Below are 144,179 nucleotides of genomic sequence, written 5' to 3'. Positions count from 1 at the left end.
ACATGTGTAACTTGCATTCACTCAGAAAGGTAGGAATGGAGGTGCTAATATCCTATCTAGGTAACCTTTTTGCTATATGTAGGACCAGACAATAGCTGGCTCCACTCAAACTTCCACAACCAGGACTGGAGGTGGCTAACACTCTAGATGACCTCTTGCTATCTATGTAATTGAGACCACACTAGATCCTTCTCTAAGCCCTTAAGATAACACATGTTAAACTACAATAGAACTTCATGGAAGAAGTGACATGTACTTTGAGAAGAGTTTTGACATAATTATGTCCATGGGATTGTGCTGCATAGGGTAGGGAACGCCCCCCCCCCCAAGTAGTACTTAATATGTCTAAAATAAACTGTCCCGTGTCAGACTCTACAAATTTGAGCCAACACTGGCTTCTGAGTCATGTTCAATCAGACTTTCTTCTTGCCCCATGAATACCTTTACTCTGCTGGTTGTAGCATTTACACAGACCCTCACCACTGCTTATATAAGTTTGAGGAGGGAGAGTACAGTGAATCTGGTCAGTTTCAGGGACTTCCTTGACTCTATTGAGTTGTTTGCTTCATGAATTTTTGTGAGTTTCTCCATATCTTAAGACATTTCCTTCTACAAATTTTTGTTTTATAGGAAATTGCTGCACAGCAGGATGGGGGAAGGGTTTGGGGATAGGGTCACTATGTATGTCATAGTGGGCTGACTAGACTGGGTTCTCTTTACTACCACCATTGATTCTGGAAAATCTTCATTTCTTGGCTATTGTTGCTCTTAGTGAAAAACAGTCACATTTAAAAATTGCATTTGAATACATAGGAATTTTTAAAAATGACCTTTGGATATATAAAACAAGGCAGCTGGGGAGATGGAGGGAAAGGAGCTGTTCTGCTTATTAAAACTGGGAGACAGGAGGAGGAAGAGGAACAATTACTCTAAGGCACTATCTCTCCCCACAGTCCCGCAAACAAATTAGCTTCAACACCCACTCGGGCAGGAAAAAACAAATGGCAATTATGCTGGGATGTGTTGAGAACCATTTGCTCTATCCATCTGATCATTAACACTACATTGATAGTGGGTTGGAGGTAGGCTGGTGCTTATCTGGATGAATGATTTCCTCCTACCTTTCAACTAAACCAAAACCACAGCAGTGAGGAGGCTGGGACCCTATACCACACCAAGAACTGTTTCCTTAGATAGAGAAAAAGCTTCTGGATGGTTGAGTGTCAATAAGAGACATTTATTCACAGAGAAGGAGTTGTTTAAAAGAGTTACATAAAAGCAGATGAAGCTATGGCATACATCCAGGAACAGAGGATGTAAACCACATTTAAGGGCTGATAAAATGGCTCAGTGGGTCTGGACACTTACCATCCACCTTGATGACCTGAGTTCAATTCCTGGGACCTTGTCAGGTACACCCTGATTATTAAAGTTGCAGTCTCCCACGTCTGGATAGCTCCTTTGAGCTCAGCACAAAATGGAGGACTCCCTTTTCCAGTAGGGCTTCCCCTTCTCTGACCCTCTCTGGGGAACCCAAACCACCCATATCATCTACCTGTGGAATTTCACGTAGCCTTGGTCAGATTATGAGATTACAGGCTCAGCTTCCTGTTATCCTGTCCAGCAAGCACCCAGAATTCCTGAAATCCATGCAAATGAGGCATTCTTCACTAAGCTCTACCCAAAGATACGTATACACCCTGAAAATCCCTACTCCTTCCCAGAAACTATATAACCCTTGCTTAATCCCAATAAGGTGAGCTGCCTCTCTGAAATGGATCCCGGAAGTCTGTCGTTTCCATTGTACTCCTTCTGAACCCTGTTCTTTGTCTCGGCTCCCTTTGTCCTCATGGGCCAGTGGGGAGAAGGGAGGACCACAGGACCGACCACAGGACCGACCACAGAACCTACATGGAAGAATTGACACCTGTAAGTTGTCATCTGATCACATGTGCTCTGTGTGTGTGTGTGGGTGACTAATAAATATAAATATTTTAAGAACCAATCCCACATTTACCTCTAACGTAGTTCTGATGGAGGTGGAGGCTAAGGTAGATTACTTGAAATTATCTTCAAGTTTTGACACTTAGGTAACCACGAGTGATGGTGAAATCATCAACATGTGTATTTTTCTGTGTGAACATAGTTACTATTTTTAGTGTCTGTGTAGAGTTCTGAAGCCTTGTTGAAGACAAGGTGAGACTTATGAAGGGAGATGGCTATCTTAAAGCCATAGACAGAGGCTGCCAAGATGGCTCAGGAGACCGGAACAAGGATGAGGGGGAAGCTGCCATGTGATTCGTGTTCTTTTATTTGAAGCTTCACTCTCGATGTGAATGGTGGATTTAATAACTCTGATTTCAGGATAAAAATGTACTTATCTGGGAGCTTGAGTGTTGTGTAGGGTGAGGTGAGGAGGGACCAAAGCAAGAGAAGTCTTTGTTCCTGACGGGGGCACAGCAGTAAATATGGAGGCACATGACTGTTCAAAGTACTGAGACTAAGTGGCTACTGAGGACTCAGCTCTAGATTTATTTATTTACTTATTTTATGTATGTGAGTCATTCTCTTCAGACACGCCAGAAGACGGCATGGAATACTATTACAGATGGTTGTGAGCCACCTAGTGGTTCCTGAGAATTAAACTCAGGACCTCTGGAGAAACAGTCAGTGCTCTTAACCGCTGAGCCATCTCTCCAGCAGCCTCTGAGGACTCAGCAATAAATAAGACATTTATACCAATCCCTGAGACTCGGGGAATATCACAAAAGAGGGGCAGAAAGAATGTGAAAGCTGGAAGATTGGGAGAAGGGCTAATGGGAATGACACACTCAGTGCAGATGTGACCTGACGGCCACTGTGAATGCACCAGGCCTGTCAACAGTTGATCATGGGTGGGAGAGGGTCTCAGGACCCCCTTCTTCTTCCTACTGAACTGTCATCGGCTACTGATGTGTTCTTGGAGAAGGGCAGCCATCCCTTCTATTCAACTGCATAGTCACCACTGAGAACACCAGGGTCCTACCTACAGATCCAAACCTATGGTCACAGAGATAGCGCCTGTTAAGCACAGTGTGTCATAGAAACATAACAGCATAAACATGAAAAAGAGACTTATAAGGAAGGGACAGCAATAGGAAAGAGACTGGAGGTGTGGTGAATGTAATCAGAATGGATTTATCTTACGGTTTGCATTGCTGTGAACAGACACCATGACCAAGGCAACTCTATAAAGGACAACATTTAATTGGGGCTGGCTTACAGGTTCAGAGGCTCAGTCCATGATCATCAAGGTAGGAACATGGCAGCATCCAGGCAGGCATGGTGTTGGAGGAGGAGCTGAGAGTTCTACATCTCCAACTGAAGGCAAGCAGAAGACTGGCTTCCAGGCAGCTAGGACAAGGGTCTTAAAGCCCATGCCCACAGACACACTTCCTCCAACAAGGCCACACCTCCAAACAGAGCCACTCCACAGGACTATGTCTGACATTGTCAAAGAACAAATTTAGTAAGAGTTAATTTCTAAAATGATACAGGTATCACATAAAGGTTTGAAAAAGTAAATGATTTACCTGAGCTACTTTGCACAATGACTTCCTTGTAATACTTCACACAGTGACTAGAGTCTTTCTGTATCTTCCTCCCCTCTCTTCCCCAAGACAGTGTCTCATGTATCCCAGCCTGGCTTTGAACTCACCGTGTAACTGAGGATGACCTTGAACTCCCAACTCTTCTACCTCCACCTCCTGAATGTTGGAATCATAGCTGATGCCCACCGTCTGGTTTCCATGGTGCTGGACACGGAACCTAGGGCTTTGTGCGTGCATGGCACGTGCTCTGCCTAATGAGCTGCACCCCCAATCTGTCCTCCCTTCTCCCTTTCTGGTTGTTTACATCTTTTGGCTTCACAGTCACAGATACATTTTTTTCATCCTGCAAGGCTACCTGTCTTCCCTGTTCCCCTGTAACACCCAGAAATGGCCTGTCTCTGTGAACTGGTGTCAAGGCTTTTCCTTCCTTCTTTCCTCTCTGTCTGTCTGCCTGTCTGTCTCTTTCTTTTTCTTTCTCCTCCTGTCTCCCTCTCTCCCTCCTGCCCTTTTTCTGGTTTGCTTAGTGTCAGTCAAGCCCACTGGGCAGCATCACGGAGAGCCCTGGACACACCCACTGGAAGCTTACCATCTAGTGGGGAAGCATAAACAGTCATCCAGTTCCATCCTGCCCTCCCCTCCTCTTGCTCCCCTCTCCGCCACTCCTTCTGACCTGTGTCCTCCCCTGCCCTTCATCCCAGTTTCCCCTCCTCGGAGATCCGAGATCCGGAGGCCTGAGAGACCTGGGCCTGAGGCAGAAGCACAGCTCAGAAGCAGCTTCTTCAAGTAGTTAATGTCTGCGAGCGATGAAACGGAAAACCAGCCTGATAAAATAATATTAAGGATCATCTGGAAGAGCACACAAGAGCAATGATACCAAGCAATGAATGCTTTTTAATAAAGCACGAAAGATCACCACCAGAGACAGGGGAGGTCTGGAGAGATGAAAGGCCCCATAAATGTGGCTGATGTGGTCCGCGTACATTTTCTTTCTTTCCCTTTTTATTAATTTTTATTAGTATACGAAGTATTAGCCTTTAGGGCTGGAGAGAGGCTCAGTGGTTAAGAGCATTTGCCACTGTTGCACAAGCCCAGAGTTCAGTTCCCTGGACTGTGTCTGGTGGCTCATAGATGCCTATTACACTAACTCTGGAGGATCCAACACCCTCTTCTGGCTTCTGCAGGCACCTACATACCTATATTCACACACACACACACACACACACACACACACACACACACACACACACACAATCTTAAAATAAAGCAAAAAGCACCCAAAGTATATGGTATATTCAATATAATCTGTTTCTGTCTCTTTTCCCGTTGTTTCTCCAGTGGCCCTGTACCCCTCACATCCTCACACTCTCAGCAACCCCTCTTCAGTCGTTCCCTCATCTCTCTTTCTCAGCACCTCTTTCCCTTCCTCTTGTGATCTTCTGTCCAGTCTCTGAGCCTACAGTCACCTTCTCACATTCATAAATATAAATACTGAAAGCTAGGCTCCATGCATGAGAGAGAACATGCCATGATTGTTTTTCTTAGCCTGGGTCATCTCACTTCATATAATACTTTCCAGAGCCATGTATTTTCTCGAAAATTTCACTTTTCTTCACAATTGAATAAGAGGCCATTGCGTTTCTGTTGGCAGACACTGTAGTGGTTTGAGCATGAAATGTCCTTCACAGGCTCAGGTAGTTGAACCCTTGGTCCCCAGTTGGTGATGCTGTTCGGGAAGTTGTAGGATCTTCAGTAGGTGCAGCCTTGATGGACGAAGTGCTTCACTGGAGGTGGGTGTTGGGGGTTTATAACTTTGCCGAAGTTCCAGTTTCCTCTCTCCGCTTCCAGTGTACTGCTGAGATGTGATTTCCAGATTATCAACCTAAGCACCCTGCCTTCCCTGCCATTGTGGACATCTCGCCCCCAGAGAACCATAACGTAAAGTAAGACTACTCCTTAAGTTGCCTTTGGTCATGATATTTTGTCACAGCATAAGAAAAGTAGCCAATACAGTCATCAAGTCTGGTTCCATTATTCATGACTGTGAACAACGCCACAACAAACATGGACGTTTATTGCAAGGAGCACGCATCCCAGTAGTAGGACACAGAGCCCTTCGGGACTCAGGAATGGTAGAGCTAGGCCATCGAGACGATATATTTTTAAATCATTGATTTAAATTTATTATATGTATTTATGTATGCATTTTAGATGGGGGGATGCAGATGCCACAAGGCTTGTGTGGCAGTCAGAGGACAGCTTTCAGGAGTTAGGTCTCTTCTTCCACCTCGTGTGGCCCACTGACAGAACTTCAGTTGTGAGGTTTAGCAGGAAGTCCCTTTATCCTCTGAGCCATTTCTCTGTTTACTTTTAATTTTTAGGTACCACCATACTTTAAATATTCTCTCAAATCAAAAATCCAAACTCTGTGGGGTGCTGCGTAACCATTCTCACTAATGGTGTGGTTTGATCTGTGAGTCTCCTCTTGCCAGTCTTTGTTCACCCTTTTCCTCCTGCCAGGCATGCCTCTCACTTCCTCTCCCTCCACTTTCTCTGTGAAATCCGAATATTTAAGTCCAAGGTAGAAGCAAGCTTGTCCCCAAGAAGCATGCTCTACCCCCTCAGCAAAAGAGCTTCCTTCCCAGAAAGCAATAATCTTTGGCGGTGTATCTAAATTGGTCAGCACATGTCACTGCTACCTGGTTACTCAATGAATGTATCCGGTCTGTGGCAGATGGAAGGATCTTGTCCTAGTTAGCTTTAACTGCCAACTTGACACAATCTAGACATCACCAGAGACGAGAGCTTCAGTTGAGGAATTCCACTGATCACATTGGCCTGTCTGTGGGGATTCTGTTGATCACATTAGCTTGAGTCTGTCTGTGGAGTACTGTCTCCATAGTTGGTTGGCATAAGAGGATCCAGCTCCTCTCACTGCGGGCAGCCCTATTCCTTGGCTAGGTGGTCTAGGACGTACAAGGAAGTTAGCTAAGCATTTAAACTAATATATAATCACATAAATGCCAAGAACCCTCTAAAAGTGGATAATTTCTGAGCCCTGGAGACATCTCAGCTAGTAAAAGGACTCGTCACAGGAACCTGATGACCTGAGTTTAATGTCGAGGACACACTTAATGAAAGGAGAGAACAAACTTCTGAAAGTTGTCTTTTGACCTCCATATGTGCCATGGCACACACGCACACATACACACATACATAGATACACACACACACACACACATACACACATAGACACATACACACATGCACACATACATACAAACACATACACACAGACACACACACACCACATACACACAGAGAAATACACACAGACCCATCACACACACACACACACATACATACAAACACATGCACACAGACACAGACATACACCACATACACACAGAGGAATACACACAGACCCAACACACACACACACACACACACACACACACGTGTATCATGTATAGACACAGGCACACAACTGAATTGTTAAAAGCAGATGATTTCTATGAAAGCATACATATATAATGTATCCATGTAGAAAATGCAGTTCCATTAGCCCTTAAAGAACTAAAATCTAAGACTGTTAAGATATAGTATTGTACAGCAAACAAACATTTTTCTAATGACAAATTGGCTTTGGCACAACTGAAAAAAATGTCCTCACTTTTTCTTCTCTTCTCTCCATCTCTCTGTCTCCGCCCCTCCCCCTCTCTCTTTAAAGACCACCACTAAGGGTACAGCTACCCATTATATCTCTCTTAGGTACAATATAGAGATATGAAAAAAAAGACATAGTCGCATTGTTCCTACATTATAAGTCAGTTATTAAATTTGGAAGAAAATATAGCAAAGAAGTAATCCCCAAAGGGAAAACTTGAATTATAATGTTAAAAATCAATAACCTGCCTGCTCAATACCTGTGGAGTCCCGCTTAGCATTTAAGATTTTCCCCTGCGTCAGGCTGGACAGCAGTGCTCTTCCTGCTTCCGGTGTGACTGGCTGAAGACATGAGACTTCTGGGTCAGGGACAAAGGACTTTATTACGCAGAGCAAAAGCTTCCTGCTTGTTTATGCCGGTTCCTGGTGTGTGTGGACTAAGTTAACGGATATGGAAGACCCAGACCATTCATGGGTATCGTGTAGGTGGTGCTGTGGTATGATGTCGCAGGGCAGTGCAGAGTGTGCATGCTGTGAGTCCAGATCCAGGCTGCCATTCAGATGCACAATGTAACACAATGTAACACAGGTGAGTGCAGGCACAAGTCCACCTGGCTTATTGAGTGCTTGATTTTTCATTAATTTTTGTTTGCCACATGTTCAGAACCCCTTAATCAACACATTTTCCACAATCCCAATATTCAGTTCTATGACCCCCACATGGGATGTCGCCATCACAATGTGAAAAGAGTTGGAGATCTGATGAGTACTTTGACATCACACATGGAGATGCAGGGTTTGGAGTCTGCCCAGCTCCTTTCAGGCTTGCTTTGGTCCAGTGTTCCTCACTATGCTCCTCTCCTCCCCTTTGACTGGTTATGTATAATCTGTGCTGTTTTATGTTGGAAGTAGAGGACTGTGATTTTGTTCTGATCTCACAGTGGGTTATAGTTAAGAGGTTGCCATGAGTCTATTAGCCAGTGAGCCCCAGGGATCCTTCTGTCTCTGCCTGCCAGTGATGGGATTATGGGTCTTCAGGAGTCAAGCTCAGGTCCTGATGCTTGTACAGCAAGTACTTTACTAACTGAGCATCTCCCCAGCCCTGGTGTCTCTTTTTATAAGGACTCTATTAGGTCAGAGTTCTTTTAATCCTCCTCCTCCTCTTCCTCCTCTCCTCTCCCCTCCTCTCCCTCTTCCTCCTCCTCTTCTCCCTCCTTTCATGGGCTGGGATCCTGTACTGAATTAAAAAGAGAAAGAGAGCTGAGAACCAGCATTTCTATCTCTGGCCTCCTGAGTCAGGTTCCTGCCATCCTGCCTCTCCTGCCATGTTGGCTCATATCCTCAAACCATGAGCCAAACTAAACTTTTCTGTCCTTCCAGTGTTTTTGGCAGGTATTTTAATTACAGCACCAACAAAAAGGCAGCTAAGACCCTGGGCCAGCAACAGAAAAGTCACTAATACACTGGTAAAATCAACTAAAAGACCTGTGGAATAAAGTGTTTTGTCATTAGAAGTACTCGACAGGCAAAAACTTATAATAATAATTAAAAAAAAAACATGATCACACTGAAGATCTGGAAAGAATTGATTATGACGTCTAGGCAGGGAACTGTAAAGAGCAGGGTTGTCAGCACTTCTGGGGATGCTCGCACATAGCAAGAGCTGCCAGCTCCATCTGACTTTATCCCCATCACAGTCTCACAGGAAGCATATAGCCTCCGTTAAAATTACCTTAAAGGGTGAGTGTGTGTGTGTGTGTGTGTGTGTGTGTGTGTGTGCTCGTGCGCATGCACACGTGTTCCCGAGTGCAGGTGCCTACCTACAGAGTCCAAAAGAGGGTAAGTTCCCCTGGAGCTGCACTCACAGGTGGCTGTAAGTTGCTTTACCTGAGTGATGGGAACTAAACTCAGATTCCCTACAAAACAGCGAGTGCTCTTAATAACTGAGCCATCTCTCCAGCCCCAATTACCTCCTTAAAGATAAGAAGGCTGTCTCAGAAAGTCTAAGTGGCTCAGAGTCTTTCAAATGATAAATGGTATGACATTAAAAAAAAACTACAAAGAGAATATATAGTAACATGAAAAATGTTAAGGGAAATGAGCAAAATAAAAAATTGATTTGGGGCATGAAAAATGTATGCAGAGAGGGGAGCAAAGACTAAGAATAAGAGCTTGTCATGAATTTGGTTCAAGGTGAGTTTTTCTACCTTTTAAAATTCTCCCTCTTTGTTCAGTAGGATGGGTAGAGCATCACTGTAAGAGAATTTCTCTTAAAGCATTCTTCTCATGTTAGTTTCCACAAAATAGCCCAGTGTCCAACCTGCAGTTATAGGCTGTGCGTGGTCCAGGATAGCTACGAATGTGTCCTGATACAAAATCATTGCATCACACACCTGCAGGCCAGCCCAGGTATCAAGGGTGGAGCTTCTGGGAGAATCAGAGAAAAAGATGCATTAAAAAAAAAAAAAACTGGGGCTGGGGAATGTCTCGGCAATTAAAGCATTAGTCACACAGTTGTGAGGACTGGCATTTTCCCCAGAGCCCGGGTAAATGCAGGTTGGGTCTAGTGCCCTGTAATACCAGCCTCAGATGGCCAGAGGAAGCTGGCAACAGAGAATAGCCTTACAACGAGAGACCCTGACTCAGTAAGTAAGATAGAAGAGAGATTGAAGATCATTGCTGATGTCACTGTGAACCTTCACGTGAGCACACGCTCACACATATGCAAACGTGCATACGTGGGCACACACTATACATCGCACCGCCCCACAGCACACCACACACCACACACCATAGCACAGCACAGCACACCACACACAACATGAAAAAGGAACTGCTTTACCTGTTGTAGCCTGGGAGGCCTTTATGGGCCATCATCTTGGGGGCTCACCGACAAGGTGCAGCGCGCAGAAGCTCTTTGAGCACAGAGCTTGGCCTCTTTTGTCCCTAGCAGATCAGTAACATGCCCTGATGATGCCTTGAGTGAGAAAAGGGACATGTGGATACTGAGTTTTGTTGTTAGGCTTATGATGGCCAGGTTCAGTTGTCAAATTGACAGAATGTAAAATCACCTAGGAAGAGAGTCTCTGTGAGGAATTCTCTACATCAGCTTGACCCATGGGCATGTCTATAGGGGATTTTCTCCATTACCTCAAGCGGTGAAGGAAGTTACAGCCTGAAAGAGGACAGCAGGAATCCTGAGTTCGGGTCCTGGACTGTACTAAAGAAGAAAAAGCTACCTGAACGTTCTCCATCCCCTCATCTACGTCTCTCTGCTCTTCCCTACTCCTGCAGGATCCTGCAGGATCACTGCTCGGCAATGATAGACTGCAGCCTGGGTTGCAAGCCAAATAAATCCTCTCCCCCTTAAGCTGGGGCATTTATCACAGCAACAGAAAGAAAACCAGAGCAAGACTCAAGCTTGTCTGACCTCGATCTTACTTACTAGGTGTAGTTATGTATATTAGAGCTATGAATATGTATAGTATTTAATTAGCCTTGTATTTCTGATCCAACTACTTACACTCCCCTCCCAAGGCCCCCCACCCCTGCCACGCACTGGGATTGCAAGCATATATACACCAACATACCAGGTTGCTGTGCTAGGTGGGCACTCCCGTCTGACCTTTGTCCCTACCTGGAGGATGCTATCTTCCTTAGGTTTCTGTTTGACTCCCACCAACAGCCGCAGCTGTAAAGCGAGTCATCTCACTGTGCTTTTAAAATAGTCAATTATTTTTACTTCAGAATTTTTCATACAATATATTTTGATATGCTTTTTTTTTGTTTGTTTGTTTTTACATTTCTTTTTTTTTTCTTGCAGAGCTGAGGACCGAACCCAGGGCCTTGCACTTGCTAGGCAAGTGCACTACCACTGAGCTAAATCCCCAACCCTTGTTTGTTTGTTTTTGAGGCAGGGTTTTTCTGTAGTCCCAGGTGTCCTGGAGCTGGCTCTGCAGACCAGGCTGGCTTCAAACTCACAGAGATCCACCTGCCTCTGCCTCCCGAGTGCTGGGATTAAAGGCGTGTGCTGCCACAGTCAGCTTCATATGCTTCTTAGCATATGAGACTAGGGCCTGCAGGATGGTTACTGGGTAAAATCAGTTGGCACCAAGCCTGAAGATCTGAGTTTCATCCCTGCAATCCACATGGTGGACCAGGACAACTGACCTCCTTCAGTGACTTCCTCATGATCTCTGTCTCTCTGTCTATCTGTGTCTGTCTGTCTGTCTGTCTGTCTGTCTCTCTCTCTCTCACACACACACACACACACACACACACACTTAAAATGTAAAAGTAATTTAAAGTATGAGATTGAAAGTGGGAAGGGAATGTTGGAGGAGGGTGAAGAGAATTTCACCTAAGTGCTGCAGGGGTCCTGTCTACCATGGACAAGGCCCCCGGGTTCATCCCCAGAGCCCTAAGAAACAAAAAGTTTCAACAAAACCTCAGGTTTAAATTCGAAAAGGATAGTAAAGCTATTAGAAACCAAAAGCAGCGAGAAGGGAGCCAGCCCCTGAAGTTAGAGATGGCAGGCGAGTTGAAAACTGTCCCTCTTCCAGATCTCTGCCAAACAGCTTCAGCATGGAGCTTTTAACATAAAGCTAGGGAATAAACTTCAGAGTCCAGGAAACCCTCCCTATGAGCTGGGCACCAAGCAGCTGGGACAGAGCACCAAACACCTAGCAGCTGGGATGGAGCACCTAGCATTTAGCACCAAGCAGGTGGGACAGAGCACTGAGCACCTAGCACCAAGCAGCTGGGACGGAGCACCTAGCACCTAGCATCTAGCAACTAGCACCTAGCACCAAGCAGCTGGGATGGAGCACCTAGCAACTAGCACCTAGCACCAAGCAGCTGGGACGGAGCACCTAGCACCTAGCATCTAGCAACTAGCACCTAGCACCAAGCAGCTGGGACGGAGCACCTAGCACCTAGCAGCTGGGACGGAGCACCTAGCACCAAGCAGCTGGGACGGAGTATCATGCATCTAGCAGCTGGGACGGAGCACCAAGCACCTAGCAGCTGGGACGGAGTATCTAGCGTCTACAGCCAGGTCACAGAACTTTCTATTTCATGCCCTCCAATATTTGAGACTCTTGCTCTGGATACAGGTAGAATCGGGGCTCCAGGAAACCACAATGCCTTTGACTGGGAGCCCAAAGCCTTCAGTGTCTAACAGTCACCAAGCCTACAGGAGGGATGTGCGGAGGTGGTAGCTACGGAATTCCAACAGGATGTTAGCAACTTTTCCCTGAGGCGACCGCTGCTCCCTCGGAGGCGGGAGACCGCTGGTACAGCGCTACAGCTACAGTTCCTATTGGTGGCGGTTCCAAAACTCCTCCGCCCACTTCAGCCCACACGAGGAGCCCCTTGGTTCCAGCAACCAACCAGGGGAGGTCTCTTTTGAGCTATCCCAGTGTGCAGGCATCAGTCCCCAGTTCTGCAGGCGGTTGGTTACTCTGAAGACCACAAAGAGACTGGGAGAGGTTGATGCGCTGGACAAAGCTAGACTAAGGAGTCTCAACTGGAAAAAAGGGTCTACGAAAACCTCAAAAAAGAAGCGCCTACAGTTTGGAAAAAGAACAAAGGTGGCGCGGCTTAGACTTCTTTTTGTGTTGCTGGGCTCGCGCAGTGCCCCTCCTGCCTCGCCACCTAACCACAGTTCATGCAATCACGGGCACATCTGCCAGAGAGCCCGAGTCCCTGAACAATGGAAGTCTCTAACCTCTCAGGCGCCACCCCTGGCATTGCCTTTCCTCCGGGACCCGAGAGCTGCAGTGACAGCCCAAGTTCCGGCAGAAGCATGGGATCCACCCCAGGGGGGCTCATCTTGTCCGGCCGCGAGCCGCCCTTCTCTGCCTTCACCGTACTCGTGGTAACTCTACTGGTGTTGCTGATCGCTGCCACTTTCTTATGGAATCTGCTAGTTCTGGTGACTATCCTGCGCGTCCGCGCCTTCCACCGTGTGCCACATAACTTGGTAGCCTCGACCGCCGTCTCGGACGTCCTGGTGGCGGCTCTGGTGATGCCACTGAGCCTGGTGAGCGAGTTGTCGGCTGGGCGACGTTGGCAGCTGGGCAGGAGTCTGTGCCACGTGTGGATCTCCTTCGACGTGTTGTGCTGCACAGCCAGCATCTGGAACGTGGCGGCCATCGCCCTGGATCGCTACTGGACTATCACGCGCCACCTGCAGTACACGCTGCGCACCCGGCGCCGCGCTTCAGCACTTATGATCGCGATCACCTGGGCACTGTCCGCCCTCATCGCGCTCGCCCCGCTGCTCTTTGGCTGGGGCGAAGCCTACGATGCTCGGCTGCAGCGTTGCCAGGTGAGCCAGGAGCCTTCGTACGCCGTCTTCTCCACCTGCGGAGCTTTCTACGTGCCTCTGGCCGTGGTGCTCTTCGTCTACTGGAAGATATACAAAGCCGCCAAGTTTCGATTCGGCCGCAGACGGCGGGCGGTAGTGCCCCTGCCCGCCACCACGCAGGTAACAGAGACTGTTAGTGGATTTCTCAATGGAGGTGGCGGTGGTGGGTCCTAGAAAGGAAGAGATTTCGAAAATGGAAGAGTGGAACGGAGTTTGGATATTGGAGCGTAAGGGAGGAGGGGAAATGTCGCATCTGGAGCGGGGGAGGAGAAGGCCATCTGCTGCTCTGGAGCACATGGGATGGCTTATTGCTTGCACTTCTAGAGAAACACCCTACCTGCAGGATGTGCACCTGTGAAAATGATTTTCTTCACTTGTACGTGAGGACTAATGCTGGAGCCTCCAAACCTCGTGTGTGTGTGTGTGTGTGTGTGTGTGTGTGTGTGTGTGTGTGTGTGTGTGTGTGTGCGCGCGCGCGCGCGCGCGCGCAGTGTTTTGAGGCAGGGTCTCATGAGGCCCAGACTGGACTTTTTATGTAGTATAACCTTGTATAACCTTGGACTTCTAATCCCCTGGCCTCCACCAACCAAGTGGAGGATTTCAGATATGCATCCTTGAAGGCAATGGGGGAGAAGAAGGGGGTGGAAGTCAAGGTTTCCTGCAGGGGAGGCAACTCAGCGGACAGACTCAGCTACATCCCCAGCCCGTCTTTTTTGAGAGTGATCAAGTCATATCTAATTAGCTGGTCTTAGGCAGGCAAGATGGCTGACAGCCCGAGTTCCATCCCTGAGACTTGTCCTCTGACCTCCACATGGAGCACACACGAGTAAATGTTACACACACACACACACACACACACACACACACACACACACACTTAGCAGCAGTCATCATTGCTTAGATTCCGGAGTGGTTCTGCCCACATCCGGTCTGGAGCTGCCAACTTCTTGGTCCCTGCTAGACCAGACTGACCAAATGCCCCGCAATGCCATTTACTTTAATACGAGTAAAGAAACTCCTGTAGCTTTCGCTCTTTATTGCCATTGACTCCAGGCAATACTTCACAGTCCAGGACCAGATTCTAAAACTCTAGAGAAGCCCCCCCCCCCTCTCTGTCTTTGTCTGTCTCTCTGTTTCTCCATCTCCTGTCTCTGTGTCTCTCTCTGTCTCTCTCTGTCTCTGTCTCTGTCTCTGTCTCTCTCTCTCTCTCTCTCTCTGTGTGTGTGTGTGTGTGTGTGTGTGTGTGTGTGTGTTTAAAGCAAAAACTCCATTTTCACTCATTCCCTTTTTTTTTGTTTTTGGTTTTTTTTTTTGTTGTTGTTGTTTTGTTTTGTTTATTTAGCCCAATCCCAGAAATGTATCCTGAGATTTAGGAAAGAAACTGGGTTGTAGTTCCAACTGCATTAATACCTGTGTGTCTCCTTTTTCTCATCTTTAAACAAGTTGGTCACTACTTATTTAATTTTCAAAGCAGAGTCTCGGGTATTGCAAACTGACAGGAAACTTCCGAGTAATAAGGATGACCTTGAACTTCTGATTCTTCTCCCTTCACCTCTGAAAGTGTGGAAATCAGAGGCAGCTTCGCCATGCCCGCTTTGTGCAGTTCTGGGAATGAAACCTACAGCTTTCTGCATGTTGGATAAACATTCTGCCAACGGAATCACACCCGGAGTCGTAGGTGCTACTGTAAAAGGCCCGGATGAAGACCTCACCAACTGAAGAACATGAAGATATCTACATGGCCCTGGCTTCTGACGGGCGACTGAGGAAAGGATGTCTCAATAGCCTGTCGGTCTAGCCGAATCAAGGGGCTGCGTGTTTAGAGAGAGACCCTGCCTCAAAAGCTGTGATAGAGAGCACACACCCCCATGTGCGCACACACAAATACAACGTGCAGACCAGGAAAGGAGTCAGAATTAACAAACTGTTGTTTGTTTCACTTTCCCAAGTCAGCTCGGATACTAGGCTGCCAGACGAGTGCATGAGCTTTTTTAAAGTAGACTCATTTCAGTTTAATTAAATGGCAGAGGAATTCTTTTTAACACAAAACAGGAATGTCAAGTCTATAATTGGAAAGTGCTGGAAAGGAGAGCTTTATTCAGAATTAATGATGTTCTTTGAAAGGTCCCTCGGAAATGCCTGGGGTGATTACAGCCTCTCTGTCTGATTGCAGGGACATGGTTGACTTTTAATAGCTCCATCAATCCAGTTATGCACCTAGGAAAATCACAGCGGAATGGATGCCTGGAAGACTTGCTGACCCTGACTTTACTCTTCATTTTGGTAGAAGAAGCACTCATTATTATCAACTTTTTTAAATTTAGGTTTGGTTTTGCAATGGTGGAGATCAAACCCAGGACCTTGTACAAGCCAGGCAAGCACACTGCTACTCAGCGTTATCCACAGATCTTACAGTTCACTTCAGACGCAACCCATTTAGACAGGAGATAGGAAGAGGTGAGGGTCAGCTGGCTGGCTATTCAACCTGTGATGGGGAGAAAGAACCCCAGCTGGCAGGGCTAGCCCTGTGCTGAGTTACTCTTTAGCAGTAGGGTCTGGGGAAAACCTTCTTCCACTCTGGGTCTCGACGTTTAAAGTGAAGAGCATTATTCCCTTTCATGGTTTGAAAGTGAGATGTCTGCCATTGGCTCCTATGCTCTAACACCTGGTCCCCTTCTGGGGATGCTGTTTGAGAAGGCTATGAAATCTGCTAAGAGGCAGAGCTACCGAGAAGAAATGGATCACCTGACATGGCCCCTGATCTCCCAGCGCTACTTTTCTCCCATGTTCTGCTTCTTGACTGGGATGCAGTGTGACCAGGACAGACTGTGTCTGAGAACCATAAGAAACCTTTCTCCCTCAAGTGGATCTTGTGAGATATTTGGTCAGGGAAAACAGAAAAATAACACATGATAGTTTATCTATCTATCTATCTATCTATCTATCTATCTATCTATCTATCTATCTATCTATCATCTATCTTGAGACAGGGTCTCTCTGTGTAGCAGCTCTGGTTGTCCTGGAACTCTATGTACACCAGGTTGGCCTTGAACTCACAGAGATCTGCCTGTCTCTACCTGTTAAGAGCTGAGATTAAAGGTGCGCATCGCCACATCTAGCTGATGGTTGGTTTTTAACTTTCTACTTCGAAATGACTTAGAATGACATAGAAAGAGAGTCTTCGTTGTGAAATTGTCTAGATCAGGTTGGCCCATGACATGTCTTCTTGTGATTGTCTCAATGAAGTTAATTGATGTCAGAAGATCCAGCTCATGTTTGCCGGCCCCATTTCCTAGACAGGGGTCCTGAACTGTATACGAGAGGAAAGCCAGCAGTCAGGCTTGCGTTCATTTATCTCTCCTTGCTCTGGACTGTGGATATGATGTGACTAGTCACTTCAAGCTCCTGCCACTGTGACTTCTGTACTATGATGGACAGGAGCCTGGAGTCATAGTTTTCTTTCCTAAGGTCGTGTGTGTGTGTGTGTGTGTGTGTGTGTGTGTGTGTGTGTGTGTGTGTGTGCCTGGTCGGGGGTCGGGGCATTTTATCCCAAGGATCCACAGGACCCAGGTACATTACTGACCAAACTAGAAATATCTCCCCCTGTCCAGGACAAGATGAAACTAAAGCTGAAACATGAATGGAATCCAACCTCGGTGAATGTACTTCCTTACTCTGTCCCTTTCTAAGCATTAACCTCAGTGGGTCTTTAGGTTTGCAGAGCTACAAAACTCTCAGCCTCAACAGCAAAACACACCTAAACATTAGAATTATAACACGGTACCTTACCCAAGAGTTTAGCCAAGCTGTCTATTTATGTGCGTATGTATGTGTGTGCAAATATATGCATGTGTATAAGTATATGTGTATATGTGTATTTGAGTGTGTGTATGTGTCTGTATGTGTTCATGTAGTATGTGTGTGTGCATGTGGTATGTGTGTGTGCATGTGGTATGTGTGTGTATGTATGCATGTGTATGTGTTCATGTGGTATGTGTGTGTGTGCATGTGGTATGTGTGTGTGTATGTATGCATGTGTGTGAGTATATGTGTGTATGTGTATTTGAGTGTGTATGTGTGTATGTGTTCATGTGGTATGTGTGTGTGTGTGTGCTTGTGGTATGTGTGTGTGTGGATATGTGTATGTATTTTACCACACTTAGATGATGGTTCATTTATATCAAGCCAACTGTGTTCTGTTTTTATTTTACAAGAAAATGTCCTTGTTTGCACAATTTCTTCTTCACACAAGGAACAACTGAGAAAACTTCCTCTTTGGGGTTGTCAGACATGATAGGCATCCTCTGTGCTACAGAAGGTGATATTTTGGGATGAAATTTGGAGTTTGGCTGTTGCAGAGCAGACAAAGCCTTGGGTGTTCCAAGCCTTGGTCTGGCATCTTTGGTGGAAATAGCTGCTCCAGAGGTTAGGAGGCTCGTCAGTTAATAAACTGTCTTCATCAGAAGAATGGGCTGAGTTGGGCCCCAGAGTCATGGAAAATGTGACTGAGGGTAGTTGTGTTCACTTGTAATCCTGGGGACCGGGAGACGGAGATGGGTGGATCCCTGGGATTCACTTGCTGGCCAGCATAGCCTGCTTGGCTAGCTCCAGGTCAGTGCAAAAACCCATGAAAGAACATGATGTAGCTGAAACTTCATTTAATGTATTGTGTTTAGCCTGTCTACAGTCAGGAGTGGACCTTTCTGCTGCTGGTGTCTTGTTGATGTTCAAGAAGTTTGAGACTTGGGGGCATTTTGGATTTTCGGGGCTTCGCAGTAGAGCTTCCGGTCCTGTAAGATCACACAGGTTTGATCTTGTGATACTGTGATCATGTGAGGATGAGTTAGTGGTGTTTTGTTTAAGTGAGTAATGCTCACCACTGAACCTAGAGCCTCCTGTGTGCCAGTCAAACTTTACCACTGGGTTACAACCCCAGTCCTTTCTTCTTTAGAGGTCGCAGTTTGCTTCCCTTCCAGCCTCCTCTGTGTGTGTGTGGGGGGGGGTGGGGAGGCGGCGACTGTGCTGTGCTCAGGAGGGAAAGCTGTGAGAACCGAGCTTCTGAACACACATTTTGATAGTGCAAGGGAAGACCAGGCTCAATGCTTCCCTGGTAGAGCTGGTCTGTTTTAAATGAATGGATTTAATCAGTAGACCTGTGCTTTCTACTTCCCTTCCCTCTGGACCTCTGTGAACTTAACTCACCCCGTTCATTTCTTACACTTCCTATTCTACAGTGGACAGACCGGAGTGCCTGTGAGGTTCTCTAGAATAGAAGGAAGATGGCTGGAAAAGTGCCCACTGATAGGCACTTCCTGAGTGGGAGGAGGCGGGGAAGGGCGACCATTTTCTTCCTCCCTCCGTGTTGTGTGGAGTGGACGCTGTCCCCTCTAAAGAGATGGTTAAGCTTTACCTGCAGGATTTCAGCATACAGCTGCTTACTCCTTAGACCTTTGTGCTACTGATGTTGGCCTGTGCTATGCCATGGACCCGTCTTGTCTCTCCTAGTGGCCTTGATTTTCGTTTTGGTCCTTTTTGTAGTTTTGTCCCCTGCCCTCCAAGCTGAGGAGTGAATACATAGCCTTGGGCTTCTCAGGCAAGAGCTCTGCTCCCCTTCTCCCACAGGGTTTCATGGTATAGCTCTGCCTGGCCCCGAACTCTGTGTAGACCAGGCTGTCTTCAGACTCACAGAGATCGACCTGCCCCTGCCTCTCAAGAGGTGGGAGGAAAGGAAGGTGCCATTACAACCAGCAGGTCTCTTTGAAAGGGAAGGCTGCCATGCATCCCACTGCTGGACACTGGGGAAAGTTGGAACAGCTCATTATAGATGGGGTGGCTCTCAGCTGGCTCTTCAGAATATATGTGCTTGCAATCCAAGGAGAAAGAGATTCCTGTGTGGGATGTTTCTTAGACTTTGAGACAAGGTCTCTTTGGATTCACATCTCCTCCTCCCTCTCACTGAAATCATAAGTACAAGCTATGTACTTATGGGCCCCTTCCTTCCTTCCTTCCTTCCTTCCTTCCTTCCTTCCTTCCTTCCTTCCTTCCTTCTCCTTTGTTTTCTTTAAAGAGGTGAATTTAGGAGCTTGGACTCAGATCCTCTCACTGGCATGGCAAGGCCTTTCCCAGCTGAACTATTTCCCTAGCATCCTGGAGACTGTTTTACTGCCGGAGTTATTTGCCCCTTTATAGTGTCTCTTCAGGTGACCTGTGGAGTGGATGTTGGGCTGTACACTGCCAAAGGAAAAGCCTCTTCTTTTGGCCAGATTTTCACGAAGCCATGTTTAGGCTGATTTAGTGTGTTCCAAACAAACTGAGGTAGGGACGTTGGGAAGAGTGAGCGGGAGGTAGCGTCTGAAGGTAGGCCTGAGATAAATTCTGACAGAAAAGCCAGCCCTCCTGGAAACCCTTTGGTGCTTATCCTTAGGGGTGCTACTCCAAGTTAGAGGGGGTGGACTGAGAACAGAGTCCAACGCCCTTAGTCCTGTGGTGGTTCTGATAGTTGTTCCCAGGCGGGTCTAGGAGAAGAGCTGGAAACAGTTATTGCTTGGCAGCCTGTCACCTTTGCATCTTCCAAAAAGAGAGAGGTGGATGCCAGCCAGCAGTCATGCTATGACACCAAGCCATTGGTTAAGCAGCTATTTCCTGGGTACTTCCAGGGAGCAGGTGCTGATGCTTGGTAGCTCCTGTATTAAGAAGATATAGTTCCTTCTTCTATTTCAGACATCACACACATTGCTGGCTATAAAAGGGGAAAGTAAAGTCTTAATACAGGGAGTCATGGATGCATTCAGAGGATCATAGGAGAGGTCTTTGAGGACTAGTAACTTAAGAGGCAAGCAAGAGGTGTGTGTGTGTGTGTGTGAGAGAGAGAGAGAGAGAGAGAGAGAGAGAGAGAGAGAGAGAGAGATACAGAGAGAATATGCAGAAATGGTAGCTAATTATTATTACTTTGCCTGTATATATGTGTAAGCATGGGTATATTTGCTAGTTTACAAGTGTGGGTGCACATGCATGGTGTGCCTGTGAATGTGGAAGGCAGGAGTTGATGTTGAGTGTCTTGGTTGACTATTCTCAACTGTATATAGTGAGGCAGGGTCTCTCATTTGAACCTAGAGCTTGCTGATTTAGTCAGTCTAGCTAGCCAACTTGCTCAAGGGATCTGCTTTCTCCATCTCCCTTGCTGGGACTACAGATGGGTTGTCATGCCTGGCCAGCATCTACATGGGTGTTAGGAATCTGAACTTGTGTGACAAGTGCTTTATCCACTGAGTCATCTCCCCCATCTAGTAACTAATTTATGATGCAAAGGCATTTAGAGTTTGTTTTTTAATCTAGGCAAAGCAGAATCAATACATTATTTATAAGGAATCCATTTACCATAGCAATTATACGATATATTGCAATGTTAATGTGGACAGACTGTCTGGCTTTCTAGAGAAGACTTCGTAAGGGCCAGGACTGTGTCTGCTCCATTGGTGGCTCCGATTCCGGTCCCAGTCTCCACCATAAATAGGGAATGGGTGGATGTATGTGGGGGGCTTCTCTGGACATGGAACAGGTATCCAGTGCTCATCTTCCTTGAAGCCTTGGTGAGGCAGTAGACTTTCACTAGCCTGCCTCATAGATGGGCTACCACTTTGGAGGGATGGAGAGACAAAGGGATGGAAGCGTAGCTGCTCTTCCAGTGGGCCTGAGTTCAATTCCCAGGAACCTCATCTATAATGAGATCTGGTGCTCTCTTCTGACCTGCAGGCAGGCACACATGCAGGCAGAACACTGTGTACATGATAAATAAGTAAAACTTAAAGAGAAAGAGTTTATTTTAGCTTCCAATTCTGGGTTCCAGTACATCATAATGTGGGAAATCAAGAGAATAGGAACCTAAAACAATTGGTCATGTCACATCTACAATCAAGAGCAGAGAGAAATGAAGGAGTGCATGCCTGCTACTACGTTGCTCACCTTTTCTACTCTCACACAGTCCAGGACTGAAGCCTAGTACTGCCTGAAGTGTGATGGGTCTTCCCATGTTATTTAATGTCATAAGGACAGTCACTCACAGACATGCCTAAAGGACAATGTTGTCTAGACAATCCCTCATTGAGATTCTCTTCCCAAGTAATTGTAGACAATTGACAAACTAAACCAACATGCACACACACACACACACACACACACAATATATATATATATATATGTATATATATATATATATGTATATATATATATATATATATATATATATATATATATATATGGTTGGGCTCTCCATGTTCTATTGATCTACTGTATTTCTATGGTCTGCCAACAAAACATACTCTTGGTTACTCAAGCCTTATAGTATTTTTTAAAAGATTTACTTTATTTATGTGTATGACACATCTCTGTGTAACTATATGTATGTGTGTGCCGGTATCACTAAGGCCAGAACAGGGCATCAGACCCCCTGTAACTGGACCTACAGGTAATTATGAGGTGCTTGACATGGTGCTGGAACTGAACTCCGGATCTCTGGAAGAGCAGCAATCTCCCTTAACCACTGAGCCATAGATCAGGCCCTTCAGTATGCTTTGAGGTTGAGTAACGCTAATCCTCCAAGTTTGTGGTTCTCCTTCAATACTGATTATGCAAATTTCTACCTTAGGAAGCAAGATAGGAAGAGGACATTCTAAAGGAAGAGTCAGAATAGAAATAAAACAAGCTAGAAATCAATGGAGAAAATCAATAAATCTTAAGGCCTTTTTTTAAAAAAAAGTGATCGGTCAAAAAGTAAAATTCTAGAAAGGTTAAGGAAAAAAAGTTGGTAATTAATTTCAGAGGTGAAAAAGTGGACATCATTACTGATTCCATGGTCATTAAAGGAGAAGCAGAACCCGGGGAGATGGCTAAGTGGGCAAAGTGCTTGTTGTACAAGCTGGATACCCTTCGTCACCTAGACCCAAACCTAGAGTCACCTAGGAAGAGGGAACTCCTATAAAGAGATGTCTCAGTATCATTGGTCTGCGGTCATTCCTGTGAGAGACTGTCTTGATTGGTGATTGATGTTGGAGGATCCAGCCCACTGTGGGCAACACCATCCCTAGGCAAGGAGGCCTTGGCTGTATTAGTAAGCCTCATTCTTCTCCAGTTCCTGTTGTGTTCCTGCCCTGACTTAGGGATTGACAGTTAACATGGAGGTGTAGGCGAAATAAATCCTTCCCTCCTCAAGCTGCTTTTTGCGAGGCTGGCTTATCACAGCAACAGAAAAGCAAACTGGGACACTGTGCAAGGGTGAGGATCTGAGTTCAAGTTCCAGATCCTACATAAAACTTATTTGGGGTCAACATCCTGGACTCTAAACTTCACGTGTGCTTACTACTGGTCTCACCTCTCCTCATGTGGGACTGTAAGGTTAAAGAGTGTTTGAGTTTAATATTTATCTTCTCCGAGGTATATTAGATTTCTCCTGATGCTAAGCTTTGCTCGGAACAACAAAATGATCTGATGGGTTTCCAAAACAGATCTTCCTATCACCTGTAGGAAGCATGAACTGATCCCCTCACACTGTTTGCTTCACCCATAGTGAAGAATTCCTGACCGTGCAAACTTCTAGAAGTGTGTGTTCCACTGCCCACTTCCTTCCCTGAGTGAGTTCTCCTGTGGCCTTTTGGTTTGTCCCCACTTCCTTCTCTTCTTTCCTCCTGTGGCAATCTGGTTTGTTTGTGTGTGTGCCCATGTATGTGTGGAGGCCAAAGGTTGGTGTTAGGTATCTTCCATAGTCACTTTCTACCTTGTTTCTTAAAGTGGTGGATGTGTGTGTATGTCTGTGTGGAAGCATGTGTACCCGTGCCTGGGTGTAGATGCAAGGTGAGGGTATCAGGCATCCTCTAACACAATCTATCTCTTCTATCTGTTTAAGGACCTCCCTGAACCTTCCAGCTGGGCTGGAAGCCAATAGGCTCAGCAATCCTTGTGTCTCCACCCCATCAGCTCTGATGTTGCGGCACACATAGGATGCTAGGATATAAACTATAATCTTCATGATTGTACTACTGAGCCATGATCTCTGATCTGCTGAGCCACCACCCCCACCCCTGTCCTCTTCACTTTTGTTGTTGTTGTTGATGATGAAGATGATGATGAGACAGGGTCTCTCAATGACCCTGGAGCTCACAGAGATCCTCCTGTCTCCGCCTTCCCAGTACTCCCCATCACAAGAATATGCCTGGGATTTTCAGACGGGTTCTGGGGATCAACTCTGGTCCCCCTCTTGCATAGTAAACACATTACTAAATGCACAGCCACATCTGGAGATTTTAGCATCCAGATATGTCCACACTGAGCTTCCGGCACCTTGCCAGTCACAATTACAATTTTCTGCCCTTGTGCACTGGTTCCTGCTTGTGGCTGCCTGTTCCCCTCAGCCGTGTATATGAGTCATTTGGATTCACTGTGTTCTATCTTTCAAACAGCACCTGAGCCTTGTGACCCGAATTCTCCGACAGAACTGAGAATCGCTGCTGACGTTTTTTCCTCAGTTCAGCTTATTCCCATTCTGTTAATTCCATATTTCCTTTGTTTCCAGGCAAAGGAAGCACCTCAGGAGTCTGAGACGGTATTCACCGCGCGTTGCAGAGCGACAGTGGCCTTCCAGACAAGTGGAGACTCCTGGCGGGAGCAGAAGGAGAAGCGAGCCGCCATGATGGTGGGGATCTTGATCGGTGTGTTTGTGCTGTGCTGGATCCCCTTCTTCCTGACGGAGCTCGTCAGCCCGCTCTGCGCCTGCAGCCTGCCACCCATCTGGAAAAGCATATTCCTGTGGCTTGGCTATTCAAATTCGTTCTTCAATCCCTTAATCTACACGGCCTTTAATAAGAACTACAACAATGCCTTCAAGAGCCTCTTTACTAAGCAGAGATAAGCAGGGCTGGGGAGATAAAAAGGAAGACCGGGGAAGAGAAAGGGGATCTGCCGTCCTCATTTCACCAGAGACCTGGGGGCTTCTCCCCGCCGCCCACACCCCCCTAACGACACTCCAGAAATCACACCGTAGGGCCTGGAATGTTGAGTTCTCACGAAGGTAGACAACGGTTTGGCAAATACATCCATGCCTTCTACGCGTCGTGACAGACATTGCTAGTGAATTGTGCTACATTTCTGCACCAGGCAGGAACCCCGCCAAACCCTTTCCGGGTGTATTTTAGGTATTATTGCTCATTTGTCAGACTCCACATGTGGCAGAGTTGATTTGCTTTTGCGTTAGTACTATGTCCCTCAGTGAGGGTCTCTTGGGGCTCTCCTGAGACTGACTCCTTGACATAGCCTCTCCTCTACCCCTTATCCATCAGAGCACTTTACCTTTCTTAGCCTCACACAGGACCTCCACAAGGCAATGATTCTCAGTTTAGGAAGAGATGTCCTCGCCTGAAGCTTTGTTAAAAAGTGTTCCACACAGACGTCGTCAAGATGGCTCAGTAGAGGGGGTTGGGGATTTAGCTCAGTGGTAGAGCCCTTGCCTAGGGAGCGCAAGGCCCTGGGTTCGGTCCCCAGCTCCGAAAAAAAGAACCAAAAAAAAAAAAAAAAAAAAAAAAAGATGGCTCAGTAGATGAAGGCGCCTGTCCCCAAGCCTGGTGGCCTGCTTTTGAGATACATGTAATGGAAGGAAATAAAATGATTGCAAGTTGTCTCTGACCTCCAGATATGTGCCATCAGCCCTCTCCCCCATGTGCACACAAAATAAACAATACATTTTTGAAAATAGAAAAATAGTGTTGTGTTCAGTAATTAATATTGACTGAACCAGACTCTCAAAGAGGCTTGGTGGTCTAGTATTAAAATGTCTTACTGGTTTCTTGTTTTGTTTTTGCTGTTATTTTTTGGACACTGGGTCTCCCTTGTAGCTCTGGCTGGGCTGGTACTCACCATGTAGACCAAGCCAACCTCTAACACAGATTCACTTGCCTCTGCCTCCCAAGTGCTGGGATTAAAGGTGGGCATACTATCATGACTCTTTTTTTAAACATTGTAGTCCACATGAGATACTCCTAGGTACTTATTTTATTCTTTAAAGTTTTGGGATTTTTCACGATTTATTTTTACTTTTATGTAGTGCCATATTGGATTTGGGCCTGGCTGCTTTGTAACTGCATGGCCACAGTTAAGAAGTCATGGGATTGTTGGACAGAGGCCTCTCCCATGTATTTACGGCACAGGAAGAAAAGACCAAGTAGTAAACACCCGATATCTTCACTGCATGACCTCTGCTGAGCCCAGCTGATGCATGTGGAACTGACACACCTGGACCACACCTGGGTGGTGGTCAATTCACTTCTGCCTTTTACTTCCTCAGCCTTTATCCTTGAGATTTAGGCTGGTCTTCTGGGATTTCTCCCTAATTAATTCAGGTCTCGTAGTTGGTCTTTTGTTACCGAAGTCACGAGCCAGGTAGTCATGAGCCAGGGTTTCCCACTGTGCTTCCCAGTTATTTTCTACCTGGAGACTTGGGTATATAAGTGGTGAATAAAGCTACAGGAGACTCTCACTATTCCTCTCACTCTCACTATTCCTCTCACTCTCACTATTCCTCTCACTCTCACTCTTCCTTCCGCTCTTCCTCTCTCTCTCTCTCCCTCTCTTCCTCTCCTGGCTTGACACGATAACCTGTGTGTGTGTATGTGTGTTTCTTTCATCCCGTAGGCTTTCGCCCGATTCTCGGTACCAGGTCGGTGCTGGCGCCGACACTTTTACTGATGTGTGTATGTGATGGTGTCTGCAGGGACCAGAAGACAGTGTCAGATCCCCTGGAGCTGGAGTTACAGGCAGTTCTAAGCTGTCCCATGAGGATGCTGGGAACTGAACTCTGGCCTTCCACAAGAGCAGCAAATGCATTTAACTCCTGAGCTATCTCTCCAGCTCTTTCCTCTTTAGACCGGTTATATGGGCATTTCTGGGGATGGGGAATAATCCGGAAAACAGGATCCCTTAAAGAACCCTATGTGGCCTGCTATGAAGTCTCTTCTATCACAGGGAAGAACAACCATGAGAAGCTGCTGCTGTGTGTATGAATGTGTGTGTGTGTGTGTGTGTGTGTGTGTGTGTGTTCTCATGTGTATGTGTGTTCCTATGCATGAATTGTGCTATTTACTGAAAAAAAAAACCTGCTTCAAGTTGTGCTGTGACTCAGTCTTAGCACATACCTTTAATCCCTTTGGCTGGAATATAGACATGCTCTTGGTCCACACCTTTAATCCTGAACATTGAAGACCAATTAATTTGTAGAAGGAAGCACCCGTGGTTGAAAGTGATGTCTAATTGTGTGGCAGACAAAGTGATGAATTAAAGATTTGACAATAGAATATGTCTACCTCTCATGAGAGGATAAAAGAAAAGGTAGCTACTTAAAAGAGCCATGCAAAGAGAAAGAAAAGAGGAGGCAGTTTAATTGGACAGGAATATGGAGACAGAACAAGCCAGAGAAAAAGGAGCTAGAAGAGTAAAAACATATTGCCAAAGTTAAGAGGCCAAACAGAACAATTCAGTAAGAATTAAGATACGCCATATTGAATCAGTCAGTTTGGAGAGGAGTTTGAGTCAGACCAGCGGACTTAAACCAGCCAGCCAGAGTTCAGAAAGAACAAGAAAGGGTGAGCTCAGTCAGCAGTCAGTCTCAGAGGCTGAGAACATTCTAGGCTTGGATTAGATTGAATGGAAGCTAGAAGCTTCCAGGTTAAGTTTGCAGACTAAGGCAGGAAGCCTCTGAGACTGAGAGGCCTAACCTATTCCATTTTGAGACCGGACTCCATCTTGAGACAAAAAAAGAAAAAAGAAAAGAAAAGAAAAAAAGCCTAAAAACTTGACCCTCAGCTGAACCCAAGCTGATTGGTAACTAGGCAGGGTATTATTGATGGGGCAAAGTGACCTCCAAGCTGATTTGTGATCAGTGGACTGTTCTGGACTTTCCAGGAGGGACAGTTGGGAGTCAAGGGGAGGCCGGTTGGGAGTTACAGGTGACTTTGACAGTTTGGTTTGCAGTTGCTCTGGGAACTAACTACTCCCTGGAAGGGAGGGGTCTTTGTGCTTGGAAGTTTGTGGTGGAACTTTCCCACTGGCCTTAGATTGACCTCAACTTTGACTCTTTCACACCCAAGAACCAGGAGGGACCCCAGGCTTGTCCTTGGCGCATACCCCAGAGTTCCTCCCTACCTATTTCCTAGCAACAGTTAATCGAAGATTACTCTGCTTGTTTCAGATGTGCTTTCAGACCATTTGTGATTGTCCACAGTTTTGCTTCAGAACACCCGACTGTTTGCTGGCTTACAATAGTCATTCTATTAGATGCTTGCTAGGTTGGACACCCCTCACTTGCTCTTATTTCCTATGAAACCTTGTCCTGCTGAGGGTTCGAGGCTGCTCTGCCTTCCCATCCTGCTCTGTCAGGGTTGGGTTGGAGGAGTGTCTGAGCTTGAAATCAAGAGACCCTAATGTGATTGCATCGGAAACAGTATTCTTTTGGGCTTCACGAATGCTTCCTGGCACAATAAGATGACAATTACATCAGGTGAGTAAAAGTCACTGTTACAGTGGTCGTGTAATAGGAACACCTGAATCTGCCCTTACCTTACTTCCCTTCCAGAGGGAGCCAGCCACATTAGAGTTTCTTCCCTCTCAAAACCCTCCAATGGTTCCCCACACAGGTCTTCAAATTCACCTGGGCATGTGTCTTTTTACTCACTATTCTGCCTACTTGGAATGGTCACCCAGGTTTCCAAGTGACTCTGTCCCTGGTTAGTGGCTGAGGCCTTCCTTAGCTTCTCAGTGAAAACAATGCAGCCACCATCAAACCCACCACTCTGGAATCCCTCTTCCTTAACTAGCATATTGAACCAGCTGATGGATTCAAGTTCTTGTGTGCCTTCACCCCTCCAGTCCCTCTGGAAGGCAGGTTCTCTTGTCTGCTTGGTGTGGTTGGTTGAATGTATCAATAACGATGAAGTCCCGCACTGAGCAGGAACAGAGGTGAATGGTCCCCAAGCTGGTTCAGAATCTTACCACACTTCCAGGAATCCTAGATTTTCATCTTTTTATTGGGTCAAGCTCCATGTCAAGATGTCTTTGCTCAGCCTCAGAATGGCTGATACTCCTCAAACTCTGTCTTTCCTTCTACCACTTGAAGAAATAGGAAGGGTAGCAGGAGCTCCCTTGATGCCCCTCTTACTGATGTGGTTAGGGATCCTGCCTTTGCTGGGCATATGCCTGAAACTCCAGCTCCAGGGGTATCTAATGTCCTCTCTGGCACATAGGAGCCAGCAAGCACACGTATATTCCTACATGCTCATGCATGTATACACACACACACACACACACACAGACACACACAAACACAGACACACACAAACACCGAGAGAGAGAGAGAGAGAGAGAGAGAGAGAGAGAGAGAGAGAGAGAGAGAATCACTTTCAAATAATATTTTAACAGTAGTTGTAATTCCTTTCCTGGGGATGCAATGGTTAATGTAATCAAGATTGTCAGCTTGATAGGATTCAGAATTACCATGGAAATATATCTCTAGGAATTTTAACCGAGGGCGTTTCTAGTGAAAGATCCCTGAAGAGAGACCCTTTCTAAAGTCGCGGGAAATCACAGACCCCAGACACAGAGAGACCATTTTGGATGTAATAAGCAAAGGCGAGGTTTATTATGGAGATCTATTACGGGGATCTCCGGGTCGACACGTATCCTGCGCAGGAGACAGAGGTGTCGACCCCGAAGCTCAAAAGTCAGGGGTTTATATAGGGAAGGCTAGGGGGTTTGGCGCGGTTACACATAATTGGCTGATTTCTGGAGCGGCTATAAGTGATTGGCTCATTTAAACATAGCAGTGAGATTACAGCACAGCAGGAGAGTACGTATTGACTGGAGCGTACAGGATTTTAGGAGCTAGGGGCGTATCAGGGTTTGAAGGACATCTGGTTAAGGTGTGACTCTGAGTAAGCTGGGGGAGGTGCCTTTCTGCCAGATGGTTTGTGTCAGTCCTGATAACTCGGGCTGGTTCCTGCATTCCTTTTCTTTATCTTTATGGTCTGTTAGTCCTAGCGGCAGGGCGGGGCTGCCTGGACTTGCTTTTCACAATGTTTAGGCCTGAGTCTGTGAATTTCGAAACTTACTCTTTTAACTTCATATTTTTAAACCTTAAATCTGTATACTTTTCCTTTCACTAGATTAGTTTAACTGAGGTAGGAAAACCCACCCTGAGTATGGATGCCATCATCCCGTGAGCTAGGATCCCTCTTTCTATGCTTCCTGACAGTGGATACAGTGTGACCAGACATGGACTGTATCCCTTGGAATAGTGAGACAAAATAAACCCTTCCTTCCTGAGGTTGCTTTGTCAGATATTTAATCACAACCTCAAGAAAAATAACGAATGCACTGCAGTTGGACAAAGCAGAGTTCAGCTTTCTCTTGGTAATTCAGCTTATACTTGGTAACATGCTTTTCTGAGGGAAGGCAGGGCAGGAGCAGGGTCAGAAACTCCAGAGGAACATTGCTTACCAGTTCCTCTCTGGTTCATGTTCAGTTAACTTTATACACAGACCAGAGACACTGGCCTAAGGATGGTGCTACCCATAGTTGGCCAGGCCTTCCCAGATCAGTAGCCTCAGGCCAAGCTGAGACAATTCTCTATTTGAAGCTTCCACTTTCCAGCTGACTCTTAAGTTTGTGTCAAGTTGGACAATAAAAACTAACAAGAGGAGCTGGCAGATTTCTGGGGTGGGAAAGACAACCCACAGAAGGTTCCAGGTGAAATGGGCATGGCTGCTGGAAGGTGCTAATTGCTCAGAGGTACTCTTCCTGTCTTTTGTACCCCAAGTGTAGCAGGCAGGTTGTAATGTGATTCTCGTGAGGTGCAGACAACACTAGAGCAGCTTTGGCTCATTCCCGTTACAAAAGAACAGAATCAGCTTCCCCAATTCCCTCAAAGTTCTTCCACCAAATGAGGCCAAACCTTCAGAGTGGCTAATACAGGCAGCTGGCTTCATTTGCTTGGATCCTGGGTCCTGGGCTACTCTGAAGGGTTGTCCTCAAAGATCCAGCTGCCTGCATTAGTTAGGGCTCTCTAGAGTAACAGAACTTCCAGAATGAGTCTCTCCCTATATGTATGTAAAGGGATTAGAATAAACTAGAGGCTATGGTCCAGCTCGACCAACAATGGCTGCCTATGAATGCAAAGTCCAAGGATCCAGTTCAGCCCATGAGGCTAGACGTTTCCTCTGATCTTCAGTATATAACGGAGTCCCACAGTAGTAGGTGCTAATGCCTGTGAAGGAATGAACTTGCCAGTTAGAGGAAGCAGGTGAGGACAGCAAACCAGAAGGAGGGGGAGGGGAGAGATCTTTTCTCTTGCATGTCCATTCTACAGGCTGCCAGCAGAAGGTGAGGTCCAAATTAAGGGTGGATTTTCCCACCGAAAGATCTGGATTAGAAGTGGGTCTTCCCACTTCAAGTGATTTAATTTATCTCTCAAGAGTGCCCAGTTATTTGGGTTTTAGTTAATTCCAGATGTGGTCAAATTAACTTTCAAGAATAGCCACCCCACTGCTTCTGACTCCCGAGCTTTTCCTTTGTTAAGTAAAAAGATTAGCTGGGCGTGGTGGTGCATGACTTTAAGTCCCGCACTCTGGAGGTAGAGGCAGCCAGTGTGGTCTACAGAGTGAATTCCAGGCATCTAGGGACACAGATAAACCCTGTCTCAGAAAAACCCACTAAAAGGAAATAAGCCTCCCCCCAAAGGGGGAAAACAGGTTGATGGAGGGGCACTCCTGGGGACGTAGCTCAATTGTTAGCGTGTTTGCCTATCGTGCAAGCCCTGGGTTCCACCCTAGTTCTATAGAAACTGGGTGTGGCGACACACACCCACAATTCCAGCACTGAGGAGGGGGAGGCCAGAGGATCCGAAGGTCAAATCCTTGCTACACAGAGTTTGAGGCCAGTGTGGGAGAGGAGACCCTGTTTCAACACCATGTATCCACCACCCCCCTACCGCCACCCCCAGAATAAAGAAAGACGAAAACAGACCAGTTTCCTGGGAAATCTTTTCCCATGGTTGTTCTTAAATGAAACCAAATTAAACTTCAAAAACTATTTATTTTTGAGTAGGTAATGCATGTACATGGTACAAAATTCCCGAGTACAAAAGGCAAACGGTGAAAAGTCATTTCCACCCTCTTCTGAGCAGCAACCGAGGCTACTGTGTCACTTCTCAGAGACAGTCCGGGAACAGGCAAGCAGACACATCACAGGCGCATGTGTGGGTGCACACACGCACATAGGCACCCACACACCTACATGTATTTATCTCTATTCCAAACGCTAGCATCTCATTCATGGTCATGCATGTTTTCTTCCCCCACCTAAACCACGTGGCTCCAAGATCCCTGGAACGTTCCCTGGCAATACACAGAGTCTGCTCGTTTACGTGTCTGCAAAGGGCCCCACTGTAGAGATGGGTCGTGCTTCTTCATCTCTCTTCTGATCTAATGGTAGTTTCTAACTGCATGTTATTACAAACATTGCTTTAATAAAAGTTTCTATACATAGGAAAAGTTCCTGCGTGTGGCACTGCTGGTTCAAAAGGCAGTACAATGGGATTCCTGACGTTATTCAACTGTCCTCCAAGGAGGCTGGAGGCTTGCAGGCTGTCATTACTGCATGGTGTGCTGCTGCCCACAACTCTACGGCACCACCGTTTTCTTCCATCATGCAGCTAAGATCCATCTACCACATCTGAAGGGAGAACACACTAATGATCCTACTTGACATTAATGTGCCCTCCCTGCCGCAATACTGCACATCTCCAGAGGGTGGCCTGGAAACTACTGGAAAACTTTCTCCATTCCCACTTTCAAGGAACCTTCCATTCAACCTTCCAATGAGCATACAACACCCCTCAGAGGGCTTCTCTAGCGCTGCTGAGTAGACCGGACAGCCTGTGTAAACCTGAGCACAGATTGGGTTCAATCTGTCTTTTGCTACAGTGGGGTGCAAAGATGACAGTCTGGGGAGCCGACTTAACCCAGTGCAATGCTCTGCCTAACGGGCCACAGTGAGCTGGGCAGGGTCCCTGCTTCCGCCGCCCTGCCCTGACACATTCCAAAGAGGGAAGATGTAGGCCTTGCAAAGAATCATGGACCTTAAGCAGTGACATGTGTCATTAGGACAGACGACAGGAATGTGATGAGTGATATGGCCAGGCCCGTGTGAAGACAACCGAAAATCGTGGAAGGGACCAGACATATCAATCGTGGAGAGTATCAATGAGGGTGAGTTTGGCCAGCTGGGAAATTGATACAGGCCAATCAGGACACAGAAGCAGCGACTCCCCATGGTGTCAAACACACGCATATGAGGCACTAAAGCCCTGCTCATGATCTTATACACAGTTATTCTGAGAAGGAAAATACATTACTTTTTGTGTGTGTGTGCACCTTCCTATATGTGTACATGTATATGCATGTGCCTGTGCATGTGAAGGTCAGAGGTCAACTCAGATGCCTCTCGACCTAATTTTAAAGACAGGTTTTTTTTTTCACTGAATTGAAGCTTACCAATTCAGCTAGTCTGGGTGGTCAGTGAGCCCCGGGGATCCTTTGTCTCCACCTCTCTAGTGCTGTGAATACAAGGGCACACTGCTGTGCCTGGCTTTGATCCTGGGGATCCTAACTTCAGTCCTCAGGCTTTACTGACCGAGTTATTCCCCGCTTCCATTATGTTTTACACACCATTTGGCTCACTGCCACCTGCTGCTAGGAGGGAGAGCCTGGCAAACTCTTAAGATGCATCCCAGGCGGCTCTTCCTCCAGCCTGGCTCAGCTGCCACAGACACCACCCATGTTACCGGGCTCCTCACTGTACTAATCTGCACTAAGGTCTTTGTCTCAGTGACCAACCCTGGCGATGAATACATCATCAAACACGTCCTTACGGCACCTCTCAGACCATAATTCAGTTCAACTGCCTAAACCTTCACAAGCCAAGGTCCGTGTAGGACGTTACTGCTAGGATGCCCGGCTTCCACCACCTGGAAGGCAGGCAAGACAGAGTCAAGGGGAGGCAGAAGGGATGGAGATAGAGGCTGCAGGTGAGGCTGGGTGTCTCAGCTGCCCCTTCAGGAAGCGTCTAGAGTATTAAAGATAGGAAAGACAAGAGACTGCCAAAGAGACCAGCGATGGGAATGGCACCCGAGGAGGTAGTAAGAGCTGCTGGAAGGCCTGCCCCAGGCTTTGTCCTGAGAGGTCCCCAGAAACAGTCTGGAGAAGAAAGCCTTCTGTGGTGACCAGTGTGGGTTTGGTTCCACCACAAGCCTGTGTCTTCCCTGTTCTTGAATCAAGTGCTACAAGCCAGACCCTGATCCAGAAGATCGGGCTAACAGGAGCTTAGGCCAACACAGACTGCTTCATTACAAGAACACCCTTGGAAGCTATTCCATAGTGCCCCTTGGTGCTGACTGACCAACGAACATGGAGAAGAGCAGAATGTCCCTACATCCTCCCAGACCTTCCACCATCGCCTCACCCTGCTCACAGTTGCTCTGAGCGTGGTCTCAACCAGAGCACCCTCAGGTACTTCATGGAAAGCATGTGGGAGAGGTGGCAGCTCCTAACCCAGAGGCTGGTCCTGAGAATGCTGGCTGGAAGCCAGCCCCGTGAACAAGCACCCTCTGAATCTGGTTTCTCTTAAAGTGCGTGCTCAAAAAACAGTCACCTACAGATGTTTCCCCACCCATCTTACAGTTCTGGTAAAAGCCAGTGGGCTCCAAACACAAGGCTGTACTATGTCTGGGTACAGAAGACACTGGCCTGGGAGGCTCCTCCCTTCCACAGGTCTCCAGGTAGATTCTGACATGACCAGGGGTCTCAGGGAATCTCCTCACCCAATAATAACATCAGACTGTGCAGCCCACCTCATGCTGGGATCACCCACAGAGGGGTTGTCTATGTTCTGGGGTGTCTGATGAAAATGTAGGATTCTCAGGGCTAGCTTCTATGGTCTCATTCAAAGACCTAGGTAACACAGCCTACCCATAAGGCTCCACAACACTACAGGTTGGTCACTGCTCATCGCTGCTCATCAGAACCAGACAGTAAGTCATTACTGCTTTAGATACCACGTACTTTGCCTGTAGGAATCAAGATAGAGCTGAGCTCAAAGTCTCCTCTCTGTTCTACCTTTCACAGTGTCAGACGTTGCTACACAGACAGCTGGGGTGATGGTGGCAGCAACAGTCTTACCCAGCTATGGACTTGCAGACTGTAATACCAGCCTGCCAGGCAAGGCGAGAACACTGGAGTCGTAGTGGCATAGGTCAGCCACTTGCATTCTGCTTAGATCTGTTGCCTGCTCCTCAGGAAGGAGTTTGTACCTGGTACTGTCGAATGAGTGACAGGAACCTCTCTCATCATCTCTCATGAGCCTCACAGATTAAGAAGTGGGAGAAAGTACCCACCGATCTCCCTCTGCCAGGAGTTACCAGCCTAATCTCTGTACTAGGAGAGACCAACCCTTTACTTTCACAGCATGACACCGCCATGCTCACACAGAGTACGCAGTGTAATGGACTTTAAAAATAATCTGTGTTCTACACACTCACAGCTGTACTCTGCTACAGGCAGCCTGTAGTTGATCATGCCTATGACCACACCAAAAGAAACTCCCTAGAATCAGCACCAAATGAAGGGCCCCACTTCCCAAGCCAGTTACAGTTGCTTTAGATCGGTTATTCCATACCTCTCCCAGACACAGACAGGCAGACCCCACTAACCCCGAACCTCTCCTGCTCCCACTTCCCTCCCTACACCTCTGTTCAAACACTGACATTAGCCAAAGTGAATTAGTTTCCTCTCAAGAATACACAGATGATCCTCTCTTCTGAATTAGAATAGTTCTTACATGGTCAAAACATTATTATTATTTTACAGTATTTATTTCAGCCGAGCCTCTTCCCAGTGCTCCCATGACCACGCAGGTCCCTGTGGAGTTAGAGTGCACAGAGCTCACCAGAGTGTGCTGGCCCAGGGCAGTGGCTCTGTAGTTGCTGCTGTTCCTACCCAGCTCACCACAGCTCCGTGGCCCTGGTTTAGCTGCTGATGTTATTATGTCTGCATGGGCTTTTCTTTTGTGGCCAGGCTGGCTTGCAGTTTGTTGTTTAGCCTAGGATACACTCAATGTCCTATCCTCCTGCCTCTGTCACAAGTATGTACAACCATGTCTAGTCATGTGATGTGAAGGATGGAATCTAGGCAAGCACTCTACTGACCGGGACCCAGCCTCTTTTCTTTCCTCTCAGTGTGCATGCGTCATGCCTCTTAACCATACATTAGGAAACTAACATTGAGAAATGCTCTGTGACTGCCCAGTGCCCCGCCTGCTTCTGTTTAATGGTCCCGACCTGCTGTTCAGTTCATGTGTGTGTTAAGTTTATGCAGAACGGAACACAAACCTCACACTGGAGTTTACTGAGTGACCCAGTTGTTAGGTTCCTGACACCCGGGGACTGGGGATGCTCTGTGATTGCTTTGGTCTGCTTATTTCCAGAGGCTAAAGCCAAGCCTTTAGGGGTTATTAAAGGCCCTCCTTCCCACCACAGCTAACATCCTATTCCTTTCAGCTCTCGCCCAAATGCTGTTTGCTCCGTGGAGGCTTCTTGCCTTCTTTTCCTCCATGCGCAGCACCTGCTGTCTTTCCCCTTGTCTGACCTGTGCATATGGAGAGCTTCAACTCTTACTGAAGTGTCCTCAGTGAAAGGTGCATTTACAATCTTCCCATCAAGTAAGCCTGGGCCTCATGCAGGGTTAAAGGAGCCACACTGGAGCCACCCTCACATGTTTCCCTCACCAGCCTGAGGGCAGGACATACCAAGGCCACACCAAAGCATGGTCACTTTGTATCAGTCTCCACAACACAAATGGGTGGACTCTAGTAAACCCGAGCCTCACCCGCTTCTGTCTCTACACCTGTGGGCTAACTGCCCTGCACCCCAGCCCAGCCTAGAGCCCGTACGCACTGTGAGAAGCCAGAACAAAAGGCACAACGGTAGGTGAATGGGCTGGCTGCTTACCCAGCAGCCTTCTGAAAGATCTCAGGGGACAGGTTTCTGGGGGCAAGAGGGTTGTATCTGCTCTTTGAGCCCCTACTAGATGCCAGAGGGGCAGGAACAGTGTCAGCTGCATTTACCTCAGGGTTTATTTCTGAGCAGTTGCTCAATACTTGCTGAACATAAAGCTCTTTATTTTCAGGGCCTCACACATCCGGGTACCTTCATAAATGCAATGTCACTGAAGAAATAGAAGTTGAATGGACTGAGAGAGTGGGCACTGCCCATGCTTCTTCGTAGGTTTCTATGTGTCATCCACACCATGGTGTTACTCTGAGTCCATCAGCCGTAGCCAGAAGAGATGGAAATGAAACAAGTAGGAGAAAGAGAACATCCGTCTGCAGAGCTGAAATCAATCCTCCTGCACCTCTCCGCCATCATCTGCAGAACCATCTCAAGATCCCGTAGTCTATACACGTCATTAAAAAAATATCAATGTCATACCGAAATGGAGGAGGATTTTTCAGGAGGCCTTGGCTTTGATCTTAGACAGTAATAGCTCATTCTTTCGGCCCTCCTGGAAAAGCAGAGTAAGAGATAAGCAGAGATTAGTCATCGGTACTCACACGGGGGTCTCCAGAGGGGCCAAGCCTCTCCCCAGTCTCGGTAACCACTTCTTTGTTTTGTTTTGCCTTTTTTTTGTTTGTTTTTTGAGACAGAGTCTCATATAGCCCAGTTTGGTCTTGAACTGGCTCCAAAGCCAAATGACCGTGCGTGAATCCGATCCTCCTGCCTCTACGTCCTGAGTAAATATGAGAATTACAGTGTACTGGGGATCAAATCCAGTGCTCTGGATTCCAGGCAAGCACTCCATCAACTGAACTCCATCTCTTGCCACTTAGCCATTTCTGACAAGTCAGTCAGTCTTCAAGCACGAAGCCACCAACAGTGACCTACTAACCTTCTATACTAGAGATGTGATGAAGCCTCTGGACTAAAGGCAAGAGACCAGGCACCATCTTTCCTACAGACAGAACTTTCTAAATTCTCCGAGGGGACAGAAGCAGAAAGCAGATACTTATCTGCTTGGGAGGGTAAGAGAGAAGGGGCCTTGGAGACCATACCCTAAAATGTGAGCAAGGCAGCCCTAGTGTGCACACAGCAGATGACACATTGAGCGGTTCTAGCAGTTCTAACCATGCCAAGTAGTCTCAGCCTTAAGAACTAAATGCACAGAAGACGTGATGAGAAGTATTGATGAAGGGTGCTCCCCTCTCCAATAATGAGGTACACGAGCTCTGCGACTAAACATGTTGAGGGCTATCACTGAGGGATGTCATTGGGCCCATTCCCTGACAATGGTACCCAGTGTCCTAAGATACCAGTTACCTTTCTGTAACCCCTTCTTCTGGCAAATTCTAGAGCTCTTCACCTGACAGCTCACAATGCTTCTGCTAGCAAACCTCTAACAGCCCCAGGCCTTTCCCAAAGCATCTTAAGGTCTCTAACAAAGAGACAGCTGAGGGACTGGGGAGGTGGCTCACTGGGTAGGCAAGTATGAGGACCTGAGTTTGAATCCCCATCAACCACATAAAAAGCTTGACGTGTGCACATGCCTGTAACTGTGGAGCTGTGTGTACAGAGGCAGGAGGGCTGGGGTACTTTCTGGCTGCCAGCCTACACCCAGTGAGATCTTGTCTCACGAGAATATAGCTGAGGAATGACAGAGCAGACATCAGTGCCCTCCTCTGGTCTCTGCACAGACACAGAGGACATGCACTTACATACATGTGTATCACAGCTGGACTCCACATCAGTTGCTGGGCTTTTCCCATGCCTCAGGGCCTTGGTTGCTTCCTGATGTGTTCTTGCTCTCCCCATAGCAGAGCCTGGCTCAGTCTGTGGAGCCCACTCTGACTATAACATCTGCCTCTGTCTCCCTACATGTAAAGTTTGAAACTATCACTTTTTAAATTTCTTGTTCACTAGGACTTCTGTTCATTTGTTCTTAGTTTCTCATCCACCTCCTTCACCACAGCGAAGCTCCTTGAGGACAGAGACCAGGTCTGTTTTACAGCCTGGTTCATCCCACAGGCACAGTCAGAGCTGGGAGAGCATTTGAAAGGATGAGACGTGTTGCCATGCCTGTGGGTATGCATATCGCTGCCAAACATTAGATCAGAAAACAGAGGGCAAGGCAGGCAGAGGAGAAGGTGGAAGAGGAAGACAGAATAATCTTTAAAAGTAAACCAGAACAAAATCATCAGCATGGGACCCTCTCTTTTTATTTGTGTGTGTGTGTGTGTGTGTGTGTGTGTGTGTGTGTGTGTGTGTGTGTGTGTGCTCATGTGCACGTGTATGTGTGCCTATGGAGGTCAGAAGTCAGGCTTAGCTGCTGCTCTTCAGACATTGTCTACCTTGTTTCTTTTAAAAATATATTCCTATTTATCGCCTTTTGTGTTCATATGCACCTGCCATGGAGGTCAGAGGGGAACTGGTGGGGGTTGGTTCTCCTTTCCATCATGTGGGTACTGGGTATTGAACCCAAGTCATCAAGCTTGGTAGAAAGCACCTCTACTCACTAAGCCATCTTGCTGGCCCACATTACTCTTTACTCACGGAGTAGTAGGCTGGTCAATGAGCCCCAGAGGTCCTCCAGCCTCCTCCTCCTCCTTCCCAGCACTGGGATTCAAGTGGACACCATCTTGTTGTGTTTTTATGCCTCCTACCCCATTAGTTCTGGGGATCAAACTCAAGTACTCCCACTTTCACAGCAAGCACCTTTCTGACAAGGCCATCTCACCAGCCCCAGCTCAGCTGACTTTGGCTACCATCTGTCTGGCCCACACGCTCTCACCTCTTTGAACTCTTTTACAGTCTTGAAGTAGAGCCGCTGCTTTTCCAGGAGCTCCAAGTACTGATCGTTCAACTGGTCCCTTCTCATCTTGTTCTCCTGCTTCTTCTTTTCCATCTGTTGGAAACATTTTGGGAAATGGTGGTGGACGAAGAGCCATCTGATAGCAGCCACATCAGGCAGCCATGATTAGCGTTTGTATGTTTCTCCCAGGCTCTCCCTTCTAAACAGATTTCCTCAGGCTGGCCTGTTTTCTTTCTGAATGATATCATCTGTAGGATCTATAATCTACTCAGCAGTTCACTATTTATAGACCATCGGATGAACAGCATGGATTTGGGGAGGGATTCTTGACTGCGGACTATTTTGTCTCTCTATGGGGTACTTGTGAGTAGTAGGGTTCGGAGTGACACAACTCCAAGGAAGGAGAGTTGCTGGTGTCACTGGTAAGGAGACTCTAAAGGGTTCAGGACTGCCATAAGGCAGGGACTAAGGTTACCTAGTCCAGGACGTCAACTGTGTGTGTAGTTCTGATGTATATGATTGTGCCTATAATAAGATAGTTTACCACCTTTCGTTTATTGCAACTGTGTCATAGTGTAAGCTATCTATAGCTATCTTAACTGTTATAGGGTGTTTCCAGAATGCTGATCTTATACACAGACACTAGATGTGGACTTAGGGAGGTTTTCTCCAGTAGCCACAAGCTGGAGGAAGGGAGGAGGAACTGTGGGAGCCGGTTTTCTCCTTCTGTCATGTGACTGTACCCAGTAAGCCACCTAGTCGGCACCACCCCGTTTTAGAGACAGGGGCTCTCACTGGCCTGAAACTTGCCAATTACCCAAGACTAGCTGATCATTAAGCTCCAGGGACACTCTTGTCTTCCAGTCCCCAGCACTGGGAATACAAGCCTGCACCAGAACCTCTACTCTTGGTATTTTCTCGGGGCCTTTGCACACTTGGTAAAGAGTAATGGACCTCAAGTTAGCAGTGAACAAGCAAAGTCTTTGTTCTCACAGGGCACATCCTGGCAACTGGTACCAAACCAGATGGGACAACCAACCAACTAACCGACCAACCAACTGACCGACCAAGCATCTGACCAGCAGGCATATGACCGACCAAGCATCTGACCAGCAGGCCACTGTACATTACGTGACAGCAGCATCAGTGCTGAGGAAACTGGAATGGAGTCGGAGAGGGTGAGGGCATGTGGATTCTGTGATGCGGAGGGCTGACGGGAGAGGAACTCAGCAGAGCCAGGTGCTCTGTGCAGTTAATCTCTGAGGCTAAATGTAGACCATCAGCCAGCCAGGAGATGAAGGCAGAAAATACTCATGTACAGAACAGGTGCAGCCTGCGCGTATGCATGTGCATGTGTCTAAGTGCATGTGTGTAAGGCAGGGGATAAACGTGGCTGTTATCCCTCACCATGGTCTACCTGGGTCTACCTGGTCCAGACCTGGCTAAGTAGGTTAGGCTGGCTGGACAAGAGAGGAGGGCTGCTGGGGAGGGGCAATTCTTTTTCTGTAAAGCAGGAAAGGGGTAGCATCGCTCATTTAATATGGGGAACAGCACAGTGTTTGACACACAGGAGTCTCAGTGTCTGTGAGCTATGGCCAACAGCAATGTGGAGGCCTATCCCACCAGAGTCTCATGCTGGTGAGGCAGTACAGGACGCTGTCTGGATGGAGAGCCTATGCCCAGGACCTCCTCACCACCACACAGCCTGCACTGCTGTAAAGTAAGCTTGCTGACCTTCATCCTGCTTTGTTTAATGCCTTCGACGATCTGTTCCATCTGCCTTAAAAACTGGTCCCGGGCAGCAGGGGAGGCCATGGCTCTGGAAGAAAATTCAGCAGAAGTAGGTCCAGCACATGGGACAGTTGGGAAGAGGGTGGAGGACAACAAGGAGTCAGTCCTGTACCTAGAATGTACCTAATCAACCAGGCCTTTGCGGGGCACAGTGGGCTGAGGGAGCCACCAAGAATACCAGGCGGTCGGGATCCCAAACCTCTGATCTGATAACCAAATGTGAATTTTGTTCCCCATTCTCCCTCCGTTCCTGTGGCCATGGGCTGCATAAGGAACACCCCTGACTAGATGGAAATGGGTTCTGAGGAAAACTGTGCAGGTGAGAACAAGCTGATCCTCTAATCTCCACAGACAGGCACGTGTCTCTTTCAGCAGCAGTACACACACAGGCAACTTCAAAGTGCTGCCCTTCCGAGGATCGTTCAGCTTCTTCCTTATAACTTTTAACCAAACTATATTTCTTCAACATAAAATGTGAATAAAAATAATAGCAATGCCATTTGCCATGACACTGCTTACGAAATTGATTCAGTTTTGTTTTTTAAGAATCTGAGGACAGGGCCACATTGCCTGCAATTAGAGGACATGTTCTGAGTCCTCCAGATCTGAGCTGAGAACCTGGAACTTTGCTGGAGGCAGTAGAAGGGGTAGATTTCCCAGTGTGTCTGCTGTACCTTCCTACCCGCATCTAGTCCTTCAGAGGGACGGGAACCAGAAGGCTCAGAGCTTGGCACTCACAGACAGGGGATTCTTCAGAGAGAGGCCTGACAGCAGAACTCTGCCATGGTTATCAGGGATACAGCCCTCCAGTCTAAGAAGGGCAATAGGACACAAAGGCAGGTACCATACCTGAACCTCCCAGTGTGTGTGTGTGTGTGTGTGTGTGTGTGTGTGTGTGTGTGTGTGTGTGTGTGTGTACATAAGCCATGGGTCCTGCAGATCGAATTCAGATTCAGGCTCAATGGAGAATGACTTAGCCCTGCTGTGTTTAAAATGAAAAAAAAAAAAAAAGATGTAGAAAGTCTAGAGCCCATAATTCAGGAAGAACTTGGCCTTAAAATGTTTTATAGTTGGCTGCCAAGGGCCGGCAGGGGTCTGTGCTAGCAAAGGAAGCATGCTGTTCCAGTAGCCAGCCTTGGGCTACCAGCAGGGTGGGTAGGCTAGCTCGCCATGAACACACTCCAGAGCTAGTGTTACCTGGCTCCCTTGCTATAGGATTTATACAGATGGTCTTCCTATACGATTTATTTTATTTTACGGTAGAATCTCATGAAGCCTAGGCTGGCCTTGAACAAACTTTGTAGCAAAATGACCTTAAACAACTCTTGATTCTCCTACCTTCCCTTCCAAGTGCTGGAATTATATGATACACAAGAAGTCAGTTTATGTGGTGCTGGGGAACTGAGCCCGGGCTTCACGAGTCTACACGAGCACTCTACCGCTGAGCTAAATCCCGAGTTGGGAGGATGAATGCTAACTTACAAAATACACCTTAAAGAGTTCTTTCTCAGGGCCCACAAGGTCAGAGGGACCTTCTCTATTCAGGGAGGCTGTTATTTGAGTGGCCTGGAGGTTATCAAGTAGAGTAGTTTGCTGGACACTGAACCCTAGGGATCCGCCTATGTCCACCCCCCAGCGCTGAGGTTATAATCAGGACACTACGCCTGATTTCCCTTCTGAGGGTTCTAGGATGGAAACCGGGTCCTTGGGCAAGGCAGGTTCTTTACCCACAGCACTGTAATCTACAGAATCTTCCATTAAGACACATCTGCCCTTAGTGGATAGGGGTCCCAGTCCTAGACCATGTGTACACAACACATTCTCAGTCACTCCTCAGCCAGACCAGGAGGGCAGACGGGGACGAGGGTAGCCAGTACTTACTGTGAGAAGTTCTCATGAATTGAGTTTAGCAGGCTAATCTGGGAGAGTGAAAAAGAACCATGTAAGTAGAAAGCTAAAAGGTCCCCACACTACCCCAGTCCTTGCTGAAGAGCTTGCCTAGGCCTGGGACAAGGCCCCTGAAGGGGAGACACATCTTGTTAAGCAGGTCAAAGTGATATTCAACAGAAAAAAAGGAAAGAACAGTATGTTCTTACCTGCATAGTTTTCCTCAGAGAATCTGTCTCCATCCACTTAAAACCATTTTCCCTACAATGCCTGACCATGAGAGTGTGGAAAGATGACTCTTACAGGGAATTCTAGTGGCGGGGCTCTTTGGACAAGTCGCAGCAGGGATGCTCCACTGCTGTACTCCCACACCAAGCCACCAAGGCCACCAACATGGCCAGATGCCCAGTGGTCCTGAGAGCTTCTGAGAAAGCATATCATGGTCCTGTTCCCATGGAAACCGTCCCTGCCCTCACAGCTAGAGCTTCCATCTGACCTTGTGAGACATGCTGGGAAGGGTCTGGGGTCCCCTGGCCGTGCACCGTTTAACCTGTCGGCTCATGGGTAAGCAGTTACTCTACCTGGATTTTAGATTCACAATACTCAACGTGGGAATGACATTCTTACTCTTAATGCTTCAGAAAGCGTGTGGGGGACTTTTGTCTCATGGGTTTGAATATACACTTGCATATGGAGGCCAGAAGAAACCTCAGTTGCCATTCACGAGGCCATCCACCCTGCCTTTTAAGACAGGTCTCTCAGTGGCCCAGAGCTCAGCAAGGAGGCTGGGCTGGGGTTGGGACAGTGATCCCCAGTGAGCTATCTGTCTGCCTATCTAGTCTTGGCATTACAAACACACTACCATGCCAGTTTTGGGTGTTTTTATTTTTTAATGTGGCTTCTGGGACCTCACGTTTGGAAGGCAAGCACTTTATGTACTGAGCCATCTTCCCAGCACCTCATACTGGTGTTTCTCACATGATACTACAGAATGGGTAAACACCAGCTGCCATTCACTGCAGTGACAAACCCCAGTACTTGGCACAGGAAGGCAGTCACTCTCTAACTTTCTACATCTCAGGCTCTAGGTCCACCTGAATCCTTTGGAGCTACCGTGCTATCAGCGGCTCATCCAAGTTATTTTATCTCCATAAAGGCTCTTACTAGGGCTAGTTTGAAGTTCTCGCTGCTAAGCCTGAAGACCTGAGTTCTGTTCCTGGAGCTCACATGGTGTAAGGAGAGAATTGGTTCCTACTAGCTGTCCTCTGACCTCCATACATGTACAATACCGCCCCTCTACAACAAAACTTAAAATGGAATAAGACAGAAATAAGCAAACCAAGGCTCTTACCTCCTTTTCTAGATAAACCTTTTTGTCATCCAGGGTATTGTACAAAGTGAAGAACTGCTTGGTCTCCTTGTGCACCGCGGAAACTGCCAACACAAAGAGATCAGCATCCTAATGCAAGAGCATCAGGGAACCACAGCACAGCAGGCCCAGGAGGCATGTGCACAGGGCCTTTTGCACACTTACTCACAACAGTCTCTGTGCCTACTGTTGGTACGTGTGCACATGTGCATTCGAAGGTCGGAGGTTGACAATGGGTATCTTTCTCAATCCCTCTTTACTTTATCTTTTTGAGACAAGCTCTTTTCCCTGAACCCAGAGCTCACTTACAAAGCTAGTCTGGGTGTTCAGTGAGCCTCAGGGATCTACCTGTCCCCAATGTGTGTACCACCACATCTGGCCTATTCAAAAATATGTATGGATGCTTTGTCTACATGAATGTATGTGTACAACATCTGTGCCCAGTACACATGGAGGGTGTTGGATCTCCTGGAACTAGAGTTAGACATCTGTGAGCTATCATGGTGGTGCTAGGAATTTCACCTAGGTTTCTGTAAAACATGTACACTAAATAACTGAGCCATATTGCCCGCCTTTATAGATAGACAGACAGACAGAAAGACAGACAAAAAACAAACAAAATAACAATATGTTTCTTGGGATCAGATCAAACTTAGGTTCTCATGTTTGTCAGACAGAACTTTAATTACTGGAACCACCTTCTTTGACCCTGAGGGTGGCTTTGTGTTGGGGTTGGTCTGGTGCTAATATGTACTCAAATGCTAATCTCTCTACCCCAAAATCCGGTTGCCCCAAGATGAGCCAATTCTCATGCATTCCAGCTTTTGTTGTGTAAACCTTGCTCCCTAAGTTAAGTGGTTAATAAAAGGCTAAAGCCTGTGATTGGGCAGTAGAGAGAAGAAGGCGGGACTTCCTGGGAGGTTGAAAGGAACTCTGGGAAGAAGAAAGTCACATGTGCCAAGAAGCCTGAAAGGTACTGCTAGCCTATGTGACTGGATGGGGCTGAGTGGTCAGGTTATCTTAAGTGAGCTAATTGATTAGCTAATTAATTAGCTAAGACCTAAGCCTTTAATTAATTAAATTAAAGGAAATATTAAATGGTCTCTGTGTGGTTATTTGGGGGAACTAGCTGATTAAGGAATGACTGCCACTGTATTAATTTCCAGCATTAATTAATATATACAGAATATTAATAATCTTTTTTACAGCTTTGAGCCTGACATGATGCCATAACTGGGTGGGCTGAGGTGAGACCGGTTCTGGATTATGGAGGGAGCGCGATGCTCTAAGGCAACTGCAGTGAGAATCTGTGGAGCACGGCCACAGGCCATCTGCAGATGCTGGGGTGGGGATGCATAGGAAGCTGGAAAGAGGGAGGCTCAGGTGAGTGAGTGCACGCGGCTAACCACCAAGAGAGCTCGCCAAAGCTGACTCTCAAGGTCCTGAGTCCATCTACAGAGCAAACAGCCAGAGCACAAGTCGTCTCCCAGGGTTGTTCAGCAAGCCTGGTGATGATGTAAGGTCCCCTTTGAACATGGCGTTTGTGGACTGTGCTCTGACCATTGCTGCACTGTGCTACAGTGCATGAAGCCCCTTCGCTCTCGTCCCTCCCGAAGCCCCAGAGTGTGTCTGATCAATGCACCTACTCTGACGGTAGAGCTCAATAAATCGCTTCTGATACTGTATCAGCTCTGCTCGACTGGGCACTTCATCAATCTTGCGGTGCAAAATCGCTATTTCTCGATTTCTTCTTGCCTAAATGCAAAGGGACAGGGAGAGAACACTTAGTCAAAGGCTGTGTTTATGTGCTTCTCACACGCTGAGCCAGCCACAAAGACAGACACTCCTCTACTGGCCTGAGGTCCTCACATTCCCATATGACTGACCCCGGAGACCCAGATGACAGGGGCCATCCTGCTGCCTCTCCAAACTCTATTCTGAATTCCTCCTCTTGGAAGCCCATAAGTAGCTTCTCAGAGTCTTTTCACAGGGAGACCAGACTGTCCTGTCAGGTGTACAGGAGACAGCGGGGTGTTGCATGAGGACCACACCACTTAGCTTCCACTGCAGTCTGTATCTCAGCACCTCGTGTTTCTTCACAGGAATCTTAAGGTACAGCCATTCGACGTTTAAAATGTGTAAAGTTGCATCTGCTTGTTTGCTTGGTTATTTCCTGGGCATAGGCCGTGATGGGTGGTAGAATTCAGAGGACGATGTTCTCCCCTACCACCTTGTGGGTCCAGGGAATCAAGCTCAGGCTGCAAAGGACGGACTCTGCCTCTAGGTGGAGACATGCCCTTGTCTCCTCCCTTATGGGTTAGTCCAGCAGGACAAGTCAGGGACCAGGCCAGGGAACTGCCTCCCAGGGGCCGGCCTGCCTGCCTGAGCCCTGGCTCAGAAGAGTTAACTACTCCTTTTTCATCCCTTTGTCCTTTGCTTTCTAACTAACTATACTTTTAAAATTGCAAACGCACACCACTGGCCCTTAGCTCATTTTCTGAGGCTCCCCTCCCCACTGTGTGGCTGACCTCCACGGTTATCTTCACTCTCTTCTGGGCAACTCTGATTCACAGCCTGCCTGCCTTGGGGTTTTCCTTTTAACCTCTAATTAATACATTGTCCTTGAGCTTCTGTTTGAGTCTGTTCATAATTTCTTTTATTAATGAAGCCAAGTACCCCATGAGGAAACCTACACCTTCCTAGTATCCATCATATGATGACCCTGCTGGTCCCTGAGATTTCTAGAGACCCTCCTCTCTTGCCTTCTAATTCTTTAATGGGCAGAGGAAGCAAACCTGGTCCTGTGGCCCTACACAGCACACACTTGTCAGCAAGGATCTTTACCCGAGGGGTTGCCTCACACCAGCACTCAGGCTATACCTTGTGATTGTGTCTTTGTTTCTAGAATGCTCTGCGTGTGTGAGGGTGCCTGTGGATACACTGGCTGTCCATCAGCATTTACATTTGCTCAAGTCTTTGCTGGGCTGTGCTACCATTCAGCCACCAGGCTCTTGTCCTGATGGCCAGGCAATGCTTCGTGCCCTGTCCTTCAAGCCTCAGCGCCTCGGCCTCTCTCCTTTGACAAATGCTGTACCCCAGCTCCCTCCCAGTTGGAACACTCCTGCCAGGAAGAAGGGAGGGCAGGCTGTGGGCCAGGAGTAAACAAACATTCTGGGAAAGCTGAATTTACAAGACTCACTAGGTCCTTCCCCAAGGAAGCAGCAAACAACTGTTGGCGTAGGATACCGACCAGCCATGATGCCTAGAAACCACGTCAAGGAGACTGCTGCCTGTTAGCGGCCTGCAAATGGTGCAGGGTCTCCAGGGCTGCACTTTCATGAGTTGTCCTTTGTGCTACAGAGGGCTTTTTGGTGAGTCACTCCTGCTCCTTGTAAGTCAACCCTCACCAACAGTCGGGTTGGAAGTAACCCCAGTAAGAACTCACTGCTTCGCCAAGGACATGGATTCCCTATGTGTCTTGAGTCTTGCCAGGAAAACTCTCACTTTGGAAGCTTTCTGGGGCATGGGTGAATAGTGGAGTCTGAGCTTCTAGCTCTTTCAGTCCTCAACAATTTGCATATTGAAAATGGATTCTTTTCTTTTTTTTTTTGGTTCTTTTTTTTCCGGAGCTGGGGACCGAACCCAGGGCCTTGCGCTTCCTAGGCAAGCGCTCTGCCACTGAGCTAAATCCCCAACCCCATGGATTCTTTTCTTAAACGATATATCCTAATTATTTCCTTTCCCTCTACTTCCTTCCCCTCTGGATCCACTCCCTTTTTCTCATTAGAAAAGAATAGGCTCCCAAGAAATAACAACCAATCATGGCAAAATGAATACAATGAAGCAAAAACTATCATACTGAAGTTTGACAGCAACCCAAGCTGTCTGCTCAGCCTCCGTGGGCAGCCTTCATCTCTCTCTTGTTGGTCCTTGATCGCTCACTAGGGTTGAGTCTTGGGTCTTGCCCACAGCCTTAGTGGTCATCCCCACTGCGGACTCTTCCAGCCCAAACTCTTTTGAGTCGGAGCTGACGCCAATCATTCTTCCCACAAATGCTACCTGATGGTTACTGGGTCCCTCAAGTTTTTCATGTGTGCAATGTATGGTGCTCATGTCTGTGGGAGCTTGTGTACACATACACATGTACATATGAAGGCCTAAAGTTGATGGCAGGAATCACCCTGTCATTGTTCCACCTTATCCACTGTGGCAGTGTCTGTCTCTCAATCACACCAGAGCTCAGACAGGACAAGTTGCCTTGCAAGCCAGATTACTCTGGGGACTTTCTTGTCTCCCTCTGAGGGTGGAATTCTAGGTGGGCCGCTGTGTGCACCTGGAATTTACATGGCTTCATGGGAATCTGATCTCTGGTCCTCACACTTGCAAGGCGAGCACTTTTTAAACTGCTGTGAACCCGGTCCAGACCACAGAACGTTTACTTACACTTTTTTCATATTGCCACTCATGTCCCTGCTCCTTTACACCCATTTCCCAGTGACCTCCACATCAACCTTGATCCCTCTTCCTCTCCTCCAGCTGACGCAACCCTCACTTTCCCCTGCCAGCTCCACTCACAGATCCTGCTGCTTCTACCCAGGCCAGACCCTTGGCAAGCCATTGGCTTCCTTGTATCTTCCAGCTTGGTCTCAGCCTCTCCCTAGTAGTACCATTTTCCACATAAACAGCCTTGTACTTTGGCATACATAGGTGGATCTTGGTCCTCAAATAACCAGTTCCCAGAGGGCAAGTCTTCCCAGTTCCTGCTACTGGGACCCGATGCGTTGCTGAATATGTAAGAAGTAGCCAGTCAGGGTCTCCAAACATCAGTAGGGCCCAGATTGTATTAACTCTATGTACCTTTAAATATTTGCACTTGAATTTGCTGAAGGCTAAGAAGCCATCTTTAAATATTTGAAGGGTAGTCATGCATGGTGGTGCATATCTATACTCCCAGCACTTGGGAGAGGGAGGCAGGATTATCAGAAGTTCAAGGCCAAGGCTACACATAGAGTTTGAGGCCAGCTTCACCTGTAAGACACCTTCACAAAACACTAAAAATCCTAATAATGCTCTTGTATCAAAGACATATTTGATTCATTTGAATGTAACCATATCTCACAAAATAATTAAGAGTCAGAAAGTCGAGAATAACTTCTCATAGGCCCCTGATGCCTATGAGAAGCCCATTCCTCTCAAAGCCTGGTTTTCCCCCAACCCCAACCAAAGGAAAAGAAAGTGGCCCAAACCAACATGCGACACAAGGCCAAGGGTCGTGTGTGGGTTTGAGTCTCCATGAGCCAGGCACTGGCAATGCAACAGGCTCAGAAATGTAGTCCTGACCGCGCTTAGGTTTGGAGCTGGCTTTACAATTTCCCCACTCCATCCATGATGCTATGCTCTCACATCTCTAGGTGGTAAGTAGACCCGAACTTGACCTACTGGAAGTTATTTTTATCACTTTATGTGAATAGTGTTTTATCTACATGTATATGTATGCCTGTGGGTGCCCGGTGCTCTTGGAAGGCAGAAGAGGGTGCTAGACCCCCACAACTGGGCCTGAAAGACGGTTGTGAGCAGCCACATAGGCGCTGAGACCTGAACCTGGGTTATGTGGAGGAGCAGCCAGTGCTCTTAGCCGCTGAGCCACCTCTTCAGCCTCCTCCAAGTTTTATTTACCTTTTTAATGATCTGTACGTGTGTGTGTGTGTGTGTGTGTGTGTGTGTGTGTGCTGGTATGTGCACATAAGTGTGGGTACTTATGGAGTTCAGAAGGTGTCAGATGCCTTGCAGGAGGAGAGGTACAGGTGGCCATGAGGCAACTGACATGAGTTCTGGGAACAGAACTTAGAACATGTGGAACTACTATAACTGTCAGGCCAGTCAGACCTACCCTGCATGTAGGGTGAAGCTCAACTCCAGATAGCCCTGCTGAAAGTAACAGACCCTTGTGTGGCTGCCAGCCACTCCTTACGTCATGGCATGACTGTTGTAGTGGGAGCGGGGAGCAGGTCCTGGCCATGCTAGCGCTTATACACCTACACCCCCACCTTCACAGGACACTCGTACCAGCCAGGCATATCCGTGCGCCCCTGGTCCTTGTGGCCACTCACCTGTAGTAACCGGATCTTGTACAGCTTCTCTTTTTCCATGTTGTACCGTCTGTCCAGGTCCTCCTAAAGGTGAGAACAGGCCACAGTTATCTAGAATGGAACTTCCATTCTGATGGAGTCTTTGAAAGTTGAGTACATCTAACCATGTTCTCTTAGCTTGAGTTCCTCCTCTCAAACGACCAAGTTTAGAACTCCACACCTCGAGATACTTTCACATCATCTCGTAACACCTCTCCCTTTATTAGGATCTGGGCTGAATCCAATCTTCTTTTCAGAAGAAAACAATTATCTATTACTACTGTGCAGGGACCATATTATGTGTCACAGGAATTGTGGAGGTGAGAGCACCACTTCGTGGAGTTGGTTCTCTCCCTCCACCTTACGTGGGTTCTGGGGATTGAACTCATGTCTCCAGGCTTGCAGGACAAGTACTCAAGCTGCTGAGCCACCTCGCCAGCCCCTAAAGGCAATGTTCTTAAGAGAGCACCTCCTCTGGGCTCCTCAGCCCCATTTCTCAGAGCACCCTAAAACAAAAGGAAGACAACTCTACCATAAGTAGGAGTCTTCGTTCTCCATCGATGTTTTCTGCTAACATTGTTTTTCGTTTATGTTTCTGACTGGACCTGAGGTATCCAAAATTATAACTAGTAACCCTTCGTGGCATTTAAACTTGCACCAAGTAAAATAAGGAAAAGGAATCAGTCCCTTGGTTTCAGTAGCTATGCAGTATGCGTGGGAAGAGGCCTATGCAAACATTTTCATCACTACAGAAAGTCCTTTGGGGACAGAGTTGACGTAGCTGTGCCTCTACACTGGACCAAGGCATAGGAAAGATGGCTGGACACTCTGTTACCTCAGAGAAAAATCACAGAAGGACATGCATGCACAAGAACATAAAAGGAACATGCATACAGGTCCTTGAACAGCGCTCAGCTATAGGTGACATCTAACAGATACCAGTGAAGGAGTCCCTTGCCCAGTCTCCTAACAGGTAAGAAGGCCCTGCCTGGTGCCCCGTGCTTAACTGATCTTCTTCCTTTCTCTTTACATGTGACAAGTACTGTTTTAACTCATACAGGGGTCAGCAAACTAGAGCATGTCATGGAAGGCCTACAGCTTCGACCCACGTCTGACTCTGTCTATTTCTGAAAATGGGGTTGTGCTGGAATGTATTTGTGCCCATTCATTTATAATACATGTGACACAATGTGATCGCTTATAACATTTGTGCTTGAAAGCATGCGATCAAGTCTCCCCCCCAAATCCCTTATAATATTTTAAGTAAGTTTATAACTGTGTTGAGCTGAAGCCTGGATACACCCTCTACACAGTCAGTATGGCCAACGAGAGCAGTGGCCTGCCATCACACAGCAAAGGCAGCAGTTTTCCCTCTGCATCACTCGCCCGCCCCCTGGGGCTCAGGTGGCCAACAGATGTCTTCTAGTTGAGGAGTGAGGTGTCTAAAATGGAACCAAACAGAAGAGGAGGCAGCAGCACAGACTATACAGTAGGCCGGGAAAGCTGTGCAAGAACAGAAAGGAGGCTGACACATTCTCTTGGGACAATGCCAGTGTCAAGGATGAGGAAATACTCACATTGTGAGTCATGGTGGAGGTCAGGGCACCCTGCGGCTCTCCGCTGGAGATAGTCTGAAAGGAATGAAATGAGGTCAGCACCTTTTCTCAGTAAAGAGAGCAGAGAGAAGCAGTAGGTGCTCTTAATCATGAAGCCATCTTTCCAGCACCTCAAGCTTAGCATTTTACACAGGTGCAGGGGATTTGAACTCAGATGCTCATACTTGTGTAGCAAATGCTCCCACCCAGTGAGCCATCTCTCCAGTCCTGGGGAATACACATCTATAGGCCCAGCTCCAGTAAAGTAACAGTGCTTTTTGGAAAATGATCAATGGTTGGTGCTGAGAGCTGTTTACTCCAGGGTTGACTTAGCTGTTGCCATCTTTAATCAGAGTAGCTGGGATGAGGGGTATGAGACCCTCCCCCAACCCAAATACGTCAGAGGTCAACCACTGACTAAAGTGGGGCTCTCCATGGCACGGCTACCTGTACGTTGCCTTTGGAGTTGCCTGTGAGCCACCGAAACCCCTGTAACTAACCCCGATAAACGTATCATGTCAGTTCCCTGGACTTAGAACACTTCCTTTGGCCGGGCAGTGCCCTCTCTATCTGACGTGAATGGAGGTTTCTTCATGTAACTGCAGGAAGAACCACCGAACTGCTGCAGTCCCTCCACACACCAGCCAAAAAGCAACTGAAAGCACAGAGGGCTAAGGGAAGCCTTTACCTTCTCGCCTGGCGCTCTCTCGGCTTTCAGGATCTCAATTTCCTGTTGGAGCCGAGCCATCTCCTCCTGCAAAAGCAAGGTGAACTTTACAAAGCTCAGGGGAGCCACCAACTGCAGGGTAACTGGTGAGCCACTCGTGGCTTGTTTTTACGTTTGTGTGCACGTGTGTGCGCTCATGTTCATATTGCATACCTTGGCATATGTGTAGAGGTTAGAGGAAAACCTGTGAATCCTAGTGTTTTCTTTCTACAGAGACTGAACACACTTGTCAGCTTTGGTGGCAAGCACTATTACCTGCTGAGCCATCTTGCTTGCCCATTGTAACTATCCAGTGCAGACATTTCTCTCATTACTTTGTGCTAAGACAGAAGACAAAGGGGACCAGGTGTTCTGCTCCCACTTGCAAGCTCGGCCCTTCCTGGAAGAGAGCTCTCCCAGGTTTGCAGAAATCCCTTTACCCACAGAGTCACCACCAGAGCCTGAGTCAACTTTTGATAGTGCACTGGCTAGTGTGCCCCAGTGTCACAGGGGAGGGAAACCAAGAGCTGCTGCCGAGCCCTCCTGCCTGCCCAAGACCACACAGCACTCACCCGGCAGTGCGCTTTAAACTCCTGTTCCTGGCTTTTCAGACTTTCATTCATGGCGACGAGTGCTCTCAGGTTCTGCAGAATGCTGGGGTGAGATCAGAAAACGGGGCAAAAAAGCAAGCCATTATGGGGCAGGCCATTACGATGTGACTTTATGAATCACTGCTGAAGCCACAGTGAGAATACAAAGAGCTCCTTCTTATTTCCCTTTTTTTTCCCTCGCTGTAATGGCGAGTGCCACAAATGGTCACTATTTCCATTTCTGACTATGCACTTGGACCTTCAAACCCATGAGGAGACAAAACAAAACAAAAACAAACAAACAAACAAACAAAAAGTTAAAAAAAACATGACAGGATTCTAAAATGAGAATGTCAACTCTGGAAATATCAAAGAATTTTGGTGTTACTCATTTAGCATTTATTAATTGTACTCAAAGTAAACATAGTATCAAAAGCCGTGTGTGTGTGTGTGTGTGTGTGTGTGTGTAAATCTCTTAATTCCTTTTAATTAAAACCAGTTTTCACATCTATTTATTTATTTCATGTGGGTGAGTGTGGAAGTCTGGTTCCTGTGGGAGTCGGTTCTCTCCTTCTACCAGGCGAGTTTGAGGAAGTGAACCCCAGTCACCAGACTTCATACACAGTAAGCACTTTACTCCATGGAGCCCTCTCAGCAGCTTGTTCCCCCTGTGTTCTCAGTGGCGGCTTAGCCTGGCTAGCCAGCAAGTCCAGGAGCCTTGTCTTTGCCTCTCTGGCTCTAGGATGACAAGGGTGCACCACCATGCCCAGCCTTTTCAGGTCGGATCTGGGACATCAAACCTAGGTTCTCATGCTTAAAAAGGAAGCACCATACCCACTAAGCCCCCAGCCCTGACTTGATGTTTTTAGCATCAGAACACTAAAACAGCACTGCTCTGAGACCAGGAAGGACTGAAAGAAAGGTGGGTGCTCAGTGCAGGCCGAAAAGTTCAGTGAGCATCAGAGTGACTGCTGGTCCCTTCTGGTCACGTGACGTTATCTGAATGGAAATGGAGCTCCATCTCATGACCACCCAGGGCCTCTGGCGTCCCTTGATCAGACAAATCAAGCATCAGACACTGCAGCGAGTTTCCTCAAAAAGATGGTGGCACATGCGGAAACCCTTACCTCGGGTCGGCTTTGGCTTCTAACTTCTCCAGGGCTGCCTGCTCTTGGTCTAGTTTCTCACCGTGATTCTTCAGCTGCAAGAGAGCAGTGTCATCATTGGCTATGGAGGCTTAAAAGCAAACGGGAGGGTGTACTTCATGAACCACCTGGCTTCCTCACTCATTTTGGATTGATAACTGAGCCCACTGGATCTGGTTACAGATGGGATGGAGGGGGAGAGGTGCCAGGGGAGGTCAGAGCCAAAACCTGCTAAATGCTGCTCTGGCCTTGGAAACATGGTGATGACCTCACAGTGCTGCAGAGAGAGGAGGGAAAATAGCCTTGGAGCAGAAAAGGAGGTGGGGATAAACATACACATACACACATACACACACACACACACACACACACACACACACACACACACACACGGGGGGGGTGGCTTGGAGGGGAGGAAAAGGAAGAGTGGGAGAGGGAGAGTAACTACCAGAAAATCACTGTCATGGCAGGACAGAAACATCCCAGCCTCTTGAATGGTGAACTGGCTGGTTTTGTGTCAACTTGACACAAGCTGGAGTCATCAGAGGAAGGAGCCTCAACTGAGAAAATGCCTCCATAAGATCAGGCTATCCGCAGAGCTGTAGGGCATTTTCTTAATTAGTGATCAGTGAGGGAGGGGCCAGCTCGTTGTGTGTGGCTCCATCCCAGGGCTGATGGCTTTATCAGTAAGTGGGCCAGGCAAGCTGTGAGGAGCAAAGCCAGTAAGCAGCCCTCCTTACAGCCTCAGCCATCAGCCATCAGCTCCGGCCTTCAGGTCCCTGCCCTTTGAGTTCATGTCCTGATTTCCTTCAACGACAAATGGCAATATAGAAATGTAAAATAGATAAGCCCTTTCTTCCCCAGCTTGCGTTTTGGTCAGGGTGTTTCATCACAGCAACAGAAACCCTGACTAAGACAAGTGGTTTTACCTTCTTCTGAGTTCGCTAATGAGACAAATCTTCAAGAGAATGCAGATGTTAATGCATAGCAATATACTTTTGTATATTTTATAGGAGTGTGCATGGATACATGTCTGTGCGTGGTGTCCACATGGAGTCAGAGGCTGATTCAGATTAATCTCTCTCCAGTTTTGCTTCTCTATCTTAATTTTTGAGACCTGATCTCTCACTGAACTAGAAAGTCAGGGTTTTGCTAGTCTCACTGCCTAGTGAGCCCCAGTGCGGGGTGGTCCCAGATGCCACCAACATGCCAGGCCTTTACTGGACAATCAGGCTCTGGACATAAATCCTCTGCAGCAAGCATGTTAGCCCCGAGCATCTCCCCAGCTCTTCTGTTTCTGCTTTGTTTTTATGTATGTCTTTTACAATGATCTAGAGAATGAGGTCTAAAGTCATGGTCATGTAAACTCAAGCATGTAAAGCAGTAGGCAGATGTGGGTTGACCAGATGGCTCAGTGACAGCACTTGCCGCCAAGCCTGATAACCTGACTTCAGTCCCTGGAATTCACATGGTAGAAGAGAATCAACTCCCCCAAGTTGTCCTCTCACCTCCACACATGTGCTGTGACACGCTTAACAGCTCTCCCACCCAAAGAAATAAGTAAACAAATATACAAAATTTTAAAGAGGGAATGTGCACAAGTGTGTTGAATATAATTGTTATACAATCAAAACAATTCTTAAAAGATTCAGAAAATACTGGCTGTACTTATTACCCTGGAGTGAGTAGACAGATGGTAAGTTATAGGCATTTACTTTTTGTGTTTCATGAGGTTTTGAACTGTGTGAATAGTGAAATACAAGTTTAAAAAGTTCCTAACTGAAAATGGCAGTACAGCCAGGTGTTTCATCAAACCCCTCTCACTTCAAGTTTCCAAATAATCCAGGCTATGACCCTGGAACACAGAAGTGGGTTAACTCACAGGGAACAGATGGAAGTCAGCTATGGAGCCAGCGTAGGTGGGAAGAATAGCTTGTAGGGCTGAGGACTGTATTAGGAGAGTGAGGTTAGGTCAACAAAGCAGTGAGGGCTGACTGTTACACAGAAGAGAGCATCTGAGAGACTGAAATGGCTGGCAACAGCCAAGAAAAGTACAGCTCTGAGTATCTCTTGCCGTCAGCTGATTTACCACACAGAAGGCAGCACCCTTCTCCAGAAACAATGGGGGCAACCTGTCGTGATGGCTAATACTGACTGTCAGCTTGACAGAATCTAGAATCACCCATGAGACAAGCTCTGGGCACACTTGCAATGGATTAGCCAGGATAGGTCAGCCTCTGGGCAAATCTATGAGTTTTTCTTTGTTAGGTTCACTAGGCTGGGAGGGCCCACCCTACAAGTGGGAGGTACCACCTGAGAGGCTGGTGTCCTGAACTGCACAAAGAAGAGAATGTGTGTAGCAGTCATCTGTCTGCCTCTTGACTGGATGAGGTGTGACCAGTTGCTTCAAGTTCCTGCTGTCTCAACTTCTCTGGCACAACCAACTACATCCTTGAAATTCGAGCCAAACTAAAGCCTTCCTTCCTCAAGCTGCTTCCTGTCAGGGGTTTTGTCAGTAACAGCTGAGTGACTGTGAGGAGTGTACAGTAGTATAAAGAGCTAGCAAGAAGAAACTTTAAACCAGATGAACATATAACCCAGAGTCAAACAATGGAACATGGAAAAAAATGGTGAAGCAATTTATAACTGAATTCTGGTTAAATAAATAGCTATTGCGCAGCGTACACTTTAGACACAATGATTGCCCACCCACAGAGATCTGGGAAGACAGCTCATTCAGAGCAAATTACACTTCCATGTAGGGACCTGGAGTTGTGACTGATAGGCTTGTGATACAGATATATATGTTAGAGCTGGTAGCCCAAGCCACTAATGCAGCAGCCAGCTAGTGTCCAGCTTTCCTGGGTGGCTGTGTGGCTGCCTCCATGAGTGTCATGTGCTATCACCATGTATGTGTCCACCATATCCTGAATGGGCAGGGTTAATAGCAATGAAAATTGGGTCTGAATCATGCGAGGGCTCAGCGTGGGCAAGGCTGAGCAGCGCTGCTGGCAGAATGCTGGTGTGCACGGGACAGGCTCTGTCTTCAGAGTCGAGTACAACAGCAGGGGAAGGAAGTCTCATGATGGTGCACAACCCATACCATTGCTCATCCACACTGCTGAGATCTGACCTGCCGGTGCTGACTGTGGGCCCTGAGGTCACAGCTGAGAAGGGGGATCTGCTTACCTCTGTCAGCGTCTTCTTCTTGTCGCTGTACTTGGCTTGGAGGCTGGTATGATTCGCTTGCAGCTGTGAGCGAGAGAAAAAGGACATCTGCTTGAACAGAGTCCTTTCCTCAGTACAGACTTCAATGGGACCCTTCTTTTACAGTGAGAGAGTGGAAACCCAGATCTTACCTATAACCAAGAACATGACCTCCCCCAATAGCTCTCTTAAAGAACATGACCTCCCCCAATAGCTCTCTTAAAGAACATCAATTGGGTCTGGTGAGACAGCTTGGGCAGTAAGGCACTTGCCACCAAGTCTGATGATCTGAGTTCAAGCCCCAGGGCCCATCTGTTTCCATTTGGGTCCAAATGGCCTTCTGACTTCCATGGCATGTGCCCTCATAACTGAGTGAGGAACTCATTCGGTTCTCCTAGTCCCGCCATCCCCAGCTTATTTACTGCACCTGCTTCCTAGAGTCTGGGCCTCCTTCACTTTTCCTGCTCACACTCCACATCATAGAGGCTGCAGCATGCCACTGTGTTGCCTTGCTGATTAAGGTCAACATCTATCATTGTCCTGACAGCCTTCTGGGCTCAGAACATGTGGAGGGCTCCTTCTCTAGCAGGGATTCCCCTTCTCTGACCTTGTCTGGGGAGGTCAACACTGCCCCACCCCCCATCACACCTCTACACCTACACAGTAGCCTTGGTTAAGATTCAACTTCATTTCTGCTGATAAGAACCCATTCAGCTAGCACCCGAGATTCCTGAAATGCTTCCCCATGCTAATGAGGCATTCGGTGCCTTAAGCCTTCAGCCAATAACCTTTGCTCATTTTGGATAGTCTGACCCCTGTCTGCAAAATTACATAAGCCTTGAATCACCCCAAGTAAAGTCAAAGCCTGTCCTGGTGCCTTGTCTGTACTCAGGCACTGCCCTGCTGCAACCCCCTGTGGTTTCCACAGTCGTCACATGGACCTGGAAGATCTTCTGTCATCAGTCTGCGCACGACACACCCCACTCGATCCTCAGCCATCACCAAGGAACTGGCCAACCCTTCCTCCCTTCCCCTTTGCTGATGTTGCTTTATACATCTCCACCTCGCAGGCCTTCTACTCAGTCAGTGCCTGTTCATTTCTCCAGACTCAGTCAGCCATGACCTCGGGCTCGGTTAGCTCCACTGACTTCCCTGTCAAACCCTCACCACAACTGTAACTGAGTGTCAGGGTGACAGATGTTTCATTTACTGCAGGTCTCCATAAAACCTTGGGACCTGGCAGGCAAGGCCCCGACCCACTGTTCGCTCACCCTGTAACACTCACAACACTATGTACAAGTGAAGAAATACCATTCTGGCCCTGTATATTTTCACACATGTGTATGTGTGTTTGCACACAAACTAGAATGCTTGGGTATTCCTGAAGAGGCAATAAAAGGGAGTCAGGCCCCTGAAGTTACAGCCAGCTGTGAGCGGCAAATGTGGGTGCTGGGAGTTAGAAGACATTCTCTGCAAGTGCAAAAAGAGCTCCCAGAGGCTAATTCATCCTTCCTGCCTTGCTCTGTATCTTCTGTGACAGGGGTTAATAAACCTTTCCTATAAAGGGCCAGGCAGTATCTAGTTTAGGTTTGTGGGCCATTTGGTGTCTGCTACAACTGTTCAACTCTGCTACAGTGGCTTGAAAGCAATCACAGAAAAATGGGCAAGAATATGAGTGCTTAGCTGTTCCAATAAAACTTTACTCGTGGGGATGAGGAAAGGAGCTTAGGGAAAAAGTGCTTACTATGCAAGCCTGAAAACTGAAGACTGGGTCCCCAGAACCCATGTGAAAAGCTAGATATCAGTGTGGCAGCTTGCCTTTAATTGCAGGGTGGAGGGGCCAGAGACAAGGGATATCCCTGGCAACAGCTTGCTAGATTAGTCAAAATGGTTCGGAGAGGCCTTGCCTCAGTAACTAAATTGGGCAGTGATCGAGGAAGGCACCAGCATGAGCCTGGTGTCTACAAACCCATCGGGCACACATGCACACCTGTACACAAGTACCCCACACCTGCAAACACCCATCACGCACACATCTCACACGTACACCTTACTTACGAAACACATGCAGCTAGACTGGACTGACAACTCTTCTATGCCTGCACCAGAGCCTCCTTTGACCAAGTTACCACAGGGCTCTCATTCACCATCTCCTGACTGACTTCTCCCCTCTTGGAGGAATGGTCATTACCACGAGCGGAATTAGAAAGACACTCACCTCTTCTAGATGTTTGGTCTTCTGCAGAATCTGTTTATTCAAGGAAATGACCTTCCGCTGATGCAGTTGGGAGGTTCCTAATTTCTCTGGACTTTCTTCAGCGGACAGCTCAGACTGCTGTGGGGAAACCCAAAGCACATAATGGACTCGACTCCATTCAGGTGGTCTATCCCTGCTCAGTGTAAGCAAGGAGGGTCTGGCCAGTCAGTCACACCAGCCAGGGCATCTACAATGCCCTGCTTAGAACCAAAATCTAGACAGGAAAAGTCTAACGACAACGGAGGCAAACTGAGCTTTGGAGCAGGGGAGAGCACCACGGGTACAGACTGCTCTGCTAAGGTCATGATGAATCCATCGTCCAGGCGGCAGAGGGGCCCGAGTGGGGGACTCAGGAGTCTTAGTGGTTTCCTCATAAGAACATCTGCATTAATAACCTTGGCAGGACATGGAGGAGCCTGGAGAGATGGCGCAGCCATTAAGACCACTTACTATCACTGCACAACATTCAGTTCTCCGCACCTAGATGGTTCCTCACTCTTTGTAGCGCCTGTTCCAGGGGACCTAATGCCCTCTTCTGGCCCCTGCATGATTACCAGGCACATACAACATGGAAGTGAAAACACTCATAATCTTTTTTTAAAAGGAACCCTGGGAGAAGTCCTGGGGAAAAGAAACAGACAGGTCTACTTGATGCAGTAGCATTGTTATACTAGACAGCATTACTGAATAGTCAAATGCCCCTGACAACCCCAAGACCAAGTGAATCAGTCACTTCCAGCCTAAATGAGGCAAACCTGTCAGGTATCTTACTGCCCCTGCACACTCCACTAGTGCTCATGGGCTTGGGAGTCTGAGAAATGCAACCCAGCACTTCAGAAACTGCCCATTAACATGCCCGAATGATGATAGTGTTCACTGGCAAGTTGACAGGCTCCGGAATGACCTAGCAGGCAAGCTTGTGAGGGAAATACTGATTGACTTAAATGATGTACTAAGACCCACACTAAGACACTCAGGTTGCTGGATTGCTGGAAACTGTAGTTAACATTTCAAGATTAAGTTTGCATACATGGAGGTACAACCTACAGCCTGGGGAAGGATAAAGTCTTTCTGAACTACTTGAAGGTAGGAGAAAAAGGGTGGGAGGGAAGACCTTCCTAGTCCAAATCACTTGAAAGCCAGAGTTACAAAGAATTCACCATTACTGCTTTGACTGGCCCATCCTCAACAGTATTAATAATTTGGCCCTGTTTATAGCTTGTAGCTCATTTCCGAATGAGATTTTAACATACAACCTAACCCCTCCAAAGCAGCACACGTACAACCCAAGAACATTTCACATCACTATCAGAATTACATGAGCCTGCTGTTCTGTTTGGAATAATTCATTTCCCATCCCTGGCTCTCCACAGTACAGGGTAGCTCCATTTACCTGGGCTGCCCTAGAACTAGCATTACAGTCAAGGATGTTCTCTAGCCTCCACTTCTCAAGTGGTGGGGGTCACAAGAGTGCAGAGTCATGCTTAGTATACGGAGTGCTGGAGACCAAGCAAAAGCAAGCATTCCATCGTGTGTGTGTGTGTGTGTGTGTGTGTGTGTGTGTGTGTGTGTGTGTGTGTGTGTTTGTGTGTGTGTGACTCTGTAACCCAGGTAACTGGTCTCAAACTCACAACCCTTCTCCTCTCATCAACTGCATTTATAGTCAGTCTCTGTCTATAAATAAGACTGACTTTTTTTTTTCATTTTCTTTGCTCTAGTACATGCACCTTAACAGGCAGCCATGCCAAACCATACTCCCAATATTTATTTACAAGAATCTTTCTTGAAGGAGACCAGTAGATAGTTTGATACGTAGAAAAAGGATTTTCAAACTATTTACTTGGTCTCTATCTCTCTGTCTTCTGTTCTCTCCATGCCCACCTGAATTTTGAGGGAGTCCCTCTTTGGAGGGGCTCTTGTAACTTCTTTTTATAGGAATCATAAACACTAAGGTGTTACCTGCAAACTCCATATTCATTTTGTCATATTTGTGCAGTGAAATTTCATAGATGTCAGATGGGATGTCACTGCTCTAATGTTGACATGTAACACATTATTATTATCTGTAAACAAATTAATTCATAAGCTCCTCAGTCCTCAGAAGATTTTACGAATCCTTAAATGGAGTGCTGGAACTAAATGTTGAGACATATTTCTTCTGTCCAAAAGGTCAAATTCACTTGTGACAGCTATTCTTGGTTATCAACATGATTTGGAATTAACTAAAACCCAAGTGGCTCACCTGTGAGGGGTTTCTCTTGATTGGATCATTTGGGTAGGTGGGGTCACACTTTTTGGTGGTAGCTTATACAAAGAACATCTCTCCTGCCTCTGAGGCAATTCTTTGGGATTCTAACATAAGTTGAAGACCAGCTGAGACATTTATCCCCATAGACTGAACAGTATTAGCCTTTCCACTGGAAGACAGCCATTGTTGGACTAGCCAAACCGCAGCCTATAAACCACTTTCCTGTACACACAAAAACACATACACGCATGCATGCACTCACGCATACAGAATTCTATTCCTTAGAGAACTTTGACTATTACACTTGATAATCTACTCAGTTCCTGAAACTCAACAATTGACCCATTGTTTGGGAAGCAAAGAAGTTGATACACCCCACCAAGAGTTTTAGGAAGACAGTGGAAAAAACAGCATTTTCAACAAATGGTGCTCGTTCAACTGGAGGTCAGCATTCTTCATGTAGAAGAATGCATTGATCCATCCTTATTGCCTTGTACAAAGCTGAAGTCCAAGTGGATCAAGGACCTCTACATCAAACCAGATACACTCAAACTAATAGAAGAAAAAGTGGGGAAGAGTCTCAAACACATGGGCACTGGGGGAAATTTCCTGAACAGAACACCAATGGCTTATGCTCTAAGATCAAGAATCAATAAATGGACTTCATAAAATTGCAAAGCTTCTGTAAGGCAAAGGACACTGTCATTAGGACAAAATGGCAACCGACAGATCGGGAAAAGATCTTTACCAATCCTACATCCAATAGAGGGCTAATATCCAAATATATATATATATATATATATATATATTTTATACATACACACACACACATATATATACATACATACATATATATATATATATTCTCAAGAAGTTAAACTCAAGAGAGCCAAATAACCCTATTAAAAATGGGGTACAGAGCTAAACAAAACATTTTTAGCTGAGGAATATCAAATGGCTGAGAAGTCCATAAAGAAATGTTCAACATCTTTAGTCATAAGGGAAACGCAAATCAAAACAACCCTGAGATTCCACCTCACACCAGTCAGAATGGCTAAGATCAAAAACTCAGGTGACAGTAGATGCTGGCGAGGATGTGGAGAGAGAGGAACACTCCTCCATTGTTAGTGGGATTGCAGACTGGTACAACAACTCTGGAAATCAGTCTGGAGGTTCCTCAGAAAATTGGACATAGTACTACCTGAGGACTAGCTATACCACTCCTGGGCATATACCCAAAAGATGCTCCAACATATAACAAGGACACATGTTCCACTGTGTCCATAGCAGCCTTATTTATAATACCCAGAAGCTGGAAAGAACCCAGATGTCCTTCAACAGAGGAATGGATACAGAAAATGTGGTACATCTACACAATGGAGTACTGCTCAGCTATTCACAATGATTTCATGAAATTCTTAGGCAAATGGATGGAACTAGAAAATATCATTCTGAGTGATAACCCAATCACAGGAAAACACACACTGTATGCACTCACTAATAAGTGGATATTAGACCAAAATCTCAGATTCTACAAGATACAGTCCACAGACCACATGAAGCTCAAGAAGAAGGATGACTAAAGTGCAGATGCTTCAGACCTTCTTAGAAGGGGGAATAAAAATATTCATAGGAGGAGATGTGGGGACAAAGTTTTGAGCAGAGACTGAAGGAATGGTCATTCAGAACCTGTCCCACCTGGGGATCCAGCCCATATACATACAGCCACCAGATAATACCAAACAGACAATATTGCTGATGCATAGCTGTGCATGCTGACAGGAGCCTGATATAGCTATCTCCTGAGAGGCTCTGCTAGAGTGTGACAAATACAGAGGTGAATGCTTGCAGCCAACCATTGAACTGAGAATGGGGTCCCCATTGAAGGAGTTAGAGAAAGGATTGAAGGAGCTGAAGGGGTTTGCAACATAAGAACACCAATGCCAACCAACCAGAGCTCCCAGGGACTAAACCCTATCCAAAGAGTACACATGGACAGACCCATGGCTCCAGCTGCATATGTAGCTGAGGATGGCCTTGTTGGGCACCAGTGGGAGGAGAAGCCCTTGATCCTGTCAAAGTTGGACTCCCTGGTGTAGGGAAATGTCAGGGTGGGGAGGTGTAAAGGGGTGGGTGGATGGGTGGGGAAACACCTTCATAGGAGAAGGGGGAGGGGGCATGGGGAGGGAGTTTATGGATGGGAAACTGGGAAAGGGGATAACATTTGAAATGTAAATTAAAAAATCCAATAATAAAAAAAAAGAATGAAAAATCTCTCTCTCCAATCCACTCTCTCACTGAGAATCATATAAATAGACAGATAATGCATGCGCATTAAGTCTCAAATCTGTTCTATCTTTATTAGAATATGCTCCAAGAAACAAGGGATTTCAAAACCTTCCTGTTCATAATAAGTGAAAGTACATGGGGTCGGTCTCTCGGTCTCTCTCTCTCTGTCTCTCTCTCTCTCTCTCTCTCTGTCTCTCTCTCTCTCTCTCTGTCTCTCTCTCTCTCTGTCTCTCTCTCTCTGTCTGTCTCGTGTTCATGTGCACCTGTGCATGAGGGTGAGGGTGTGTGTGTGTGTATGTGTGTGTAAGCCAGGGGTTGGTCCTGGGAGTCTTCCTCAATTACTTGCTATCTTATCTTTGGAGACAGGGCTCGCCTTGAAACTGCAGGCCTCTGATTCACTAGATTGGTTGCCCGGCAGCCCCAGAGGATCTTACAGTCTCCATCTTCCTGTGATGGGATTACAGACATGTGTAGCTGCACCCCACTGTTTAAATAGCTAGTGGAGAGCTGAACTCAGGTCCTCGTGCTTGTGTGGTCAGCACCTTACCCACTGAGGTGCTCTAGGCCCTGCAGTTTCTTGAAGTTTCATTTATAAAGCATTCATTCAGGTTATCTAACTCCGGATCCTGAGTACCATCTCCATGTGGATACATTTCTCTTGTCCAAATGAAATGGTGCTTCAGGAAGCCATTTGTCAGACGGGAAGCCTTTGAACAAAGCAGTTTATTCTAGTGCTGTAGTGAGGAGTGCTCTCAACCTAGCCAATTAAAGTCTGAGTGCTTTTTAGACATGCTTTTTATTATACATACAAAATTTTTATTCTCCCAAATTATTTTGCTGACAGCCAGGAGACCCCAGAATGAAGGCAGAAAACAGGCCCCTGAAGCAGCCTAGCTCATCTGACACTGGCTGACTGAAAGCTACGGCGGCAGAGAGCAGGCTCAAGAGGACCAAAAGGCACCTTTAACAATGGGCAAAGTTGGGGAGATGGAGAAGAGAAGATGGGGCTTGACAGCCAACCCTTGATGGGAAAAATTTTAAGTCCCTGGTATCTTAACAGTCTGTTTATAAAATACAACATCTGTTCTAAAAAGGCCAACCATGAGCAAACACGCCCTGTGTGCCCACCAGGAGCAAGGGTTAATATGCTGATCTCGTTTTGTTCAACAATTGCAGATTAAGAACGTGCCTGTAAAACCACAGTGTGGATTAACAGACTCGGCGGCAGAGCTCATGTTTTCTAATATGACAGATAGAAATGACACCTGTTCTTAGGGGAGATGGCTTTAAATGTCACTTGATGGCAGTAGTCTAGCTCAAAATATGAAACACCCAAGAGAAATAAGAAGTGATTACTTTTCCTACAACGGGGTCCTTTCAGAATCGAATGAGCCCCTGAAGGTTACCTATGTGTTAACCTGCATCCCCTGTTTTCCATTTTTCAGCAAGAGAGATCCAACCCAGGGCATGGTGCATGCAAGCAAAGTGCTCTACCACTGAGCTACGGCCCCACTTCTAACTTCTAGTTCAGGAAGACCAAGACCCCCACCCTCGCCATTAGTTCCTTCTTCCTACCACAGTCTAGTCTTTAGCATGAGAAGGGGAAGACCCCTGCATGCCCACCTTATGGGGAGGGTGTCAAAGCTCTCCACAGTAATCAATGGAACTTCAGTTTCCAGCCTCCAATTGAAACCAAGCAATCAGACAACAAGGCAGAGGCCAGTGTTCCTCCTAAAACCAAGCTAGGAGGTAGGAAGGATGGGATGGAATCCTGAGAGGACAAAATGTAAGTGAATGTGGGACTCTGGAAGGCATACATCCTCCCTGTAAATGAACATGGGAATCAGGAGGCACACACACTCACTGAAGATGGCTTACTTCCTTGTGGGTGTTTTTCAAAACCTTGTAATGCCTAGCTTTGATTTTTACAGTTGATCAATAAAGGCCTCACCTTAGCCTTGGGCTTTAAAGTGTAAAAGGAATAGGCACACAATAAAACGTGACTAGCTTCTTGGAGTTCTGCCATCTACATGCTCCCTGCATACCTACAAAACTATAAGCTACGAGCCGTGTGGTGCACAGCTGCAACCCCAGCACTTGGGACGTGCAATCGGGAAGGTCAGGAGTTCAAATCACCCTCACATACAGACTGAGCTGAAGCCAGACTGTGCTCCATGAGACTCTGCCTCAAAACACAAAGCCCAACAGAAAACACTTTCCAGTCAGGATTCTGAAACAGACTAGTGCTGAGGAGTCCCCCAGTGCCTAAGAAGCAAGACAAGGTCCTCCCTGGAAGAGCAGAGCTGAGACCTTCTGCCCCCAAGAATTCCCACCATAAGCTTTCAGTGAAATATGGTGAATCCACAGTCAAAATTCACCAGCAGCCTGGACGGGCAGCTAAGTAGGGGAAGGCACCTGTCACCAAGCCTGACAACCCGAGTTTGATCCCTCTGACCCACAGGATGGAAGAAGAGAACAGACCTTCCATGAGTCACCCATGTGTGTGTCATGTGTGCACACCCACTCCTAGCATGTAAATGTAATTTAAAAGCCCCTGACAAACACACTGAGAAGTCAAAACACCAAAGCAGAACAGACAAGAGAATCAGGTCACTAGCCCTGTATGTGACACTGTATGTGACACTTCAACTTAGGTAGATGTGCCTACAATTCCTCTACAGCAGGATGTCAGTGTCTCTCACTGCTTTGTCTGCTGTCCTCTGGACATGCATAGTGTGCAAGTGGCCTTCTGAGGTGCTCCTCATTGACATGACCATCCACTCTCCCTGATCTACATTCTGCTTCTTTTTAACATGTGCACGTGTGTGTGCATGTGTATGGGTAGACATGTATGCATGTGAGTAGCAGCAACAGACCAACTCTGAATGTTGATTGGGAGCCATTCACCCTTTTCCTGTGAGACGGGGTCTCTCATTAGAATGTGGGGCTCACTGATGGGGTAAGTCTATCTGGCCAGCAAGCCCTGGGGATCTTCCAGTCTCTCTTCTCCAGCACTGAGATTAGAATTGTGCCCACCAAACCTATACCCATATGTGAGTTTTAGGGACTGAGCTCAGGTTCTTATGTTTGTGTGATGGCCTCATCTCCAACTTTACAACTCTTTACAACTACTGTTAGAAGCCATGACACATAACCTAGAAACATAGCCAAGTCACAAAACCAGGGCAGTTACATAACATGAAGACAGAACCTCAAGTAGGCACATGAAGTATTAATTTTTTTTCTTCTGGGTCCACCCTATCAGATTTCGTATATAAATGTCCTTAAGGCCTCTAGGTGCTAATTTAATGAGACCAGCCTGTTCCTGTGGGAAATCGCCATCTCCAGTCTACAGAGGCACTGCCAATCACAGATTCCAACAAGGAATGGAGTGAGTAGAAGATAAATGACCAGAGGCTGTCACACCAAGATGAATGTCTCTCAGGATTTAATACAGAAATATGGGAAGAGGCTGTATGACTAAAAATGTCTGTGGCCAGGCCTCCCGGTAGAGAGCGAGAAAGAAGAGGACAAGCACAGGCAAAGGGCCATGACAAAAGCTGAGCTCCCAGGCAGCCGGTCAGCATAAGGCTCTCCCTGGCACGCTCCGGCAGCAGTGCTGCTGTGACCCGCACTGGCCAGGCACTCGGATGGCAGAACTGAAGAGGTAATCTTTTCCAATTGGTTCACACTGTCATGTGAACTGGTCAGCCCTAAAATGGGACAACTACATCAAGCCCTCTGCAGTGCACTGAAGGCAGGGGACAGGATCAGAAAGAATGTACGGGTTAGCGGAGGACATGGGGTGCTCAGAAACACTGTCTCCTAGACATGACATGCACTCCACAGCGATGGCCTCAGGATGGCTGTGGTTACCTGCACATGACACTTCTAAGATCAAGCCAGCCAACTCTCCATCCTGGGGGGAAGGAGAGGAGGTTATGAGGTCACCTGATGATCCAAGGAGCTACTGGTAGTTGCTGGTTGCTGGGGGCGGGGAGGGAGAATCACACTCTTGTGTAGCCATTAGTAAGTTCTGTCCACAATACAGTAAATAGTCCTCACCTAAGCTTATCTGAGTAGCCTTAATTAAACTCAGTGGGAGAGACACGGACACACACACACACACACACACACACACACACACACACACACCACTGCACCACCACCACCACCACCAGCACAGCAGCAGCAGCAGCAGCAACACACAAAAGATACAAAAATAGGAAAATTTGCTGGGAAGAAGGATTCAATGGGTATGGGAGAGGGATGAGATAGTAATTGTGGTTAAAATGACCAAGGTACATGTAAGATATTGTCAAATAAAATATATAAATAATGCCTTTTATGGAAATAAAATATAAAACGAAAACCGTCTGTGTGTTGGGGGGGGGTACCATCTGCAAACCTATGCTGAGTCACTTGGGCACCTGGCTCCAGAGGGGGGTTCTTTCTTTGTGTTTGCATGTGTGCCCTTGGACCAGCCCCAGGTCTACTTATCTGCTGAGACAAAGGTGCTCTCCAACCAGGTGCCAGAGTGCAGTGCTCAAAAGGTCAGGCGTACTGGGGCCTTCTAGAACCGGTAGGGAGAAAAATGCCTTCTATAAATAAGGCTCTTGGGGACAAGCACGTGTCCCCACAGAAATAACATGACAAAGGAGAGGGCCCCCAGGCTGGGAAGCTGCGTTTCCCCTCAGGGCTGTTATTTATTCCTTCTGCGTGTGCACTCGAGCACACAGGTATGGAGATTGGGAGACAACTTCGGGAGCCAGTTTTCTCCTTCCCCCAAGTTTTCTCCTTTCCTCATGATCCTCAGACTTGGTAGCAAGTGCCTTAATCGGATAAGCCATCTCTTCGGTCTAAAATGCTGTATTTTTAAAAGAGCTATTTGAAAATGTCATAATGTGTTCTATAGTGACATGAAAAGTCACCGGCTGCCCCAGAAGAAACGTCTATGGCTTCCACGGGCCAACAAGATGGCTCAGGGTAAAAGGCCCTTGCCATTCAAGCCCAACCACCTGAGTTTGATCCCACTTCTTTACTGATGCGTGATTGTCTGCCGTGTGTATGGGGGCAAACAGAGTGCATGCTACGGCTTACTAAAGGAGGAAAAAGAAAACCAACTCCACAAAGTTGTCTTCTGACTTTACACGTAGAACACGCATGTGTGCCTACCGTTACACACACACACACACACACACACACACACAAACACATACACACTGATGATGATGATGATGATGATGATGATGATGACGACAAAAGAAACTTCTGTGCCCAGGAGGCTTTTTGTGGTGCTGTGTGAGCCCCAGGCTGTACCAGATTCCCTTACTTCTGTGGTCCATATCTAGTGCACTTATCTCTTCTAACACAGAGTCAAGGCAGCTGGTGGAGGTGCACATGCCTGAGGGGGCACCTGGTGGTTGCAGGCTGAGATGAAGAAGTACAAATGGCACACACATTTCCTTCCTCTCCCCTGCTTGTGACCCTCCCGCTGACTCAACACACAGGCTGCAAAGGCAGCTGGTCCTGCATTTGAACCAGGAATGTATGAGAGCTGCACAGGAATGCAGGGCTGACCGAGCCTCCATAGCCTACACTTTCTTCGTCTGCAAATGTATATAATATTAAATACCTATTTTCCCAGCACCAACAACTGCAGTCGGTGAGTTGCCCAAACAATGGAATGTGGTCCATTTTGACAGCAACAAACAAGGACAGATATGTATGAAGAGGGAGGGAGGCAGAAGCAAGAAGACAGTTTGAAAGAATCAAATTATCCTGGCCCAGGGAGATGCTCATTGAGTAAAGGCACTTGTCACCAGGACCCACATGGTGGGAGGAGAGAACCAAGTTTAGAAAGTTGTCTTTGACGTTCACAAGTAAACCACAGCGTGTACTCTCCTAGCCCCCATACACACACACACACACACACACACACACACACACACACACACACACACACACGTAAATAAAAGTGTAAAAAGGACAAATCATAAAATAATCTTTTAGAACTAAAATATACTGGTCTGGGGAGATGGCTCAGGATGCCTACAGGTGGAAACAGAAGAACATTCTGGAAGTGAATGGGCCAGCAAACCTGTAGAACTCAGCACAGAACAAGAGAGACTTACCTCAAACAACGTAGAAGGTGAAGACAGACTGCTGACACTGTCACTGGCCTTCCACATGTGCACTGTGCACACATCATACATACACACACACACAGGTCATGAATTAAAAGTATACAAAATACCTACAAGAGAAGGCATGCAGATTCTGTTTCCAGAAGACAGAGATCACCTACACCTCCAGACCTGCAGAATCCTCTAGAAGACCCATCAGGACTTCCAGTAAATCATCAGCTATTGCTGACTTAGTTGGCTAAGTACCAAGGTGTCAAAATGGCAGGTAGTGACTTAGCAGCAGCATTAGAGCTGCCCCTTCCTGTTCCTCCTAGGACCCTGCACATGCCCTGGCTTGGCTGCTTCTTAAGAGGCCCTTAGGATTAGTGGAGTCAGAGGAGTTTTGGATAGTCAAGCTGTTATGTTGTCTGCAAATCACAGTTAGAGGCTCCTCTCTGTTAAAGCAGAGACTGAAATACTGGGAAAGTTATTAGACATCAACAGAAAAGGCTCGGTGAGGCCTTCTAGAACATTTTGAGAGTGTCAGGTAGGAACAGGGAGATGGGGCTACAGAGCCCAGAGCCTCCAGATGCTCATGGATTACAAGCTTTGTCACACCCCCCACATCTGCAGCCTTACAGGGACCACAGCAATTGAGTTAGCTATCTCACAGATGGCCTTCCACACACATGGGCGACCTATCGCATAGGCTGTCAGAGGAACCTGCGAACCTTACAGCTGAAAGCCGAGTCTGACAGTTACTTCCTTATTTCTTCCTCACTTTTAGATGCCAAAGCCCAGCGCCTTTTTTCCAAGCTCTTTCTTCAGGCAGACTGTTCAATTTATTCCTTACTTGAAAAAAAGTCATTTACCCTGCAAATGCAAGTGCTTTAGTCCTTTCTCCTCACTAAAGAAAAGTGCATAGAGGTAACAGTCTAGCTTGGGCTTTTCTTAAATGGCACTAATGGGGTCTCCCTGGACACTGTGTCTTCATCTCTGACTACAGAGATGCTACACTTAACACAACTGATAACAGCAACGCCAACCTCAGAGGACATCAGAGCCCAGTTCCAGGCTGACACGTGGTGCCAAGACAAGAAGATAGAAGCAACTGGTGTGGTGTGTGAGCCTGTGTTGAGTCAAGGTCACAGGTCCTTCCTGGTAGCATCCAACACAGAGCTGAACCTTTCAAGGCCCTCTTAACTAGCCACTGTGCAACTCCACGTAGGCGAGGCCTTCCTCATCATAGAGCAATAAACCCCATTCGACCCACAAGTGGGGTCCAGGTTAATGCAACCTGTCTGTGGCTGGAGGCAAGAACAAGACAGTAAGAAGCAAACACAGCAATGGCAAGATTTCCTGATGGGACCTGAAGCAAACAGAAGGATAAGAAAGCAGAGGTCAGTTTGTGTTTCAGATTGGACAGGAAACACAAAAGCACAGGAAAGCTTAAGTGTGTCACAGTGAAACAAAGATGTTATTCAACAAACAGTAGTACGGTAAGTGGATACAAATGGAAAAGCCAGGACAGACCCATACAGCAGAATCAATAAGATCTAGTTAAAGTATTAATCACAATAAAAGATATAGCTGAGTGCCAGAGAACAGGCTCAAGAGATAAAGATGCCTGTAGCCAAGCTTGACATCCAAGCTCAATTCCTGGGATTCAGAGTGGGAGGAGAGGACCAGGTCCCACAAGTCATCTTTGACCTCCACATGCATGCCCCATGCTAACAAGCAGGCATCATACATGTACACACACACATGAACACACACACACACACATACACGCAAACATACATGCAGACTCACATGCACACATATACACACAAGCATATATACAGACACATGCACTCATATAAATACATAGACACACAGATATACACACAAATACACATACATACACATACATAAATACACATACACAGATACACACACAAATACATATATATATATACACACACACAGAAAGAGACACACGATTAGTCTATACACACACAGAGTGGAAACACATCTAGTTCTCCTTCCTGTTGAAGAATGCTGACTAAAGCTCATTATAGGCAGTCTAGGACAGACTCACAGCCTTGCCACTCAGAACGACTGACAGGAGACCAGGACACTTCTGGGGCAGTGATTTTCATTCCCGTTCACAACTACGAATTGCACGTTTTTGAGTTTACTGTATGTTTACAATAGGCAAAATCTCTCCTGCTACAATCTCTGATGACAGGCCAGTGTTCCCCTATCTAGGTGATACACTGAAAGACAAGACCTTTTGGAGTCCGTGAACGCTGGATAGAGAAACCCATGTGTGGAAGCATACACTTGGACGACAGGGAAACAAGGAAACCCTCCTAGACATCCCATCTACTCACTGTCCTGCTCTGAGGCTCCATGCCTGGGGATCTCACTTCAGGCCCTAGGGGAGAGCAACTCCCCAACCACAGTGCCTTCACAATCACTACAGAGCTCTAAGAGCAGAGGGCAGCGTGGAACTACTCAGAGCACAGTCGAGGAAGGAGGGATGGGCAAACAGACCCTTCTGATGTCAGTTCTAATTGCAAACTAGACCAATCTAGACTCATCCTGGAAGTGAGGCTTAGTGAGGACCTGTCTAGATTAGGATAGCCTGTGGGAGCGACTGTGAGGGAGTTTCATAGCTGGGTTGAATAGTGAAAGTATGCAGGCAACATCTTAGGGGCGGGGTCCTGGGCAGTGGAAGCCAATCACGAGCATGCTCGCACTAATTGACTGAGCTCTGCCCTCACTGCATAGGGACCAGCTGCTTCACATTCCTCCTGACTCCACCTCCCAGCAATGATGGCCTATAACCCGGAACTGTTAGCCAAAGAAGCCCTTTCACCCAGAAGTTGCTCTTGTGGGGCATTTTATCACAGCCCCGCAAATGAAAAAACCAAGAGAGCCTCGTAAATCATCTCTCGCCCAGGCCAAGGTGCAGCCACACTGGGGGAAGGAGCTTGCAATGGAGGCCGACCTGAGTTCAACCCATAAAGGTAGAAAGAGAAAATCGATTCCATAAAGTTGTTGTCTGACCTCAACCTGTGTGCTGTGATAATCTGCCACCCCCCAACATCTCAATAATAAATAAAAAGTTAAAGATATTTTAAAATGGTCATCACTACATCTCTGAAATACCCAAGGTCCCCTGGCCTCTACTTAGGATGGGGAGAAAAGCAACAGTGACATGTGGCTGAGGCTCTTGTTCACCCTGCACACTTTTTAATAATAAAATGTCCAGCAAAAACTTACGCCTTTGGCTTGGCTGAGTTAGAGCATTTATCTCCTAAAAGGGGGGAAAGCACCATACCTCAGCCCATTTGCCAAAGCACGACTGAGTTATGAGCGGCCTGACAGGCAGGAAAGATGACTGTCTGGACTTGCAGGTGGTGACATGGTAGATGTGACTGCTATTTCAAGACAGACTTTTCCCTTAATATTTATAGGAGAAAAAAAAATGGGCACCTGGGAACCAGATTAATTTAGCTCATGGGCAAGTGTAGATGGCTGTGCATGGGCAAGCCTGGTGCCGGTGCTTCTGACAAATGTGCCTGGAGAATTCCAACTAGTCTCCGTGACTACAGGGGAAGCGGCTGGGATGTGAGGATAAAGCTGTATGTGTGACCCAAGCTCAGGCTCTGGCAGGCAGTAACGTACCTTCCCTTCGTACTCAGACACAATCTGTTTGATCTCGGCGGAGCAGAGACCCACGATCTGGCCCACGGAGCTTGCGGTGAGACGGCTCTGCAATCACATGAGGTATATTTTCAGGGACACAGGCCCATCACACAACTGAGTCTAAATACAAGATACACAGCACTGCCCCGGGAAAGTCCCTTGGCCTTGCCCCCTGACTCACTCACAAGACAAGCCGCCCTGCAGCTCCTGGTCCCTGAGTCACTCCGTTGGCTGTGTTAGCTTCCTTGGCCCCTGGGTACCCTGGGACCACTGTTCTACCTCAAGTCATTTAGTAGCTGTGCTAATTTCCCCTCTGGCCTTGGGCCTTGGGTATCCCTGCCAACTTCCCCTCAGGCACTGGGTATCTCTCCAAGCTTCCCTTCAGGCCCAGGGTACCCCTGGGATTTCTTTGCCTCCACCCCGATATCCAGATGTTTGGGGGCCAGAGGCTCACAGATGAGAAATACAAAGGGACCACAAGCCTTAACCTGTCTCTTTTTTTCTCACAGGTCTTTCCCGGTCTTGGAAGAAAAGATCCCATCCAAAGACATAGTTAATGCTTCTGGGCAGGCCTTGACCTATGAGAGTGCTTCATCTCCTAGATAGTGGGTTTCAGAAGAAGAGGGGGTTCCCATGGTTACAGAGAAGCAGGACTGACCCTTGCTCTTCATACTGCCCCAACAGGTTCCTTAAACTCTCCCTCTTAGAAGGCAGTGATGATAGTGTGGGGCATTATAACAAGCTCCCTGCTGAAAACAGAGGGCTCTAAAGATGGTGTCCCCCTGCCTCAGGCCCCTACAACAGATCAGGGTGGGGCCAAGTCTCCATTCCTGCATCTCCACTATACCACCCCCTTCCCTACCAGTTCTCACCTCCTCATTTGCCATGGCGGTCATCTTGGTCATCAGTGACTGAATTCGTTGCTGAAAGAGGAAGAGAACAGGGATGAGTGGTTCTGACCGACCGTGTGAGACTGAAGCAAGCGCCTGCCCGGGTCTCTGTGGTGAAACCTCAGAGCTGCTGTTTAATGAGGGTTAATAGTGAGCCTCAAAACATTTCAAAAAAAGGGAACTGTGAGTGGAAGCCAGCTTGAGAGCACTGTGGTGGGAGCTCCCATCAAATGACCCAAACTGGAACCGCCTAGGGCCACCGCGTGCCACACACCTCCTCAGCTGCTTGAAGCTCATCTTCCTCGTGAGCATCCGTTTTCTCTGCAGCTGAGAGCCCCGCAGCAAGCGCTGTTTTCTTGTCCTCAGCCTGGAAGGGGAGATGAGAAAACATCTGAGCACCAGAGTTGGAGACTCTGCAGAAATAAGACAGGCTTATGGAGAGGTAGCCTGTGAAAGAAACCATATCTGGGGCCCAACCAAAAGAGAACGGATAAACTAGGGGCTCCAGGCCAAGTTGCAGCCTCTGAGGCAGGCCAGTCAGGGTTGGTGAGCCCTGTGTGACACAGCACCCCACCTGTCAGCTGGGCTCCAATCCTTGCTCTGAGGCTCGGGGATGCTTTTGTTCCTGGCCTACAGAGGTGGAAGGCTAGAGACACCGAGACGGACAAGCAGAGGACAAAGGTGGCCGGTATCTTCCTAGGCCCTAGCCTGGCCAGGGCTTGGTGCTTGGTCAGCAGCACCTGTTACCCTGCCTACACCTGTGCGGCTGCCACCATCCAGGTCCAGGTATGTCTTACCTTCTCTGTCTTGCTCTGACGACTAAAGCCGTGTCTCCTGTAAGCCACGAGAAAGAATTTAATTACTATTCAAAGCTCTCAGTAAATTCCAACAAGTGCGTTTGTATTGGATCCGGTGTGTGTGTGTGTGTGTGTGTGTGTGCATGTATGTGTGTGTGTGTGTGTGAGTGTAGAGGCTGGCAAACATTAGATAGCTTCCTCAGTCACTTCCCAAATTGTTCTGAGACAATATCTCTGAAGGAACTAGGAGCTCACCAATTTAGCCAGGCTGGCCAGCAAGCCCCAGGGATCCTCCTGCGTCTGCCTCCCAACACTGGGATTACAGGCGCGTGCCCTTACAAGTGGCTTTTACACGGTGTTGGGGGATGGAGCTCAGGCCCTCAGGCTTGTGTGGCAAGCCCTTCACCATGTTGGCCATCTCCCCAGCCCCAGCATTCAGGCTTTTCATAGAATATGAAAAGGATTTAGGCTAATCAGTGCTTAGAGAAAATAGTGCCTTCCCCAGAAACATAAACTATCAGATTCTGAATGTGGCCAGTCATGGTATCTGCTGTTCAGATGCTACACGAGGGAATGCTAAGACAGTAGAGAGTGTCCTCAAGGGCACGCGTTACCCTTTGGATCAGGAATTGCATCTCAGAACCACACTGCAAGCTAAAAATCAAAACCACACTGCAAGCTAAAAACCTTAAAAACATCTGTGCAAACAGACAATGTATGTAAGGCCAATGCAGACTTTAATATTGCTTTAATGACTTCAAGTCACACCCATATTTTATTTTCACACATAAAGCAAATATAATGTCAGTCATGTCACTCTGTGAGAGCTTAAATTTAAAGGCGCATCGACGCAACAGATGCATTTCAGCTTAAGTTAGTTTATCTTCTGCCTTAAAACAAAAACTATGCTTCTTTTTTTTTTCTAAAGCAAACACAGTAACACACACACACACACAAAGACTCAATCCAAAACAAAAGATATAAGGGGAGCAACCAGCCTGGAAGGTCTTAGTTTGCAATAAAGTTGCATGCAAGTATTTAAGAGAAAAACTGAGCTAGGGTTTGGCTCTGCCCTGCTCAGGACACGCCTTGCCCGTGGGATCAGAGTATGGCCCTCACTGGTCTAGGGCCTGCAGCTTCACCCCTCCTGCTCTTCACCCTGCCCAACCTCACTTTAGCAAGAGGCTCCTGAGCAGGTGGGCAAGCTCCCACCTCCGAGCCCCGCTCTGGCTCATAAGAGCAGCTCTTGCTCCATCTACTGTCCGCCTAGAGCCTTACACAGTCCAACCAGTTCTCTCCCTTCATCCGCTCTAACAGAAGCTTCTGCTTACCCAAGTGCACACATACAGAGCCAAGACCTGCCCCTCTGGCACCCACACAGGCCCCCCAATCGCCTGAGCACGGGTCTGTATGCGTCTGGTGGACGGTGCAGATTCTACAGTTTGAGTTTCTAACGTTTGTTGAATACCAAAATACAAATGAAAGAAAATGCAGAAAGTAAGGTATCACAAGTATTGCCTAACTTTGCAATAGAACTGGAAAAGAACAACAACAACAACAACAGACATTGCAGACATTGCTGGGCCATGGGCCGAAGTATAGGGAATTCAAAGTTTGGGTCTCCACACAGTCCTGTAAAGGACCTTATTGCAGCCTCTGCAGATTAGTCAGTATTGACAAGTTAACAGGAAAAGCCACATCAGAATTATTAACATTTTACAAGGTAGACCCAGAAGTTTGAGTTTGTGCAGGGTTGGAATGTTGACGATCCAGATCCAAACTACCTTGGTGATATCCTTAACCCCCTTAATAGGCATTCACTGCCCACCTCGAATCTGATACAACTTTTAGAAAGAACTCAGCATACCCCCTGCTTCCACGAACCCAGCAGCTAATGTCACCAGACAGCTGCATCCCTGGCCACGGCACGGCTCCTTGGTTTGTTAACACATCCACCTGATGTAGTTTAAAATAAAAAAAGCCTTTTGCTCTGTAGTTTCAGGAAACCATTTCCATGTGGGAATATGCTATTTTGGGCAACCTAAATTCATGTTCCAGGGCCTTAGTAACTTGTATTTGATTCAAGAATAAAGTGCTTAAAAAATGTTTTTGCCACCAACCAAAAGGGTAAGAGATGACATCCAAGGCCTCTGGCTGTAACTTCTCTAAGTGTGCTGTAATTCTGAGCCCACCCACTGTTTCCACCAGTGTATAAGAAAAGTGCCTGGATTTAAGACATGAAACTGCTTCCACACTGGAACTGGAGTTCAGGGTGACTTAAGTCTGTGGCTGCAGGTCATGGCCTGGAGTCTGAGTGACTGAATCCCATGATTCATCACCATCAGTTATCATTTGTGAGTGCGTGTGAGTGTGTGACCACCTCATTTTTAAGACATGGTCTTGGACTGGCCCAGAGCTCACCGTTAGACTAGGCTGGCTGCAGTGAGCCCCGGGGATGTTTCTGCTTTTGCCTTTTTGGCCCTGGAGTTACAAGCGAATGCCAACCACAGGCAGCTTTGCACTGTGGGTTCTGGGAACTGAATTTCAGTCCTCATGATGGTAAATCAAGCACCTTTACCAGATGAACCACCTCTCCAGGCCTTTGTTAACAACGTTTAACAAGGGGCTATGCACTTTAATTTTGGACAGTCCTTGCCCCGTCTCAAAATAATGTCCCTGGTATGAATGGTCTCTGAATTGGAAAAACATTAAATTCTCAGCAGCAAAAGATGAGCTGAGAGTGGCCCATCTAGCTTACGGCCAGAAGCAACTCAGTGGCTTTTGAAACACACTAGTTTCATCTGTGAGAGAGACAATCTCAGAGAATCACCTCAATTAAACAGACAGAGGCAAACGCCACCACACCACGAGAGGCAGGTGAGATGGCTCAGTGGGTAAAGGTGCTTGTCATGCAAGCTCGAAGACCTGAGTTCGATCCCTAGAGACCACATGAAGGTAGACGGAAAGAACTGATCCCTGTAAGTTGTCTGACTTGTACACAAACAGCCTATGGCTTGCACACAGCCTCCATCTCTGTCTCTGTCTCTGTCTCTGTCTCTGTCTCTCTGTCTCTGTCTCTGTCTCTCTCTCTCTCTCTCACACACACACACACACACACACACACACACACACACACACACACACACACTAATAAGTACTGCCTTTCCTTGACTAGCTACGACTAATTTCTTCTTCTTTCCCACTGTTTCCCAGAGGCAGGCGCTGTGAGACACGCGGGGAGATGCTAATGAGAGAGAGTTAGTGTCAGCCACACAACAAGGGTCGGAAGCACAGGGCACATACTCACATCAAGAGATCGGTCACCCTGGGTAGGCAATGCAGGACATGGGCAAGGTTAATATCCAGTGTTGACCAAGGGGAGCCTGCCCTCACATGGTTTTAAAGAAGCGAGGCTATAAAGGAAAACTCTTTCTCCAGGACGAATAATTTTAAGAAGTACTAAGTATTAAGGCCTTCATTTTTCCAGTCAGAGTGATCTCTGCCCTGAAGGATTACTGCAGGGTACAATGAGACAGCTGCATGTGCTCTGTGGACTGACTGTTTAAAAAGAGGGCCAGAGAATGCACTCGAGCCCCGGCCTCTGCACCAACTCCCCAAGTAGGTCAGAGTCCATGTACAGCAACACCCGTTTCCTGAGAACTGCAAAGGTGGGCACAGGGATACAACTTAGGTCACAGCTGCAACCCGTGAACTCATCGGGCAGGAGCCTGCTTGCTCCACCCCCACCCCCCCTTCTTTTTTTGATACAGGGTCTCACCATGTAGCCTTGGCTAGCCTGGAGCTCTCACTCTGTAGACCAGGCTGGCCTCAAACTCACTGCGATTCACCTGCTCTCAGACTAACAGCATATCCCGCCACTCCAGCAGCTGTCCAATTGTAATTAATAATTAATTGTTGGTTTGCTTGCTTCTTTCTTTCCTTCCATTCCTTCCTCCCTTTCTTTTGGTTTTTCCTTTCCTTCCTTCTTTTAGGAACAGAGACAGTTTATTAAGAAAGGAAAAGCACCCCTGAGAATGGGAGAGGGCCAGGAGCTGATCTGAAAACTCAAAAAGCCTTTATTTAGATATAGATATATTCTATAAATGTATATATAACTAAATATATCACTCTCTATCTATAGCTATTTCTATATTCTTTTCTGTATGTATACAGGGAGGCGGAAACCAGAGAACAACCCTCTTCCTCAGGACAGGGTCCACCTTGGTTTGCGAGGCGGTGACTCCCAGTGGCTTGGATCTTACCCAGTAGGCTTAGTTTAGGCTGTCTGGCCCCAGCTTCTATCTGTCTGTCTGCACCTCCTCACTGAGTTAACAAGTGTGCACCTCTACTCTGGACTTTTTTATGTGGTGCTAGGAACTAGACTCAGTTCCTTGTGCTGCAAGGCAAGCCGTCTCAGCGACCACTCCAGCCTCAGCTGTTCTCTGAAATGGTGTCATAAAATTGTACCCACTCCGTACCTGCCATATTCCAGAAGCGTGGAGTGGACCCGGGACTCCTCGTCCAGTAGCTCCTCTGCTCCCTGCTGCCGTCTGTACTTTCGCCGGGGCTTGTAAGCATCCTGAGGGGACGAGAAAGGCAGAGTGTGAACATGAGAGGCTCCCCTGGACCGTGGCTGGGCGCCTCCAGGCTTTTCAGGGGAGCAGACCTTTACTACAGGATGGCGGCACCCACCAGCTAGCTCACGTTGGGGGCTGCAGAACAGAGTCTGGGTATGATCATTCTGATTTTCAACTTAAGGCAAGTAGATCAGGCTGCCTGTTGGACATGTCTGGGGGGGACTGTCCTGATGGCCTTAATCGACGAGAAGACTGAGCCTGAGAGTGAGTGGGAACGTCCCCTGGGGATGGGGTCTGGACTGTGAGGGAGAAGGCGCAGCCAGTGGGCACCATGCAACACGCCTGTGTGCGCGCGTTCTTTCCGCTCTTACTGTGGTGCGAGCCTTCAGTCCCTGCCCGAGTGCCTCGCAGCAATAGACTGTAGCCTCGAAGTTCAACCCAAATAACCCCTATGCCCCTCATTTGCTTTGTTGTTGTTTGTTTTTTGTTTGTTTGTCTTTTGTCAGCCTAACAGACAGGAATCTAGAGCCCAAGGTTTAGATAAATGAGGATGGGAGGCCATGCTGGGGCTGCAAGGAGCTGCAAGGAGCTGAACACCACAAGCTCATGTACCAGGAAAGGGAAGCGGTCCCACGGCCAGGGCAGAAGCTCACGGCCAGGACTGGCCTATGTGCTTATGTGTGTGTTGTTTTTTTTTTTCCCTCCTCTTCCTCCCTCCCTCCCTTCCTCCTTCCCTCCCTCCCTCCCTCCCTCCCTTCCTTCTCCTGCAGCTGACGATGGCCTTGAACCTCTGATCCTGCCTCAGCTCCAGAGTGCTGGGACCACTTCCAGCTTTGTACATGGGTCCTAAGGTCATTCTAACAATATGGTCCTTTAATTCCACATTCTATACTGTAATCGTTAGTTTTAATTGTCGGTGTGACACAACCTAGAATCACCTGGGTAGAGATTCTCAAGAAAGGACTGTGTGGATCAGAACCTGTGCTCACAACCACGAGGAATAGCACCATTTCATGAGCAGAGGAGGCTGGCTGGGAGCTAAGCACGCATGCGCTCGCTCCCTCCGCTCCCTCCGTATAACGATCAACCTGGAACGGCGATCTTAGTAAACCCTCTCCTGCCTTTGTTAGGGTGTTTTATTGTAGCAACACAAAGCAAACTAACACAGGGAGCCCACTTAAGCAAGGATGGGTAAAGAGAAGCAGACACAGAACAAACGCCTTATTATGTTATCGTAATAAGAATATATATTCACATTATAGTTTATGTGTAGCCATAAAAGTACCTTTGGTGTGGTCAAAGGTAGGAGGCCATACTTTTGCAAATGGAAAACAAGCACCCCGGTCTACCCACCGGGCGTCTACACTTCCGACTACTCCAGTGACCTGCCTCTCAGTGCTTCTCATGCTTCTCGTCGCGATCACACCTCCTGCCTATTTGCATTCCAGCACCAGCCTGTCTGGTTCCTTATGCAAACTCTTTGTTTTTATTAGAACCGCCATCTTTCTCTTTATGACGCTGTCTGGCTTTGTAATGAAGTAAGGTGTGAATCTCCTCTGGCCTTCTGAATGGAAGGCAGCCTGTCACTCACACAGCTATTATGCGGCTGATCTTCCCACAAACCAGCTTACTATCGACACGTGTGATAACCAATCGTCCTAGGTCTGTGCACACAGTGAAGGAGACCCCAGTTCTTTCAGAGTCTCACACTGGAAAGCAACGTAGATGTTGTGAATGTAAACTGTCCCCGCAGGCTTGGTCCCGGCTGGTGCTGCTGTCTGGGAAGGCTATGGAACCTTCAGGAGGCGCAGCCTTGAAGGAAGGAGCATGTGACTCGGATGGCTTTGTGCCTGGCTCCCGATTCCTGCTCTCTCTGCTTCCCGTGTGTGGAGGACAAGCACGCGTTCTGCTTCCTGGCTGCCAGGTCTTCCCCACCATGATGGAATCCATCCCCACAGAACTGTAAACCAAAATAAACCCTTTCCTGTCTAAGTTGCTTTTTGTTGGCGGATTTTGTCACAGTAACAGAAATTAACGTGCCCCAAAGCTTCAGTGTCGAAAAGCTTAAGAAAACTTAAATGCTCTGCACCCTTTTGCTGACCTTAAAAATTCCAGAGTTTGTTCCCCGTCTTTTAAGACAGCATTGTGCTAGCCTTGAATGAGCCTCAAGAGATCCTCTTGCCTCAGCCTGCAGAGCAGGTAGGACTACAGGTGCATGCCAGCTATTGTATGTTATCGACACACGACACGACATATAGTAAATATGCACCTATTTTACATGGCACACATTCTGGTTGAATGTGCACATACATGTATACATGTATACATGTGATGTCTCTATCTTGAACAAAATATGTCACATACAATACTACATGTCCAATAATGGCTGGTGTCCACCTTCTGATGGCCTGATTTGTCATTTCGCCCCCAATAAATGTCCTTCCTGACTGCAGGATGGCTCTGTATGTGGACCAGGGGACACTGTGACAGCACATGCTGTCCCTGGCCAACCTGGCCATGACAAGCAAACAGTAGTACGTTACTCCAGTTAGGATCTGCCCCTGGAGATAACCCAGCTTCCCAAACCTCAGTTTACTTTTCTTTATGCAAAGTTTCATGTACCAGTGACACACAAATGATCTCGATTTTTAAACATGTATTTATTGTATGTGTGATCACACTTGTGCATATAGAGGTCAGAGGTGAACTTGTGGGAGTCGGTTCTCTCGGGTTTGGCAGCAAGCCCCCCTCCCACTGAGCCATCTCACTTGCCCATCTCACAGTTTGCACAGAGTATTATCTGGCATGATGTTTGAGGGCTGCTCTCATAGAGTCCGACCATGAACATCCCCTAGTTCACTCCCATTGCCTCTACAGACGGCAAACTATAAATAACATGAGCCAGACTTACACAGACATGAAAAGGAGGAGGAGCCCCTGAACCTGGGGCTGCGTGTAATTTAATTCCCACCAAGCTCTCCCATTATGAGAACACTGCATAATTGCGCTTAACTGCTATTCTCCTCAGTCAGTGACCAAAGAAAGAGTCAGTCACTCAAGACAGGAAGTTGGATTCTTCTAAGAAAAGACTTCAAAACAATAATGTGAGGAAAGGCAGAGCCAAGGGGAGTGAGCACTCACTCTGCACAGCAGCGGCAGGCTGGCTCTGTGAAGCCTCATGTGGCTTCATAGGCATCCCAGCTCTGGCACTCTGAAACCACTCGGGCAGAGGCAAAGGGAGGGCACACGCTGTGATTCCCAGTGTAATGCTAAGAAGCAGGGCTGGGGGTGTGGCTCAGCTGATGAGCCACTGTTACTGAGCTCTCCTGAGGTAGAGGAAGAGGATTAGAAGCTCAGTGTAATCCTTCATCCTCAGAGTCAAAGGCAATTGGAGGTTCATGAACCTGTTTCAGTAAAAAACAAAACAACCCTCCTCTCCCAACTAAATAAATAATTTGTCCAAGATCCTAGGATATAGTATTGGGCCTAAGATAGCCTTAGCCTAAGGTGGCATTAGCCTAGGATAGCCTTAGCCTAAGGTAGCATTAGCCCAGGATAGCCTTCACCTAAGGTGGCATTAACCTACCTCAGGATTCGGATAGCATTAGCCTATGACAGCATTAGGCTCTGGAAGTCTTGGCTTTTGGACTCACTTGCATGTGCTGGTCACTCTAGCACCCATGGGCCGCCCCTCTAGCTGGCCCTCTCACATGACTCATGGTACCATCTGTAGCTGAGATATGGGTAGCTTGAGCAACGAAGGCCTAACACCAGCTACTTCAAGCCAGCTGTACTGAGCTCCTGCTAAGTCTCTCTTCAGAACAACGGGCCTCTTACCCCATTTCTGCCACTGACTGCATCTGTGATGGGCGGCTTCCATCAGCAGGCCTCGGACCACGATTTTATGGGATACACCCAGTGTCTCGCTCCTTGTTAGCATGACTGTGTCAATTGCAAGTCTGAGATGAACAGTGCTATGTTTGACACATGGCTATGTTCCCTTTTGAAGGCACACGGGCCAGCCACATGGCTCAGTGGGTAAGACTGCTTCCTGCTGAACCTCAGGATTAACCCCTGAGACCCACATGGCAGCAGCAGTACACTACGGCACGCAGACGCATGTGCACATGTGTACACACAAGAAAGAAATCAAAACTTCAAGTACTTCAGATGGTTATTATGTAGTTAACTTATTTTCTTTTGGTACACACGTTTGGGGGCACACATGAGGTGTGGAGTCGAGGGATGCTGTAGGTGTCTTCCTCAGTTGATTTCTACCTTGTTTTGTTTTCTTTAAAAGAAAACTTATGTTTTATTTACTTATTTGCTTATTTAGTATGTGTGTATGTGCCTACATATATCCACATGCAGGTACATGCCACAGCCTGAGTGTGGAGGTCAGAGGACTACTTGTGGGAGGTTTTATGAGGCAGAGTCTCTCACTGTTACCAAACTTCATAGATTTGGCTAGTATGGCTGCCAGCATCCTCCAGGGATCCTGGATGCTGTTTCCTAGAACTAGGTCACAAGGTCAAGTGGGTTCCAGGGCTCAAACCCAGGCCCCTGTGCTTATGTGGCTAGCCCCATGGAGTCATCTCCCAGCCGCACATCTTGCTTGAGCACAGGCCTGCATTGGCTACTACCAGTGTACTGCCTTTCATCCTTCTTTCTGCTTATAGATAAGACCCGCAGAGCTTAGATTTTTATTACACCATTTCTCCTCCATGTACGTCTGGGAGAGGACGTACGCATACTCCATGGTACCCAGGCAGAGGTCAGAGGGCAGCCTGTGGGAGTCAGCCTCTCCTTCTATCATGTGGATTCGGCAGTGAGAATCAAATTCAGGTTATTAGTTTAGAAATCGTCTTGATCCACAGACCCATCTCACTGGTCCTGGGTTTAAACAACTTGTTCATAGCTACCAAAGTATTAAGTGACAGCGATGGAATGACATCGACTTTTCAAATACATTCTCCCTCACTCTCGTCAGTTCTCCTTGTGGGTTCTGACACTTTGCCTTGGCAATCGAAAAAGAACATATGAGTGACATTAAAAAGTTAAGGTGACCCTAACACAAAGAACCCCTGTGTGCCTGGTGGCCTTACAATTGCTTTCACCTGTCATAGTGATTCCTGAGCCCACACCTGAAACGGCAGGGCAGGGAGAACACTACTTACCACCAAAGTGTCAAACCTCTGATGGATGCCCTCACAATTGCCAGGGACAACTTCTTTATTGAAATCCATAGAAGTAAAGTACCGCTACCAACATGGTGCTCTGCACTCCAAGGCCCAGTGGGCCACACTGTCTCCTGCTCAGGGGGAAGCTGCCTCCACTGACCTTAAGTCACTCATTCCCACAGCCTAGCACAACCGGTCTAATTTCCAACACTCTGACAAAAGGCACTTAGCTCACTCTTCTGGATTCTGGTCCACCATGCAGGAAGTCACAGCAGGCATGAGACAGCTGACCATATCCCTTTCCATGTGCGAGCAGAGAAAAATGAGTGACGCACCTCTCTTGCTTCTGCTTAGCTCATTTTCTCCTCTCTTACTCAGCCACAGACCTTTCCAGAGAACAGTGCTGCCCACAGTGGGCTGCATCTTCCCACATCAGTTAAGACAATCCCCTGTAGGCCAACCTGTTCCTGACAATCCCTCATTGAGACTGTCTTCCTAGGTGACTCTAGATTGCATCAGACAATCAAAGCTGACCATTGCGGCATCTTTAATGGACCTTCTTCAGTCTAGGAGCTGTAGATAAATCTGCTTCCTACCCACCGGGGCTCCACGGGGGCTTACGCCAAGTGCTACACCCCAGCCCCAAAGCAGACAACTGAAACTTACAACCACTTTCCTTCCTTTCGAATATTTCACATTAATAAAACAGCAAACCAAGCAAAGCCCCTGGATTCTAAGTGACAAGAGACACTGAGACAACAGGCAGCATTCGTTTGTGTAAGTTTCTCCAGACATAGCCCCAACCTTGTCCCGTCTGTCTTTCCTGTGAGTCTGTACCAAACTGGTAGCTAAACTAGGTATGAAGGTGCACTGTAGTCCTGGCACTTGGGAGGTTGAGGCAGGAGGACTACCACAATTTCAAGGTATTCGAGGGTTATGCAGTGAAACTTCGTCTCAAAAACGCAACTCTAAAGGTTTTTCTCTCACTTCCCACTTCGGACGTACAAAGGAGAAACAGGAGGGTACAGGCTGTTGTGCTTGAGTTCCTCACGTCTGCTACCATCAAGTGACCTGCTCCATTCAGTGTCATCACTGTGGGACAACACAAATTCAAGTCCAGAATTAAGGTTCTAAAGAGATTCCTCAGGGAACTCACAAAGCCATATGAGCCAGGCAAATTCAGCTTCTAATCTTACGGCAACCCTGTTGACTGCGTTAAGCACACAGTTGATATTTAAGCTGGGTGACTTGTTATTTAACAAGCGCTAATTTAAACACCAAAATAAGTAGTCAGCTGTAGTAAGGACCCTGTGGATAAAGGCACTTGCCACGGAAGCATAAGGACCCCAATTTACATCCCTAGGAGCTACGTTAAAAAAAACCCAGATGTATAATTTGAGCATCTTTAATCTTAGCACTGCTACAGGGAGACCGGCAGTGCAGACATGAGAATCACCAGAAACTCTCGGGCCTGCTGTACACAGCCAAGAAATAACCGAAATACGCCGTCTTAAACAAAGTGAAGGGTGAGGCCTAGCAACCAGGCCTGTCCTCTCATCTGTGGCTGAGTCCTTGAAAATGCAATTGAGTAGACCCTTAGACGCGCTATGACACAATGAGGTCATAAACGAGAGGCAGAGTGCGAGGTACGCTGCTTCTAGAAGACAGAGATTGTGCACCAGGCATAGACGCCTTCCTTATTCTCTTCAGCTCGAGGCCAGCAGCTGCAGTCTCCTGGCTCTAGCCGGAAGCATCTTAACAAAGCTGCCCACCCCACTGAGGAAATGGCTCGTGTGTACTGACTCCAGTGACCAGAATACACCACGCATGGTGGCCTTCCTGAATAAGCTCAAAGCCACTCTGTCTTCCCAGAGCCATCGTGGGGAGGGGGCGGGGCAGTGAATTGCCTTTGCCATCTACAGTTCTTCATTCTTTCGAGCTGTGCCGTTGCTCTGCCACCAACGGGACAGCACTTTGCATTCTGATTGTTCTCCCTTAAAACTGGAACTAAGGACTTGGGGCACAGCAGCAGCTCCTGTGTCTTGTGCTGAGTGTGTAAACCAGGCATACATTCTTGGCTGCCAGCCTCTGGGGGATGGGTGACTTCTATAGTGGATGTTTGAAGGCTATGCAGTGAGGGGCAGAGGCGCAGGGGCAAGGACTTACCGAGAGGTCAACGACTGTCTGGATGGCTTTGTCTTTTCTCTTTATGAAGTCATCATCCTGCAAGACAGAACCCAGGAAACTCAACCAACTCTGCTGAGGACAGAAATCAGCTGCACATACAAGTCTCCCTTGTCAAACAGTTGTTCCTCGCTGCTGTGCATAAAGAGGTCCAGTGAGCTTTGTAAAAATTTGTGGATAGGTAAGTATATGTTCCTATATGTGCAGGTCCATATGCGTGTTCGTGCATGTGGAGGCAAGAAAACAACCAAATTTGTTCTTTCTTGGGTGCCATCAGCTGGAGACAGTCTCTCACTGTCCTGAAGCTAACCAAGTAAGCAAAACTGGCTAGCCTGGGAACCCTAGGGACCTGCCTGTCCCTACCTCCCCGGTGTTGGGATTACAGCCTAGCTTTTAACATGTCTACTTGGGAATCAAACCCCGTACCCCTGGTTTGCAGGCAGGTGCTTACCAACCGAGCTGTCTCCCAGGTCTCAATTTTCTCATGAATCTCCCCTGGGAAAAAGCTAGAGCCTCTGCAAATAATGCTGACAGGACCTTACCGTTAGTAAGAGAAAGCAAGGCCATGGAGAGAGTAGTGATTGAGACAAACACCCTCCTCATGCCAGTCCTCAAAAGCACTAAATGTAATCTCAACTGTAAGCCTCAGCTCTGCCATCTGCAAACCAGGAGCACCGCCGCCTACATGAAGGAGCACTGGCCAGGGTGAAGACGCAAGGCAGCAACGTGCTAGAGTGTCTGAGCGCCTGGTGCTCTCCCTTGCGCAGTTACTACTGACTGTGCCCACAGGAAACCTGCTGCCGGGCCGTCTCCTAAGACGTCTTTACAAAAATAGAACCGTGGGCCGAAGAGACGGCTCAGTCAGTAAAGAACTTCTCCTACAAGCATAAAGACCTGGATTGGATACACCCCAGAACCCACGTATAAAAGCCAGGCGAGGTGACACACGCTTGGAATCCCAGGGCCGGGGGGCAGAGACAGGAGGATCAGCCAGTCTAGATGAATCTATGAGCTCTAGGTTCAGAGGGAGTTACACCTCAAAAAACAAGAGCGAAAAGCAAAAAGGGAAAAAAAAGGTGAATTACTGAGGGAGGTACCTGATATCAACATATGGTCTATACACACACACTCACACACGCACACACCCACACACGCACACACGCACACACGCACCTGACCATGTAGGTGATACGCACAAGCTTTTGCAATTTAGAAAAACTGTAGAGATGAATCCTTAGCAGCCACTTAACTAGCGATTCTAATGAACCACAAGGCTGCTCAGAAGTGCCCAGGGAGGCTGGGGTGCAGGGGGGCCCATGCTCACCGCACCCAGGACTCTCCCCCACATATTTACACCACCAGAGAACACGAAGGAAGAGCACACACGAGTTTTGCCAGAGACGACGTTTCTGTCATCAGGGGACATCGCAGAGGAGAACGCAGAGAGAATGTGAGGGCTGGAGGGCGAGGGGAGGGCTGTGAGTGCATGACGTGGCTCTGCGCTGGAGCTCACTGTGTCAACTGTGGCTGCACACGCAAGATCAGTCAACGCTCCAGCTCTAACTGAACCAGTCGGGTAACAGTACAGAAGGGGGCATGGGTATGGGAAGGAAATGTGTTACAGACTGCCCAGGGTGAGCAGGGAGGAGTTGGAAGTAGATGTGACCGAGATGCACCTCAGACATGGATAAAATTTAAGGCTGGACAGATGGCTCAGTGGCTGAGCTCTTGCTGCTCTTGGATAGGACACGAGTTTCCTCGCTAGCATGCACGTCAGGGGGCTCGCCACCTCCCATCTCAGGCTCCAGGAGCCTCCTTAGGCACTTGCACCCATGTAAACGCACAAACACACACACATTAAGTCTATCGCATTCAGACAATACGTAATGAATAACCAGACAGGAGCGGAGCGGAGCACTGACCTCCGGGAGGCTGTAGGTCTTCTGGAACTGGGAGATGGAGTAGGAGCGGATGTAGTCGCCCATCTCTTCCTTTGTCTCTATAGCTCGCTTCACCAGCCACTGAGGGAGAAAGGGAGGTGTGAGAGGGCAGGAATGGACTCCTACTGCAGCGAAGCTGCACGGCCCGGGAAGTCACGTCGGCCTGCCTGACCTGCCCAGGTGGGAAGAGACCATGACAAGACCCAGCGACCTCGGGTGACCAGTCGTAAGTAACTGTGCAGCATTTGAAAGTCTCTGTCAAGAAGGGGAAGTTCCTTGACGTTCTCTTTGTTGTTGTTGAGACAGGGTCCCATGTAGCCCAGGCTAACCTCACACTCATTATGTAGTTGAGGGTGACCTTAAGTGCTGGATGACGGTCTGTATGCTTGGCCCAGGGAGTGGCACTATTAGAAGGTTTGGTTCTGTTGGAGTAGGTGTGTCACTATGGGCATGGGCTTTAATACCCTCATCCTGGTTTCCTGGAAGTCAGTCTTCCACTAGCAGCCTTCAGATGAAGATGTTGAACTCTCAGCTCCTCCTACACCATGCCTGACTGGATGCTGCCATTTTCTTGCCTTGATGATAATGGACTGAACCTCTGAACCCATAAGCCAGCCCCAATTAAATGTCGGCCTTCTAAGAGTTGCCTTGGTCATGGTGTCTGTTCACAGCAGTAAAACCCTAATAAGACACCATCCCTGGCTCATGCCTTGTTAGGGATGGAACCCTGGGCTTACCTCGTGCTAAATAAGAACTCTCCTAACCGCACCAGCTCTCAGTTCCCTGACATTCTCTCTCCCTCGTCCCTCCTCTTTTTTACCTATTTGTATTTTTTGTGTTTGGGCATTTTGCCTGCAAGCATGTCTGTGCACCATGTGCATGCACTGTCTAGGGAAGCCACAAGCCCCTGCATCTGGAGCTGGTGGCCGCTGGCTGCCGTTCAGGTGCTGGGAATGGAAATTGGATTCTCTGGAGGAGCAGCCAGTGCTCAACCACTGAGACACTTCTCCAGTCCCTCGATACTTTTTTGTCTTTAAAGATTTACTATATTTCTCCTCATCTGAGGATGTGTGCATGGGGAAGGTGTGCACATAAGTGGAGGAGCCTGCAGAAGCCAGTAGAGGCCACTAGATACTCTGGAGCTGGACTCACCCATGCTTGTGGACTACCTGCTGTGGGTGCTGGAAACTGGACTCTGGTCCTCTGAAAGAACAGTGAATGCTCCTACGAGCTGAGCCATCTCCAGCCCCAGTTCCTAGATAGCAAAGAACTACAACAGGAGCAGAGCAACTCACGCCAGTGCTCTCAGTAAAACATGGAAGCTCGAGGCGCTTGAACTCACAGAGATCTGCCCGCCTCCCAAGTGCTGAGATTAACACCGGACACCATCACAGCCCAGCTCCGGTGCCTAACATTAATGTCAATGGGGTTTCTGTTTGTTTTGGTTTTTTTTTTTTTCTGGTTTGTTTGTTGCAAGAACAGAAAGAGGGAGAAAATACCACAGAGAACATTTGATACAATCCCTCTTCTGCAAGATGAAAGAAATCCTCAGGTGGTAGAAGAACGTGTACCAGGACAGAGCCCGAGTCACTGGGATCACTGGATAGGACATATTTTGAATCCTTATGACATTTAAGGTAGAACTTTATAGAACCTTACACTGCTCAATAATCTGTAGCTATAAGATAAAGCTGGGAATTACAACTGGGAGGTTTCTATATCAGGTGACTGAACACATGGGGTTTTTTATCTGGAAGCAGCTAGCCTCACTCTTCCTAGTTTCCAATCTAAAAACCCCATGCACTTAAAATGCACGTGCTGTTGTTCAGCTTTTCCCTCCAAGATTGAAACAGGGAAGCTTTTTAAACAGGAACTTAAACAAGATCAAAAGAACATCAGGAAGTCCCTGAAATTGACCAGATTCACTAAGCCCCTCCCTGGCAGAGTAAGTAAGAAAAGCCGAGAATCCCCCTTAGACAGAAAGAAGCCAACCTGCAAAGAAGACTCTCGGACAACCAAAGAGAAGACTCTGCGACCAGACCAGCAGCCTAGAAGGAGCAGAAACCAGGGAAGCTGCCCGCAAGTACTTTCGATCTGGAAAGGACACTGCGGGCTTTTGAGTTGTCAGCAGGCTGTGCAGTGTCCCGGCTGTCTTTGGGTCATTTTTGCTCCTGTAAGGAAGCCCTCACCTGAACAGATTCCTGTAAGGAACTCTAGTAAAACCCACTGGGTCACTAGGTTGGACTTCAGTGATATGTATACTTTGGTCTGTTGTAGGCTCCCTGTGTAAGGTGAGCAGGCATATGTGTTACCTCTTCAGAGAAAACGTTGTCACACAACACACCAACAAACACAGATATGTACATCATGCAAACACATGCACTCGTACGCACTCGTGCACACACATCCATGCACACACGCATGCACGCACGCACACACACATGTACTGTGGATAATGCATGCACTGAGCTGTTCTTCGTTAATTCTTTGTGTTATTCATGAGCCCATCAGAAGGAAGAACCATTTGGTAGTCGACAGTCCCTACTCAGAGAAACTCCCACATCCTCAAAGCAGTATGGGGACAGTGGAGGTTTACCAAGTGCACAGCAGGTCCAGCTGCCTAGGCACCTAGGTGTGTGAACCCACAGCAAGGCCCTCGACAAGGTAGGAATAGGGAAACTCTATAGTTTATTTTTATCAATTAATTGTGTGTCATGGCTTGCATGTGGAGGTTGGAAAACAACTCTGTGGAATTCCTTCTCTTCCTCCACCTTTACGTGGGTTCTGGGAATCAAACTTAGGTCATTGGGGCCTCACGGATGCTTTACCTACAGAATCATCTCAAGGGCTCAGATTCTGTTGAGAAGGCAGCCAGCACAAGTAAAAGACATGGTTAGGAAGCAGTTGCCCCAGATAGGTTGGCTTCATGAAAATACCATGCTGTGTAACACATACGCCTTAGCGTACGTTCCTGTGTGGTGCATATCCTAGGAAGAATACTCCTGTTATTAGCATCTTCTATTATTTCCACTCTACCACCAGACCATGCCCGGAGACCTGGGACACTGAAACATAAACAGGGCAGGAGGAGACAGCACCAGACAGTGCAGGAGCCTCCTCAGTCCCACCAGGAACCCTGACTCTGGATCACATGGGGTTTGCCCTGGCTCCTTCTGTTGCTGTGACAGAAAACCCCAACAGAAAAGTGACTTAGAGCCAAAGCAAAGGCTAGTTTACCTCACCGTCACAGGCTACAGTCCATCACTGTGAGGAAGGCAAGCCAGGAACTTCAAACACCTCTTCATGTCTCAGACAAGAACAGAGAGAAAGGCGTGCACGCATGCCTCATGCTCAGCTAGCTTTCTCTACTCTTAGAGCCCGGGGACCCAAACTAGGACCAGTGTTGCTCGCTCTCAGGCTGTGTCTCCCCATCAGGACAATCCCTCCGGGATACACACAAGCCAAGCTGTTCTACACAGTCCAGCGCTACGCCCTTCTACAGGGTTCTACAGTGTGTCAAACGGAAGATGAGACCCAACCATGTAGCCAGGTGTGGAGGCCCACACCCTTAACCCCAGCATCTGGGAGGTAAAGGCAGACAAATCTCTCGAGTTTGAGGCTAGCTTGGTCTACAAAGTGAGTTCCACAACAACCAAGGCTTCAGAGAAACCCTGTCTCAAACAATTAAAAAAAAAAAAAAACAATAACAAGAACAAAAATCCCAGAACTGAAACAAACAAAAAGAAGCCACCATGCAGCGCTCATCTCTGTTCACCTTCCGGTGATCAGAGTCTCACACTCCCACCCGCCCGATCCTGACCTCTCATGCCTGTGCCCATCCATCTGCCTCGATGGATCACACCTAGTGTGATGTGGTAGAGAAGGGAAAGAAGGCTGCATCCCCAGGCTACAGAACCTGTTGTAGAGTTCCCATTGTCATTTCCGCCATGACTCTCTGGCCCCTGAGAAGAGTATCTGCCTTCATAGACCCAGATGCAGCATGGACATGAGAAAAGGCAAGTCTTAGCCAGCTAGTCTAGTCTACTTGGCAAGTAGTCACATAAGGGTCAATGTCCTCTGGCTTTCACACGCATGCACACATGTGCATGCACTCACACGCATGCCTACACACACAGCCACCCCCACACACTTGTATGCCCCCACATGTGTACCTCCACACTCATGTACCCACAAACACATGTGCACTGACAACACACACATACGCACACAGTAACACACATATGAAAAGGGAAACCAAAAGTCTTTGATGGGCTATGTGAAGGCCAGAGGGAAACTGTGGTGCACAGAGCACAGCTGCCTTTTGGGAACGATGGCAGGAATCCCATCAGCTGTGCTGCACCAAACCCATCCCGCCCTTCACCCAGGGTCCAGGCTGGGGCTGTGGGAGCCGGCTGTGTTCCAGGAACTCCCAGGTAAGAGGCAGGAGTCCATGCAGAAGCCCTCACCTGCACGACAGGGAAGATGTGGATAAAATCCATGCCCTGGATCTGGTGGGGCTCCAGCTGGTGGGGGCACTTCATCCTTGGGAGGACCGAGACGATCTTTTCCGACAGAGCTCTGTCCGGGAGAGAACAGTAAGCAGAGTCAGGACACACTGAGGGGCTCTAAAGACATCTCTACAGTCTAGGCAGGACTCTGAAGAAGCCCCGGCCTGGCCAGGGTGACAGGGACAGACCTGACCAAGGTCATCCCAGTAGACCGGCATGAGACGCACAGCTCAGCTGCCTGCACGTAAGGTCACAGAAGCATTCTTCTCATCGTGTAGCACACCCATTCCTTTCCTTTCGGTTTTTGCTTTAGTTTTGTTTTTAAGGCGAGGTCTCGTGCAGCCCAGGCTGGCCTCAAACTTGCCTTGTAAACAGGGATGATCCTCCTGCATCCACCTTGGTACTGACTGGTGTTACAGGTGCATGCCATTACGCCACGATCACGTGGTGCTGGGCATCATCTACCCAGAATCCACACTAGTCCCATGGAGACAAATTCTAGGTCCTGGCTCAGTGAGTCTTTATGACCACTGCACTGTTCTTAGTGCCATCATCAGCAGGAAGAGAGCTCCCTCTAGTGGGCCACAGAGCTATGCTTGCAATAGTACCATTTGGGAGCTTAAAATGCAGCCGTGAGACCTCAACAATACACAGTCAACCTTCTTGCCTTTCCAGAAGGTTCTCCCTGGCCACTCCTCACAGTCCACTTAATCATGCAATTTATAAACGCCTGAAGGGGAGGATATAGCAAGTCATTTGGGGTTTTATGAGCCTCTTAAAACTGCCTCCCAGAAAAGATAGCCAAGTCCGGGCAGTTCCAGCAACAAGCAGGAGAAGCTGCCAGCACTAACCGTGATGGTAGCAGCAATGGGGAAGGAAGCACAGGACGGGAGGGCAGGGGAAGACAGGAAGATGTAGGCAGGAAGATGTCTCACAGACATTCCCAGCCACCCTCTGCTCGGCTCAGGAACTCAGACTTCCCTCAAAGTCGGGAGAACTTTTTCTGAAAAGTCAGAACTTCTTAAAAAAGCTTTGTCAGCCCAACAGTCTGTGGTCATTTGAGCTGAGAGCCTGAGTTGAGGAACTGCCCAGATCAGGCTGCTGGCTTGTGTGTATGCTTGGGCCACTGTCTTGTTAATTGCTATAGGGGCACCCAGTCCATGGTGGGTAGCATCGTCTGGGCAGGTCACCCTGGGGTGTATAAGAAACTTAGTTAAGGGTGAATCTGAGAGTGAGTGAGTAGCCTTCTGCCATGGATCCTTCTCCCGTTCCTCCACGAGTTGCTGCCCTAACTTCTTCAAAGACAGACCGGGACCTGTGAGCCAAATAAACTCTTTTCGCCCCTATGCTGCTTTCGATCATGGTGTCTGCCACAGCAACATTACAAAATCAAATAAACAAGGGACACGTGTGGATCACCAAGCAAACTTCCTAGCTTGAGATTTTAGTGTAACCAGTGTTGTTACAGATTACGAATCTGACACTTTAAGGGTATTTTCTTTTTAGACAGGACCTTGCTATACAGCCAAGCATAGCCTCAAAACTATAATCCTCCTGCCTCGGCTTCCTGAAGGCTTAGATTGCAGGTGTGCACCACCACATCCAGCTGACTCTTTTAAAGTTTTAAGTGTTAGATCTATGATTTCCTCCTCCATAAGGGTTGGTTTGTCCTAGATCTAAATCCCAGCCCTACCACTTCTGAAACTTCTGGCAAATCACCGGCTCTTTGGCCAGACAGATCTAAAACACAATGAGCAACAATGGGGACAGCAAGATGGCTCAGAAGGTAAAGGCAGTTGCGGCCAAACCTGACAACCTAAGTTTAACCGGGATCCACATGGTAAAAGAGAAGCAACTTTTACATGTGTCCAACTCTGCATGCAGGCTACGGCACACATGCATACACGCTCGCACACATACGGTGAGAGGAAAAAAGAGGAGAAGAATGCTTGTCTCAGGCATTCAAAGACAGGACAAATGATAAAACGCACGCACAGCTAGGAAGACACTCCCTTTGCCTGCAACCCTCTGCCGTCAGGACCCCCTGCACCATCTCACTCTCAAGTGTTCCCAGTGCTTATGCAACTTCCACATATATAGTTTGCTCCTTCAAGATTCATTTTTTAAATTTTTAATTTATGGGTATGTGTGGCCAGGAAAGGGTATTGGATCCCCTGGAGCTGGAGTTATGGGCCATGCTAGCTGGTTTTATGTCAACTTGACACAAACTGTAGCCATCTGGGAAGAGGGAACATCTATTGAGGAAACTCAGCCACTAGAATGACCTGTGGGAAAGCCTGAGATCCACTGTCTTAATTAGATATGGTGAGGGGAAAGCCTACTGTGGGTGGTGCTTCCCAGAGTTGGCAGTTCCAGGCTGTATGTGAAAGCAGTCTGAGCAAGCCCTGGAGAGCAAGCCAGTAAGCATCGCCCCTCTGGTTCCTGCCTCCAGGCCTGACTTCCTTCTAAGATGGACTATGTTGTGGGAATGTAAATAAAATCAACCCTTTCCTCCCCAAGCTGCTTTTGGTCCTGGCATTTTATCACAGCAGTAGAAAAATAACCACGACACAGACAGCTGTGAACTGCCCCAAGTGTGAGCTGCCCCAGTGTGAGCTGCCCCAGTGTGAGCTGCCCCAGTGTGAGCTGCCCCAAGTGTGAGCTGCCCCAAGTGTGAGCTGCCCCAGTGTGAGCTGCCCCGAGTGTGAGCTGCCCCAGTGTGAGCTGCCCCAGTGTGAGCTGCCCCGAGTGTGAGCTGCCCCGAGTGTGAGCTGCCCCGAGTGTGAGCTGCCCCAGTGTGAGCTGCCCCAGTGTGAGCTGCCCCGAGTGTGAGCTGCCCCGAGTGTGAGCTGCCCCAGTGTGAGCTGCCCCAGTGTGAGCTGCCCCAGTGTGAGCTGCCCCGAGTGTGAGCTGCCCCAGTGTGAGCTGCCCCAGTGTGAGCTGCCCCAGTGTGAGCTGCCCAAGCTCGTTGGCTGAGGACTGAACTCTGATCCTCTGCAAGCGCAGTGTGTACTCTTAACCATGAAGCTGTCTTCAGCCCCACAGTTTACTTAGTTGGTGTCTGTCGTCTGTGCCACACTAACTATAAGCTTTATGAAAGCAGGGCACTTCTCTGTAACGTTCTCACAGTACCTGATGATGTCCGAGCAGTAACGCACACTTGATAAATATTTACTGCAAAGATTAATAAGGACTCTTTTCACCTGATACTTTCCATTTTGTCCTTAAAAAGTACCATTTATGCTGGCAAGATGGCTCAGTGGGCTGAGAAGCTTGCTAAGAGGCCTGACAACCTGAGTTCAAGCCCTGGGACCTAAATGATGGAGGGAGAAATTGACTCCCTCAAGTTGTCTTCTGATACACACACACCACACACACACACACCATTAAATACAGCTTTATACCATGAGAAATAAAAAGGAATGTGTAGGGCTGCAGAGATGGCTCAGTGGTTAAGAGCACTGGCTGCTCTTCCAGAGGTCCTGAGTTCAAATCCCAGCAACCACATGGTGGCTCACAACCATCTGTAATGGGATGTGATGCCCTCTTCTGGTGCGTCTGAAGACAGCTACAGTGTACTTATATATAATAAATAAATAAATCTTTAAAAAGGATATGCATATGAACATGTAAGCACCATCTCCACCAGAAAGCCCTCCTCCCGCTCGTTAGATTCATCCATGGCAGGCCCCAGGAACTTACATTTTCTGACCGATTGTAGAGTTTTCCTGAAAGAGCAAATCCACATCCACATCAAAGCTGCAAGTGGTGATACACCACGTCATTCCTCCTACTACCTGTAAGAAAGGAGAACGCTGTTTCTCAAGGGCCCCTTGAGGAGGGAGCAGCAGGAGGGAAACTCAATTCCTAAGCAGTTCATACAGACTCAATAAGCACACAGAATTATAAACAGCTGGTGTGTATGCATGTGTGTCTGTGTGTGTGTAGGTGTGTCTGTGTGTGTGTGTATCTCTGTGTGTCTGTGTGTGTGTATGTGTGTGTCTGTGTGTGTGTCTGCGTGTGTGTCTGTGTGTCTGTGTCTGTGTGTGTGTGTATCTCTGTGTGTGTCTGTGTGTGTGTATGTGTGTCTGTGTGTGTATAGGTATGTGTGTGTGTGTGTTTCCGCGCACGCATTTGTGCGTACCTGCACATGGAGGCAAGAGGTCAAATCTGGTACCCTCAGACTGTACACCCTGTTTGTTGAGAGACAGGGTCTCTCACTTGCTGATTTGAACTGGCTGGCTGGCCAGAGGTGCCCTTGGATTTTCCTGTCTTCGTGTCCCCAGTGCTGAGATGACTAGTGCCCACCACAACACCCAGATTTCTATATGGATTCCCGGGAATGAGCCTAAGTCGTCATTCATATAGAACTTTACTGATAGCTCTCTCCTCGGCCCTCCCATATAATGTGTCTGCGTCTTCCCTGTGTCATCAGCTGGCACAGTGATAAATCCTTCTGCAGTGGTGGCAATGTCCATCCCTATGCTGTCTGTTATGGAAGCTACGGGTCCTGCCCGGTTACTGAACACTCAAAGTACCACCAGTGTGCTGGAGAAGCAGACTCTGGAATCATGAAGTGTTACAGCCTTTTAGCAGAACTGTTGGATCTGGCAGGAATCTGGAACGATGGCACCCAGGCTTTGAAGCAGCCTTTTGTCAGTGACTGTTATCTGAGATCGGATGGGGTTGTTCCCTTGAAGGTTTCTCAGGAGCCTTTGCATGTCTTACTCCTGAGACGGGCCTGGCAAACCAGGAAGTCTCCCACAGCTGAGAGCTGCCTAGGTGCTGGGTCTTTCAAGATAGCCCATGGGTCAGATAAGATACGTTGGTACAAGAAACTGATTTGCTAAAGGTGCCTTTTGTGTAATAATAAAAAGAGCTTCAGGGAGGCTGTCTCTGCTGTCCCACAGAGGTTGTCCCCCTTGCTGTTGAGAAGCCTGAATTCATCCTGCAGTGGCTCTCGTTTCTTTGATCAACTTGCCCTGCACAATCGACCAATACCTACAGAAACAGTCTTATCCCTCATTGATCTTCTTCCTAGGCAAGGGTCAGATATTATGTGCTTGGATTTCTTTTTATGTGAAAGGTGTGTGTGTGTGTGTGTGTGTGTGTGTGTGTGTGTGTGTGTGCATGCGCATGGGCATGCATTCGCCTGTTCATGGGCATATGGAGGCCAGAGAGACACACCAATGTCCCCTATTGTTCTATGCCTTGGTTTTTGAGCGAGGGTCTCTTGCTGACCCTGGAGCACACCATGACCAGGGAGCCTGAGGCATCCCCCATCTCCTCAGTGCTGCGATTATCACTGCCCCTGGCTTTTTATATGGCGATTAAGCTGAGATCTTCATGCCTGTGCCACCCCACTGAGTCATCAGCTGAGAGGTGCATTTCTCTCTCTCTTCTTTTTTAAAGATTTATCTAATGTATATGAGTGTTCTCTCTGTACACCTACGTGCCAGAAGAGGACATCAGATCCCATTATAGATGGTTGTGAGCTACCATGTGGTTGCTGGGGACTGAAGTCAGGACCTCTGGAAGAGCAGACAGCTGAACCATCCTCTAGCCCCAGCCATTCCTTCACCCAGTTTTTGACATATGCCAGATCGGGAGAGATCATGTCTTTTACCAACCAGTCATGTGGGCAGCAAGGCTGACATTTTCTGGTCCCTATTTAATAGCTGAGTTGTACAATAAAATACCCATTTCCAGGTCGGTAGCACAGACCCCCCTAAGTAGAAAGTTCAATGGAAGAGGTCTGGACATGCTTTTTATAAAACATCCCTTGCTCCTTCTACCACATACAAGGAGGAAGGTGGTACCCTGGAGCCTGCAGCATTATTTCCAAAGCTTTCCTGGCCTTCCTTACCATTGATTTCAGATGCCTGAGGGGTGCAGTCTACTGGGCACCATATAATTTAGGCCCTGCCTGTTGGTTGGCTTGTCGCTCTTCTCGACAGTGGAGCTCTTTGAGTGAAGGGCTACTGCTTATCTCTGTGCCCTCAACACCTAATACTAGGTCCTGTGCATGATAACTGTTCACAGCTCTGCTAAATTAAAAGATGCTACCCCAGGGCTGGAGAGACGGCTCAGTGGTTAAAATTGCATGCTGCTCCTGCAGAGAACTTGAGTTTGGTCCCCACTCTAACTCCAGCTTAAAGGAGTTCCAATGCCCATTTGAACACACCAACACACATGTACACATACTTAAAAATAAAACTTTAAAACAAAAGTTTAAAAGACATGAAATATTCCATCCCGTGAAGCCCCACCCCACCCCCCCAAAAACAGGCAGCTGCCACCTACAGGGTACCTGCCATTGTTTCTACGCATGCATTTCAGGATGACTATGAACTCAGATTATCTCCTCCATATACTTCATAACTCCTTCCCAAAGGATATGTTCCTTAAGAGAGAAACAATTTCTCATATGTGCATGTATACGTGTGAGCGTTCATGTGTGCGTATGTGTGCGTACATCCACATGCATCCATGTAGAGGCCACAGGTCTGCAGTGGGTGTCATTCCTCAGGAGGCTTCCCTCCATCTCTCTAGTTGAGAAGGGTCTCACTGTGCTGGTGTCCTGGGACTCATCAGTTTGGCCAGGCTGGCCAGGGAGACCCAGGCATCTGCCTGGCTCCATTTCCCCAGTACTGGAATCACAAGCACGGCACATTCTGGGTTTTGCTTTCCCTTTCTTTCTTTCTTTTCTTTAAACATGGGTTCTGGGGATCCAAGTTAGGTCCCCATGTTCTCTCAGAAAGCACTCTACTGACTGACTGAGGAGTCTCCCCGGCCTGCACAAACACTCCTTTGCTTTTTTACGCTTCCTAAAATATTGTGCACAGTAAAGGAACCCGATTGCACCTACTGACTTATAATTCTCTTTGAACAGGAAATCCGAGTGCATCCCTAAGGAATCTGGATGGGGAGGAATAGAATCATGGGGAAAGAGGAAGTAAAAACACACTCACTCCAGCCTCCGCTACCTTGGTTAACGGTGCAGTCCTTCAGAGAAATGGCTTAGTAGATAGCGAGGCTTTTTCTTACCTTGTCGAAAGGAGACAAGCCTTTAATTCTTGCTCTGAAATAGCCAGCCGCAACCAAGAGCTCCAGGATTTCAGTCAGCTTGACATTCTGTTCTTCGTCTTCTCTCGTTTCCACCTGGAGCAAAAGGGATATGTGTAACTGGTAAAGGCCATCTCAACTGAACAGAAAAGAAGTATATCCTTCCGGTAGCATCACCAAGAGTCCGATGACCATATGAGCATGAGGACCAGAGAACCCATATAAATGCTGGGCAGGCATGGTGCCCACCTGTGAGTCCAGCACTTGGAAAGCAAGGACCACAGGCTAGCTATATGGATAGACAGACTAGACCAACTAGCAAATTCAGGATTCAACTGAGAGGCCTTGGCTCAATGACCAAGGTAGAGAATGACTGAGGAAGACACCTGATGTCAACCTCAGGCCTCGACTCACATACATATGTACCCACATGCATGTGAACACCCACACACACATGCCTAGGCATATATAGACACCAAACATGCAAACACACAAACACACAGATAAATAAAATAGGAACCTTTCAGCCATCATGTGTCTGTTATAAAGATAACAATCTCCCACCTCAATCCACCGTATACGGCATTCCTACAGGCTAGCATGTACAACCAACAGAACCAATGAAATGAGCATGACTCTGAATGGGGATGTTTGATTCCAAATTCACGTTATACACATCAACATGCTTACACAGAATGGAAAGGGGCCATGAGCTGATACGCAGAAAACAAACAAACAAACAAAACATCCTTTCTTGAAACCATAAAACCCCTCCGCACTGGTTAATACATCCAGTTACTAAACTCAGAATACTGGAGGCCAGAGAGATGGTTCAGTGGTGCAGGGAACACACTGTTCTTCTAGAAGACCCAGGTTCAGTTCCCCACACCAGGCAGCTCAACGCCACCTTAACTCAACCCCGCAGTATCTGACAACGCTCGTCTGGTCTTCTTGGATATCCAGATTCACTCGCACATGCAGACACGCGGACATATATGAAGTACAGGTAAATAGATTCATAACCAGAACACTGATGAACACGGATCACCCTGAGCTCTTAAACGAGGCCAAATAAACAAACTCCCATGCGTCCTGCACTGTCGCTCACAGAAGCTAGAAGCTGAAAGCTATGGTTTTCTCTCATATACACACAAAGGGGTTTAAAATCCGGACTGCATTAGTTAACTGGATTGCTGAGAGCCAGGTGACAGTAATTCTGTCCTTTTAAGACAAAGTCTCACGTGCCCAGGGTTGGCCTTCATTGCTGTGCGTGGACTATGACCTTACATTTCTGAATCTCTTGCCACCCGGGTGCCAAGATTAGAGGCACCCCACCCCTCACTGTTCATTGTGCTGGGGACAGACCCGCAGCTCAAGCACGTATGCAAGCACTCTCCCCTAAACCCTCGTTATTTGGATCTTGTAAATTTTATACCTGTGCTAGTTTCTAACCTTTATATCTTCTATTAAATGTATATCTGTGTGCACACTAATATAATACAGTTCTTGCCTTGCTTTTCCTTTTCTGAGATGGGGTCTCACTATGTATGCCCAACCCCCCTCCTCCTCCCCTCGGCTGGTCCAGAACTCACTATGTAGACCAAGCTAGAAAAGAGCAACAAATCAGACCCAGCCTCCTGGCAGCCTCTGAGGAGTCAAGCATACTCACGGAAGTGGTGTGTTTACTACTGTTAGAAAGACTTCCACTAGTTTGAAGGAGTTGGGGTAGAACTGGGAGCCTAGACAGGACTCCATAGCAGACGGCCAAGAAAAGCCTTAACCAGCGCTTGCCTCACCTACATGAGGATCTGAGTTCAATCTCCAGAACCCATGTAAACATGCCAGACATGGTGCTATGCCCTTGTAATCCCAGGGACAGAAAGATCCCTGGGACTCACTGACCATGCAACTTAGCCTATTTGAGAAGTGCCAGGCCAATAAGAATGCCTCAAAAGAGGTTTTCAGTGTTCGTGAGGGTGACATGGGAGGCTCTATTCTGACCTCCACACATTCACATAGGCACTTCGACAACACACACACACAGAGAGAGAGAGAGAGAGAGAGAGAGAGAGAGAGAGAGGGAGGGAGGGAGGGAGAGAGAGAGAGAGAGAGAGAGAGAGAGAGAGAGAGAGAGAGAGAGATTTGTACATGGCAAAGAAAACCTACACTATTACAGTCCAGACTCCATGAAACTTTACCTAAAGCAGGGCCACATCAGCCCTTCCTCTGCAATATTGTCTCCTGGGCACTGAACACTGTGACTCGGTAATGAGTAGGGTGAAGATGTAACAGAAGGGTGTGTGAGGGGCACAGGGAGGCAAGATCGGTGCAGTTGAATATGAACGACCACTAGGCACAGTGTCGAAGAAATGGGCACACCTCTGCCAAAGCCTGCCTCCTCCTCGCCCTAGAAGGGGAGCCAGGTGCCCTAGAGGTGTTCCCTACTTCTCTCTGGAAACTGGGACTCTTCACTAAGCTCAGAGCTTTGAGTAAGGCAACTAGAAGAACAACTGGAAATCCCCCAGCCAAGCTCTAAGGGTGGCCCACCGTTAGAAGGTGGTTGAGCTTTTCTTCCCAGCCAGCGTGGTGGAAGTCCTGTCTTGTCTGTAAGAGCGAATGAGTACAGGCTGAGAATTTGACTAATGCATTCCTGGAAAGGTTCTCCCTCCTTAAGCAATGTTCCTGTCCCGGCACGGGGCACCACAGGAGAGGGTGTCCTCAACTCTTGTCATCACCCCGATGTGCGCAGAGCTCCCAAACTTCCTTCATCCTCCCCGGCCCGTGGGACTGGGGGGAGGGGCAGGAGGCTACAAGCCGGGTAGGTGGCGTTCCACCCCGACAAAAGGGAATGAGAGGCTGGCCGCCTGGACCCCGCAGGAGAAGTGCGTCCCAAGGTCACCGACCTCTGCACACCAGGAGCCAGGACAGTCTCACCGCTCGTCTTGTGACTGCCGAGACTCCTGAGCGCAGCAGCCTTGGCCTGGGGGAGCCAGTCTCGCAATGTGAGGGGTCTCCAGACAGCCCGAGATAGGAATTCCCTAGGACATCATGATGTATGAGGCTGCATCTGGGCAGATCTCTGGATGTTCCCTCTCTCCCCAAAGGACCTAGGAACCCTTAAGTTTGCACCCAGCAACACGATGCACCCTGGCACGCCGGGGGACCAGCCAGCTGCCCCTCCAGGAGACCTAGAGCCCGCCTAGGGGCAGACACACCTGAGCAACCGCAGACACTGTGCCCCGCCACTCCAGCCTGGTCCCTGCCCACCGCCCCGGGATCGGCCCTCTCTCCCCAGCAACCCCAGGGTGTCAGGGACAGAGGTCCTCACCTCCGGGAGCCCCTGGCCCTCCGGCCCCTTGGGTAACCCCATGATCCGGATGCGCTGATGTGGAACCGAAGGGAGCCGGTCCTATAACCGGACTGTGATCCGGGTGGGGTGCAAAGCGGAAACTTCCTTCACAGGAGCTGACACTACCACAGCCGGTCGGAGAACCGTGGCCCCGCGGAGCATGCGCACTAGGGCAGAAGCAAGGAGCCACTGCGCCTGCGCTTGCGCCAGGGCAGCCAGCACTGCTGGGCGGGGCTGGATCCTGAGTAACCGATCCTCCCCTCAAGGGCGGTACTGAGCTGAAGATTCCTCCTAAACTACTTTTTATTTCTTTTTTAAATGTTTCTCTTTCTTCTGTTTTTCCTCTTTTACTTTTTCTTTCCTTTCGTTTTCTTTTTTAAGTTTTTGTTTCTTAAAATGTTTTCTTATTGTTCTGTCTTTTTCTTGAGACTGTCTTAGCCAGCCTGGCTTAGTACTTGCTGTATATCTGAGGATGACTTTGTACTTCTGATCTTCCTGCTTCCCCATCCCATGTCCTAAGATTGTAGGCATGTGCCACCGTGACCAGTTCCCTTTTCTTTCCCGTTTACAAAGTAGCATAAGTTCCCTTATGGCATTTTCATACATACTTAGTTTTACTTGAACCCCCACCTACTTTTCTCTACCATTTCCTTGCCCCGCCCCTTCCTTCTTATATCCTTCTACCTCTAGTATTTCTCCTTTCAACCCTTATATCACTAGTGATCTTTAACGAGTCCCATTCCTTTCCCTTAAGACTTTTTTTTTTTTTTTTTTTGTCCTGTCAAGAACCACTTTCTAGTTTCTTAGCCTTCAAGGACCTTCTTAAAAGCTATTTCCTTGCGTCATGAGGATGTCTTGCATTCCGGCTCCCTTCCTTTCATTTCCTGGATATCAGATGCTGTGAGTTTGGTTCTCTCCAAGCCTAGCTTTGGAAGATCCCAGCTCCTGAGTCAGCAGTCCCCACTTGGTTACGTTTTGTGCAGCTAAGACCCAGTTCCAGCTATATTTAACACACTCTTGTTCCGGCTATCAATATATGTACCTGGGGACAGAGAACCCAGAGAGAGATTATTACATCTGTTCCCTCCTAGTCTCTGTGTCTTATTTCCAGGAAAATTTTGTTTGGAAATTTATCCCCACCCCATCTTGTCCTGATGCTCTACGTCTTTTTGGGAGACGTGTTTTGCAGAATGCGGAGTTCCGTGATCACATAATATTAGCTGCTGTGCCACTTATGTAATGTGCCCCTTGTCTGTCCCAAAGGATGGTGGCTATACACAGGGTGGTCTTTTCCCACCAGCCCAGCACTGGCTCCATAACGGTGTACCAGCTTACTTTCATTTTGTAAGAAATGGAGGCAGGAGTGCCGTGAAGTCTTTTGCCTTAGAGGAGATCTTTACGGAAGCAGGGGATAGAAGACCGTGAAAGCACATGCTTCTCGCCATCAAAGGGGTTTGCCTTTGTTTCCCTTCCTCCTCTTAATGTCGCTAATAACTTCAATTATTACTTTAGATTTATTTATTTTATTTTAGGTGTTTGAATGTTGTGCCTGTATATATATATGCCTGCACACCGTGTGCGTGCCTCCCACTCACAGAAGTTCAAGGGTATAAGAGCCCCTGGAACCTGAATTTCAGATAGTTATGAGCTACCCATGGCCGCTGGGAATCAAACCCATGTCCTCTGCAAGAGCAAGAAGAGCTCTTAATCACCAAGCCATCTTTCCAGTTCCTACGATAGCTATTCTTGGTTGTCAACCTGACTACCTCTGTGTCTTACTTTATGTTTCATTGCTGTGATGAGACACCGTGACCACAGCAACTCTTATAAAGGACACATTTAATTGGGGGCTGGCTTACAGTTTCAGATACAGTCTAGTCCACTATCGTCATGGCAAGGAGCATGGAGACAGGCAGGAGGATTTGGTCCCAGAGGAGCCTAGAGTTCTACATCTTGATTCGTAGACAGCGGGAGACTGTGCCACACTGGGTGTAGCTGGAGCATAGGAGACCTCAAAGCCTGCCTCTACCATATCACACTTCCTCCAACAAGGCCACACCTCCTAACAGTGCCACTCCATATGGTCAAGCATTCAAACGAATAAGTCTATGCGGCCCATTCCTATTCAAACCACTACCATCTGAAGTGAACTACAATCCAGAAATGGAGAGCACACCTGTGAGAGATTTTCTGCTTAGTCTGAAGTGGGTGAATCCACTTCTAGTCCAGACCTTTAAGGCAGGAAGACACAGCCTTTGACCTGAGTCTTGAGGAAGGAAGACAAGTCTTTAATATAGGCCACACCTTCTACTGGAAGGTGTAAGGACACAGACACTGAAGAAGGAAGGTTTTTGCTCTTTGCCTGATTGTCCTCTCAACGTGCTAATACATCCATTCCTTTGCTGACATTAGAGCCTACTCTGGAACAACAGCATATACTGAAGGCCAGCCGAGACATCCGGCCTTGTGGAACTGAGCAATTTCTGGATTCTTGAACTTTCTGTTCACAATCAGCTATCGTTGGATTAGCTGAACTGCAGCCCATAAGTCATTCCAATAAATCCAATGAATCCACACACAGAGATTCATTCTATAAATTCTGTTACTCTAGGGAACCCTGACTGATACAGATCCTATTCCTGAAGTGTTAAAAAGCTGATACGAAGTAAATGTTTGTCCTTAGAAAACTTCAAACTTTGTACTTTGGGGGTTTATCCAAACAGATCAGTGGCTTCTCTAGACACAGAGCACACACATGGTAGGAAGAGCCTTATAAACTTCATTCCCTGACTAAAGACAGAGACCAGTCTGTAATGTGATTGTTTTGCAAGCGTGAAGAGCTGAGGTTGATCCTCATAATCCAGTGAGAAATTCCAGGAGTGGTTGTGGTGTGCTTGTATTTCCCTGCCAGGGAAGACCCTTGGGGCTTTCTAACCAACCATTCTGGCCTCAGCCGTGAGCTCCAGGAAAAGGTGAACCCAAAACAAGAGGAAGCTACCTGAGTCCCCATAACAGGAGAAATTTGAATAAGAAAAAAAAAAGTGCTGAGAAGAGAGCCCTCCCCTGGGTTGGAGCTCTTGCTCTCAAACAATAAAACTCATTTCTAAAGTGCTCATTCATAACTCTCTCGAAAGATCTTATTTTTATAACCCCCAAACTGTCCTTCACTGACTTGGTGTATACTGATAATTGTACCCATTGGCTTCAGGACAGGTGAACATGGTTGTAAAGTAGCCCATGTCAAAGGTGTCAAGAACAGGATGCAGAGAGCTGATGACATGGGTCCCCTGTTGTAAATGCCATCACAATGTTTTAGATCAAAAATAAAATGTGTTAAGTGTCTCTGTGTGGGTTTGAGTACATGAGTGTATTTGTCCTTGGAGTCCAGAAGTAGTTATCAAATACCTTGGAACTAGACTTAGAGCTTGTGCACTGCCAACTACTGGGAGCCATCTTTCTAGGTACCCTTTCCAGTGGTTTAAATAAACAGGAGTCAGTAACTTTAGTACTCAGCTCTCTCTGAACAGTGTTTCCTGCCTTGAGTTCCTGCCCTGACTTCTCTTCATGATGGGCAATAAGTTGTAAGATGAAATAAGCCCTTTCCTCCCCAACTTGATTTTGGTTATGGTGTTTATCACAGAAAACTGGGACCGTGTGTGTGTGTGTGTGTGTGTGTGTGTGTGTGTGTGTGTGTGTGTGTGTGTGTGTGTGGTGTTTCTGTGTGGTGTGTGGTGTCTCTGTGTGGTGTGTGTGTGTACTCTGTGTGTGGATGTATGCACATGAAGGTCAGAAGAGGAGTTCCAAGCAATTATGAGCCTCCTAAAATGAGTTCTGCAAATAGAATGAATCATCTGGAAGAATTGCAAGTGCTCTTAAACACTAAGCCATCTCTCCAGGCCTCCTCCTCCTCCTCCTCCTCCTCCTCCTCCTCCTCCTCCTCCTCCTTCTCTTCCTCCTCCTCCCCCTCCTCTTCTTCTTCTTCCTCCTTCTCTTCCTCCTCCTCCCCCTCCTCCTCCTCCTCCTCCTCCCCCTCCTCCTTCTCCTCCTCCTTCTCCTCCTCCTCCTCTTCTTCCTTTTCCTCCTTCTCCTTCTTCTCCTCCTTCCCCTTTCCTCCTCCTTCCCCTCCCCTCCTCTTCTTCCTCTTCCTCCTCTTATTCTAAACTTGGGTTCTGGGGATCAAACTCAGTTCTCCTGCTTGCAAGGCAAGCATTTTACCCACTGAGCTGTCATTGCTATCTCTTCTTCCTGAAAGTTCTTAACTGTATACTGTTCTTAAGTGGTAAAGCTTTTACCCTTGTGCCACATTGCATTCTATATTTAGCATGATTTGCTTTTTTCTTTCTATTAGGGATTGACTGTAGAGCATTGCACAAGCCAGACAAGCACTGTAGCACTATACTACCTCTCAACCTTCTTTTCACTTTCTATTTTGAGATAAGATCAGACCTCACTAACTTGCCCAGGATAGTGTTGAACTCACTCAAGGTGGCCCTGAACTTGCAATCCTCCTGCACCGGACTTCCAAGGAGTTAGAATTAGAGTCCTGTGCTACATTGTGTGACATTTTTTTAAATGTATGTGAGTACATTGTAGCTGTCTTCAGTCACACCAGAAGACGGCACCAGATCCCATTACAGATGGTTGTGACCCACCATGTGGTTGCTGGGAATTGAACTCATGACCTCTAGAAGAGCAGTCAGTGCTCATAACCACTGAGCCATCTCTGCAGCCCATATGTGACATTTCTACAATGAAGAGGTAGAGACATGACAGGGCGTGACAAGATGAATTAAACCAGTGGTTCTCAACCTTCCTAATGCTGCAGCTCTTTAATACAGTTCCTCGTGTTGTGATGATCCTAACCATAAAGTTATTTCATTGCTATTTCATAACTAATTCTGCTCCCGTTATGATCATAATGTAAATATCTAACATTCAGGATGCTTGATATGCACCCCAAAGGGGTCATGACCCACAGGTTAAGTAACTCTGGACTGAAGATAAAATAACCCAACACCCTACACACACACACACACACACACACACACACACACACACACACACCCCAATGAGTTCCTCTAGCACATTCTCTAAACAAAGAATAGTTTATTAACAAATTCCAATAATTTTCACAACCCTACCCTATTAGCTTCATTTAAAATGAAGGACCCAGCTGCATAGCAGTGAATAAACATGTTGGGGAATATCTGCTGTGCTCTTTGTCTCCTAATGAAACCACTTCAACGTTCTTTGTCTCCTGGAGAAACTGATACTTAACATTTTATCATCATTTCCTATGATGGCAGAGCAAGTGGATTTGTGTGTGCACATGTGTGTGCCTGAAAGTTTGTGTAAGTGCATTCGAAGGTGCATGTGCATGCATAAGTGTGTAACTACATATGAAGGTCAGGAGTCAACCTCAGGTCTTACTCCTTAAGAGCCAACCCCTTGATTCTCAAGACAGGGTCTCTCATGGCCATAGCCTTGGCTGGTCAATGAACATCAGGGATCCACACCTGTCTCCAGCCCCCAACAGCTGATATTGTAAATGCATGCATATATATATATATATATATATATATATATATGTACTTTTTATGTGGGTGATGGGGGTTGACCTGGGTCCTTGTGCTTGTGCAACAAGTAAGCATGTTGCCAAGTGTGAGTTACCTCCCCAGTCTACAAATGGAGTTTCAAGTCTTCTCAGGTGATTCCAGGGAATGGCGAATTTGACAAGGATTTGTGCCAGAAGTTGTTCTTGGTACTGGAGTTATTACAGCCAACAAGCTAGACAAGATAATTACTGAGGGAAATTAAGCATGTAAATTAATAAGATGTCTTGTAGAAATAAATGCTAATAAGGGCCAAAAAAAAAAACCCTGCTGTAATGGATTGGGGAACAGTCTAAGGGCAAAGTCAGGAAGAGGCCAAGATGTTGGTCTCTCGTGCTATTTCATGGAGATGTAAAGCCCAAGAGGGATCATAAAGAAACCCCAGAGAAAGCAATCTCAGAGAAGGGGCACTTGATGTGTACAGCATACACTTCCCTGGTCCCTGCAAACCCCCCCCCTCAGAGCTCATTCCTTGCTTGTTTCTAGGAACAAGCTGACCAACAAGGACTTCAGCAGCAGGGCCTGGAGAGTAATGATCATTGATGTAGCCCCAAGGTGAGGTATCTGCAGTGTGAGTCCTGAGTCCTGGAGAATGGGGATCCGAGTTGTGAGGTTTGAGGGTAGGATTTCAACAGCAGTTTGTCAAATATGCAAGAACTTCAAACGCATCCTTGGGTATGATACTTTGTGTGTGTGTTACACACACACACACACACACACACACACACACATATATATAACATATGCATGTACATTATATACATGTTTTATATATATAGCTATATGTATACATGTACATATAACTATATATATACATGTTTTACATAACAGTTTTATCTTTGTATATATATAATACTTTTAGTGTGTGTATGTGTGTGTGATATATAAACATTGCAGTTTTATATATATACGTATAACATATACATGTATGTTATACATGTTTTATATATTCATGTTTTACATATAGTTATATATTTACATGTATATGTATATATATGATACTTTCAGTGTGCATGTGTGTGTGATATATATAACTAACAGTTTATATACATATGTATGTGTATATACATATGATAATTTTAGTGTGCATGTGAGTGTGTATGTGTTATATGTCAGTATGTATGCGGGTGTATGCACATGTGTGGAGACAGAACAGGTCAATGCAGGCTGCCTTCCTTGCTTGCTCTCTGTCTTACTTTTGCTTTTGGGAAAGGGTTCCTCGCTGGACATGAAGCTCACTGATTTGTCTAGCGGCAGCCCAGTGAGCTGCAGGGATCCACCTTACTTGCCCCCACAGCTTTGGGATCATCTTATACCCTTGTACCCAGGTCTTTGGGGCTGCAGTGATCTGGACTCAGCACATGTAGACTCAGCAAACACTTCACTGGCATAAACATCTCCTGGGTCCCGGTTGGGTTGCATTTCTTTACGACATGTGTATGTAGCAATGCTGCACTAAGGGAATAAAAACAGAATTCGTGTAAACTCCTCTAATAATGGACTGGTTAAACGCAGTATTTTCATTGGTGGAGCATCCTGTTGTCGGTGAAAATGTGTACGTAGGAATGAAACAAGAAGGTGAGATGGGAGTTATATCAATATTAACAATGTCTGCCTGTCTAAGAAGGAAAACACGTTTAAACACTTAAAAGACAAACTGGTAGAGGGATATTCATTGCATGTGGCAAGACTTATAAACAAGGAAGGAAAATTGAACAAACACAGAAGCATGAAGCTTGACTAGAGAATTCCTCGAGGAAATTGTCAGTAAACGGATACAAAAATTCCAGCATCGGTTTAGAAAGTCAAAACGAAGTAGCTCTCCCTCCTGCATGAGAGAAACACTGTTTAATACGGCTGAACCAGTGCAGGCTCTGGTAGTCGTCACGGGATCACTGAATTGTCTGAACAGTTCTGGGAAGTGAATTGGCAAACGCCTCTGCTCACCAAGTGAAGACGCTAGGCCCAGGGAGTGACATTATGAGGAGGTGTGGCCTTGTTGGGGGTAGGCGTGGCCTTGTTGGAGGAAGTGTTACACTGTGGGCATGGTCTTAAGACCCTTCTCCTAGCTGCCTTTAACCAGGATGTAGAACTCTCAGCTCCTCCTGCACCATGCCTGCCTGGATGCTGCCATGCTCTTGCCTTGATGATAATGGACTGAACCTCTGGACTTGTAAGCCAGCCCCAATTAAATGTTCCCTTTATAAGAGTTGCCTTGGTCATGGTGTCACACCAAGTATCCCTTCAGTGGCTATCATGAGTTCACCAGCACTCAAGGAGCAGTTCGAATTTTCACAGGGTTCTAAGTTACTGTGTTAAAACTCTGAATGAAGCCACTTAGAGGAGGAAAGGACTTTGGTGTATAGTCCATTGCTGAGGGAAGTCAGAGCAAGAACTCAAGCAGGAAACTAGAGGCAGGAACTATGGAAGAATGCTTCGTGTTGCCTTGCTCTCTGTCCCATTCATAGGCTCATGCTCAAGCTTTCTTACATAGCTCAGGATGACCTGATTAGGGATAATACTACCCACAGTGGGCTAGCGCCTCTTGCCCCAACTAATGAACCAGACAGTGCCTCAGAGACATGCACACAGGCCAGTGTGATTGAGGCAACTCTTCAATTAAGATTCCTTCTTTGTAGATGACTCTAGGTGTGTTAGGTTGACAGTTAAAAACTAACCAGGATACTCAGTGACTTCATCTCTTGGGACTGCTATGACAAAATGCCAGAGGTGGTTTATAAAGCACAAAAATCCATTGTTGGGGGTTGCAGAGATGGCTCTGTGGTCAAGACAGCTTGAAAGGTACCTGGGTTAGGTTCTGAGCACCTATGTCAGTCAGCTCACACCACACACACACACACACACACACACACACACACACACACACACATGATATTTGAAAATTGATCACAGGAAATTCTGGAAACTGAGAAGTCTGAGACCAAGACACTGGCAGAGTCAGCATTTTTCTCACAGATGGTGTCTTCTCATTGTTATTTACATGGCAGGGGGGTTAAGAGACATCTTCAGTGTCATTTATGAGGATAGATTCCTAATTGTTGCCCAAAGGTCATGCCTCCTAATAATACGAGCCTCAGGGACCCACCTGTCTCCATGTCCTGAGCACCGTGATTACAAATACAAGTCAGTGCACCCACCATGTATATGTGGGTGCTGAAGCCTAAACTCTGGTCCTCACACTTGTATGTCAAGCACTTAGGCAACTTCACAGCTTGTAAGCGGAATTTTACTTTTTTTTTTTTTTTAAAGACAGGCTAACATTCTAATCTACATATTCTAGGATGATAAGAACACTAACTTCACATTGCCAACATTTCATACCCAGCTGTTATAGACCTCAAACTTCTGACCTTAACATTAGGTCATACGACAATTGTTAAACAGAAAAAAATTGCAAGCAGAAATGAAAACTTATAGACCTGGCCTAAGTATTAGAAACCACTGTACATTTCTTCACTGTGCACATGTGTACTACCAACCACAGGAACTCACTCAGGCAGCCATTGTTCTGTCAGCTTGGGTCTTCAATTGAACAATGGTTGGAAGAGAATTGAGAAGACTTCAGTATTTGTCATTAGCATTGAAGTCAGGACATTGCAAAGAGTCGCTCTCATAGCATAAGGGCAAGCAAGACTACGCAGTGGGTAAAAGCACTCGCTGTGGTGGTTTGATCAGGTTTGGCCCCCATAGATTCATGTGTTTGTATGTGTGGAGCATAGAGAATGGCATTGTTAGGAGGTGTGGTCTTGTTGCCATGGGTGTGGGATTGTTAGAGGAAGTGTGTCACTGTGAAGGGCAGGCTTTGACGTCTCCTATGCTCATCTCCACCCAATCAAAATATAGAACTCTTGGCTCCTCCAGCACCATGTCTGCCTGCACACTGCCATGCTTCTCACTATGAAGATAATGGACTGAACCTCTGAAACTATAAGCCATCCACTGTTAAGAGTTGCTATGGTCATGGTGTCTCTTCACATCAATGAAACCCAAACTAAAACACTCACTGTCTAGTCTTCTTGCAGCCAAGCCTTAGGACATTAGTTCAATCCCTAGGCTCATGTTCCTGCAGAAGAAAACTGATTCTCACAACTTGACCAGTGGCCTTCCCATGCTCAACATGGAACAGGTTCATGCATACATACAAAATAAATAAAAATGCAATATAATGTAATAAAAAATTACCATCAAGTAACCTAACACAGAATTGTCCCCTCAAATGTCATAAGCACCCAGACCTTCCCCTGGATGAACACTGGATATGGAAGGGAACATCACAGAGTTGTAGCGTGATCACTCAGCAAATAACCTTGTGGGAAATGGCATAGTCACATGCCAAAATAAGAGTCACTGTGGTGGGTTGGAAGGCGGGAGGAAAAGGAGAGGGAGACATGGTTTTAAGTTATAGTCAGTGACGTTTCTCTGAGGACTCAATGTTTAAGACCTGAAGACTTAGGCCAGGAAGATGGCTCAATAGGTAAAGGTCTTTCCACCAAACCTGACAGCCTGAGTTCCTTTTCCAGGACCCACACAGTAGAAGAGAATCATGCTGTTTGTTCCCTGACTGCCACATACACACACTTACCATAGCATGAGCACAAACACACTCATACACTAAATAAATGTAAAGTTTCAAAAGAGACCTGAGAGTTAATGAGGGTTACACATAGTGGGGGAAGCACTTTTAGCTGAGGACAGTGGATGGACAGGATGGGAAAAGCTTATAAAGGGGAGACAAGAAGGGGCCACAAGGACTGGGGAGCCAAAGGAAGGGAACTTGGATTCTACTGAGGCACTGAGAGAGTCACCAGGGTCCATTTTGGCTCAGTGGCTAAAGGAAAGCATTTGCTACCAAGCATGACGAGCCAAACTTCCAGGACGCCCTGGTGGTAGGAAAGAATTCTCCTGCAAGTTGTCCTCTGACCTCCACAGGCATGCCAAGGCACACCTACAAAATAAATAAAATGTAAAGACTCGAAGATTAGAAAGATTAAGTCTCTTAGTCAGGGTCTCTGTTGCGGTGAAGGGACACCAGGACAGGCAGACGTGGTGCTGAAGAAGGAGCTGAGAGTTCTACATCTGGGTCAGTAGGCAGCAGCAGGAGAGAGAGCCACTGGGCCTGGCTTGGGCATTTGAAACCCCAAAGCCCACTCCCAGTGACAATACTTCCTCCTACATGATCACACCCCTCAACGCCACCTCCTAAGCATTCAAATATGAGTCTGTGGGGGCCATTCTTATTCAACCACTACATTCCACTCCCCGACACCCCCCCATAGGCTTATACCTATATCATAATGCAGAAATGCATTCAGTTCAATTTCAAATGCCCCCATTAGTTTATAAGTCTCAATTTGATTAAAAGTTCAAAGTTCAATGCCTCTTCTCAGACTTGTGGCAATATCTTAACGGTATCCCCTATAAAATAAAAATAAAAAAGCAGATGACATACTTCCAACATACAATGACACATGCATTATCATTCCTAAATGGAGAAAAGGGAGCATAATGAAGAAATACTGGACCAAGGCAAGATGGAAAGCCAGCTGGACAAACTCCAAACTCTGTATCTTCATGTCTGATGTCAAAGTGATCTTCAGATCGCTAATCCCCTTTAGCTTTGGTGACTGCAGCGCAGTTCTTTCTCTTGGGATGGTTCCACTTCCTGTTATGAGCCATTCTGAACTATCCCATGATTCTCACATCTCTGACTTCTTGGGATGTCCAAGGCAAGTCATGCATCACTTTCACAGCATCATTCAACAGTCTCTCTGGGCATCCATGCAAGGACAAACCTGCCATGCTCCTGACCTCAGCAACTTTCCTAGTCACGGAGGGAGATTTCATAACCTCTTTCTTCTCTCCTTAACTCTAGAACCAGAGCCACGTGGCCAGAGCTGCCAAGTTCTGCTGCTCGCTGAGTCTGGAGTATGCCTCGCTCGTTCAATTACATCTTCACTAGCTTTCTGCTTTTGATGGCAGCAGGAAGGGAGAGCCACTGGGTTTGGCTTGGGCATTTGAAACCAGTGTCATACTTTCTCTAACAAGGCCACACCCCCTCCAACAGCCATACAAACATTCAATTATGAGTCTACTGGAGCCATTCTTCATCAAACAACTGCAGTCTTCCTTTATTAAACTCCAGAGAATAAGAGAGAGGAAAATCGAAAGCACAGACGCGGGCCTCAGAGGCTGGGATGGTTAATCTTAATGGTCAACCTGTCAGGATTTAGAATCACCTAGGTGACACACCTCGGAACACGTCTAGAAAGGTGTTTCCAAAAAGGTTGGACTGAGGAGGAAAGACTCCCATTGACTACAGGTTACACATTCCACATTCTCTGGACTGGAGTCCTGGACTGAATCAGAAAGGAGTGGAGGACTAGCATTCACCCCTCCTCTCTACTTCCGGACTGCAGATGCCAGGAGACCAACTGCCCGACACTCCTGCCGCTGTTATTTTTCCTTTTTTTTTTCTGTCAAAGGAACAAGAAAAAATGTAACTAATATAAAGCCTCGATACTTACAGATCTCTCTCAAACACAATGCTCATCCTCATATGAATTTGTCAGCTTTTCAAGGAAGGACAAGAGTCTTCCCAGAAGACTGGAGCAGGAAGGATGGAGAAGCAGCAAAAGGTGGCCTCGTTAGCATCAATGTGTCTGTCAGAGTGGCCACCAGGTGGCAGATGGATAGTCAGTTCCCTCAGGGAAGTCCTACAGAGTCAAAAGACAGATACAACTTCTTCATGTAAGTGGAATTTCTCCAATATTTAAATGGAAATTCATAGCTATCCTAGCATTGATTTCCTATCCCAAATATCGCTAGGACAGATTGGTCTTTTCTTGAGATTGAAAACCTTGTTACGAAACCAACCATAAAAAATAAAATTGATAATAAAACAAAACCAAAATCAAATAAGCAAAAAGCTAGGCAGTTGTGTGGACTTGTCCTTTAAAATAAAATTTAATGGCGTTTGAATCTAGAATGTTCCCATACCGGCCCACACGGTAAAGATCTGATCCCCACAGTTACGCTGTCACAGAGTGGTGTGAGCTGTTAGGAAGTGGTGCCTAGTTCTACATATGGTGGTGCATACCTTTGACCCCAGCACTTGGCAGAGGCAGAGGCAGAGGCAGAGGCAGAGGCAGAGGCAGAGGCAGAGGCGCAGAGGCAGGGGCAGAGGCAGGGGCAGGGGCAGGGGCAGGGGCAGGGGCAGGAGCAGGAGCAGGGGCAGGGGCAGGGGCAGGGGCAGGGGCAGGGGCAGGGGCAGGGGCAGGGGCAGGGGCAGGGGCAGAGGCAGAGGCAGAGGCAGAGGCAGAGGCAGAGGCAGAGGCAGAGGCAGAGGCAGAGGCAGAGGCAGAGGCAGAGGCAGAGGCAGAGGCAGAGGATGGATCACTATGAGTTCTGGGCCATCCTGGTCTATGTAAAGAGTTCCAAGCCAGGCAAGGCTACATGATAAGACCTTGTCTTAAAAACAAGGCAACCAAAGAGGGTCCTAGATGGGAGGTTTTAGGTCATTGGAGGTGTTGCCTTGAAGGATCATGGGACACTGGTCTCTACGTCTTTTGTGTTTTGACTATGAGATAACTGGCATCCTCCATCATGCTCCTGCCATTGTGTGCTGCTTTACCACAGGCCCAGAAGCCATGGGGCTAACCTACTGCATGCACTGGAACCCTTAAAGCTATGAAGCTCTTAGGTAACGGGTGCAGATTAGTTGCACGAATGCTGGCCCAGCAAACAAGGAGCCCTGTATGCCATTTCCAGCACTGAGTGAACCTAGGTGTCCTGGTGTATGCATGTACTACTATCACTCAGGGACTAGAGGAAGGAGGAGCAGAAGCTCAAGGTCATCCTTAGCTACATAATGAATTTGAGGCCAGCCTGGGCTACATGGGGCCCCAATTCAAAACAAAAGAATAAAGGGAGGGAGGAAAAGAGGGGGGATGAAAGAGAGAGGTAGGGAAGGAAAGAGGGAGATAAAAAGGGAGATGAAGGGGAGGGGAGGGGAAAGCAATACAGGTAAACATAGGGGGTAGTTTAGTTTTGGATCCCTGTGCTAGATTGATACAAGTTAATGCCAACTAAGTCATTTTGGAAGAGGGAAACTGAACTGAGAAAATTCCCCCACCAGATTGGACTGTGGTCAAGACTGTGGTGCGTTTTCATGGCTGATGATTGGTATGGACCAGTCCATCTATCACTTATGGTGCCACCCCTGGGCCCAAAGTCCCGGATGATATAAAAGAAAGCAGGCTGAGCAAGCCTCAAGAAACAAATCAGTAAGAAGCACTCCTCTTATGTAATAAAGCATCTCTGGGGAGGGCACAAAACTTCCCCAGTCTCCTCCCCAGGCTTGAAAAAAAAAAGCTCTCTTCTTAACATCCCTCGGAAACGGACTATGTTGTGGGATTGTGAGTAAAATTCCACCCAAAGTCCTTTATGGTCATTGTGTTTTATCATATCGATAGAAACACTAACAAGATCACCCCATTTGATTTGGAATTATGCATACCCCCTTTTGTCATATTGTATTTGGCAGCCTGGTTCTGTCACCTGCACACACACACACACACACACACACACACACACCCCTCTTTCTCTCTAAGCAACACCCCCAGCAAACCCCCTCAGCTCCCCACCTTCATTGGGCTACATGCACCCCCATTTTTGAACAATGGCATATTCCCAGACTCCACGTAACAATCAAATACAGTTTCTATTCAAACATTCCAAGTATATCTGGGTGTGGAGAAGAACCAAGGCAGCCTAAACTGGTTTTGGGTTTATGCTCAGTAAGGAAAACTATGCCTCCTAGTAGTCTTTTAGGGATAACCCCCTATTAATTGTCTCATGCCTGTGCATAATCTTGTGAGAGTATGATTTAAATCAGATAAGTTATGGGAAGAGAGGTATGTGCACTAGAGAAGTAATTATATGACCCAATCTATCAATAAAATATCTATCAATAAAAAAGAGAAAACCAGTCAAACTAAGACCCATAGTAATCAACTCCACCTCTTGATTCTCACAAAAGGAAGTCCTGGATAATTGGGGACCCTTGAGTATGTTCACTCCAGGATGTGGCCCACTATCAATCTGGATACTGTATCCCTCTTTAATATGTACTGCTGCTTAGCTCAAGATGAAATTATCTTGCTTCTTTTGTAAATCTGAATGAGCTGATTTTCGGTGCAGGAAAGCAAGAACCTAGAAACACCTGGTCCAGTCTCTACTATAAGAGGAGAGGAGAAGAGAGAAAGAGCAGGAGAGAGGAGAGGGGGGAAGGGAAGAGAAGGGAAGGAAAGGGACCGGAGAGGAGAAGAAGAGTTTGACATACTTTCTAGCATCTGATTGTCACTTTCTCCTTGTCTAGCTTACGCTGATCTTGAATTTCCCCCCATGGCTATGGAGGTTTACAGTCTATTCTTGTTCCTTCCCACACTCTGTTTTTCTCTAAATCACTAACTGATGTTCCTACAGCCCACTTCAGTTATGCTCAGGTGGAGTAAAGATTAGAGCCAAAGAGAAACGCTGCAGTATTCTTTTTCTTTTAGTAGAAGATAGAAACATTTTTCTTTTCTTTTTTCCCCTTTTTATTTACATCTCAAAGGATAACCCACTTCCTGGCTACCCATCCACAAGCCCCATGCCCCATCCTACAATCTCTCTCTCCTCCCTTCCCCTTGCCTCTGTGAGGGTGCTCCCCCACCCACCCACCCTCTTCTGCCCAGTATTGATACTTCTGAGTAGCAACCAGCACTGTCTGATGCCTAATATCCGTGATGCTCCAGTCATCCCTCCCACCCCCCAGGTGCTTGGGTTGCAAAGTCAATCTGTTAAACCAGAACACTTAGGCGGGGTTCTCGAAGGGCCAATACGACTGTGGAGGTTTCTCAGTTCTTTGAGAACTGGGGCTCTCTGACCAGCTCGAAGTTGGCAGTTGAGACCATTCCCACTTCTGTCCTTTCCTGGTCCTACACAATCATCGCCAGGGGCTCTAAGGTGATTGAATGTATGAGGAATAAAGACCCGCACTTCATACTAAGAAGCCCTCAAGACAGGAATAGCTAAAGTGAGAGAGTGTATTCTAAGACCTTGAAGCACCGGGCTTCAGCCTAATATGGCAGGAGCGCTTATTGAGTGTGGAGAATGGTTCGGCCCCAGGGCAGCCCCTTTCTCCCCTATCCTTTGTGGCTGAGTAATGAGGACAATCTTACACAGCGTCTGGGACTTATCTTTCCCTTCGCCGCTTATACTTGTCTTTTTTTTCTCCCCAACAAAATCCGTGTTCGAGTTCATCTCTGTCTGTATTTTACGTTCTATTTGTTTTAAAGCTATCAAATGCATGACCTTGTCACGTCTTCAGGTTGTTAATCAAGTTTGACCGTTAGTAATTTTCTACTGTAAATATTGGGGGGGTGGGGCTTGGCAGTTTGGGCCGGTTGGGAATAGCTAGACTCTAGCAGTGGTTTCTGCTTATCTGTGTTTGGACCTAATCTGGCTTAGGGTACTTTTGAAAACGAGCCACAGATATTATTTCCTATAGAATGACCCAGTCTTTCTGCTCCAACTGACCCCTAACTCCCTGGAGAACCCTAAGTCTCGTTCTCCCTGGAACATCTTGTCCCCACACTGCCCAGAGTCACCTCAAAGCAGGTGCTAGGGACTCAGATGTTGATCTCTGCCTTTGCTAGATATCTCAGTGTCTTGAGTGGTGATGGGAAGTCCAGGCTTGGGTTGAAGAAGCGTCCACTTTAAGGTTCACTCTTCCATATGTAACTCCTGGATATTTCAATGGGTCTATTATCCATCTCTCCTACTGAATTTAAAAATCAGCAGATGGCTCAGTCAGTAAAGTGGTACTCAGGCAAGTAGAATGGACCTGAGTTTGGATGCCAGTATCCATGTAGAAAGCCTGGTATGGTGGGACATATCTGTAATCTTGCCCCTGGGGAGGCAGAGGCAGGGGAATTATTAGGATGTCCTCGCTGTCCAGTCTAGCCCCATCAGTGAACTCCCAGTTCAGTGAGAGATCCCATCTCAGAAAAAGTAAGGCAGAAATTTCTGGCTTCCACACACAGGTATACCATGTACACATGCCTGGACACACATATTCATACACAAGAACACATACATATGATTTCAGCAATCATTTATTAATTTCTGACCCCCTTTTAAGCCTTTCACCTGACGATATATCTATAATTAGAATGTCTATAATTAGAATTAAGGTATAATAGACTTTTAAATGAAAAAGGCATCCTGATTCACTCTGAGTCTCTAGGCTTTTAACTATCTGATTTCTTTTTCTTAATATGTGGGCTAAAGAAGGGCTATGGGCTAAAACTGAAGGTCTTATTTTGCTATGAATGCATAGTAGATTTCTAGTACCTTCATTTGGGATGTAGGGCTATGATTTTCTAGATGTTGAACCTCAACCCAAATTCCAAGCTTATTAAAACTTCATTTGAGCCCTGTGTGGTGACACATGCCTGTCATTCCGGAGACTGGAAGACAGAGCCAATTCAGGGCTGGTGAGACGCTGTCTCAAAACAGAAAAGAAAAGAAAACCTTACTTATTACATTATAATTACATAATTATAGATAGCCATCAAATTATAGATATATTACTAATTAAATAATTTAAAAGGGGCTCAGAAATTAATGAAATGCTATCTGATATTCTTTAATTAAATAGAAGAGTTAGAAAATAAGGCCATGGGAATAGGTGTTCAGGAGGTCAGACATCCTTACAGAAGACAGCAGGGAGGTTTAAAAAAATAATAAGTGTGCCGGCTGGAAAGATGCTTCGGATGCCATGTATATGGACCGAAGACATATCCCCTTCAAAGTCTGCCATTATGACATTTTGAAAGATGCTGAGATTCTGGGGGCAAAGGATGGGTGATAGAGGAGGACTATGCTTGACACATAATACATACTTGTACAAAGACAAAAAGGAGCCAATATTTTTGCAGAAAAAAATAGAAGTTCACGTGACAAAGCAATAATGGTAATCAGGAGGAATGATCTCTCAAAGAAATGCATGAACATGAGACTATTGAAAAACAGATTTAAGTAGATCAGGAGAGATATGATAGCGCAGTTTTTGGGACTCACAGACAGACAGACAGACAGACAGAAGTTTAGAGAAAAGTTATTTTAAATCAAAGATTTTAGTTAACCAATGAATAAAGGGAAAGCATATTTAAGTATATGGAGTATGGTTATGGTTGCTGGTTGATGTGCCATGACCTTTCTTCCTTGTCTTACTTGTAGCAGAATTTGTTGAGTAAAAATGTCTATGAGTTCTATATTTCCCAGTTATCCACACTGATCAGTAGACACAGGAGCAACTTCTAAGCAACTGAAGGTAAATGTATGATTTCTAGGATAAAATCCTCTGGAGGTTCAATGTGGATACATTTTGCTACTGTTATTCTTCCTGGTCACAAATCTCAAGTTAAAAAAGGTCTCCCCATTTCTTCACAAGTTCTTGTAGGTTTGTATACATTACCATAGGTTCTACTTTGCTTTCATATCGCTGTGATAAACACCAGGACCAGAAGCAACTTGGGGAAGAAAAGGATCATTTGGCTTGCATATCCTAACCATAGTCCATCACCGAGGGGATCTAAGCAGGAAGTCAAGCAGGACAGAAACCTGGAGGTAGGAGCTGAAGCATAGGCTGTGGAGAAACACGCCTTGCTCAGCTTGCTTCAGTATACACCTCAGGTTCACCTGCCCGGTAGTGAGCTAGGTCCTCCCACATCAATCACTGATAAAAGCAATACCACACAGACCTCTCTGCAGCAAATCTGATGGAGGCATTTCCTCCACTCAGATAATTCTAGCTTGTGTCAACTTGACAAAAACTAACAGAGACTCCCAGAACTCCATGCTTTCTAATTGTATCTCTTTAACTACACTTGGAAACCATTCCTGCATGAGAACAGTGTATTCATGCCTCCTTGGGTCAAAGCACAAACTCAACGTGTCTTTTTAAGTTGTTTGATATTATTATTGTTTAAATTGTTCATGTCGTTGGCACTGGTGGTCGTGTTGGTGTTGGTGGTGTTGATGTTGGTGGTGTTGATGTTGGTGGTGTTGATGTTGGTGGTGGTGGTGGTGATGGTGATGGTGGTGATGGTGATGGTGGCAGTCATGTACATTCATGTTCATGCCATAATACCCATGTGGAAGTCAAGGGACAAATTTCATCAATTGCTCTCTTCTTTCACACTGTGTTCCAGAGTTAGAACTCAGACCATCCATCTTGAGTAGCAAGCACTTTTACTAGTGGAGCCATGTCCCTGACCCACTGAGATGGGATTTTATGTACCCCATGCTGACCTTGAACTTAATCTTCTACCTTCTACTCGCAAGTATTGAGATTACAGGTGTCTTACTTTCAATTACTATGATAAAACACCATCGCCAAGGAAACTTACAGAAGAAAGTGTTTAGTTTGGCTTCTGATCCTAGAGTGGGGAGCAAAAGAATAGCGGAGAAAGCACATCTTGATCCACAACCACAAAGGGGGGGATGGAAGGCAGAGAGAGAGAGAGAGAGAGAGAGAGAGAGAGAGAGAGAGAATGAATCTGGGATTGACATGAGTCTTTTGAAACCTTGAAGCCTGCCCTAGTGACACACCTCCTCCAGCAAGTCCACACCTCTTTTTTTTTTAATTTATTTATTTTTATATAAATACACTACAGCTGTCTTCAGACACACCAGAAGAGGGCATCAGATCCCATTACAGATGGTTGTGAGCCACCATGTGGTTGCTAGGATTTGAACTCAGGACCTCTGGAAGAGCAGTCGGGTGCTCTTAACCACTGAGCCATCTCTCCAGCCCAAGTCCACACCTCTTAATTTTTCCCAAACAGCTCCACCAGCTGAGGACCCAGTAAATGAGTTTCAAGGGAACGATGTTATTCAGAGCATCACAACAGGTATACACACCCACTCTACTTTTATCTGCTACCTAGGGATGGAACCCAGGATCTTGTGCTTGCTAAGCAGTAACTCTACCAACTAAGTGAGCTACGTCCCAAACCTTCAGTGTGTTTTATTGGTATCTTATACCCAGTAGAGTAGGTTTTGCATCATAGGTTTTAATACATGAACCAAAGGGGAAGCAAATTATCCATCACCTTCTAAGACACCCGCACTTTGTTTTAGGACACTTGAACGTGATCCATTGTGTGTTTGCATCACAACTCTTGCTCCCAACATCATGACTTTAACACCCATGACATCCTGCCAGCTTCTGGTGTTAGCGCACACTGACATATCCTGAGGGCTTAATGCAGCGATTTCAGGTTCCGTTCCCTTTTCCATGTGTTTTCTTCTCCCACGATTTTCTCTTGTTTTAATTGCCTCTCACCAGGATGTTTACAGTACTGTTCCATAGTTTCCTCTCCTCAGAACACTCTGCTTGAGATTTATCATCTGAACAGCAGAGCTCCTTGACTTATAGACTGTACGTTTTGAAGGATGGGGGACTGTCCAGGTGGTCAGATGTCTCTGCTAATTGGTTAAAGTGTTGGAAGTTTTTGTGCTTCCTACATATTCGTGTACTTTTCAATTTGTTCTCAGGTCTCTGACATGGTTGAAGACTAGTTATAGTCCCGTATCAAACTTAAGTTATCTTGGCACTATGGGAGATGATCTAGATTGAAGGGCTGGTTTTCAGATGGTTAATGCAAGTTAAAATCAAAACAGAGTTCAAGCATAGAATTTTAAACTCTTCAAGCTAGGATAGATGTTAGAGCAATGTACCTAAATTGACAAAATTGATGGACTAGACATCATTAGTGTATATCATACCTTGTAGTTTATATAACTGCTGTAAGTATGTATATCTGAGAGCAAAGGCCCTTTTGATGGACGAAAAGGGTGAGGTATTGTGGACTGGTTCTAATGCTATTTGTGTTAAAGCAGCTCCCAAAATCACAGGAACTGCACTTCTTCGCTGAGGGTCCCTGTCCCTAGTTGGCTCTGAAATAGAGTTGCCTATGGTCATTAGTTGGGCAGGGAGGGAGAGGCTGGACTTTTAGGATTCCTAGGCAAGAAAGAAACGCAGGAGAGAGAGAGAGAGAAAGAGAGAGAGAGAGAGAGAGAGAGAGAGAGAGAGAGAGAGAGAGAGAGAGAGAGAGGCAGTACTGCCATGCTATGGAAGCAAGAAGATCAGGTATGAGAGCTGACGAAGATGGAGTAGAAATCATGTAAGAGCCCAGGAAAGTGGCCCCAGGAGGGCTGCCCAACAGAGTCAAGATGATGCAAAGATGAAATATAGATTTAGTAAGAATTAACTCCGGAATATCAGAGGGGAGTGTGAGTTAGGGAGTGGCCCAGCCGATGCACTGTTAAGATATATTAAGAGTAAGGCTGTGCATGTGCGTCTTTCATTCAGGGACAGGAAGTGAGGAGGCATGCTGTCCCAGCCGGGAAGAATAGGGCAGATTTCCCCCATTATGGCTACAACAAGCTCATTTATTAAAAGTTGTCTTTAGGCTCCAAGTTTCCCACTCGCAATCTAGTGAGAGCACGGCTTCCTCTCCTAGCCTCTGAAGCTAACCATAGATTGAAATTTTTAAAATTTTATTCTTTGACTCCATCAGTTAAATGCATTAAAGATGACCTCAGAGACACCCAAGTGTACCAGTGGTCACAGTGAGGAATTAAATCACAGGCTTCTTCTTGGATTAATTTGACCAAGAGTGAGCTCGAGTTTGAAATCTGCACTCCTCTCCCATGACTCCCATGTGTCTGTAGCTTGTTCTGCTGATCTGCAGTCTCTTCTATGCGTCTGCTCTGTTAGGGATGCTGTCTGGTCCTCTGTTCCCTTAGCAAAGGGCTTTGCCCTGTATATACTGAACAGCACAGAACATGTCGTGGAAGAAACTTTACAGGAAATGTTAACGGAGTTTCACAGGAGATTGAGTTACTGACTCCAGCCCCCTCCACCTGACCTTGAGTACACAATACTGAACACAAACTGTACCTGTGTGTGTTTCCAGCATCCGTGGCACATATTTGTTGTAGAAGGTTTGCTTCCGACCTGCTGGCTGTTTTCAGCAAATGATCACCACAACACAGCATTGCTCTGAGTAAGGTGCGTAAGCCACTTAACATTAAAGGTGTTCATCAGCTTATCTTGCAAAAGCTGATTACATGGGAAATCCAAGGCAAGTAAGGTTTGCCATTACATCGTTCTCTTAAAGGCAAGTTAAACTTAAACAGACTGTGATTATACAGTAGGACAGCAGGTTAAGTTTTTTTTTTTAATTTATTTATTATATATTATACACTGTAGCTGTCTTCAGACACACCAGAAGAGGGCATCAGATCTTATTACAGGTGCTTGTGAGCCACCATGTGGTTGCCGGGATTTGAACCCAGGACCTCTGGAAGAGCAGTCAGTGCTCTTACCACTGAGCCATCTCCCCAGCCCAAGCAGGTTAAGTTTTTAAGTGAACCCAAGATATAATATTAATTCAGTTGTGGAAGCCAGCAAAAGTTCAGGCTCTTTGAATGTAAGAAATATTTTCATAACATTGTATCACTACATTTGACAATTTCATGCAAGCATACATTATAGTTTGAAAAAAAATTATGTCCCCTTCCCATGTCTTATTCTCTTCCCACTCCCTCAGAACCCCTTTCCCCAACACACCCTTCTCTTACTTTCATTTCAAAAAATATAATGCACAGAGTTTGACTAGGGTGTCTGTAATGTGTGTGGGTGTGATCATGGATTTTACCAGGACATACCACTGAACAAAACGCCTGTTCCCCCTCTCTCAACAGCCACTAACTATTAATAACTCCTCCACTATTAGGGATCCCCACGTGTCTGTCCCCCATGCAGCCACTACAGATTTCTTTCCACTTCTCTAATTCACTTAGACTGCTCCAAGCTCTTTGAAAAAAATAATTATATTCTTCCCCCCTGCCTAGAACACCTACATTCTGTTTCATCTCAGCCAACTGATACTGAATCCATTATTCTTGGTCCAGTTCTCATACCACCTTTATCCATAAAGCATTTCTGAATAATCTGAGCAGAATGAAGTCCCAAAGCTACTATGACTACAAAACGTGTATCGTTTATATCAACTATAGCCTATATCGAGACGTTAGAATCGCAGCCAGCTTCCTGCCCAGGTATGCTTACTGAGAATGCTGTATGTCGGTAGCCCTCATGGATGTGGCACGTAGTGACTGAGCATGTAACACCAGTTGAACACTATCAGGAGAGAGGCTGGAGATGGCTCAGTGGGTAAGAGCAGCTGCTACATAAGCATGGGGAGCACATTCTCCAGCACCCACATGAAAAGCCAGGCATGGATGGAGGAAGAGGTGATGGAACTTCCACATACAGCTGAGAAGCAATGGACAGATGATACCTACTAGGTAAGGGACAGTCGGGTTTTAACAGTGTGGCCTTTAGGAGGTTGGGGATGCTTCAGTGGATGGCCCCATGCCTGTGTGTATGAATAACACAGAGTGGATTTAGTGATTATTTAATCATCATCATCATCATCATCATCATCATCTTCTTCTTCTTCTTCTTCTTCTTCTTCTTCTTCTTCTTCTTCTTCTTCTTCTTCTTCCACTTCTTCTTCTTCTTCTTCTTCTTCTTCTTCTTCTTCTTCTTCTTCTTCTTCTTCTTCTTCTTCTTCTTCTTCTTCTTCTTCTTCTTCTTCTTCTTCTTCTTCTTCTAAAATGGAGAAGTAGATCCTAAGGAAGAAAGAAGTGGAAGGAGAATATGGTCAAAACTTAATGAATAAAATTCTCAAAGGATTTATTAAAGTATTCCATTAAAAATCATTTTTGGGCTGGAGAGATGGCTCAGCTGTTAAGGGGTAGGCTGTCTTAGAGTTTCCTTTGCTGTGCAGAGACACAATTAACAAGACAACTCTTGTAAAAGACAACACTGGGGCTGGCTTACAGGTTCAGAGGTTCAGGAAGCATGGTAGGATCCAAACAGGCATGGCTCTGGAGGAGGAGCTGTAAGTTCTTGATCTTGTTCCGAAGACATACAGAAGACTGGTATCCTCGGGCAGCTAGGAATAAGCGGTCTTCTGCAATGGCTGGTGCCTGAGGATAGGTGGAGACCTCCAAAGCCCACCCCCACAGTGATATGCTTCCTCCAACAAGGCCATGCCAACTAACAGTACCACTCCCTATGGGCCAAGCATATTCAAACCACCACACAGGCTCACAACCAAAAAAAAAAAATCATTCTTGATTCAGTTCAGAGACAGAAAAAAAGTTGTGAAAATTCTGAGCTTGGCCATGGGTTCCTGTTACCCCAGTGTTATGAGGGCTGGAAATAGGAGGACTGCTGAACTTGCTGGATGCAAGTCTGGTTCTAGGTAGGTAGGTAGAGAGAGAGAGAGAGAGAGAGAGAGAGAGAGAGAGAGAGAGAGAGCCTGTCTCAAGCCAAAGAGTGATTAGCAAGGCACTTGAGGTCTCCTTCTGACCTCCACATATGTGTAAACATATTACACACATACACACATGTGCTCACACACATACATGCACACACACATGCACACATACATGCATGCACATCTAGCAAAGAAAAGAAACACTGTTAGATGAACAGAATTGAGATTCAAGCAGCTATCCCTAGCCACAGTTAAGGAGAAGGCAGAGGAATGCACAGCTATTCCCCTAGGAAAACAGGCTCATAATTATTTTTAAAGTTTTCCATTTTATCAAAGAGCCATAGAAACTGCTCCTTTTCAAAACCCTGCCAAAGCATTATTTTCCTAATTAATTGTTACAGAGAGAAAACTATTGCATAAATCAATTTCCAACTTAGTTTGATGGCAATCGCTAATGAAATAGATTGAAGATCTGGAGCCTTAAAGAGAGGGTTTTCAGATGAATAATATATTTTATTTGTCAGCAGTCCTCGAGCTCAATTTATGCTGAAATTAACTGAAAGTGGATTGCAAATAATTGTCAGTTCGTTGTCAGTCCGCTTTCCCAAGACCCTGAATAGATTAGGATGACGAAAGGTAATTTCGGGGTTTTTTGCCTTCATAATTGCTTCTGGGTAATACCAGAGCCTTTGAAAGAGGGTGCAAAGCTGTGCATGTTGAAGTTTGCAAGGAAAATGCAAAGCCTGGGCTGAAAACCAAAAAATTCTCCAGACCCAGAAGAGGTCATAGTCTTACAGTTCATCGTTGTTTTCCTCAAAATGTCTACGAGTGACAGTAAATAATATGCTTTCAGACTTCACGTACAGAAAAGCTTTACACGCCAATGGTGATAAGTAGACTAATTACCTGTTAGTGATTTCTCTATACGTATACATGGTCACACATGTGTACACCCATGTGAAAGCCAGAGGACAGCCTCAGGTGCTGCTCTTACCACACCAGCCATGTCTTCTTTGGTCGGCTTTTGTTTGTTTGCTTTGTCTTTCAGACAGGATCTTTCATTGGCCTAGAACTCACATAGAGGAGAGCCTGGCTACCCAGTGAACTCTGGAGACCCACATGCCTCTGCCTTCCCAGAGTCAGGATTGACCGGTGTGAGTCACCACCTCTCAGCAGTTTCCTTTTGCATGGCCCATTCCGGACCTGTGCTGGCAAGGCAAACACTTTTCTGACCAAGCCATTTATCCCTCTAGCCAAAGGTAGAGATCTGAGGTGAAGGGAAGTCTACAAGGGGTTAAGAAAATGTAGAAGCAGGTTTTAAAGTTTTTTTTTTCTTTTTATCTTCAAATCACTTCAAGGAAGAGTCACTGGAAGCCATGAGAGGCGAGGGGTCAAGAGTCACATAGTTTTCTGTTGCAAGGCATCTCAGGGAAGTGGGTGTGCAAAGGGCGTGGCAAACAGTGTGACCCCCCAGAGTGAGAAATAATTTGCAACATCTCCACATTTATTTGGGTGCAGAAGCATTTTGTAAGGTGAACTGTCTTAGCAAGTCAAGGTGTTTCTCAAAACCACACACTTGACAGCCAGCAGGTGTTTACTGTGAGTGATTTCTGGTATTGCGTCAAGTAGTAACCTCCATTTTAATTCAATTTTAGGAAAAATATGGCTAAATAAAATGATACTGAGCTTGTTTTGTTTTTACTGTTTTTTTTTAACTAAGTGTTCTTCCTCTTGTCACTATTATCTATGCACTTTTTTTTTTAGCCCCAACACATCCTTGCGTCTCCTCGTGTGGCCTTGTTATGGTTGAGTTTCACTGTCAACACAAACGTGAACTGGCTCCTGAGGGTGAACGTACAAACGTGAGAGTGGACTCAAACCCCAAAACGTGATAACAAACATTTTCTTTTTTTTTTTATTTTTTTTTATTTTTTTTCTTATTTCTTTTTTTTTTTAATTTTTTCATCTTTTTTTTTTTTAAATTAACTTGAGTATTTCTTATATACATTTCGAGTGTTATTCCCTTTCCCGGTTTCCGGGCAAACATCCCCCTCCCCCCTCCCCTTCCTTATGGGTGTTCCCTTCCCAACCCTCCCCCCATTGCCGCCCTCCCCCCATAGACTAGTTCACTGGGGGTTCAGTCTTAGCAGGACCCAGGGCTTCCCCTTCCACTGGTGCTCTTACTAGGATATTCATTGCTACCTATGGGGTCAGAGTCCAGGGTCAGTCCATGTATAGTCTTTAGGTAGTGGCTTAGTCCCTGGAAGCTCTGGTTGCTTGGCATTGTTGTACTTTTGGGGTCTCGAGCCCCTTCAAGCTCTTCCAGTTCTTTCTCTGATTCCTTCAATAGGGGACCTATTCTCAGTTCAGTGGTTTGCTGCTGGCATTCGCCTCTATATTTGCTGTATTCTGGCTGTGTCTCTCAGGAGCGATCTACATCCGGCTCCTGTCGGTCTGCACTTCTTTGCTTCATCCATCTTGTCTAATTGGGTGGCTGTATATGTATGGGCCACATGTGGGGCAGGCTCTGAATGGGTGTTCCTTCAGTCTCTGTTTTAATCTTTGCCTCTCCCTTCCCTGCCAAGGGTATTCTTTTTCCTCATTTAAAGAAGGAGTGAAGCATTCACATTTTGATCATCCGTCTTGAGTTTCGTTTGTTCTAGGGATCTAGGGTAATTCAAGCATTTGGGCTAATAGCCACTTATCAATGAGTGCATACCATGTATGTCTTTCTGTGATTGGGTTAGCTCACTCAGGATGATATTTTCCAGTTCCAACCATTTGCCTACGAATTTCATAAACTCGTTGTTTTTGATAGCTGAGTAATATTCCATTGTGTAGATGTACCACATTTTCTGTATCCATTCCTCTGTTGAAGGGCATCTGGGTTCTTTCCAGCTTCTGGCTATTATAAATAAGGCTGCGATGAACATAGTGGAGCACGTGTCTCTTTTATATGTTGAGGCATCTTTTGGGTATATGCCCAAGAGAGGTATAGCTGGATCCTCAGGCAGTTCAATGTCCAATTTTCTGAGGAACCTCCAGACTGATTTCCAGAATGGTTTTACCAGTCTGCAATCCCACCAACAATGGAGGAGTGTTCCTCTTTCTCCACATCCTCGCCAGCATCTGCTGTCACCTGAGTTTTTGATCTTAGCCAATCGCACTGGTGTGAGGTGAAATCTCAGGGTTGTTTTGATTTGCATTTCCCTTATGACTAAAGATGTTGAACATTTCTTTAGGTGTTTCTCAGCCATTCGGCATTCCTCAGCTGTGAATTCTTTGTTTAGCTCTGAACCCCATTTTTTAATAGGGTTATTTGTTTCCCTGCGGTCTAACTTCTTGAGTTCTTTGTATATTTTGGATATAAGGCCTCTATCTGTTGTAGGATTGGTAAAGATCTTTTCCCAATCTGTTGGTTGCCGTTTTGTCCTAACCACAGTGTCCTTTGCCTTACAGAAGCTTTGCAGTTTTATGAGATCCCATTTGTCAATTCTTGATCTTAGAGCATAAGCCATTGGTGTTTTGTTCAGGAAATTTTTTCCAGTGCCCATGTGTTCCAGATGCTTCCCTAGTTTTTCTTCTATTAGTTTGAGTGTGTCTGGTTTGATGTGGAGGTCCTTGATCCACTTGGACTTAAGCTTTGTACAGGGTGATAGGCATGGATCGATCTGCATTCTTCTACATGTTGCCCTCCAGTTGAAGCAGCACCATTTGCTGAAAATGCTATCTTTTTTCCATTGGATGGTTTTGGCTCCTTTGTCAAAAATCAAGTGACCATAGGTGTGTGGGTTCATTTCTGGGTCTTCAATTCTATTCCATTGGTCTATCTGTCTGTCTCTGTACCAATACCATGCAGTTTTTATCACTATTGCTCTGTAATACTGCTTGAGTTCAGGGATAGTGATTCCCCCTGAAGTCCTTTTATTGTTGAGGATAGCTTTAGCTATCCTGGGTTTTTTGTTATTCCAGATGAATTTGCAAATTGTTCTGTCTAACTCTTTGAAGAATTGGATTGGTATTTTGATGGGGATTGCATTGAATCTGTAGATTGCTTTTGGTAAAATGGCCATTTTTACTATATTAATCCTGCCAATCCATGAGCATGGGAGATCTTTCCATCTTCTGAGGTCTTCTTCAATTTCTTTCCTCAGTGTCTTGAAGTTCTTATTGTACAGATCTTTTACTTGCTTGGTTAAAGTCACACCGAGGTACTTTATATTATTTGGGTCTATTATGAAGGGTGTCGTTTCCCTAATTTCTTTCTCGGCTTGTTTCTCTTTTGTATAGAGGAAGGCAACTGATTTATTTGAGTTAATTTTATACCCAGCCACTTTGCTGAAGTTGTCTATCAGCTTTAGTAGTTCTCTGGTGGAACTTTTAGGATCACTTAAATATACTATCATGTCATCTGCAAATAGTGATATTTTGACCTCTTCTTTTCCAATCTGTATCCCTTTGATCTCCTTTTGTTGTCTGATTGCTCTGGCTAGAACTTCAAGAACTATATTGAATAAGTAGGGAGAGAGTGGGCAGCCTTGTCTAGTCCCTGATTTTAGTGGGATTGCTTCAAGTTTCTCTCCATTTAGTTTAATGTTAGCAACTGGTTTGCTGTATATGGCTTTTACTATGTTTAGGTATGGGCCTTGAATTCCTATTCTTTCCAGGACTTTTATCATGAAGGGGTGTTGAATTTTGTCAAATGCTTTCTCAGCATCTAATGAAATGATCATGTGGTTCTGTTCTTTCAGTTTGTTTATATAATGGATCACGTTGATGGTTTTCCGTATATTAAACCATCCCTGCATGCCTGGGATGAAGCCTACTTGATCATGGTGGATGATTGTTTTGATGTGCTCTTGAATTCGGTTTGCCAGAATTTTATTGAGTATTTTTGCGTCGATATTCATAAGGGAAATTGGTCTGAAGTTCTCTTTCTTTGTTGTGTCTTTGTGTGGTTTAGGTATAAGAGTAATTGTGGCTTCATAGAAGGAATTCGGTAGTGCTCCATCTGTTTCAATTTTGTGGAATAGTTTGGATAATATTGGTATGAGGTCTTCTATGAAGGTTTGATAGAATTCTGCACTAAACCCGTCTGGACCTGGGCTCTTTTTGGTTGGGAGACCTTTAATGACTGCTTCTATTTCCTTAGGAGTTATGGGGTTGTTTAACTGGTTTATCTGTTCCTGATTTAACTTCGATACCTGGTATCTGTCTAGGAAATTGTCCATTTCCTGAAGATTTTCAAATTTTGTTGAATATAGGTTTTTATAGTAAGATCTGATGATTTTTTGAATTTCCTCCGAATCTGTAGTTATGTCTCCCTTTTCATTTCTGATTTTGTTAATTTGGACACACTCTCTGTGTCCTCTCGTTAGTCTGGCTAAGGGTTTATCTATCTTGTTGATTTTCTCAAAGAACCAACTTTTGGTTCTGTTGATTCTTTCTATGGCCCTTTTTGTTTCTACTTGGTTGATTTCAGCTCTGAGTTTGATTATTTCCTGCCTTCTACTCCTCCTGGGTGTATTTGCTTCTTTTTGTTCTAGAGCTTTTAGGTGTGCTGTCAAGCTGCTGACATATGCTCTTTCCTGTTTCTTTCTGCAGGCACTCAGCGCTATGAGTTTTCCTCTTAGCACAGCTTTCATTGTGTCCCATAAGTTTGAGTATGTTGTATCTTCATTTTCATTAAATTCTAAAAAGTTTTTAATTTCTTTCTTTATTTCTTCCTTGACCAGGTTATCATTGAGTAGAGCATTGTTCAATTTCCACGTATATGTGGGCATTCTTCCCTTATTGTTATTGAAGACCAGTTTTAGGCCGTGGTGGTCCGATAGCACGCATGGGATTATTTCTATCTTTCTGTACCTGTTGAGGCCCGTTTTTTGACCAATTATATGGTCAATTTTGGAGAAAGTACCATGAGGAGCTGAGAAGAAGGTATATCCTTTTGCTTTAGGATAGAATGTTCTATAAATATCCGTTAAGTCCATTTGGCTCATGACTTCTCTTAGTCTGTCTACATCACTGTTTAATTTCTGTTTCCATGATCTGTCCATTGATGAGAGTGGGGTGTTGAAATCTCCCACTATTATTGTGTGAGGTGCAATGTGTGTTTTGAGCTTTAATAAGGTTTCTTTTACGTATGTAGGTGCCCTTGTATTTGGGGCCTAGATATTTAGGATTGAGAGTTCATCTTGGTTGATTTTTCCTTTGATGAATATGAAGTGTCCTTCCTTATCTTTTTTGATGACTTTTAGTTGGAAATTGATTTTATTTGATATTAGAATGGCTACTCCAGCTTGCTTCTTCTGACCATTTGCTTGGAAAGTTGTTTTCCAGCCTTTCACTCTGAGGTAGTGTCTGTCTTTGTCTCTGAGGTGTGTTTCCTGTAGGCAGCAGAATGCAGGGTCCTCGTTGCGTATCCAGTTTGTTAATCTATGTCTTTTTATTGGGGAGTTGAGGCCATTGATATTGAGAGATATTAAGGAATAGTGATTATTGCTTCCCGTTATATTCCTATTTGGATGTGAGGTTATGTTTGTGTGCTTTCATTCTCTTTGTTTTGTTGCCAAGACGATTAGTTTCTTGCTTCTTCTAGGGTATAGCTTGCCTCCTTATGTTGGGCTTTACCATTTATTATCCTTTGTAGTGCTGGATTTGTAGAAAGATATTGTGTAAATTTGGTTTTGTCATGGAATATCTTGGTTTCTCCATCAATGTTAATTGAGAGTTTTGCTGGATACAGTAACCTGGGCTGGCATTTGTGTTCTCTTAGGGTCTGTATGACATCAGTCCAGGATCTTCTGGCCTTCATAGTTTCTGGCGAGAAGTCTGGTGTGATTCTGATAGGTCTCCCTTTATATGTTACTTGACCTTTTTCCCTTACTGCTTTTAATATTCTTTCTTTATTTTGTGCGTTTGGTGTTTTGACAATTATGTGACGGGAGGTGTTTCTTTTCTGGTCCAATCTATTTGGAGTTCTATAGGCTTCTTGTATGTCTATGGGTATCTCTTTTTTTAGGTTAGGGAAGTTTTCTTCTATGATTTTGTTGAAGATATTTACTGGTCCTTTGAGCTGGGAGTCTTCACTCTCTTCTATACCTATTATCCTTAGGTTTGATCTTCTCATTGAGTCCTGGATTTCCTGTATGTTTTGGACCAGTAGCTTTTTCCGCTTTACATTATCTTTGACAGTTGAGTCAATGATTTCTATGGAATCTTCTGCTCCTGAGATTCTCTCTTCCATCTCTTGTATTCTGTTGGTGAAGCTTGTATCTACAGCTCCTTGTCTCTTCTTTTGGTTTTCTATATCCAGGGTTGTTTCCATGTGTTCTTTCTTGATTGCTTCTCTTTCCATTTTTAATTCCTTCAACTGTTTGATTGTGTTTTCCTGGAATTCTTTCAGGGATTTTTGCGATTCCTCTCTGTAGGCTTTTACTTGTTTATTAATGTTTTCCTGTGCTTCCCTAAGTGTGTTCATGTCTTTCTTGAAGTCCTCCAGCATCATGATCAAATATGATTTTGAAAATAGATCTTGCTTTTCTGGTGTGTTTGGATATTCCATGTTTGTTTTGGTGGGAGAATTGGGCTCCGATGATGGCATGTAGTCTTGGTTTCTGTTGCTTGGGTTCCTGCGCTTGCCTCTCGCCATCAGATTATCTCTAGTGTTACTTTGTTCTGCTATTTCTGACAGTGGCTAGACTGTCCTATAAGCCTGTGTGTCAGGAGTGCTGTAGACCTGTTTTCCTCTCTTTCAGTCAGTTATGGGGACAGAGTGTTCTGCTTTCGGGTGTGTAGTTTTTCCTGTCTACAGGTCTTCAGCTGTTCCTGTGGGCCTGTGTCTTGAGTTCACCAGGCAGCTTTCTTGCAGCAGAAAATTTGGTCTTACCTGTGGTCCCGAGGCTCAGGTTTGCTCGTGGGGTGCTGCCCAGGGGCTCTCTGCAGCGGCAGCAACCAGGAAGACCTGTGCCGCCCCTTCCGGGAGCTTCAGTGCACCAGGGTTCCAGATGGTCTTTGGCTTTTTCCTCTGGAGTCCGAGATGTGTGTGCAGGGAGCAGTCTCTTCTGGTTTCCCAGGCTTGTCTGCCTCTCTGAAGGTTTAGCTCTCCCTCCCACGGGATTTGGGTGCAGAGAACTGTTTATCCGGTCTGTTTCTTTCAGGTTCCAGCGGTGTCTCTGGCAGGGGTCCTGCCGCTCCTGGGCCCTTCCCCACGGGAGCCCAGAGGCCTTTTACAGTTTCCTCTTGGGCCAGGGATGTGGGCAGGGGTGAGCAGTGTTGGTGGTCTCTTCTGCTCTGCAGCCTCAGGAGTGCCCACCTGACCAGGCGGTTGGGTCTCTCTCTCACCGGGTCTGGGAGCAGAGAGCTGCTGCGGGCCGGGATCCGCGGGTGTGGTAACAAACATTTTCAAATGGGATTTGTACAATAAGTCTGCGTTTCTGGTTGAAAATGGAGGAAGATGGCAAGCCTGCACTTTACCTGGAGTTGAGCTTGGTGTCTCCATTGGATCAGCCCTGGACAGTCGGCCATTGATGGCTGGGCTCTCTTCTTACAGTTATGCCCTTGAGCAGAAGGGAGAACTCTTCCTGGTTATATCTGACACTTGGTTTCTAGCCAGGCCTGGCTGCGAATGGTTGTCAACACAGCTATGTAGGCCTTTCTGTGCTACAGGGGAAAAGCAAAGTTGGCCTAAGAGACTCAGCTAGAACAGTACCTCAAAATAAGTGAAAAAGAGGGCTGGGCGGAAAGACGAACATTGCATGTTCTCTCTCACCTGAGGCTCTAAATCCTGTGAAGTGACTACACATAGCCCGGAGTAACTATCGAGGCCAGGAAAGTAAAATGGGACCCTTACCAGGATAAGAGGTTTGGGAAGCAATGGAAAGGGTGATAGCAACGTCCACATGGTTTAGTCAGGGGAATGGGAAAGGAGAGGCTCTTTAGGGAAGGGGAGGGAGAGAAATACAGAAGAAGGTGGATGGAGGGGAAAGGGGAACAGCAGGGTACAGGTGACCTGATGGGGTATTGGGAAAAGGGACTCTTTTGGGATGATACATGCAGAAGAAAGAATACAAAGTTACAACAAGAATATCTGGAAGAAAAGCTACAAGGAGTCATACCATTAACTGTTTATCTTAAAAAGTCCACTATACATATAATTCTGTGTATAAATATACACATAATTTTTTTATTTTTTATTTTTTATTAACTTGAGTATTTCTTATATACATTTCGAGTGTTATTCCCTTTCTACACATAATTTTGACGAACATTTCTCATCTGTACTGACAACCCTCCCTCCAAGAACCAAAGACCACTCAATAACAACCCCATTATCAGACACAAGAAGCCCTCTTTTGAGTCGTTGGCCAGAGCTGTCCAAGAGATTCCCAAAACATACGGCCTATTGTATATGACCTTACTTGTCCCACAAGGAGGTAGAAGGTGAGTCCCCATTGGTGAAGACACAGCACACTTCAGAAAAAGGGCCCAGTGCCTTGTGAGATGGAATATACCTGAACGTCCTTCCCTCAAGGACGAGCTCTCATGTTACCAGAAGGCACCATGCAAACGTTTAAAGGAACAAGGCAGCCAATAGTTCTCAGCTGTGACATCTACAAACCACATCAATGGCCAGCACCATGATAACACTAAGAGTGGAGTAGTGGTGTGCAGTACCCGGTGGTAACCAATGGCTCTCTGATTGGACTGAAGACCCTCTGAAAGAGAGGGAACTGTGCCTAGCATGGAAACTTAGCTCACTGCTCAGTGCTAGTAAAGTCATGAGGAGAATAGAGGAGAATCTACAACCACTAATTTACTAAGCTCGCATGATTCCTAACATGAATTTGTAAACACTTGTCCTTATACTCACAGCTAAGTGTACCCTTCACCCAGTATCAAGGAAAACTTCATTTTGCAACAGAGACCGCTATAGAAGGTACTAGTCAATCAAAATGCAGAGTTGTGATCCCCAGGCCCAAAGGATACATCTTCAAAACACTCCCACACCTGAGGCTCAGGGGACATTTCGGAAGAGGGGGTGAGAAGACTGTAAAAGCCAGAGGGTTAAGGGGTGTCTCTTAGTGACGTCAGAAGCTACACCCATAAAGTCTCACCATCATGACTGTTCAATCATGGGCTGAACAAGGATGACACTAATGCACATGCCAAAGTGGATGGGGGAAAGCCCATGATGCATCAGCCTACACAGAGAACTATAGGCAACTGAGGAAAGCTGGGAGTGGGAAAGGCTGTCTCTCCCACAGGGCAAAGCACACCAACTGGTGGCCCAGTGCCAAATGGTCAGCCCTGAAAATATACATACAAATAACATTATAGGTACTGAACATGACATATTTAGGAACAAGTATGCATATACATACACACATATAGATACACACACACAATACATATATATATTTATCATACACATACATATAGATATACATATACATATATGCATACAATAGCAATCAGTGAAAAAGAAGACCATGAATTTGAAGAGAAGCTCAGAGGGGCATATGGGAGGCTTTGGAGGGAGGAAAGGGAAGGGAGAAATATCACAATTATATTATAATGTCAAAAATAAAATTAAATAAATTTATTGTATTTTATCTATATGTATATGCTTGAATGTATATATATGCAGAAACCCTCAGAGGAAGAGGGCTCTGGAACTTCTGAAACTGGGGAGTTACAGGCAGTTCTTAGCTATCATGTGGGTGCTGGGAACTGAACCGGGGTCCTCTGTAGCAGCAGTAAGTGCTCTTAACTGCTGAGCCTTCTCTGAAGTCTCACTATCTGTTCATCTTCTCCATTAACTTCTGAATTAACCCTGTGGCCCATAGATTAATCTCTTTGATAATGGTGAGTGACCCGGTTAGTTTTTCATCAACTTGACACAAACTAGAGTTACCTGGGAAGAAGAACCTCAGTTGAGGAAATGCCTTTCAGATTGCTTGTAGGCAAGTTTCTTGATTAATGATTGATATAGGAGGTCCTAACTCCCTGTGAGAGGTGCCACCCCATGGCCGGTGGTTGGATCAGGTTGTCAAAGAAAGCAGGCTGTGCAAGTCATGGGAGGGCCAAGCCAACGAGCAGTGTTCCTCGGTGGCCTCTGTTTCCATTCCTGTCTGCAGTTCCTGCTTCGAGTTTCTCCCTTGGCTTCTTTCAATGGATTGTGACGAGGGTTATGCAGGCCCAATAAACTGTTTCCTCCCCCAGTTGCATGGGATCATGGTGTTTATCACAGCGATAGAAACCCTAACTAGGACAGATAGTAGTAAACCAATAGAAACCTGATGGGTTGCGGAGGAAACTCTCCATCCACTTTCCCAGAGACAGCAAAACCAAGTCTGGCTGCAACCAGGACTGCAGACTTTTGGGCTCCAGAATATGAGACAGAAACATCTCGGATGAGTGTGGGATTCATATACTACGTTTGAGGCACCCTCGGCACTAGGCTGTGCCCCGTGGAAGAAGCTGCATCATCTTCCAGGAGAGTTGGATAAATGGCTGATGTGAAGAGTTGTGTACGAACTAATGTACGAACACACTGTTACGAACTGATTTAGAAAGCTGCATATGCGTTGATGGGGAGAGCTACACATATGTCTGAGGTGGGGTTGTGTACATGTCTGGTGTGTTCAGCTGTGTATGACCTGACATTAAGAGTGCTATACATGTTTGATATGGAGAGCTACATACATGCTGATGTGGATTGTTCCATATATATGATATGAACAGCTGCGTGTATGCCAATACATGGCAAAGCCCAGGGAGCTCTCTAGGCTCGAATAAACAATGGGGCTGACACCTGCGCTCCATCCTTAAAGAGAGCCAGCGATTAGCAACAGAGGGTAGAGAGCTTGGGTGAGGCCTGGCTTCTAAACCCAAACAGAGCATAATAAGGCCCATCTTTCCTGCTTCTTAAACATCACGTAGCTTCCTCTGATTACTGGGCCAGATGCACACAGGGAAAGAGATTGCCCAATAGTCCATGTTCAGTTGAGCCTCCCACACAAGCTGCCACAGCGACATTCCCTCTGCAGTAAAGCTCGTTCCAAGTCTTGCTTGGGTCATGTATGGCTGATTCCTGGCCCCTGGGGTAGTGCATGGCCATTGAAAACACCCACTTCACCAGTTCTCCCACTTAGAGCATGGGTAGCCATGAGACTGACTGCTAGGCTTTCATAAGGTGCCTGCCTGGTCCTGTCCTTCCGCTGCCTCAGAAAATGACGCTCAGGATCCTTACCAGAGCAGGAGGCCAATGACCTGTCTTGAGGATAGGAGATTTGGAGCGGGCCCAGTTCTACAGCAGAGCTTGCAAACAGTCTCTCTGTCTTCTACCTTGAACCCTGTTCTCCAGCTGCCAGTGCCTTGGCCCTGAGTCTGTAACAATTCCAAGAGGTGAATCCCTTTCATTAAGACACCACATGGCCCTTCAGTGTCCTCCCCTTCTCCTTCATAAAGTTGCACTCTGGTCCTCCATGCATGTAGAGCTTTCCCACCGCTCTCCTCTTGTTCTCACTGTTTGTGCGTGTGGTGCAGGTGTGCGGGTACATGTGTGCATGTGGGTGCACATATGGACGCCTGTGTATAGAGTCTAGAGATTGAGTTTCAGTGCTTCTCCAAATTATACATTGAGGCAAGATCTCTACTTGAACTTATTTGTCTGGTTTTAATTAGCCATCTTCCTCCAGGAATCCCCCGTCAGGTGTGTGTGTGTGTGTGTGTGTGTGTGTGTGTGTGTGTGTGTGTGTGTGTGTGTTTTCATGCACACCAGTGGTTTCTGTAACCCACTCCTCATGGCTTGGTTTCCCACAGTCAACAGAATCCTGGCTTCAGGCTGCACCAGGCTCCTATTTTTTGTTTTGTTAATGGACTCTTGTCAGGTGTCCTTGGCTTGCTTTCCCTTTCTCTCTCTTGGTAGATTCTATCTCCTGTGATAGCCTTGACTCCCCACACACACCCTGAAACTGCTTTTGCCTTTACTTCTTCCTTTAGTGAGGTTTCCTGGAGTTTACTCTTCAGACTTCTCTGCACCTTCATTAGGGCTTCAGTGGCCGTGTTAATGGGATGCTTCCCAATTCAGCTTCTCTGATTGTGTCCACAAGGGCTCTTTGTCTCAAGGACCAGAAGCCTAGTTCAAGTTTGTGTTAGGAATCAAACTGAGGATGGGAGGATGGCTCAGTCAGTATGGCGCTTACCTTCCAAGCGTAAGGACCTGTGCCCCATCTCTAGAACCCATGTAAGATAATTGGGTGCTATACCTCATGCTTATGGCCTTGCTGGTTGAGAGGGGAAATTAAGTCTGCTCACAGGGCCATTAGCCTCGCCTACTTGGTAAATTGTAGCTGATGAGAGACCCTGTCTCAAAGAAAACTAGGGTAGATGGATGCTAAGGAAAGAGGGGCCAGGGTCCAAGGTTATCCAGTGATCTCCACAAGAATGCACTCTTGTGCCCCATGCACACTTGCATGAGCACATGCACACATGCAAAGGAGAAAAAAAATCCAAAGGGACATTATCATCTCATTATTGGTACTGAAGACACTAGCAGATGCCCCAGACTACTCACTCAGGGTATGCTCTCCTCCGCTTCTCTGTCTGCTTCCGTCTACATATACCTGTTCTCAGACAGTCCCTATCTACCAGGTGGATACATAGGTGAGCCTTTAGTATCTCCATCCAGAGGAATAAGGTGCCCGGTCTCCTGCAGAGCGTTCATTATTTCCTTACTGTATTCATCCATCTATCTGACCCACAAGCTTACACGGAATCTGCCATCTCTATTGCTGGGATTACACATGGCCATGTGACCACGCCTGGCTTTATGTGCGTTCTGAGTATCTGAAGTCCTTATGCTTGTGAAGCAAGCTCTTACCACCAAGCCACCTATCCTGCCTTGTTGGTCCTATTTATGTTTGCTTGTTTGCTGGAGCTCGAACCCTAGGCCTGCTTTTGGAACAAAGGTCCTATATTTTTATTTTGCATCGTGGAACCCACCCTATGCATCACTTACTTTATTGCTGTCCTGTATCCCAGTCTGTTAGAGGAGCATCATGATGGCATCTCTAGCATCGGGTATTGGCAAGATGCACTGTGCTCGGCCTTCTGACATCACTTTTCTAGGTTCTGGGAATAAGCACAGAGTAAGTCTACAAAGGATTGGAATCTTAAACTCCCTTCTGTTATGACCTCTCATATGAACTAATTTGCCTGTACTTTTCCTGTTTCTGAGTGTGTGTGTGTGTGTGTGTGTGTGTGTGTGTGTGTGTGTGTGTGTGCTGAAGTTAGAGAACAACTTTGGGTGGTACCATCCACCTTGTTTTCTGAAATTCAACCTCTCATTGACCTAGAATTGCCAAGTAGCAAGACTCCTTCTGCCTCTGTTTCCCCAGCACTGAGATTATACACATGTACCTCACTGGTTGGCTTTAAACACATTTGGATTTTAGGCATGAGGATCGGGTTTGCAGCTAACACTCTTAACTGCCAAGTCATCTTACCAGTCCCCAGTTGCTTTTGTTTGTTTGTTTGTCTTGTTGTTGTTGTTGCTTGTTTTTGAGACAGTGTCTCTCATAGCTCAGGCTGGCCTAAAACATCCTTTGCAGCTGAGGATGGTCCTAGAACTCCTGACCCTCATTCTTCTACCTCTCAAGTGCTGGGATCACAGATCATCATGCATGGCTTATGTGGTGCTGAGGGCTTTATGCATACTCGGCATGCACCTTACAAACCGAGGCACATTCCCAGTTCACAAGGTGATAAAGAATACAGGAAGATATATACAGACTATATGCAAACACTATACATGATTTTACACAAATGATCAGAGTATCTCTGGTGAAGGAGAAAGGGACAGTGACCTAGGACTAAACTCCCACAGCAGAAGGATGGACTACTTGTATTTCAGTCTCATTTTGTTGCTGGGTAAACTCAACTTGCTATTTAGAATATGTCATTGAAGTTAGCAGGAAGAGGGCTGGCAAGACCGCACGGAGGATAAAGGCAGTTGGTGCTTGACTTCACAACTGGAGTTTGATCCC

General features: G+C 46.6%; 2 protein-coding genes across 2 annotated transcripts; one reads left to right on the top strand and one right to left on the bottom strand.

Annotated features, from left to right (window-relative positions):
* The first annotated feature begins 12,667 nt into the window (after positions 1 to 12,667).
* Positions 12,668 to 25,334, top strand: Htr5b (5-hydroxytryptamine (serotonin) receptor 5B). The gene is given in 2 exon segments (NM_024395.2): positions 12,668 to 13,743; positions 24,188 to 25,334. Coding segments are annotated over 2 exon segments (1,113 nt in total). The 5' UTR covers positions 12,668 to 12,966; the 3' UTR covers positions 24,524 to 25,334.
* Positions 25,335 to 36,864: 11,530 nt separating this feature from the next.
* Positions 36,865 to 105,251, bottom strand: Ccdc93 (CCC complex scaffolding subunit CCDC93). The gene is given in 24 exon segments (NM_001024997.1): positions 36,865 to 37,268; positions 39,549 to 39,662; positions 41,304 to 41,388; positions 43,242 to 43,279; positions 44,599 to 44,681; positions 46,263 to 46,371; positions 50,727 to 50,789; positions 52,322 to 52,375; positions 53,028 to 53,093; positions 53,618 to 53,699; positions 54,763 to 54,836; positions 57,970 to 58,032; positions 60,206 to 60,322; positions 74,582 to 74,668; positions 75,475 to 75,525; positions 75,767 to 75,859; positions 76,290 to 76,326; positions 80,768 to 80,868; positions 88,213 to 88,269; positions 90,153 to 90,251; positions 94,637 to 94,748; positions 98,381 to 98,475; positions 101,726 to 101,839; positions 105,072 to 105,251. Coding segments are annotated over 24 exon segments (1,890 nt in total). The 5' UTR covers positions 105,114 to 105,251; the 3' UTR covers positions 36,865 to 37,214.
* Positions 105,252 to 144,179: the final 38,928 nt, after the last annotated feature.

Source organism: Rattus norvegicus, chromosome 13, assembly GCF_021556685.1.
Source record: "Rattus norvegicus strain SHRSP/BbbUtx chromosome 13, alternate assembly SHRSP_T2T, whole genome shotgun sequence".
Classification (NCBI taxonomy): domain Eukaryota; kingdom Metazoa; phylum Chordata; class Mammalia; order Rodentia; family Muridae; genus Rattus; species Rattus norvegicus.
The sequence above is the reverse complement of the archived record's forward strand: the minus strand, read 5'-3'. Positions and strand labels throughout refer to the sequence as shown.